Below are 144,179 nucleotides of genomic sequence, written 5' to 3'. Positions count from 1 at the left end.
AATGGATTTTAAGGGTGTGGGATAATGGTAGAAAGAACATAAAACTGGATCGGGCTGAGTTTATCAATATAAATCAATCTCCGCCCTCTCAGCGGAGATTCCAGGTTTAGTATGGAAGCTCACACAGGTAAGAAACGTATCTAGAATTTGAATGGTTGGCTGAAGCGTTTGTCAAAAGAAGGCCTGCTGAAAAGGAGGTGGAGATGGGTCAAAGCATTTCTTAAAAGGAATAATCTTTTCTCTATCCTGGCAAGTTCCCGAATAAATGAGACAGAGACTGAGATTTATTTGATAAGCTTTACTGCACAGTAGCTGAGCAGTTATTAATCTGCTCAACTCCTCTGGGCTAATCTGGCAACCTTCTTGCCAAAATCCCCAAGACACTTGTATTTTAGCATTGGTCTGGCTCGCTCTGCTCAGGTGTACTCCTATGGCGTCTCTCTGACCCTCTCTACCTGGTGAATTCTTTCCTCTTTCTCCCTCTCCCCTGGCTGGGATCAGAAGTCCCGCCCTATTCTCTCTTCTGCTCAGCTATTGGCTGATCAGCTTTTATTGACAAGACAGAGACTAAATGGGGAACAATGTTTACACAACATTCAGGCAGGAGATACTTGGATAAGCATTCCAATGTCATGTCTGTATTACACCAGATATGGGGGCTGAGAAATCAACATCTGAATAATACAAGGATAATCTTTACGCACTGTACAATAATATTATGCCTAAAGAGATGCCTGATATCCTGTAGCTAAGTGTGGATGAAGGAATTTTAAGGTTCAGGGGAATCACAGTGCTAGGGTGAGCATACTGTGTAAAACCTAACAATGGAAAGGCCCAGAAGACGTTTCCTTTACTAATCCTGTAAGATGCAAACCGCTGAGAGGAACTCAGCACATTGAAGAGCTGTGTTGTCACCTTTTTCCTTGTGCCAGACCTTAGGGTTGGAGATGCCGCTGTTCAGTTGGATGAAGCTGGATGAATTTAAATGCAGTGGGTTTAATTGGGTCCCAAGGGAGCAGGGGCCAGGTGGCAGCAGTGAATTGCCAAAGACAAGTGCTGATAGTTTCTAGTGATAGGTGCCATAGACAAAGTAACGCTCCCAGTGGCCTGACCTAGTTCAGCACAGGCAAGGTGGAGTTACAGCGGCTTGACTCATATGGACTCTTGGTGTGAGCTGGTCAACTGTGGTGTTTTCAGGCATGAAATAGATAAGAAGCCCAATGAATTTTCGTTTGATCTGTATAAGCAGAAACTGTCTCAAACAAATGAAAGAAAGGCTACATTGGATTGTGGCAATCTCAGCCAGTGAACCCATTTCCAGACAAGAGCCAGTTTGTAGACCCAGAACCTCCTGAATGAAGGGACAGCCAGGTTCCCCCTGAGAAAGGACCTTGATAAAATACCTAAAAGTTTTACTGTTACCCTTCCTCCAGTTCTTCCCCAGAGGAACCTATGGGCATTTTACACTGGAAGAAAGGAAACAATCAGACTTTCCAGGTTCTGTTGGATACTGGTTATGAATTAACTCTGATTTTGGGAGATTCAAGAAAGACTGTGGCTTTCCAGTTAAAGCAGGAGCTTATGGAAGTCAGGTGATTAATGGAGTTTTGGCTGAAGTTCTACTCAGAGTAGGTCCAGTGGGTCCCCAAAACTCATTCTGTGGGTTGTTTCCCAGTCACAGAATATATAATTTGGATAGATTATACTTAGAAGATGGTTCCCTTATTTATGGCATGAGGGCTATTACAGTTAGAAAGGTTAAATGAAAGCCTTTAATGTCACCTCTGCCAGGGAAAATAGTGAACAAAATCAGTATCATTTCTTTGCAAGAATTGCACAAATCAGTACCACCGTCAAGGACTTGAAAGATGCAGGGGTGCTGGCCCACCACATCCCCCTTTAACTCTCCTATCTGGCCAGTTCAGAAGACAGATGGGTTGTGGTGAATGACAATTGACTATCAAAAACCCAATCAAGTAGTGATTCCAATTGCAGCTGTGGTGTCCTTACTTGCGCGTACTTACTTGTTGTAGTAAATCTCCGACCCAAACACATCCGGTCAGGAAAACACAACTCAATACTTAATGATTATAAACTGCAAGCCTAGATTGGGCAGATTTACCATTGCATTACTCTATTCCCCAGCTATGAGATCCCTTACAACTTCAGGTTTTTCTAGGCCACATTCTTCTCCTCCTCCTCTGGCTCCTTTGTAGCCTCTCTGTAGCCTCTCTCCCGTCGACTTCCTCTTCCGACTCTTCCTCTTCTGACTCCTCCCCTTCTGACTCCTCCCCTAAGCTTTTTCTCCACCTCCCCTTCTACTGCCCAATCACTGGCTCTAGCCTTTATTTTACAAATTCAATTGGACAGAAGGTTCACAAGATTCACTCCTCCTCCCCAGCCCCTCCCAGGAGTGGAACTACCATCAAAACCTGTGGCTGGGGCTTATCCACAACACTTCCCCCTTTCTGTCCAATTAAAAGACTCTTTTCTCTCAGATATAGCTAAAGGAGAGCTAGCTGGCATTTGCCTTGAAGTCACTATGTGCTGAGAAAGTTCATTGCTTAGCTGACACCATGTCTGTGACAGTCAGAAAGGCTGGACAGGCAAGCTAGCTGTTCTGGAAAAGTTCTGTAAGCAAGTCCTTCAAAGAAGCAGCTTCAATGTAGTTGCAGTAGAATTAAGCACGAAGCTGGAATAGAAGGTCCTGAAGTTTCAGCATCCCCGAGTATGAATCTTGCTAGGGCTGTCTTTCTCTTCTTTCATCCTGCAACATATAAAACTTAAAAGCAGCAGGTAGTTCTATAAGCACATTCACATGGAGCTGCAGGGCACACAGCTTGGTCAATGAAGATCAATAAAGAAAGGCAACTGCCCTTCTTCAGGTTAGTTTGATCACTTAATCACACTGTAATATAACTTGTATACATGCCCTCATAAAGGATGGCATGTATTAACAAGTCATGAGAAATTAGTACCCAATTAAGTGTTCTTGGCTTTGTTTAGACATTTTAGTCCCAGCCGGTTCCAGAGCTGTCTCCATGTAAGAGACATAAACAACACCATATATATATCACCTATTTGGTTGGTTGTGTTAGTCTCCCTTTTCTTCTGTGTCGACAAGGTCTTCAGGAGGTCTCCCTTTGTCATGTCTGATTTTTATCAACTTGGAAGGAACCTACAGCTTTTCTTTTCCTGTGGAAACATAGGGATAACCTCTCCTCCAGTGTAACACATTTCCCACTTTCCATTCTGACGTCAGAATATCCTTAATATAAACAGGTTGATTTAGTTCAGTAGTTTTTTCCACCATCCAATGTCTCTCAGTGGCTGTGGTGTTTTGTTCATTAGCATTCAAAAAATTTAAAGTTAATAAAGCACTATGTAATCTATCTTTGGGGGTTCTTATTGATCCCTTTTGCCTATTAAGCATCTCCTTTAGAGTTCAATTAGATCTCTCCACAACTGCTTGTCCTGTAGGATTGTGTGATATGCCTGTAACATGTTTTATATTATAATATATAAAAAACTTCTTCATTTTATTAGAGATATATGCCAGATCATTGTCTGTTTTAATTTGTATGGTTATTCTCATAATGGCCATGACTTCTAACAAATGTGTAATTACAGAATCAGCCTTTTCTGATGCCAGGGCAGTTGCCCATTGAAATCCTGAATACGTGTCTATAGTATGGTGCATATATTTCAGTTTACCAAACTCTGCAAAATGAAAGACATCCATTTGCCAAATGTCATTTCTTTGGGTACCCTTAGGGTTAGGTCCTGTAGGCAGTGGAGTTTGATTATATAATGAGCAAGTAGGGCATTGCCTCACAATTTCCTTGGCTTGTTGCCAAGTGATAGAGAACTCTTTCTTTAAACCTTTGCTGTTAACATGTTTTTTTTTTTTTAAATGGAATTCTGAAGCCTCTAGCATGCTTCCTATCAATAGCTGGTTGATTTCATTATTACCTTGAGCTAGAGGGCCTGGCAGACCTGTATGGAATTTTATGTGTGTTATATATAGTGAGTTACTCCTGTTTCTGATAATTTGTTGTAGTTGAATAAATAGTGAGGTCAATTCAGAACCATCCTGAATAAGTTCAGCAGTCTCTATGTGCAAAACAACCCTTTCTGCATATTGAGAGTCAGTTACTATATTAAGGGACTCTTGAAAATCTGACAACACCATGATTATTGCATATAATTCAGATTTTTGAACTGACTTATAGGGACTCTCAGCCACCTTACTTATGTCTTCTGATTTATATCCTGCCCTTCCTGATTTACTAGCATCAGTGTAAAATGTAGGGCTCCAGATATCAGAGTTCCCTTTAATATATGAGGGAGAATCCAATTAGTTCTTTTTATGAACTGAAGCCACTTGCTTTTAGGGTATCTGTTGTTAATCTCTCCCAAGAAGTTACTGCACGCTCTTTGCCAATGTTCGTCTTGTGCCCATAACAAGGCAATTTCTGCGTTAGTAAAAGGTACAACAATTTCAGCCGGGTCCATTCCAACTAATTGTCGAAGTCTCATTTTTCCCTTTAGTATTGTTGGACTCTAAGTATCCAAAACCAAGGTACGCGCTCCCACAGAGAACCCACAGGCAGGTCTCATTGTAATAACATGAAGTTTATTGATACTGGTGCACCAGGACTCTCTTGCATACAGACAAAAGAGAGTCTTGAATCAGAGTTGAGGCCGTTTATATACCAAAATTCACAAGGCTCATAAAGGCAGTTTTACCTCTTCATCAATAACTACAAAGGCTGATTTTAACATCCCTTCTCAAGCTTGGTTTCCTTCCCAGTCTCTGTCCCTATTTACATCTGTATCTCACTCCCAATTTACATCTGTATCTTCGGAGAATTCTTTTAAGTGACTGTTTACCCAGGTCTTTTATTGACTCTATCTTGGGTCCTTTGTTCTTTTGAAATGTTAGTTCAAGTCCCTGGGATACACCCCAGCGGCAGCTAACACTTGAGTGTAAATTGAAACTCTGAACCTAAGAATCTTTCATGTTGAGACCTAAAATTTTATTTTTACAATTTATTCTCACAGTATCAATTCAGAGACCTTCTCAATGTAGGTTTTTAACTTCTTACTCTGTTTATGCGTTAAAAATATCCATTCTAAGATATAATCTTCTCTCTGCTTAAGAATTCCTGTAGGAGAATGAGTAGAAGGTAAGATAACTAAGATGCAGGCCATCTTTGGATCAATACCATCTAGATGTGTATCCTGCAATTTTCTTTCTACCAAGGCTAACTCCTTCTCAGCCTCAGGTGTCAGTTTCCTTGGACTATTTAAATCTTTATCGCCTTGTGAGGTTTGAAATAAATTACTCAGCTCTTGAGTGGCCAAGCCAATCACTGACGGCAGCCAGTTGGTATCTCCAAGTAGCTTCTGAAAATCATTAAGGGTCCTTAACTGGTTTCTTCTGATTTGTACCTTTTGTGGCTTAACCCTTTGTAGACTTATTTTATACCCTAGATAATTAATAGAATCCCTCTTTGTATATTTTCAGGAGCTATTTGCAATCCCCAGCAAGGCAAGGTTTTCTTTACTTCATCAAACATTCTTTCCACGATATTAATATCTGGATCAGCCAACAAAATATCATCCATACAATGATAAATGATGGATTTGGGAAATTGTTTGCGAATCATCTCCAATGGCTGTTGTACAAAGTATTGACACAAGGTAGGGCTATTTACCATTCCTTGTGGTAAGACTTTCCAATAATATCTTTTTACTTTTAACCTCTATTGAAGGTAGGTACAGAGAAAGCAAACCTTTCTTTATCGCATTCATGTAGAGGAATTGTGAAGAAACAATCTTTCAGATCAATCACTATGATGGGCCATTCTTTAGGCAACAAGGAAGGCAATGGGATACTAGGCTGCAAGGAACCCATAGGCTGAAAAAATCTTATTAATTGCTCTGAGATATGTCAACATCCTCCATTTGCCAGATTTCTTTTTAATGACAAATACTGGAGAATTCCAAGGACTGGTAGACTCTTCTATATGCTGAGTCTCCAGCTGCTCCTGGACTAGCTGTTCTAATACCTGTAATTTTTCTTTTGTCATAGACCATTGCTCAATCCAAATGGGTTGATCAATCAACCACCTTAGTGGTAAGGCTGTTGGTGTCTTGGCAGCAATGGCTCCTTGGGGTAGAGCTAAATTGTCGGCCTCTGCCGTATCTTGTTTATGGACAGCTTGGACAGTCTGTGACTGCCTTTGATAACGTTTCCTAACTACTTTTAAATTTTTATTAGGAGCCTGATGGGTTTCATGACTAGACACTGACACTGAGGGGATATTAATTTGGGTTTTCCACTGTTGTAATGGATCTCTTCCTCATAAGTTAATAGCTATATCAGCCACGTACGACCTCAGTTTTCCTACTTGACCTTCTGGTCCTATACATTTAAGCCATCTGGTGCTTTGTTTTATTTTGGATTAAGTCCCAAGTCCTTGAAACTGGATGTCTACTTCTTGAAGTGGCCAACTTTCAGGCCAAGAATTTGGAGAGATAATGGTGACATCGGCTGCAGTGTCAACCATCCCTTCAATCTCAGTATTATTCACTAGTATTCTTAGTTTTTCTCTTTGATCCTCTATAGAAGTTTGCCAAAATATTTGCTTTTGGCTCCCTGCGAGGCCTTCTGAATTGTCTATAAAACTTGCCCTACCTTATCTGGTCTCAGAACATCTGTTTTTGAAGCAGTGAGGTTTAATTGTCCTGAGGAAGAGAACTCTTCCTGCCTGGCATTGGGGCCTTCGAGAGACCCCCCTGGGAGTTTTTGGGCAGGGTATTGCCCCATTTGTCTGTTGTTGCTCTACATTCCCTAGTCAGATGTTGGCCTTTGCTACATCTTTGACATATTCCAGAAGGTTTAGGCCCCCGTTTTGTATTACTTTGGCTTTCCCTGCAGTCATTTCTGAGATGACCCCATTCACCACAATTAAAATATTTGAAATCTTGGGTCATCTCTAGGTGTCTGGTGGCAGCTTTTCCTATTACCGACATATCAGCTGAGCAAGATCCAACATCAGCTGTGTATCTAATCCACTCATATGTTGATGCTGGTCTTGCCCTCAGTGGTCTGATTACTTCCTTGTATTCAGCAGTTGCATTTTCAAAGGCTGAAGACTCAATTATTGTCTTTCTTGCTACTGAATCTGATATACTCCTTTCGACAGCTGAGGTTAGCCTTTGTAAAAAGTCAGGGAAGGTTTCATTTGGACCTTGTATGACTTGAGTAAATGGTTCAAGTCTCTTCCCAGATTCTGCAACTTTGTCCCAGACCTTTAAGGCTGACAACCTACACAATGCCAGAGTTTCTTCATCATATACAGCCTGCACCTCTATTTCAGCAAAGCGACCTTCACCGAGCAGTTGGTCTATGGAAATCTCTCTTCCTCTGGCTCTATTTTGTCGTGCTATCTCCCTCACCTCATCTCTCCACCATGCAACCCATTGTAAATTTGTGGCAGGTTCTAGTATTGCTCTTGCCATATCTTTCCAGTCTTAGGGATTATTCTATTTTTAATAGCCCAAGAAGTCAGAATTTGTTTTACAAATGGTGAGTGCATTCCAAAATTAGCGACACTTTCCTTAAATTTTCTCAGGTCTAACACATCCATGGGTTGCCATTCAAATTCCTCATAACCCTGTGGATAAACGTCTGGAGGTCTTTGTTGTATATTAACCGGATAGACTAAAATGTTTTCTAATAACCCTTGATTGATTTTCTCTAGTTTCTTCTGTCTCTACCTGAGTATTTTCCTTAACTGAAATTTTAAATTCCTCCCTTAAGGTCTATGTCCACGCTTCATAGCTCTCCTTTTGTCACTCTTCCTGTTCCTTGAGTTTCTGTAGTCTCTGTTCAAGGTTCTATCTCAACATTTTGAATTTTTCCTTATATTGTAACTCTGATTGATTAATTTTTACAAGGTTATTCTCCAAGTCTTGCTTCCATTCCTCATTATTTTCTCTCTGCTGCTCAGTCTGATCTGTGAGCTGCTGCATCCTCTGTTCTATCATCTTTTCAAGCTCCCGTCTCCCACATTCATTTTCATCTTTCTGTCTTTTATTCTGATCTATAATTTCTTGTGTCTTCAATTCTACTGTTTCCTCTAAGCCTTGTTGCCAATACATAAGTTTCTCTTTCTGATGTTCATGCTGCTCTATAATTTTCTGTATCTTCTGTTCTAAGCCCTGCTTCCATAATCTTAATTTCTCTTTATGTTGTAATTGTAATATTGCAGCATCTGCCTTATTTTGATTTGCTAACTTTAGTAAATTATCTTCTATACTTTGTTTCCAAATTTTATCTCTATCTCCTTGCTGTTGCTTATTTTGACCAATAAAATCCTGTACCTTTAGTTCCAGTGTTACTTGTAATCTCTTTTCCAAGGCAAGGAATTTTTTATCTAGGGCCCTGTCTTTTAAGAAGACATAGTAAATCAAGAGAATAAATATTGCAATGCCGATAAATGATAAGATGCCTATGTTCCCTAAGTTGATTCCTGTCAAACCATTTGAAATATCATCACGTAAAGCCCAAAAGATATTTATTGTTTTCATCATCTTTATGTATCAAAAGGTTATGTGGCTTTTTTATATCAAAGAATTACCTGGTCTAGAGCCCTCAGTTCACTGTTTCTGCTTGAAAATGACCTTGCAGACGGTTGTGTTCTAGGACCACCTGTCCCTCCTTGCAGTTTTTACAGGGCACTGAGCAAGCCCAGCTGCAGGCTGAGTGCTACTTCTGACCCTGGCCGTAGCTCTCTGTCTGAGGGTTGGGAGAGGAAGCCTCTTCCAGGTTCTTTGTAGGCCCTCAGACCCACTCAGCTTTCAATACATGCTGGTGCAGCCTAGAAGGCTGCTTGAGCCGTATTCAGGGGTTGAGGGGCAATGAACTTTTATCTCAGGTTATTTGAGTCCTAAGTAATAAGTTGGGCGCCAATTTGTTGCGGTAAATCTCCGACCCAAATAAGTGCGGTCAGGAAAATACAACTCTCTCCCGTGGACTTCCTCTTCTGATTCCTCCTCTTCTGACTCCTCCCCTAAGCCTTTTTCTCCACCTCCCCTTCTACTGCCCAATCACTGGCTCTAGCCTTTATTTTACAAATTCAATTGGACAGAAGGTTCACAATATCCACTCCTCCTCGGCAGCCTCTCCCAGGAGTGGAACTACCATCAAAACATGAGGCTGGGGCTATCCACAACAGATATTGACCTAGCAAATGCTTTCTTCTTGGTACCTGTCCATAAGGACCACCAGAAGCAATGTGCTTTCAGTTGGCAAGGCCAGCCATATACCTTTGTCGAGAGTCACACCCAGTTTGAGACTGGGAAGGAGAGACAGAGTTCAGATACCATTTGGTCTCAAGGTTTATTCATTATAATGACAAGCATCAGCTCACAGCACACACATGGGGTACCTGACTCAGAAGCAAGTGACAGAGAGGGTCAAAGGCAAGGCTCTGTGTCTCAGGTGGAGGGTCCTCCCTCTGGATCCTCTTATCTGGACTCAGCCACAGCAGTCAGTTGTCTCTGGTTGGAGAGTCAGATAGCATGATGGTCTTCACTGTTGCAGCATCAGGGACTCTGCCTGCCTGTGGTCACTCTCTAGCATTACATCATTGCATAGCACTTCATTCTGATCTGCCACACACAGAGCTGGCATGACCTGGCTGCTCCTCCAACTCTTATTGACTACACACAACAGACATGAGCTAGCTGCTCCTCGATGTAACCTTCAACTCAGTCTTGTTCTAATTTCTTGTTAACGTGCTATCCCTTTAAATTTTTATCTCAAGGATACCTCTCCTGCCTTGTGTCAAAACTTAGTTAGATGTGATCTCAATTGTCTGGTTCTTCCACAAAATATCACATTGGTGCACTATATCAAAGACATTATCCTGACTGGACCAGGTGAGCAGGAGGGACAATGACTTTGGACTCATTGGTAACATATATGTGCATCAGAGAGTGGGAAATAAATCCAGCCAAAATTCAAGGACCTTCTACTTCAGTGGGAATTTTAGGAATCCAGTGGTGTGGGATGTGCAAAGATGGTACTTCCAAAGCAGTTATTGCACCTGGCCTCTCCCAACACCATGAAAAAAAACAACGTTTAGTGGACCTATTTGGATTTTGGATACACCACACTCTTCACTTGGGTGTGTGACTCCAGCCCATATACCAAGTGACTAGGAAAGCTACTAACTTTGAGTGGGTCCTGGAGCAGGAGAAGGCTCTTTAACAGATTCAGGCTGATTGTGCCAGCCACTCTACCACTTGGAACACAAGATCCAGCAGATCCAATGGTACCTGAGGTATGGGTGGCAGATACAGATGCTGTTCGGAATCTCTGGCAGGCCCCTATAGGTGAATCACAGAATCATCTGGGGTTTTGAAGCAAGGCTCTACCATCATCTACAGACAGTTATTCTCCCTTTGAGAGGCAGCTCTTGACCTGTTAGGCCTTAATGGAAACTGAACATTTGACAATGGGCCACCAAGTTACCATGGGACCTCAGCTGTCCATCATGAGCTGGGTGTTATCTGACCCAGAAAGTCATGAAGTAGAACATATATAACAGAAGTTTATTATCAAATGGAAGTGGTATACATGTGAATGGGCCCAAGCTGAAGGCACAAGCAAGTTACATGAAGATGTTGCCCAAATGCCTTTGGTTTTTACTCCTATCACAATGCTGTCTGGTGCCAAGCATGCACCTGTAGCTCATGAGGTGTACTCCATTATTGGTTGATTTAGAAAGAGAAGGCTAGGGTCTTATTTACCGTTAGGTCTGCCTGCTATGCAAGCACTCCTCAGAAGTGGACAGCTGCAGCTCTACAATGTGTTTCTGGGACAACCCTGAAAGATACTGGTGAAGAAATATTCACAGTGGGCAGAACTTCAAGTAGTACACACAGTCATATTATTTGTTTAGAAGGAGAAATAGCCAGATATGGTGTTGTTCACTTATTCATGGGCTATAGCCAATGGATTGGCTGGATGGTCAGGGACTTGGAAAGAGTATGGTTGGAAAATTGGTGAGAAAGACATCTGGGGAAGAAGTATGTGAGTAAATCTTTCCAAATGGACGAATGATGTGAAAATACTTTAATCCCATGTTAATGCTCATCAAAAGGTGACTTCAGCTGAGAAGTTCAATAGTCAAGAAGACAGGATGACCCATTCTGTGGACAGTCAGCCTCTTTCCCCAGCCATCCCTGTCTTTACCCAATGGGCGCCAGAACCAGGTGCTGGAATGGGGAAGATGGAGGTCATATACGGGCTCAACATGGGCTTCCACTTGCCAAGACTGATCTGCTTACAGCTGCTGCTGAGGGTCAGATCTGCCAACAGAAGAGACCAACACTGAGTCCCAGATATGGCACCATTCTCCAGGGTGACCAGCCAGTGACCTGGTGGCACGTTAACTATATTGGACCACTTCCTCCATGGAAAGGATAATGCCTTGCCCTTATTAGAGTAAATACACATTCTGGTTATAGATTTGTTTTTTTCTGCACATAATGCTTCTGCCAAAACCACTATCCATGAATTTTAAAAATGCATTATGGTCATGGTATTCCACACAGTATTGTTTCTCACTTCACAGCTAGAGAAGTGTAACAGTGGGCAAAAAATCGTGGAATGTACTTTCCGTTCCATGTTAACCATGTTAACCAAGATGGTTACTACCATCTCGAAGCAGCTGTCCTGATAGAAAAGTGGAATGGCTTTTGAAGACACAGTTACAGTATGGGTGGCAGCAGCTTGGAGGTCTGGGGCAAAGTTCTCCAGAAGGTACTATATGTTTTGAATCAGTGTCTAACATATTGGTATAGTTTCTTTGATGATCAAGACCCATGGGTCCAGGAATCAAGGGGTGGAAAAGGGACTAGTGCTACTCACTATCACTCCTAGTGACCCACCAGGACAGTTTTTGCTCCTTGTTCTCACAACCTTAAGTTCTGCTGGCCTAGAACTTTTAGTTCCAGAGAGGGAAGTGTTCCTGCAAAGAGTCCTAACAAACATTGAGCTGAAGCTCAGACTCTCCCCTTGCCACTTTGATGGGTCACTCCTCCAGGCTCCTGATGCCCTTAAGCCAACAGGCTAAGAAAAGAATAACAGTGTTAGGAAGGGCGATTGATCCAGAATACCAGGGGGAGGTTGGATTGCTTCTCCACAATGGAGTATGACCCTTTCTGCCTCTGAGGAACATCAACCAATATTGGTCCCCAAGGGCAAAGGGAGCAGAGACATCAGAAGGCGGGGTGGAGGTGTGGGGGTTAGAGGGAACCAGTTGCAGGGAGACAGACCAACCTTACTTGGGGTGATTCAAGGGTCATGTCATTTTGGGGACAAAGGTCAGAATATCCAGGATGGGCAAAAGTCATTGGCTGAAGGCTTACGGTACCAAAATGCATCATTGAGAGCATTCCAGGTCTCAGGTGCTCACTGAACTCCTGAGTTCCTATCAGGAGAAAGGAAGTTGAACCTGTAGTCTATGTGACATTCTGCAGGTAAAGATGTGGGGGTGGGGGTTGAACTCCCCAGACAAGGTCAGAGAAGTGGAAGCCCTGCCAATGAAGGGAGTCCTCCATATTGTGCTGAGCTCAGAAGACAGACTTCAACCATAATTAGCAGGGCAACAATAGAGGTGAGAAAGTTGTCTTGCACTTTGTCTGACGTGCAAGAGATCCTTTAGGGCATCTCTTGATGCTACAGTGTCCTGAGATTAAAGTCAGTGGGAAACTACCACAACTTAATCCAGGCAGGGTGACAAAGGGCACAGACCCATCAGGAATGAATGTATGGGTCAGTCCTCCAGGAAAGAATCAAGACCTGATGAAGTATATACCACTGGTGGAGAAAATACAGAATGGGTAGTAGAGGAAGGTAGTTATAAATACCAGTTAAAACCACATGACCAGTTACAGAAACAAGGGTTATATTTGATTAAGTATTTCAGTTGTGTTTGTTAAGAATGTGTGCAGATATTCAGGTTTTCTTTCCTTAATTTCTTTATCATATGATGATGTAACATCAATTAATATCAGTGGTTGTTATATTTAAATTTGAGATGCTAAAAGAATGTCCCTCAAGGGCATTTTCACCTATCCTAAATTTATAATGCCCTTGTAGTTGTACAAGAGATAGTTATATCATGTTAGGCACAATTATAACCTGGTTAAATATGTAACGTATTTGCAGTTGTACATGGGATAGTTTATATTATATTTGGGCATTATTGTGACCTGGTTATTGTTTTTACTTGGAAATTAAACCTATAATTAGGAGATGTGGTTGTGTGTCAAATTGACAAGGGGTGGACTTGCAATGGCTATTCTTGGTTGTCAACTTGACTACATCTGAAATTAACTAAAATCCCAAAACGGAGGGCATACCTGTGAGGAATTTTTACTTAACTTGAAGTAGGAAGATCTACTTCTAATCCAGATATATGAGGCATGAAGACACACCTTTAATCCAGATCTACTGAGCTGAGAAAACCCACCTCTAGTCTGGGTCACCCCTGCTGGAAGCCCATGGAAGGATATAGAAGAAGGAAGCTTTGGCTCTTTCACTCAAGTGCATCCTCCCTAGCTCATCCATTTATTTCCTCACTGGCGTTAGAGTCTACTTCTTTGGGATTCCAGTGTATACTGAAGACCAGATGAGACACTGAGCCTTGTGGACTGAACAAGTACTGGATTCTTAGACTTTCCATTCATAACCAGCCATTGTCATATTAGCTGGAGCACAGCTTGTAAGTCATTACAATAAACACACACACACTTATGTGTGCGTGTACATACCAACACATATATATCTACTTATATATGTCTATATATGTAGTTCTGCTACCCCAGATAACCTGACTAATACAGGGAGTGAGCTAGTTAGCAGTATCACTCCTTGGCTTTTGCTTCAGTTCCTGCCTCTAGGTTCCTGCCCTGCTTCAGTTTCTGCCCTGATTTGCCTCAGTGATGAACCATTACTTGGAAGTATAAAATGAAATAAGCCCTTTTCTCCCCACGTTGCTTTTGGTCAGTATTTTATCACAGCAACAGAAAACCTAACTTAAGACACCTTGTCTCAAAAAGAAAAAAGAAAGAAAAGCAAAGAGAGAAAGAAAAAGAAAGGTTGTAATCCCAGCACTGGGGAAGTGAATGCAGGAAGATCCACAAAGCTTGCTAGCCAGCCAGTATGGCCGAACCCATGAGTTCCAGATTCAGTGGGTTCCCCTCCTGTTAGATCCATATCCTTTTGGTCTCTTGTTAGAAAACCAGCTGGAATGTAATGACTTATAAGAAAATGGAATGAAACAAGATAAAACAAAAGCAAACTGGAACAGGACAAAACAGAAAAACAAGAAAAGAGTCCACAAAAAAGCATTAAATACACATGTAGATGCAGAGACACATGTGTTTGTACACACAGGATTTCCCTAAGAACACAAAACCAAATGCCATAATATATACACAAAGGACCTGAAAGACTGGGGGTGGGGAGCCCTGTTAAAAACCTTAGGAGACAAAGAGCCTCCAAAGATGACATTAAGTTTTTTTGTGTTGGTCATCTACTGCTGGGTATGGGACCAGGCTTTAAGAGCGGTTTGTATTCCCAGTGGGACTCTGTTGGAGAAAACTGTTTTTTCATTTGCAAGAAGTTATCAATTAGATATAGCTTCTGAATTAGAGATGAGGGCGTGTGTCTACTTCTTTCAGTACTGGGATCACATCTGGTGCAGACCCATGTAGGCCCCGTGCATGCCGCCACAGTCTCTGTGAGTTCATGTGTGTCGGTTTTGCTGTGTTTAGAAGACCTTGTTTCTTTAGTGTCTGCCATCCAGTCTGTATCTTACAAGTTTTTTGCCTCGTCTTCCAAAAGATTCTCTTGAGTCCCGAGGGAAAGAAATTCATGCAGGCATCTCATTTAAGACTGAGTGTTCTATGATCTCTCCCTCTCTGTTCATTATCCAGCTGTGGGTCTCAGTATTTGTTCCAGTCTACTGCAGGAGGAAGCCTCTGTGATGATGGTTAAGCAAGACATTGATCTATGACTAAAGCAGAATGCTGTTAGGAGTAACATTTTATTAGTACATTCTTTTAGCAGAACAGTAGTGTTCGGTTTTCCCTAGGATCCTGGCCTATCTTGTCTCTAGTTCCTGGCCACCAGAACAGTATCAGAGATATAGGTCATCTCATGCAGTGGGTCTTTACTCGTCAGATGTTGGATGGTTACTCCCACAAGCTTTGTGCCACCATTGTCCTAGCACATCTTACAAGCAGGTCATTATCATAGACTTATCCGAGACTTTGTAGCTTGATTGGGAGTTACCTTTCTCCTTTGTTTGTGTGCTGAACACCCTCAAGTGTCATGAACAGTAGTCTGTAGGGGTGATGGCTATACATAGGCACCAGCTCTACTTCTCTGTGTTCAATGAGTTGTGTGGTTGTTGTCTTCAGGATTAGGGCTTTACTGAATTTAAGGAGAGCAGCCAATAGCTTTGGCAATAGCCTGGTTTCTCTCGGAGTCCCAGTGGGATGCCTTGGCCAACAACTCAATTAGATAGAACCCATTACCAGCACAAGAAGCTTCATTTGGTGACCAGAAATGTCCAGTTGGGGCTCCATCTCCCCCATTATTTGGTAAATTTCATTTAGATCATCTTCATACATGTGCATATTTTAGGAAGCTTCTATTATATTAGCTTCTCCCATGCCCTCTCAGATGGCCCTTAGTGTTAGCTGTCTCTCCTCATATTCCTTCTCTTGCCTCTCTTTCCTCCTATCCCCATCTTGTTCCCCCTCCCCTGCCTCCCCTGTTCACCTACACTTATCTATTTTATTTCTCCATCCTAGGGACATTCATCCCTCCCTGCTAGTCCCTTACTCTCTGCCAAGCCTCTGTGGTCATCTTGATTGTAGCTCGCTTATTCAAGACTCAACAGCTAACAGCACCTATAAACAAACGTATGCCAAACTTGTCTTTCTGGGTTTGGGTTACTTTATTCAGGATGATCTTTTTTAATTTCCATCCATTTACCTGCAAATCTCATGATTTTATTTCTTTAATAGATGAATACATTCCATTGTGTAAACTTACCACATTTTAAAAAAATATATCCATCTATTGGTAGACATGTAGGCTGTTTCCAACTTTTGGTTATTATGAATAAAGCAGCAACGAATGTGGTTGAGCAAGTAACATATAGTTTAGTATAGTATAGTACAGTGTAGTATAGTAGGATGAACTATCCTTTGGGTATATGCCCCAGAGTGGTATAGCTGGATCTTAGGTAGATTGGTTCCCATCTTCCTGAGGAACCACCACACTGATTTCCATAGTGGCCGTGCAAGTTTGCATTCCCACCAGCAATGGAGGAGTGTCCCCTTACTCCATTCTCACTAACATCTCACTTGTTTTATTGATCTTGACCATTCTGACAGGTAAAAGATGAAATTTCAAAGTCGTTTTGATTTGCATTTTTCTGATGACTAAGGACATTGAACATTTGTTTAAGTGCTTCTCGGCCATTTGTATTTCCTCTTTTGAGAATTTCCTGTTCAGATATGTACCCCATTTTTAATTGGGTTGTTTGTTTTCCGGATGTCCAGTTTTTCTGTTCTTTACATATTTTAGATATTTAGATATTAGCTCTCTATTGTTGGTAAAAAAAATCTTTTCCCATTCTGTAGTCTATTATTTTGTCTGAGTGACGGTGTCCTCTTCCACACAGTAGCTTTTCATGAGGTGCTACTTATGAATTATGTTCTCAGTTCTATGCCAATGGTGTTCTGTTCAGAATGTCTTTTCCCGTGTCAGTGAGTTTAAAGCTATTCTCCACTTTCTCTTCTATCAGGTTCAGTGTATCTGGTTTTATTTGAGGTCTTTGCTTCATATAGAGTTTGTGCAGTGTTGTAAATATAGATCCATATGGATTCTTCTACATGCAGACAGTCAGTTTGACCAATACTATTTGTTGGAGAAGCTGGTTTTTTTTGTTTTTTTTTTTTTCTTCCCAGTGTGTGGTTTGATCCGTGGGAACTGATGTTCTTTCAGAAAGAGATGACAGAGAAAGAAAGATCAGGAGCAAAGACATGAGAGAGGGAAGAGGAGCCTGTAGTTAAGACATCAGATAGGACATGCACAGACAGGACAGGAAGGTGCGATGAACAAGCTGCTGGAGAGGGCTGGAACCCTGCCAAAAAGTTGGTCAGGGCTGGATGTTCAGTTCGAAGAATGGTACACATGGCTTCACGACACTAGGTGGTGCTGCATACCGGCTCATGAGTAAGTCACTGGTTTTCTTTTCTTTTTTCTTTCTTTTTTTTTTTCTTTTACTGGATATTTTTTAAATTTACATTTCAAATGTTATCCCCTCTCCAGGTCTCATCTCTGGAAACTCCCTATCCCATCCCAGCTCCCCATATCTCTATGAGGGTGCTCCCCCATCCACCCACCCACTCCCACCTTCCCGCCCTGGCATTCCCCTACACTGGGACATTGAACCCCCACAGGACCAAGGGCTGTTCCCACAGCCAGAGCCCTGTGTACTCTTTGGTTGGTAGTTTGGTCTCTGGGAGCTCTGGGTGGGTGTGGCCAGTTGACACTGTTGCTCTCTCCACAGGGATGTAAACCCCTTCAGCTCCTTCAGTTTCTTCTTCAATTCCTCCATTGGTTTTCTTTTCAAAACTGAAGTCAAGGTAAACAGGATCTGCTGAGGCCTCATAACAGTGGAAAAATTGCCAGAGGGGCTGTGACTGGCTGATGTGCACATGAGTGTTGATGCAAAGGCGGGCTCCTAGCTTCTGTTCTTGGGTTTCAAAGAATCTAGATAAATGGCTAGCAGAACCCTGAGTCAGAAGGCAGCCTGAAAGCCCAGACCACCAGCCCCAATTAGTTTTCAGTGTTACCCAATGTGAAGTCAGATTTCTTGGGTCCTCCCTCCCAGCACAGTCAACACCCAGTTCCCCACAGCTTCCCCATCCGCGGTCACACTGTTGGGTGTGACTCAACTATGAGTCAAGGGACTCCTCCATTAGTATTTCCCTGGGAGTTCAACTGCCCTTTCCCCTGACAATGATCTCTGTTTGGCCTGCAAAGTTTCAGCTGAGCTCGTACCTGAGCCTGCGTTTGTCAGTTTGATTTGGTAACATAAAGTGAGCCATGCCACGCTGTGCTTTGAGAAAGTGTATCCCGTCCTGAGTAGACAACGTGTGTCTGATGTTTCATTTCCTCCACTCAGCAAGCTCAATCTGCCTGCGCTTAGTTCCAGCCTCCTGCCTTCCATTGATCATCCCCTGGCCTTGGCTCAGACTTACTGAAAGTGGCATTTTGTCCCATGGTTAATGACGTCCCATGGTTAATAGCTTTGATGTCTGAAGCTACTGCTGGCCTCCAGCCATAAGGCCTGACCCTGAGTCCCAAAGCTCAAAAAAAGAAGAAGCAGAGGATGGGGAAAGCTGGTCATGTGCTTGTAATGTGCTTGCTGTGTGAGTGTGAGGTTGGGTGTTCAATCCTTGAGCCCATGTAGATGACAGACAGGCAATCGCAGTGCTGGGAAGGCACACAGGGTTTCCAGAGCAAGGCAGCAAGCTAGACTAACCAGTATTGGTGAGTTCTGGGGTCAACTGGGAGATGCTAACTCAATGATTAAGGTAGAAAGAGATTAAGTAAGACAACATCAATCTCAGGTGCACATGTGCACGCATGTACACATGTACCAGCACACACGTGTGCACTCATACATGTGAGAAAACACACACACTAATCTACCTTAATCCTGCTTAGTGCAACTTTACAACATGTGAATGTGTGTGTGTGTGAGAGAGGGAGAAAGAGAGACAGAGACAGAGAGACAGAGAAAGAGAGACAGACAGACAGACAGACAGGCAGACAGACAGACAGACAGAGAGGGGGAAACAATGACGGAAGGATGCAATGCATAAGCAGGTAGTTTTTCTTCTAAAGTCCGAGTTCCTGTGGGTGGCCCATCTTTATCTCCAGCATGGAATTTTCCTAGAGGAACCCTGACGCCAATGTCCTCATCACACTACCTTTGCTTAATTACATTCCCCCTGCTAGATGGAAACTCTTGTACAAAGGGTCTGAGCCTGTGTTTTTGCCATCTACCATAGGGATCTGGTTCTCAGAAGGCTGCAGGGACTGATGGTGGTTACTCTGATGGAGCAGGGCAGTATTTCTGAGAGAGCCCTACTGGGTTCTAGGATACAGCTACGAGCATCTGTCTGGAACTATGTGTTTTGTTTGTACAAAATGGCATTAGCAGTGGAATGTCCTGTAAGGAGAGTCAGCCGGAGCCACAGAGGTGGATATCCTGCAGAGGGGCCTCCACTCAGTGTCAGGGCCATAGTCCCAGGTCTCCTGGATTTAGTGTGTGTGAAATGAAGCCATTGTCAGTTCGATTTCAGTTCCCAGTTTTGGAAAGCATGCGTGTGCAGTTTCCATGGACAGATCACCTAGGGCATTTATTTTGCCTCTGTCAGAGCAAAGCCAAGTGGGGGGAAATGGACTCTTGAGTCAACTGATGCTACGTGGAAGGCCCCGCGAGGTGCTGGGACGGCAATTCCTTGGACACAGTAACTTTGCATTGTGGCTAATAGGACTAGTATTTAAAAAAAACACATCTCGCCGGGCGGTGGTGGCGCACGCCTTTAATCCCAGCACTTGGGAGGCAGAGGCAGGCGGATTTCTGAGTTCGAGGCCAGCCTGGTCTACAGAGTGAGTTCCAGGACAGCCCGGGCTACACAGAGAAACCCTGTCTCAAAAAACCAAAAAAAAAAAAAAAAAAAAAACCAAAAAAAAAAAAAAAAAAAAAAAAAAAAAAAAAACCCACATCTCTCTCTCTCTCTGCTCATAATCAGTTCCATCAATGTGTGCTGGTGGAATTTTTTGACTTTGTAGTATATCAGCACAGCTTTTGAGCTACTGGGATATTAATTTTTCCACTGAGGAAGTTACCTACTATTTCCTTATTCTCACAGAGACACACAAAAAAATAAACAAATCCAAATAAGTTTTTTCCTCCCTAACTCATACTGGAATAAAGAATACTTAAAATGTGTCACCTTTCAGCAGTATTCAAGACTGGACAACAAAAAAGGGCAGCTCTCTGTCACTGTAGGAAGCTGGGACTCTGATGAATAGGAACAAGGCTACGGGCTTCCAACTGCCTCTGCTCCATCATTCAAGCCGTGCCGCTTCCAGAAGAGGAAGGACCCTTCCTGGTTGTGGGGAAAGTACAGTAGGGAAAGTGAGCACGAGAGAAGGTGAGGAGACCTGAACATGGGGAATGTTCTGCAGAGTTTGAAGCTGCTTCAGCCTGAGATGGATGAGGTCAGGAGACCACCAGAAGGGACTCTGGGGACAAATTAAAAAACTACAAAGTAGATATATGAATGAGTGTGGTGTCACATTGTCCAAAGACAACAATGGGACATCCGATCTGCTCATGAGTGGGTAGACTGCCTGCACCTGCCAGACGAGCCATGGCAGGCTCCTGTGCACAGGAGCAAATGCTGGTCCATGAATCAGAAAGTCAGCCAGATGCTTTCTCCATCCTTGTCAGCCTCCCTGTGTTGAACAGCACCATGTCAGCAGAGCAGGGAGTTCAGCAGGAGAGCCAAGGTTCTGATCCTTCTGACTTCTCCAGATCACAGAACACTGTTCTCCAGTTAAGGACAAGTGGCATGCACTGGCCACAGGCAGAAGTAGGGAAGGAAAAGCCATTGATAAGATACTTTATCTAACAAAACATCTTCTGTGCCAGTTCCAGTCCAAACTCTTGGAGGTTTTTGATCTGTAAGTTTGCTTATTAGAGTGTGTGTGAGTGTGTGTGTGTGTGTGTGTGTGTGTGTGTGTGTGTATGTGCATGCACACACATGTGTATGCAAGCATGTGCATGTGAAGTATAAGATATGGACTGAGCTTCCTCCAAATGTGCTGAGACAATCTCCTATGTAATGGTGGTAGTGTTGGGATGGGGTCAAAACTTGTTAGGGGAAGCAATATTTGAATAGTTGAAGCAATATTGTCCTGGTTTCATTTCCACTGCTGTAATAAAATACACTGACCAAAAACAACTCAGCAGGGAAAGGAGAAGTTAGGAGTGCTTCTTGCTCCTCCAGAGACAGAAGTTCAGTTTTCAGCACCAATATTGAACCTTACACAGCCATGTATGTATGACTCCTGCTCCAGGGGATCCAATGCCGTCTTCTGGTGTCCGTGAACAACCCCACTCGTGTTCACTTACAAACACCCCCATACACATAAATAAAAAAAAATAAAATAAAAAGACAATTCCCTCACAGATATACCCAAAGGCCAACTCCATGTAGACAGGCTCACTGAGACGTGCTTCCCAGGTGACTCTGTTTGTCGAGTTGACAAAGCTAAGCACCATACCATCTAAGAAGCAGAAAGTCTGCTATCTCCTTGCCTTCGGACCTGAGCAAAGTGGACTCTTTTTGTTTTTGAGTCTCCTAGTCCAAGGTACTCTGTCACAGTAGATCAAATAGACTAGGAGAGTGCGTGTGTAGATTCTGAACCTCATTTTCTCCTCTAATTGAGAGTCACGCTTGAGGAGCAGAGAAGACCTTTTGTGCACCAATACCCTAAAGAGACAACTGGCTAATTTAAAATGACCACGTCTGTACTACTGAAGAGCCCCAGACTCGGGAGACCCTTCCTCAAGCCTCCGGAATCGCGACCACCCAAAAATCACAAGAAACCATACCTGGATGCAATCAGCAGAGGTTTATTAGGGAAAGAGCTGGCAGCCAGCGGTCTGACCAGGTACTCGCGCTGGAGTCAAGGTCCGACCCCCTCGGCCAGTCCTTGGAGGGTTTTAAAGGGAAAAACCACAAACCAGGGGAGTGGGATGGGGTTGTTAAAGATACAAAACATGAAAACAGTGGAACAATTCAGAGGTATTCACTCTAAATGATTAGTGTCATGTGGAAATCGCCCTGCATTCTTCTCAAAAATGTGGCTTTTACCATGCCATTGTGCCCTATCCGGCCATTTCAGATTGCTATCTTGACTTTTTCCGGCTATAGGGCTATGGCCCCACCTAGGTGGTAGCATCTTTATCTGTAATCAGGAATGTCTTCCTGCCTTGGGCGAGGCTTGAGGAATGTAATCCAGCAAGTGTCCTTCACCTGGAATGTGAAGGCCTGAAATCTTATTTTCAGTTCTGTAAGGCAAAAAATCTACACATATTTCATAAAATGGCCTTTATAATTTTTCACTCTACATTCCTCACTTTTTCCGATTTGGCTATGTTTTTAATCATAAAAACTCAATTATTAATAAGTCTATTCTCACCCCACTTTTTCCGATTAGGATCTTTAGAAAAGTTTAAACTCCAGTGTCATCATAATTATCGTTTTCTTGACCCAAAGTCCTATATTGGTGGCGCAACACAAAAAGCTGAACAGCATTTATCCTTTCTCTAACAAAAGTTACTAATCTATTTAAAATGTAGGGGCCTATGGTTAAAAGCAAGAGTAAAATCACAAGGGGTCCAGCAAGGGAGGATAATAGGGTTGTCAACCAAGGGGACTTATTGAACCAACTTTCGAACCAACCTTGCTGAGTCTCTCTACCTTCTTGTCTCTGGTCTAACCTTTCTCTGAGTTTACTCATAGAGTCCTTTATCACTCCGGAATGGTCTACATAGAAGCAACATTCTTCTCTTAGACTAGCGCACAAACCCCCTTCCCTAAGAAACAGCAAGTCTAGTCCTCTTCTATTTTGTAGAACAACTTCTGAGAGGGAAGCCAATGACTCTTCCAACTTTGTTACTGACTGTTCCAGGGCTCTCAAATCTACATCAATGGCAGTTCTCAACTGATGAAAATAATGAGGAGTCTGTATCAATGCAGCAGCACCTGTCCCCACACCTGTAGCCACTCCCAGGCCCAATATAACTGCCAGAGTCAAGGAAACAGGTTCCCTGCTGAAACGTCTAGGGTGTATCTCAAACTCACGTTCAAGAGTACCTGCGGGATGATAGTAAACCCGGGGGATTAATTGGACAAGTACACAATAATCTTTGTTCTCATCAAAGATAGCAGTGGAAACACATGGTGTTAGCCCAGAGCTGCAAGCCCACCATTTATCAATTTCAGGTACTAAGAATCTGTTAACAGAGGTCTTTGGGCTCTTAAGAGTCTGGTTGCATAGATGTTTATAAGCTTCTGGTGGGTTTCCTATGCAGACCCCTTGTCCTGAAACTTCAGTAAGGGTTAATCTACTCTTACTGTTCCATATACAAGCACTGTGGCTGGTGGTGTTGTTAAAAGTCCCTGTCATTGCAATACCTTCATAATAAGGAGGTCCTGAGGAGAGGCAAAGCCAACAGGATTTAGTCATGTTAGGTTGAGATCCATTTAATACAGTAAAGGCCCCTTGAATTAAATTTAACAGTCTCTGTCCAGTGCTTGGAATGGATATGGCTGGAGTGAGAACGGAACTGAGGATGTTACCTTCCGTGGGCCTAGGAGGTGCCACTGGGGCAGCTGGTGGGGGTGGTTTCTGTTCAGATAACACACTATTGGGGCCTATAGACTGGGCTGGAGGGCTCTCTATTTTTAGACGGACAAGAAGGCGAGATCCCACCCCACCTCCAGATTTATAAAAGACTATGCCCCAGGTCACACCATTGTACCATCTAGAAAAGTCTGTCGCTTTTCCCTTCTCAGTGAATTGCATCTTTATGTAGTCTAAATCGGTTGGGGAGCATGGCTTGTCTTTATACAGTCCCATTATCGCGTGTGGGCCTGGTCCTGAGTTAGCAAAAGAAAAAGTCAGTCTATCCCCAGCGGACGATGTAGCCCACTTCCAATCTCCATCATTTGAGGTGACACAGCTCCACTTCCCACAGAAGAAGACTTGGGGTCCCCCGCAATGTGTATCCTTATCAGATTCAGGACAACTGTAAAACCCATAGCTACGCACTAAGTTTGGGGGGAAACTCCTAGTCGCAGGGTTGATCTGACGGAGACAGAAGTATAAGGCGGGCCACCATGTTCCCAGAGGGGCGACCTGTTGAGTGCTGTTTATAACGGCGCCAGTAATTGGGTCCTCAATTTGCCAGATGAGTTGTTGAGGGGTATGGGGATTGGGGTTCTTACTCAGAGCAGCGTTTACGACACAGGCGCAGCTTAAGAGGGTTATCAGTCTTCTCCAAGGCCCATTCATCTTGCTGAAAGTCTGGAGGTGCTCTTTTCACGTGGGAAGCGTGGATCCACGAGGCTATGCCGTCCACTTTCACTGCTGTAGGGGTGGTCAACAGGACCAGGTACGGGCCTTTCCACCGTGGCTCAAGGTTGCCCGTCCGATGTCTCCTCACTAGTACGGCGTCTCCAACCTCGAACTGGTGCGGCACTGGATCTTCTTTTGGAGCATAAGAGTTCTTCAAAGCTCCCCAGATCTCCTTCTTTACAGTTTCAAAGGCCTTTAGTCGGGCTAGAACAGGCAGGGGAGGAATATAGCCATCATCAGAGCGTGCTACACTCTCAAGGGTCTCATAGATGGGAGGTGGGGATCCATAAAGAATCTCAAAAGGAGTAAGTCCCAGGACTCCGGGTGTATTTCGAACCCGGAATAGGGCAAGAGGGAGCAAGGCTGTCCAATCATTTCCGCCAGTCTCAATGGACAATTTAGTCAGGGCCTCCTTGATGGTTCTATTCATCCTCTCTACCTGTCCTGAACTCTGGGGTCGGTAAGAACAATGTAATTTCCAATTAAACCCCAATTGTCTGGCCAATCCCTGACTTACCTGGGTGACGAAGGCAGGCCCATTGTCTGACCCAATTACCGTCGGTACTCCAAACCTGGGTAGAATTTCTTCCAGTATCTTCTTGGCCACCACAGTAGCAGTTTCCTTCTTGGTCGGGAATGCCTCAACCCATCCTGAGAAAGTGTCTATAAACACTAGGAGATATTTGTTACCATATCTGGCTGGTCTTACTTCAGTGAAATCAACCTCCCAATATGAACCAGGTCGGTCTCCCCGCAGCCTGGTTCCTTTTACCTCTTGGTGGTGACCGGCGTTTGTGAAAGCGCATGCTTTACACTCTCGTACTAGCTTGTGAGCTAGTTTCTTCAGCTTTGGAATCTTATACTGAGACCGGGCCACTATCTCCATCATCTTTTCAGGTCCCAGGTGGGTCCACTGATGAAGCCCAGATAGATAATGTAGGCTTTCTTCCTCTGAAAGGGGCACTGGCTTAGCCCGTGGCAGTTTAATAGGGTCAGGGACCTTGAGCCTGAGTTTGACGGCTAAAATCATGGGTCCCTGAGCAGCCTTCTTTGCTTCAATGTCAGCCATCTGATTTCCTTTGGCAACAAAGTCAGTTCCTTTCTGATGGCCAGGACAATGGATTATAGCCACCTTTTTTGGAAGGTGGATTGCCTCTAAAAGGTTTAAAATCTCTTCTTTATTCTTAATGTCTTTACCTGCTGAGGTTAATAACCCTCTCTGTCGGTAGATAGCACCGTGTACATGAGCAGTAGCAAACGCATATCTACTGTCAGTATAGATGTTTACGTGTTGTCCCTCTGCCAGTTTTAGGGCTTGTGTTAGAGCCACTAGTTCTGCTTTCTGCGCTGAGGTTCCTTCTGGCAGAGCTGAGGCCCACACTGTCTTTTTCCCATCTACCACTGCTGCCCCCGATTTTCGCTTACCCTCAACCACGAAGCTGCTCCCATCAGTGAACCAGGTCTTCACCCCTGGCCAGGGTTTATCAGTCAAGTCCGGTCTGCTGGATGTTTCTTCAGCCAGTATTTCTTCACACTGGTGGATCACAGAGCTGTCAACCTCGGGTAGCAGGGTGGCAGGGTTTAGGATGGCCGGTGGGGCGAAGGTGACACGCTCAGTCAAGAGGAGACTCTGGTAATGTGTCATTCTGGCATTTGTCATCCAGCGATCGGGAGGTTGTCTGACTATGCTCTCCAGAGCGTGGGGGGCCACTATTGACAGTTTTTGGCCCAAGGTTAGTTTATCAGCATCTCTCACTAGAAGAGCCGTAGCTGCTATGGCCCTTAGACAGGCAGGCCAACCACTGGCTACCGGGTCTAGCTTCTTCGAGAGATACGCCACTGGGCGCCTCCATGGTCCCAGAGTCTGAGTCAAGACTCCCCTAGCGACCCCCTTCCTCTCATCTATATAGAGGGTGAAAGGCTTGGTCAAGTCTGGTAAGGCCAAGGCTGGGGCTTCCAGCAGAGCCTTTTTCAAAGCATCAAAGGCTTTTTGATGTTTCTCTGTCCAGACAAACTCCCCTTGTTCTTTAGTCAAGGAGTATAACGGTGCTGCCAGGGTGGCAAAACCTGGGATCCACAGTCTGCAGAACCCAGCTGTCCCAAGAAATTCTCTTACTTGACGAGGGGTAATTGGGGTCGGGATCTGCATAACGGTCTGCTTTCTGGCTTCAGTCAGCCAGCGCTGTCCATCTTTCAAGGTGTAGCCCAGGTAGGTCACCTCGGTCCTGCACAGCTGGGCCTTTTTCATAGATGCCCGATACCCCAACTTACCCAACTCAGTCAGGAGGTGTTCTGTACCTCTCTCACAGTCTCGGGCATTCTCAGCGGCAATCAGAAGGTCATCTACGTAAATTAAAAGGGTCACCTGAGGATTGTTAGCCCTGAAAGGGGCTAGGTCGCGGTGGAGCGCTTCATCAAACAGGGTGGGAGAGTTTTTGAATCCTTGGGGCAGCCTCGTCCAGGTCAGTTGTCCTGCTCTGCCATTCTCCGGGTCTCTCCACTCGAAGGCGAACATAGGTTGACTCTGGGGATGAAGTCTCAGGGAGAAGAACGCATCTTTGAGGTCTAAAACTGAGTACCAAGTCCTGTCCGGGGGCAGAGAACTGAGCAAGTTATAGGGGTTCGGCACTGTGGGGTGAATATCTAGTACCCGCTTGTTAACTTCTCGGAGATCCTGAACGGGTCGGTAGTCACCAGTGCCTGGTTTCTTTACTGGCAACAGGGGTGTATTCCATGGGGATTTGCAGGGGACTAGAATCCCTTGTTGTAGTAGTCTCTCAATATGGGGACGTATTCCCATCCTGGCTTCTTTGCTCATTGGATACTGTTTAACCCCGATGGGAGTAGCTCCGGCCTTGAGCTCGATGACTATCGGGGGTACATTCTTGGCCATACCCATCCCCCCAGTCTCTGCCCATGCTTCAGTGAACCTGGACCAGGGTCCCATCTCTAATTCTGATGAAGGGTGCTTCTGATCACCAGAATGAAATAGTCTATATTCATCTTCTGTTTTTAGGGAGAGGGTTAACACCGGGGATGTGGTTGAGCCCCATTGCACAGCTGGCCCCTGGGAGGTGAAACTTATCTGTGCCTTTAACTTGGTTAAAAGGTCTCTGCCTAACAATGGGGTAGGGCATTCGGGTATTACCAGGAAGGAGTGAGACACCTGTCCCCTTCCCAGGTCCACAGTTCTCGAGGTGGTCCAGGGATACGAGTTTTGCCCAGTCGCTCCAATGACTATGGTTTGTTTATTTTTCAACTTCCCTAGGGGTTTCTTGAGCACTGAATACTCAGCTCCCGTGTCAACAAGAAAATCCAGGGGTTTCCCCTCCACTCTCAGGGTTACCCTAGGCTCGGGGAGGGGGGCCAAGCCTCGACCCCCCTAATCTTCATTTTCACCAAGGGCCAGAACCTTGGGTCCCTTCTTCTTAGGACACTCTCTGGCCCAATGACCTTTTTCCTTGCAATAGGCACACTGGTCTTTGTCTAGGGTGTGGCTAGCTCTTCTGGGTCTCCTTGGCTCCTGCCTCCGGTATTCGCCCAGGTTCCCTACCTGTCTAGTTCCTCTAGTTCCCTGGCGCCTGCCCTCATCTACAACTGCGGCCAGAATCCTAGTCAAATTCTTTTCCTGCCTTCTCTGTCTTTTATCTTCTTCCTTACTCCTTTTTTTCTTCTCTCTCTCTGCCTTTTCTTCTTCAGTCTCTCTCTTATGGTATACTTTCTCTGCCTCTTTAATCACGTCCCTAATTGTATAATCCTGTAATCCTTCAATGCGTTGTAACTTCTTCCTAATATCTGGAGCAGATTGTCCAATGAAAGACATAATAACGGAAGCCTTCTGTCCCTCCGAAGCGGGGTCGAAGGGAGTATATCTACGATATGCCTCCATGAGGCGCTCTAGGAAGACTGAAGGGGCTTCCGTGGGTCCCTGCATAACCTCTCTTACCTTGGCCAAATTGGTGGGGCATCTCGCTGCCCCCCGGAGGCCCGCCACAAGAGCCCGGCGGTAGATGGACAGTCGCTCCCTACCTGCGGCCGAGTTATGGTCCCATTGGGGTCGGTTGAGGGGAAAGGCTTCATCAATCTCTGCTGGAGTCTGCAAGAGTTGACCCGCGGCATTCCGAATATTTTTCCGGGCCTCTAGGTAAATTCTCTCTCTCTCCTCTGTCGTGAAGAGGGTTTGGAGGAGCTGCTGGCAATCATCCCAGGTGGGCTGGTGTGAGTACATCACAGACTCCACCAGCCCAGTCAGGGATGCGGGGTTTTCTGAAAAAGGGGGATGGTTAATTTTCCAGTTATATAGATCAGAGGAAGAAAAAGGCCAATATTGTAGGAACTGCACTGTATTCGGCTCAGTGGGGGCCGGGCCCATAGCTCGGAGAGGCAATGAAACAGTGGAATCCGGTACTTCAGGATTTAGACCTCTCCGACTCCGAGTGCCGGCCGCCGGTCCTCCTTCTCCTGCTCCCTGAGGTTCCGGGCTCGGAGCCAGTACCGGGGCAGTCTGTGGTGAAGGTGGTCGGTGGTAGGGGGGTGGCAGCGGGTTTGGCCACTCAGGTGGCTCCTCAATCTCGGGGTAGACCTTAGGTGGAGCCAAAGGTTTAGTTTCTAGGGCTGTTTTTGGTTTCAGTTTGGGCCCTGTACTGAGAGCCAGGGCTCGGGAGCCTGGCTTCTCTTTTATCCATGGTTTCACCCAAAGAGGGGGATTTTTGACCAGGTCCTGCCAAACCACGATGTATGGCTGTTGATCGGGATGCGACCTCGGTCCTTCCTGAAAAATAATAGCCTTAACGGCAAAGATAGTAGACAGATCAAAAGTTCCCTCAGGTGGCCATCCCACATCGAAGGTAGGCCATTTTGAGGTACAGAAAGTCTGCCATGGTCCCTTCTTGATGTTAACTGATAGCTCATGAGCTCTGTCCTTCACTTCTGCCCAATGATTTAATGTTAGGCTTAAGGGAGTTACCACAGACTGAGTCTGCCCCATTGCAACAAATAACACGAAACACAGACAAAAGAGGCACACACAAAGACTAACAAGAATCCGTCTCAAACGTGAAAGCCAACACCAGTTCAGAAAGACAGACGGCTGGGAGGTCTCTTGTGCCCTTTCCTCTAAAAGGACCAATGTCTCCTCTCCAACCTCCAGACGGGCACCAACCAGGTGTCCCTGGGGTGCCCCTTCACCTAGGACGTCTCCCAGGTTGTGGCAGCGGCGACCCTCCTTAGCACATCTGCTGGTCGCTCCTTCCTCCTACCAAGGCGAAGACAACTGCCAAACCAAACCAAAAGTGCACTTTTCAGAAACCAAATAATTCAGACAGGCGGGCACCAACAACTTAGAAGCCAAACAACTTAGACAAACCTAGACAAAACGGCACACAGAAAATCAGACGATTTATACAACCCAGCACATGAAAAACCAGAAACCAGTACATGAAAAAGGTCACACAACAACCAGACAAAAACAAAACCGCGGTGTCCCTTTACCTCCCAGCGTGGTTCTTGGATTAAGGTGGTCGCATATCCCGGACGAGCCCCCAAATGAAGAGCCCCAGACTCGGGAGACCCTTCCTCAAGCCTCCGGAATCGCGACCACCCAAAAATCACAAGAAACCATACCTGGATGCAATCAGCAGAGGTTTATTAGGGAAAGAGCTGGCAGCCAGCGGTCTGACCAGGTACTCGCGCTGGAGTCAAGGTCCGACCCCCTCGGCCAGTCCTTGGAGGGTTTTAAAGGGAAAAACCACAAACCAGGGGAGTGGGATGGGGTTGTTAAAGATACAAAACATGAAAACAGTGGAACAATTCAGAGGTATTCACTCTAAATGATTAGTGTCATGTGGAAATCGCCCTGCATTCTTCTCAAAAATGTGGCTTTTACCATGCCATTGTGCCCTATCCGGCCATTTCAGATTGCTATCTTGACTTTTTCCGGCTATAGGGCTATGGCCCCACCTAGGTGGTAGCATCTTTATCTGTAATCAGGAATGTCTTCCTGCCTTGGGCGAGGCTTGAGGAATGTAATCCAGCAAGTGTCCTTCACCTGGAATGTGAAGGCCTGAAATCTTATTTTCAGTTCTGTAAGGCAAAAAATCTACACATATTTCATAAAATGGCCTTTATAATTTTTCACTCTACACTACATACATACCTTCAAATTTTACTGAGTAAACAAGGATGCGCCCCATAAAAGACAGGTGTGTGATACAGCTGAGCTACATGTTCTGGTTTCTAAATCTGTGTTAAGAAGCTCATTACAACTGCCTGGAATAAGAAACAGCTTCCAGGCCAGGACTATTTGTCCTGGCTTTATTTCTGTTGCTGTGATAGCGTGCTCTGGCCACCCCAGGTCACACAATCCATTCCAGGGAAGTCAAAGCCTGCAAGAAGTGCTAGGCTCTAAAAAGCAGGGTTCACAACCCGTTTTACAAACGTAAGCAATAATGTGTTTCCCAGAAATGTACGGCTATGCGTCCAGCTGTGAATGGATCCATTCAGCCTGTGATGGTTTCTTTTACGACATTACGTGCACAGCTAGGACAATTACCAATGAAAAATAGTGTCTGTGTATTGTTATCTAGCATAAAAGGACCCCATCTAAGATTCTAGGCTTGAGTTCTTCATCATGTACCATCTTAGAACATCTACTGTTCATCTTTAAATTCCACCAAAGATATGAAGTCAAGGGCTGGAGAAATGGCTCAGTGGTTAAGATCACTGACTGCTTGCTCTTCCAGAGGTCCTGAGATCAATTCCTAGCAACCACATGATGGCTCACAACCATCTGTAATGGGATCTGAATGCCATCTTCTGGTGTGTCTGAAGACAGCTACAGTGTACTTACACACACTAAATAAATAATATTTTTTAAAAAAAGATATGAAGTCAAATACATCTGCCCTGGGGCTGGTGTGAAGCTCAGGTGGCAGGGTGTGTGGCAAACATTCAGGAAGCCCCAGTTTTCATCTCCAGAATCTCATAAACCAGGGTTTAAGTACTAGGATCACACCTGCAATCCTAGCATTTGGAGGTAGAGGCAGGAGGCTCAAAAGTTCAAGATTATCCTTGGCTACATAGCAAGCCTGAGTCCAGCCTGGGGTATGTGAGCCCATGTCCTGAAGGACTATGTTAAGCAAGGCTTTATTATGAGTGCCTTAGAGTGAATAAAAAGTGCCAGCGAACAGTGTGTGACTTGGTTACAGATGAACACTGGAGTTCTTAGCTCTTCGCAGCTAACAATTTCTTCCCACTCCCAATGGTCAGCCCCATAAAATACCTTTTTGTTTGTCTGCATGACCAGCACAGCACCGCTCACATGTGGAAGTCAGAGGACAGCTTGGAGAAGTAGATTCTATCCTTTTGCTATGTGAGGCCTGAGAATCAAACTCAGGTCCTCAGGCTTTGGGGCACTCTCCTTGACTCACTGAGCCATCCTGCTGGCCCTGACAGGATCTTCTGATCCAAGTAACTATGGGTATGAAGCTGTGTTTTCGTTGGCCTACTGTTTTTATTCAGCCTAAACCATCCCTCCCTGCACACAGCTGTCATTCTGCTCATATTGAAGACCCCCAAACTCGGGAGACCCTTCCTCAAGTCTCAGGAAATCACGGCCACCCAAAAATCACAAGAAACCATACCTGGATGCAATCAGCAGAGGTTTATTGGGGAGAGTTGGCTAGTCAATGGTCAAAACTGCTCGTCCAGGCAGAAACAGAATTTTGACAAAAGGCCAGCAAGTTGAGGGTTTTGTTTTTGGGTTTTTTTTTTTTTTTTTTTTTTTTTTTTTTTTTGATGGGGTGGGGAAAGGAAGGAATTTTTGCGCGGTTACACATGATTGGTTGTTTTACAAATTTTGAACATCAGCAGGCTGTAACACTGGGAAAACCTCAAAGGGGGGGTAACCAAGAACAGTGGAACATTTCAGAGGAACCCACCCTAAATGATTTAGAGCCACATGAAAATCACTCTGCACACTCATTCTTCTCAAAAATGTAGTTTTACCATGTCACTGTGCCCTACCCTGTCATTACCAACTATTTCAGGTTAAATATTTCTCACTTTCTCCAGTCACAGCCCCACCTTGTATCCTTTTTGTGGTCAGGAATGTGTCTTCCTGCTTTGGGCTTTTCCCACCCACAGGTGGGTCTACTCCCTGAGGCTTGAGGAATGTAATCCAGCAAGTGTCCTCTGATTCAGGGGTAATGTCCTCTACTGGGAATGTGTCCCGGGGCAGTGAAGGCCTGAAATCTTATTTTCAGTTCCGCGTTCTGGAACCTGCACTTTTTCTGCTCAGGTCTAAGGGCAAAGAAAAAGTCTACATATTTTTCACAAAATGGTCTTTATAATTTTTCACTCTACAATATGACTCTTTGCTCATTTAGGATGTGACCTTCCTCTGCAAGTTAGTATTTTAAATGGATCTGTCATTAATGCCAACTTTTACTGGAACAGAATTTCTACAATGAGGCAAACATAACCCAGATAATAGAACTAAGCAGCAATATGTTGCTCATTTGGAACATCCTAGTGTTTAGTGAACAGTAGGTCTCTCTTCATACAGAATGTCATTTTCTGTAATTTCAGTGCCCCTTGGATGGCTACAGGAAGAAAGTATTAAGTAGGAATTCCGGAAAATAAATAATTCATTCATTTTCAGTAATTTTGTGATTACTGTGTAATTATTGTGTAATTACAGCATATTACCACAAATGCTCTAGTTTTATTATTAATCTCTGTTAATCTTTTTTAAAAATAACAGTTATTTGTAATTTATGTGTTAGTGTTTTGCTTGCAAATTTGTTAAGTGCACCATGTGCACGTAGTCCCCATGGCGGCCTGAAGAGGACAGAAGAACCCCTGAAACTGGTGTTACAGACTGTTGTGAGCCACCATAGGTTAGTGGGCTAGCAACCCTGGTGCTCTGCAGAAGCAAGAAGTGCTTTAGACTGCTGAGCCATCTCTCTTTGATTCTTCTATTGTGACTGATTTTATAAGTCAGCTTTGTCATGGACACTGGGTCCAGAAACAAATACAAGAAGTCTTGGAATGAATCCCTGAAGATGGGGAGGAAGCTGTGGCACAGCTGTTGTAAGGTAGGGTGGGGGTGTGGTACAGCTGTTGTAAGGTGGGGCAGGGCTGTGGCACAGCTGTTGTAAGGTGGGGGTGGGAGCTGTGGCACAGCTGTTGTAAGGTGGGGCGGGGGTGTGGCACAGCTGTTGTAAGGTGGGGTGGGGGCTGTGGCACAGCTGTTGTAAGGTGGGGTGGGGGCTGTGGCACAGCTGTTGTAAGGTGGGGCGGGGGCTGTGGCACAGCTGTTGTAAGGTGGGGTGGGGCTGTGGCACAGCTGTTGTAAGGTGGGGTGGGGCTGTGGCACAGCCGCTCATATTTGCTGCTGTAAGGTATCTAGAGATTCTAGAGATTCCTGTTCTCCGAATTCACAGCTAAACAGAGGTAAGAGCCACTGTTCCTGCAGAGGCTTGTATGCAACTGAACACCTGCGATGACTTTGCTCCTGGTAGGATGAAACAGCCTGTGGTGGTTTGAACAAGAATGGCCCCCACAGGCTCACATATTTGGATGGATTAGGAGGTGTGGCCTTGCTGGTGAAAACAGTCACTGGGGGGTAGGCTTTGAGGTTTCAAAATCCTATACCAGGCCCAATTCTCTCTAACTGACAGTGGATCAGGATGTAGGTTTTTTTTTTTAATTGGATATTTACATTACAGATATTATCCCCTTCCCCCATTTTCCCCCCACCCAGGAACCCCCTATCTCATTCCCCCTCCTCCTGCTTCTATGAGGATGTGGCCCCACCTGCCCACTCCCACCTCCCCACTCACAAATTCCCCCACACTGGGGCATCCAACCTTCATGGGACCAAGGACTTCCTCTCCCACCTATGCCTGACAATGCCACCCTCCCCTACATATACAACTGGAGCCATGGGTCTCTCCCTATGTGCTCTCAGGCAGATGGTTTAGACCCTGGGAGCTCTGGTTGGTTGGTATTGTTACTCTCCCCATGGGGCCCACAAAGCCTTTCAGCTACTTCAGTATTCTCTGTCACTCCTCTATTGGGAACCCCATGATCAGTTCAATGGTTAGCTGTAAGTTTTGGACACTAAGTCTAAACCAGGGGACATGCTCCCACAGAAACACACATGGACAAGGGATTCACTGCAATAACATGATGTTTAATGATAATATAATGATAATAACCAGTGCACTGGGGTTCCCTCACACGCAGGCAAGAGGAACCCCAAGCTAAAGCTATGAGCAGTTTTTATACAGTTTAAGGAGTGAACTAGAGAAACAGTGATTAGGCACAATATGATTGGCAGAGTAGTGTGTCTTTTAAACTGATTGGTCTTTGGGGAATGATGTGGCAAGGACCTCCCTTGTCTGTAAGTGTCAAGGGTTGGTCTGTCCTGCAGAATGTGTCTATGTGCTCTGAGCCTTCCCCACCCGCAGGTGGGTTCCCTTCCCTGTGTTCTGCGGAATGTTAATCAGTCTCTTCCTTCTTCCTCTGAATGTTAATTTAGCAAGGTAATCCTGCAGGTGTCCTCAGGAATGTGCTCCTCCCTGGATGTGTCCTGGGGCGGTTTAAGTTTAAGAGGATTCCTCCATGAGCAGGATGTAGTTCTTAACCTCTCCAGCACCATGCCCATCATGTTGCCCACCATGATGACAATAGACTCAATCTCTGAATTGTCAGCCAGCCCTAATTAGAAGCTTTCCTTTATAAGAGTTGCCATGGCCATGGTGTCTCTTCACAGCAATGAAACAGTGAAGACAACAATGACCATAAGCAGTTTAAGGAGGAGAGTTCATTTGGCTTATGGTTCCAGAGGGCTGGAGTCTATAATGGTGAAGGCATAGCATGCTGGCAGGAGCTGGTCACACTGTTATCAACACGAGGTGGGGGAACAAGACTATAACCCATCAAGGCCACCTCCAGAGATGAAGTTGCACTTCCCCCAGCAAGTGTATACCTCCTAAAGGTTCCATAGCCTCCCCACACAGGAACCCCACCTGGGGACCAAGTGCTGAAATACATGAGCCTCTCATTTAAACAGCACACTTGGAATCTCACTTCTAGGCAGAAGAAAACCTCTAAACTTGTCTTCCTTTATGTGATATCAAACATAATCCACTTGAAAACTTAATTTATTTATTTATAGACAAGGCTTCTTATATCCTGAGCTGGTCTTAACTTGCTATGTAGTTAAAGATGACCTTAAATTCCTGAACCCTTAGCCCACTGGTTCTCAACCTGTGGATCTGTAGGAACCAAATGTAGGAATTTCAGGTCTTAGTCCAAATTTAAAATTCACTGTCCCAGTACACATTTCGGGAGGAGCACATTCCTTAGTCAGAGGACACCTGCCGGATTAACATTCAGAGGAAGAAGGGAGAGGCCGATTAACATTCTTCAGACAACAGGTAAAGGAACCCACCTGGCTTCTGGTACAAGAACATGGTGGTCCAGGTAGTACCATGGCTTTTCAAATTAACACTCATTTCAGGTGATGCACCAATTTCAGACAAAAAAATCACTAGAAATTTAAGATTATTTACTTGAGAGTTATAGTTATATATATTTTTTTATTTTTTAAAAAAAGTGAGTGAGTAGCACTGAGACAAGTCAAGCGACTCCAACTTGGGAACTCTGAAACAATGAAACTGCTTGCAGACAGGTCACCTGCTGTGAAAAGTTACAGTCTGCCCTGAGTCAGAGAGCCAAAAGAATAGGCCTCTGTTTTGATGCAGATACTAATTTGTAGGAAAAAAAAAAAAAAAAAAAAAAGGGTAAGTTAGTTACCCTCTGCTTAGGGTAGCCACTCTAGGGACCTTCATATAGATGATCAAAGCAGCAGGGCGGTGGTGGCGCACGCCTTTAATCCCAATGTAGAGTGAAAAATTATAAAGGCCATTTTATGAAATATGTGTAGATTTTTTGCCTTACAGAACTGAAAATAAGATTTCAGGCCTTCACATTCCAGGTGAAGGACACTTGCTGGATTACATTCCTCAAGCCTCGCCCAAGGCAGGAAGACATTCCTGATTACAGATAAAGATGCTACCACCTAGGTGGGGCCCTAGCCCTATAGCCGGAAAAAGTAAAGATAGCAATCTGAAATGGCCGGATAGGGCACAATGGCATGGTAAAAACCACATTTTTGAGAAGAATGCAGGGCGATTTCCACATGACACTAATCATTTAGAGTGAATACCTCTGAATTGTTCCACTGTTTTCATGTTTTGTATCTTTAACAACCCCATCCCACTCCCCTGGTTTGTGGTTTTTCCCTTTAAAACCCTCCAAGGACTGGCCGAGGGGGTCGGACCTTGACTCCAGCGCGAGTACCTGGTCAGACCGCTGGCTGCCAGCTCTTTCCCTAATAAACCTCTGCTGATTGCATCCAGGTATAGTTTCTTGTGATCTTTGGGTGGTCGCGATTCCGGAGGCTTGAGGAAGGGTCTCCCGAGTATGGGGGTCTTCACCAGCACTTGGGAGGCAGAGGTAGGCAGATTTCTGACTACAGAGTGAGTTCCAGGACAGCCAGGGCTACACAGAGAAACCCTGTCTCAAAAAACAAAACAAAACAAACAAACAAAAAAACAGATGATCAAAGCAGTAGAGGAAAGAGTCTTTAGGCCAAGATCCCTCACGCACCCAGACCAAGTACCCAATATAGTTACCTAGATGAATCTAGCAGAGGAACACCCTTCCCCTGATAAAAGCCTTTCTTCCCCAAGACCCTTGTAGGTTCTGGCCATCAGGAGTGCCTGTTCTCTCAGACATAGGGGCACATAGGGCACATAGGGGCACCATCAATTGACCAGGCCGTGGTCAATAGCGGGTTGCTTCTGACCAGATCTGACTGGGACCTTCATGTGGCAGAAGGTAAGGGGCACTAAAAGCCTACACTAGATTTCATTAGCAGGTTTCAAGGGGGCTACATGAGTCCCCACTAATTTGACCAAGGCATGTGAGGTTAAGCAGGGATCAGATGAGTTGCCCCCAGCCTTTCTAGAATGGCTCTCAGAGACATTCTGTCAGTATAGACAAGGACATTCTGTCAGTATAGACAAGGCTATTAGATACCAGAAAAAAGCTTCAGAGGCTAGAGGGACTGCAGAATAAGTCCGTTAAAAGATTTAGTGTAGGTTGCTGAGAAAGTCTACCATAACAGGTAGACATAGAAAAAGAAAGGTGACAGGAAAGGAATTTACAGAGAAGCTTGGCTATAATAGTTAAGGGAAAGCAGAAAAGGGAGACTCCAATCAAAGGGAGATAGAAAACTCCTCGAAAAGAACCAGTGTGCACATTGCAAGTAAAGGAGCCAGCTGCTGAGCCTGAGAGTGCCCTAAGAAATGGAAACCAGGGTCAGGAAATCCCAGGCCTTGAGAAAAACACCCCCAGAGTTCCAGGCCAGCCTGGTCTACAGAGTGAGTTCCAGGACAGCCAGGACTACACAGAGAAACCCTGTCCCCCAAAACAAAACAAAAAAACAAAAACAAACAAACAAAACAAAAAACAAAAAAAAACAAAAAAAGAAGAAGAAGAAGAAGAAGAAGAAGAAGAAGAAGAAGAAGAAGAAGAGAGAGAGAGAGAGAGAGAGAGAGAGAGAGAGAGAGAGAGAGAGAAACACCCCCAAATGGCAAAGGTATTATCTCTGAGTGAAGACAGCGATTGGGGTAGATGGGGCTTAGACCCACCTGACTCTTGGTAGACACAGGGATTCAACACTCAGTCCTCTTCCAAGCTGATGGCCTCGTTTCCAAGAAAAGATCTTGGTTCCAGAGCCACTGATACCAAAATATATTCATGGACTACCCAAAAATGGTGGACCAAGAGATGGGCTGGGTATCCCATTCATTTATGGTCATCCCAGACTGTCCCTACCTTCTATTGGGTCGAGACTTACTCCCCAGGATGGGGGCCCAGATATACTTCCTGCCCGACAGGCTGCAACTAACTGGCCCAAAAGGAGAACCCACGGATAGAGGGAAGTCTTCTCCTACTCACCCCTACCAGGAGCCAAGGCAACCTGTTTTACAAGATGGGAGCAGTTTTCTCCATGCTGGTCAGAGACAAGCTGCTGCTGCTGTGGTGGACACAAATGTCCTCTGGGCTGAACTTCTACTCCCTACCCTCGGGCTCGTTGGTGCAGAAAACAGCCTTGGAACTTGGAGCTGAGAAGAAAATTAGCATCTACACGGACAACAGGTATGCCTTTGCCACAGCCCATGTCCACAGGGCTATTAATACCAAGAGAGAGGACTTCTCACAGTGGAAGAAATCTTAGATCTCTTGGATGCCCTGATGAAGCCAGCAACTATGAGTATCTGTTGCCCAGGACACCAGAAGGGAGGAGACTCAGTGGCTTGAGACAATAACCAGACAAATAAAGTGGCTCGAGAAATGGCTATGCAGGAGCCTATCCTGGTTATGGGCCTACAAGAGACACCCTCTGGGGATTGGGACTAGATTAAGGGATGGCCTCATTTAAAACATATAGAAGAAAGGACTCAGATTGCTACCCTACCAACTATTATCTAGAGAAAAAAGAGCAATGGTGCACACAAGAAGAGGGAACTATACTACCCAGAAAGCAAACAAAAGACTTACTAGGCTAAATGCACAGATGAGCTCTTGAGAGAGAGCACATCCAAGCAGTCAAGAAGGGATCTAAGGTATATAATGGACCTCAGGTTTTGGGCCAGAGAGATAGTGGAACAGTGTAAGGTATGCCAGCAAGCAAAGGCTTATGAGACTTAGAGTAAACAGAAAAAAAATACCTAGGGGAGAATAGCCTAGAGTATATTGAGAGGCAAATTTTGCAGAAGCTAGGCCAGGAAAATGTAAATACCCTCTAATATTTGTAGATACTATCTCTAGATGGGTTGGGGCTTTCCCCACCAAGCAGGAAACAGCTACTATGATAACCAAGAAGATATCAGAAGAAATCTTCCCGAGGTTTCAAGTGTCCGAGGTAATTAAATCATATAATGGTCTTGCTTTTGTTTCTAAGGTAAGTCATGGATTGTCAGAGATATTGGGGACTAATTGGAAGCTCCATTGTTCATACTGTCCCCAGTGCTCAGGGCAGGTAGAGAGAATAAACAGAACCCTAAAAAGAGACCTTAACTAAATTGCCCTCAGGAATTGGTGCTGGCTGGGTGGTATCCCTTGTCCTGTCCCTGTTCCAAGCCCGAAACACCCCTCTTGTGTGGGACCCCTACTCCCTTGACTCTAGCTCTTGACTCACCCCCACCCCCAGAAATGACTTTTCAGGCTAATAAGAGGCTGTTCCTGGTGTTGTTGACCATCCTAACCTCTGTTGAAGTAGATGGAACAACTGTCTGACTTCACATAACTCAGACCAGCACCTGTACCTGATGACAACTGGAGAGTAACCAGACACCTGAGCAAACCCCCTCAAGCTCAAGATCACCTGCTGTTCTGCAAGGCCAAAGAGCAGCAGACCTTGACTCCTGAGATATCCCCACCCTAGAGACACAGGGGTGGAGATTACCCAAATGTCGGGGATAAGGGACTTTTGAATCTAAACCGTGTCCCAGACACAGCCTTAGAGGGTGGGGCTTAGGGTGCATACACTCAAAGTTGAGAAGTGTCCTTCGAGAAGCCCCATACATGTGCTCTCTGGAGATGAGAGAAGCCGGCAGCAGGCCCGTCAGTGTATGGGTGTAAAGGGACATCTACTTTTTCTGTGTTACTTAAGGGAAAAATTTTCTGTGTAGAAAATTGAGAAGTACATACTGGAGACCATCCAGGGGGTAGGAGAAGATAGTTAAAGATTCAATGACAAGGATATAGTTTGATGCTTAGACAACAATATCACGCTGTACAACTAGTTGACAGCTTGTGATTCCAGGATTGGAATCACCCACAAGAAAAAGGGGGAAATGTAGGAACCAAATGTAGGAATTTCAGGTCTTAGTCCAAACTTAAAATTCACTGTCCCAGGACACATTCCAGGAGGAGCACATTTCTTAGGCAGAGGACACCTGCTGGATTAACATTCAGAGGAAGAAGGGAGAAGCCGATTAACATTTTTCAGACCACCGGGAAGGGAACCCACCTGTGGGTGGGGAAGGCCCAGAGCCTGTGGACACATTCTGGGAGAGGGGCCCAGGATGGGAGGTGGTCAGGAACCTGGGCCCTTAACTCATTGTCATAAAAATAATGTGCAAATCTCAGTCACCTAGAGACCGGACCTGGGAAGGTCAGCCTTTGTGGTTGTCCTCATAAACTCTGTATAAAAACTGCTCCCAGCTTTAGCTCAGGGTTTCTCTTGCCTGCGTGCGAGGGAACCCCAGTGCACTGGTTATCATTATCATTAAACCTCATGTTTTGGCAGCAAATCCTCTGTCTGTGTTTCTGCAGGAATGTGTCCTCTGGTTTTGGATCTTTGGGTCCAACAGATCTTGATCCCTTTGGGGGTCAGAATGGCCATTTCCCAGGGGTTGGATATCAGATACCCTGCATATCAGACATTTATGACTCATAACAGTAGCAATAATTTTATGGCTGGGGGTCACTACAACATGGACTGTATTAAAGGTCACAGCATTAGGAAGGTTGAGAACCACTGCTCTAGCCTCTACCTCAAGCATGGGATCAGAGGCCTGTGCCACTGCTACTGTGCCCAGCTTATGTAGGGGATTAAACTCAGGGCTTCATGTATGCTAGACAAGTTCTCTACTGACATCTCCAACTCCAAATATGCTTTTAAGAAAAGTAACTAAGAGAACATTGCTTAGTCTAGATATCATGTTGGTACATATGTTTCTTCTTTGCTCAGTAAATTGCATTTCTTTCTTCCCTCCCTTTCTTTCTTTTTTTCCTTTTTCTTTTTCTTTTCTTTTTTTTTTTCCAGACAGAGTTTCTCTGTGTAACAGCTCTGGCTGTCCTGGATCTTATTTAGTAGACCATGTTGACCTGGAAAAAAAATCACAGAGATCTGCCTGCTTCTGCCTCCTGAGTGCTGGGATTAAAGGTATACACTACCATGCTTGGCTCAACAATTTCTTAGTATTGGGAATTAGTAAACATCCTATCCAGACAATTCAAGTGAACTGATGAGTCTGCACTTTCCCTGTAGAGAACATGGTCAAAAACATCTGTGCATGTATGTTTAATGAGTAACCATGCGTGTTTAATGAGTAGCCATGCACGTTTAATGGGTAGCCCTCCTTTCTGGTTTCATTGAGCATTGGTTGCAGGTCAGGTTATCGCCAGCCATATGAGTCCATTGCTTTGTGAACACAAATTCATACTCTGTATACAGTTACCTTGGATGGTAGAACAGGAGTTAATAAATAGAAAGTTGAACCATGATGTCTCACTCTCCAGAGGAAGGAGTGCTTGTATGTGTTTATTATACCCTCTGAATGTATCTATGTTCATGTACACTCATGAGTACATGCACGCACACACACACAAATCACAGTTGGATGATGGGAACTTCTCAAGGGAGAGGATAGAAGACATTCTTTAATTATGCTACAATGATGGTCTAAAACATTCTCTTGAGATAGTAAAAGGGCAAATTCTACAATCCCTTTGATATCCAGTAGGAGACCAAAGGACTGGAATGTTGCTAAAGCAAAGGGATCCATGACTTTAACAATTGCCTTTTGTTGTAGTAACAGAATCATAGCTGCCACTCAAACCACTGGTGACCATGAAGTCATCATTCAGTAAGAGTAGTCTAATCTGGGTCCAACCAATAATGAAGACACGCTGCCCCGACCCCCATGACCTATGGAAACAGACATTGCTTTTTTATGTATAAAACAAGAGGAACACTGAAGAATTGCAAGAGGCCTAACATACGTGTCATGATTTTATAAGGTTCTGGCTGAGCTTTGTCCAAAAACATGAGTCACCCTATACTCATCCCCATCCCTAAAGCAGGTTCCAAGGCCAGAACTAATTATACTTAATGTAAGGATAGCATATAGGTTCTGCAGGTAAAAACAAAATGAGCAAAATTCACTCAATGATCCCCTAGAAGCACATGAATAGGTGGACCACATCTAGCCCACCCAAGTTTCTCAAACACCAGCAATTACCAGTGTACCTCGAATGTGGTGTCTTTAGGTGATGGTGTTATTGGAAGTCAACCTTATAATACCCTAGAGGCCTTTTTCCACACAGACAGGTATGAAGGTGGGGACAGGGATGCTGAGGTATTGGGGGCTGAGGAGATGGCTCATCAGTGACATTCTTAATGTAAGCATGAGAACTTGAGCTAGAGATAGTGTGGTGGTTTGAAGGGGATGTCTGTCATAGTCTTGGGGATTTGAATACCTGGTACGAGGTTGGTGGTACTGTTTTGGTAAGTTTAGGAGGTGTTGTCTTGCTGGAGGAAGTACATTACTGCAGGTGGACCTAGTTCTGTTTCCTGCTTGCAGTTCCAGTATGAACCCTCAGCTGCTGTTCCAGCTGCTATGCCTGCCTCCTGCTACTTCTGCTCCACCAGAACAGACTCTTGCCCCAAATGAACTCTTTCTTCTGTAAGTTGCCTTTCTCACGGTGTTTAAAATGTAATTAAATCAGGTAGACAGATCCCAGGAGCTCATTGGCCAGCCAGTCTGACCTCCTTGGCAAGTCTCAAAAATTAAAAGGTGGATAGCAAGCAAGGAAACACTACCCAAGGCTGGCTTCTGATCTCCACACACACCTGCATGTACACACACACACACACACACACACACACACGCACGCACGCACGCACGCACGCACGCACGCACGCACGCACACACACACGCACGCACGCACACACACACACACACACACACACACATTCATGCCCAGTGCTGATTAGATGTTCTGCAAGACGTTTTCACACTGTCTCCTATCAGCTTGTGGTCTCTGAGAAGCCTTTTTATTTATTTACAGCATTTGCTTATTGTTTATGAGGAAGAAAAATAGGAGGGAGGCAGACACAATACAGATGCAGACGGGACACTGAAGAGGATGGTGGCAGCAGGACCAGGCTTGAAAGTTGATGGGACAAGTGTCAGTATGGCCTGGGGACAGGATTCCCTGGGGCTGCAGGGCAGTGGAGTGATCCAAGGGGGGCAACTGGAAGACATGGGCAGGGAGGGACTACAGAACAAAGGCAGAGCTGGTGGATGGGAAACAGCTGCATACATCTTCTGACAACAGCGACCAGGCCATTGAAGAGACAAGCTAGAACGTGGCCGAGAGGCAACTGGTAAGTACTGAGTTGGTTTGAAGGGCAATGGTCCCTACGGGCTCCTATCTGAACGCTTGGTCCCCGACTGGTGGAATGGTTTGGGGAGGATTAGGAGCTGTGGCCTTGGTGGAGGGGTGTCACTTGGGGTGAGCTTTGAGGTTTCAAAGGCCCCCATTCCCAGTTAGCTCTTTCTGCCTTGTGCCTGTAAGGTATGAGCTCTCAGTGACTGCTCTAGCCTCCAGCTGCCACGCTACTGTGATGGTCACAGACTCACCCTCTGGAAACCAAGCCCCCAGATTAGCTTTCTTTTAGTAAGCTGCTCAGCTCATGAAATTTTGTCACAGTGTTGAAAGGTAAGGCACCCATCACCTCACGGGTGTGTGTGTGTGACTTGGATCGTACAGCAAGAAGTGAGGCACCCTAACTGTCCCTCACTACGCAGCATCCAGGGCAAGGTTTCCGCTTAGCAGAGAATGAAGAGATTTTCCTAAAATGAACGAACAAAGGAACAAACACGCAAAGTCACTAAATGACAGGGGCTCATCAAAAGCATTTATTCTTTTTTCTTTCTTTTTTCATCTTCTTCCTCTTCTTCCTCTTACTTGCTTGGTTCGAACTTCAGGGCATTTCAAATTTGTTTCTTAAGTTATAACAACAGGGAGATTTCACTCCAGTGCTTCAGAAATGTGATCGTCCCAGAGAGGGCTTGTTCCCCATGGCTCTGGATAACGAAGGCTTTGTCCTAATTTCAATGAATCATCTCAGACAAACAGCAAAGAGCCTTAAATAATACTTAAGTGCTTTGGAAGGGTTAGAACGAATGAAAACACAACACACACACACACACACACACACACACACACCCTCAGAAGTTTAAAAGTACCCTGACAATGTAGGAAGTGTGGCATCTTCCATCCTGGGGCAACGTCACAGTACTCAGCTGACAGTGGCTCACCAACCAGCAGCCTCTGGGACAGCTGCCCTGCTTGAGTCCTGTGAGTCTTCTGGCAGATGGACTAGCAGGAAGGGGGTATGAACTTGTTTAGCAGGCCAGCCCCCCCCACCCCACCCCCCCACCCCCCCCCCCCCCCCCCCCCCGCCTCCTGCAGCTGCCAGTGGTGATGAGTAAGCCCTTCATCCAGGAGGCAGCAAGTTTCTCTGCCATCAGTTCTAGCAAAGAGAGCATCAGACCCCAGAATCAGGCATCGGGGGCCGTCATCAAAGGGGCAGAAGCCCCTCTCCTCCCGCCTCAACACCTGGGCAGAGTACGTGTGCACAATTTTTGCATTATTAAATTACTTCCTTAAAATACAATAAACCATACAATTCTCTTTGAAAAGTCCTTCCAATCCCATTCTTAAAATTAACTTATAAAATTGTGCAAAACCCAACACTGACTTCAAATAAATGGGACAAAGAGGTGGGACGAGCGGGAAGTTTGTCGTTGCTGTTGTTCTTTCTTTTTCTTTTTTTAAAATTGAGTTAAAAAAAAAAAACAAACACTAGCTGCATGTCAAAGCAGCTTCGGGGTTAACTCCCTGGAGGCTGTTCACCACAGCTCACAGCTGCATTTCTCAGTGAGGTTTGCTGTGTTCACAGTTCTCAGTGGATGCCCCCACTGAGGTCCTCCACCACGCCCTCTTGTCACAGTTCTCAGTGGATGCCCCCCGCTGAGACCCTCCACCACGCCGTCTTGTCACAGTTCTCAGTGGATGCCCCCGCTGAGATCCTCCACCACGCCCTCCTTGATGAGCTTCAGGAGGAACCTGGTCTCTGTGGTCACATTGTGCATGGCTTGCCAGTTCATGGCGCCCATGCACTGACTGTCAAAGTAGTGCAGAGGGATCCTGGGTTGACTGAGGTCATATCCAAAGCCTGCCAGGCTGACTTCATCACACAGATGCGTAGCTAAGACAATGGCAATGACGCCGATCGTAGGGATATTCTGGAAAGAACACAGACCAATTTATTCATTTAAAAATAATACTTCAATTATTATTTATTTATTTTTGGTTTTTCGAGACAGGGTTTCTCTGTATAGCCCTGGCTGTCCTGGAACTCACTCTGTAGACCAGGCTGGCCTCAAACTCAGAAATCCTCCTGCCTCTGCCTCCCAAGTGCTGGGATCAAAGGTATGCACCATTGCCAGGTCTCTTTTTGTATTTTTAAGATGTGTGTGTATGTATGTGTCTATGTGTGTGTGTATGTATGTATGCACTTGGACGCACATGTCACTGTGTATTCCTGGAGGTCAGAGGACAACTTTCAAGAGCCTTTCCTCTCCTTTCACCATTGAACTTGTATGTTACACGTCACATTCTTCCCTGTGGGTTTTTTTTTTTTTTTTTTCTGATAAAGGTCTTGCCATGTACCCCAAGCTGGCTTCTACCCCATGATCTCCTGCTCTCTCTCTCCTCTGATCTCTCATGATCTCATGATCTCATGATCTCCTCTGGAGTGCTGGATTACCTGTATATGTTGCTCTGCCTGAATACATTTATTTCTGTCACAGTAGATTCAACTAACTTTAGCCCAGCAGGTCCAAGGCTCATCCCATGTTAACTTCTCACTCCTGGCATGCCCTCTGTCTGCACAGAATCATGGCATGCCCTCTGTCTACATGGCATCATGGCACGCCCTCTGCCTGCATGGCTTCATGCTATGCCTCCTGGGATATGCAACCCCAGCACAAAGCTTTCTGGATCTTCAGTCAAGTTTTTGGTAAAAACAGCACCATAAGACAAGTCCAGAGAGCCTGCGGCTGACAGCTCTCCCTGAGAGTTGTCACTGGTCCAGTTGCAAGCTATATTCTGTATCTAAAATGCATGGTCCCAGAAATGTTTCCTGTATTTCTGGAGTGCTTGTGCATACATAGAGGACATCTTGGAAATAGGGCCCCCACACACTGATACTCTCTTGCGTTTCACATATGCCTTATACATATATATTTTATAAGATATGTTTAATGTATCTATATTTTGATTATGACCTATCACATGAGACCAGGTATGGATTTTCCACTTAGGATATATTGTGTTAGCTGTCAAAGAGTTTTTGATTTTCAGATTTAGGATGTTCAACCTGAATTTGTTTTTGGATAGCTTTTAATGTGCTGATGTTTCTTTCATTTTAGTGAAGACTGCCTTCCATAAATATCCCTTTTCGGTAAACTAGAACAAGAGTTGCCCCAGGGCTCATAGACTCTGATGGGGTCAGGGACAGTTCTAGGAGCTCCGTTTCATTCTAAATTGCCTCCTGATCCATGGGCATCCACTCAAAGTCAGCCTCACTGGTTAAAAAGGGCTGTACAGGGCTGGTGTACAGGGCTGGAGAGATGGCTCAGTGATTAAGAGCACTGACTGCTCTTCCAGAGGCCCTGAGTTCAATTCCCAGCAACCACATGGTGTCTCACACCCATCTGTAATGGGCATCTGATGCCACCACATGCCACCTTCTGGTGTGGCTGAAGACAGCGACAGTATACCCACATACATGAAACAAACAAACAAACAAATAAATAAATCTTAAAAAAGAAAAGGGTTGTCATAGCCAGTCTGCACACCTGCTCACAGACAGAGATGAACACCCCTCTGTGCTGTGACTGTGTGTCCTCCTGCCTTGTATCCTCCAACATGTAGCCTGGAATTCAAGTGATAGGCAGGGCACTCGGCACACAAGGGACCCACAGCCAATGCCTGTGCAACTGTGTGTGAAATCAACTTTTCATGGAAGCAATGCATGAAGATGGGGCTGCCAAGATGGCTTAGCAGGTAAAGGTGCCTGCGGCCGAGCCTGATGAGCTGAGTTCAAATCCCAAAAGGTGGAAGGAGAAAACCGAGTCCTACAAGTTGTCCTCTTGACTTACATACACACACGTGCACACACACAGGCACACAAAACACATAAATACATGTAATTTTTAAAAAAGGACTAGAACCTTCCAAAATTGTGTCATCTGTACCAAAAAGCCCTGAGACCACACCTCCTCACAGCCCAGAAAATTTTTCTACCTGATAGAAGGGCATATATACATGAAGAAGTCTCTGATGTGAGATTTTTCAGAGCAGACCTAGGCCACGAAGCAGAGGATATACTTAAACCTTTGATCACCCTACCCTCCCTCCTGGGTGCTAGGAGTGCAGACCTGCCTGGTCTGCGTGGTTCTGGGGATCGGACCCAGGCACTGGTTAATGTGGGCGAGCACTCTGTCAATTGAGCTACACCCTTAGCACCTTAAAACAATTATTACCTGCTAAATAGCTAGGCTATGTTTTATTGTTTTATTCAGCACTTTGCTGCTAATGCCACGGTGAATATCTGTAACTTCCTGAGAGTGGAGACTCTTCTATTTTTTTTTTTTATAATCAAGGTTTCAGAGTAACATTGCTGGGTAAAAGAAATCTACTGTTTTTGAGGCAAGGTTTCACCATGTAGCTGAGTCTGAACCTGCCCTAACTTCCTGAGTGCTGGGCTGATGGAGATGCCAAATGCTTAGCCCAGGTAATTCTAATTTTACAATATTAAAAGATTTTATCTTTATTATTTGTGTATGCATGCGTGTGTGTGTGTGTGTGTGTGTGTGTGTGTGTGTGTATGTGTGTACACCCAAGGAGGGTATCAGGTGCCCTAGAACTGGAGTTACAGACAGTTAGGAGACACCTGATGTGGGTGCTGGGAACTGGACTAAGGTTCTCTGAAAGAATGACATGTGCTTGTAATTGCTGAGCCATGTCTCCATCCGGGACCATCGTTATTTTAAGTTAGCGTAGACTACTAATACAGGAAAGGGGCCACTTTATTCTACCTACATTGCTGCCAGACAAAGATCTTTAAATTTTGTTATAAGGTGAACAAAAAACCCCAATCAAGTGTGGTGGTGTCTACTGGTGATCTCAGTACCTGGAGGCAGAGGCAGGAGAATGAGAGAATTTTAAGGCCAGCCTGGTCTACATAGTGAGTTCTCAGCTAGTCAGTGTCACTTAGTGAGATCATATTTCAAAAACAAAACAAAACAAAACAAAGAAAGTGAGGTTTAAAATTAAAAAAAAAAGCCATGGTGGCTCTAACTGCCTTTTATTTAATTACTGGGAATTAAATATTTTATTGTGTATTTTTATTTATTTTCTTCTTTTGTCAAATGTTCTTAATTTTTGTCGCTATTTTTTTTTTTATTATCCGTATGAGTGTTTTGCCTTCATGTATGCAAGTATATCATATGCATACCCTCAGAATCCAGAAGAGGGCACTAGAGCCCCTGAAACTGGAGTTACAGACATTATGAACTGCTATGTGGGGGCTGGGAACAGAACTCAGGTCCTCTGGAAGTATAGCCAGTGCTTTAAGCTGTCAGCAGCCAGCACTCTTACCTGTCAGAAGTCAGTGCTCTTAACTGTAAGCAAGCACTGAGCCATGTCTCCAGCTCCATCCATTTATTTATTTATTTATTTATTTATTTATTTATTATTTATGTTCTTTTGTTTTAGCTCTAGGAAGAATTCTTTGTATTTTGAGCATTGTTACTTGGTCATACAGGTGCTAAATCCTGTTTAAGAAAGATTTCCTAGCTGGGTATGGTGACATGTGCCTTTAGTCACAGCACTCTAGAGGCAGAGACAGAGGCAGAGGAGGCAGAGGCAGAGACAGAGGTAGAGGGGCAGAGGGGCAGAGGGGCAGAGGGGCAGAGGGGCAGAGGGGCAGAGGGGCAGAGGGGCAGAGGGGCAGAGGGGCAGAGGGGCAGAGGGGCAGAGGGGCAGAGGGGCAGAGGGGCAGAGGGGCAGAGGGGCAGAGGGGCAGAGGGGCAGAGGGGCAGAGGGGCAGAGGGGCAGAGGGGCAGAGGGGCAGAGAGGCAGAGGCAGAGGCAGGTGGATCTACATGAATTTGAGGCCAGCCTGCTCTACAAAGTGAGTTCCAGGACAGCCAGGACTATACAGAGAAACCCTGTCTTATAAAAGGGATTTCCATACTGGTCTTTAAAAGTTTTTAAAGACATGAGCCTCACTACCAAGCTATAAGAAAAGGATTCTCCACACCGCCCCCTTCAGGTGGCATATACTAATTGCAGGGTAACACCCTACTTAATAGACAACCTAGAACAAAAAGGTTTTCAAATTAGGCTGCAAAGTAAATCATCTGGGCAATTTTGAAAATCCCCACGTACAGACCACAACACTGACCAATAAAGTCTGAATGTCTGATATGGGGCCAGTCTAAAAAGCACTGTCTTAGAGGGCTGACTTTATTATCATCTGTGAAGTGATGGTAAGTACCAATTCTTACTATCTTGTAGAGACAAAACATACAGAAACCTTTTAGATTAACAAGTAACAAAGATACCTTAAGTAACCTCTCAGTGATGTGTCACTCTCCTAAAGACCAGGAAGAAGGCTAATTCAACCATGAAGAGCCCTGGCACCAAGGGGTGTAATGATAACCACACATGGACACTGGTCAGTGACTAGGTTTCTCTACTGGAGATGCTTCTAGAACAGTGGTTCTCAATCTTCCTAATGCTGAGACCCTTTAATATAGTTCCTCATGTTGTGGTGACCCCCCAGTTATAAAATTATTCTTGTTGCTACTTCATAACTGTAATTTTGATACTGTTATGAATCATAATGTAAGTATCCGATATGCAGGATGTCTGATATGTAACCCCTGTGAAAGGGTCATTTGATCCCTAAAAGGCCTGCAACCCACAGGTTGAGAGAAACTGTTCTAGGGGTACAGATGAGTCCACACAAAACTTAAACAAGTTTCCTCTTGTACACAGAGAACAGTTAAACGACTAGCAATGAAAATACCTTATCAAGACCCCAGAATCTTGACTGAGGTTCTGGGTACTGAAGGATGTTGAAGGCAGTTTCTTTGATGATAACTGGGTTCAAAATCCTGAACTGCTTCGGCTGCAGTGGGATTTTTTCTGCCACCTGCTTCCAAAAGAAGAGACGAACCCAAAATGGCTGAGGAAAGAGTACAAGCAACCATTAGGATGGTTAGTAATGTTATCCTGTCAACAGGGGTGATAAGGAATTCACTGTTAATTATGCCAAGGTCATAGGCTTTGTACCCCAGACACTAGAGTATTGTCATCTAAATGCATGCGGATCCAGTACTTCAACCCAAAAATGTAACCCTGAAACTTGTAATTTACAAAGGTGGCACAGACCTCAATAGAAATGATAGAACCAGTTTGTTTGCTTGAGGAAGACATTCCCCAGGGATGACCTGAGGGTGTCTTTTACAATCTAGAGCCACTGTGTTCCCAGGGAAGGACAATTAACTGGCTGGATTTAAGGGTACTGAGTGCTGTGTGTGACTTGCTGGATGGGTCCTCAACACATATCCACTTTCCACTGATATTATTTCCAAGTCTCATGAAGTTGCTTAGCAACAGGCTGTAAGTTACTTCATGTTCCCATCAGAATTCTATGCAATAGAAAATCCAGATCACAATAATCTGCAGAGAATCAGGCTCTGGAGATAGAAATGGCTCCATCACATAGTATGAACCTAATTTAAAACAATATGTATTTTAGTTTTCTATTTAGTGTGTGTGTGTGTGTCATCAGGCATGATGGCAGGTACCTTTACCCTCTGAGCCACCTTTGCTGGCCCTATCCTCTTAGTTTTAGAGATAGATATTTGTCATCAGCTTGATAACTGAGCTCTGAAAATTATTTCACTTTAATGGATAGAACTACAAAGTAATGTTATTTGATTACCAGAAAGACCAACAGGAATCTGACCAAGTGGAAGGCTCTGCTCTGTCTTTCTAGAAAGCTTTGGATTTACCACAATGACAGGATCCCGACCATAGCATCTTTGGATTGAATATATATATATATATATATATATATATATATATATATATATATATATATTTTTTTTTTTTTTTTTTTTTCCTTCATCCTAGCAGTCTCTCTTCTTGAAGTAACTGAAAGCCATTCGAGTCTATCTTGGAGAACAAGGTAACTAACCTCAGAATACAAAGTGTGGTCCTAAAGCCCACACTCCCTTTTAGTAATGTCCACCGTTTTCACTTAAAAGTCTCTCCTGATTTCAATTTATTTCTTTGTTTCTAAGACAGGATCACATGTAGCCCAGGCTGGCCTCAAATTATATGCAGCTGAGGGTGACCCAGAGCTTATCCTCCTGTCCCCACTTTCCAAATCGAGATTGCAGGTGTGCACCCCCATGCCCGGCTTTCTGTGGTGCTGGGCCTTCTGCATGCCAGGCAAGTACTCTACAACTGAGCTGCATTTTCAGTTCCATGAACCAATTCTTAACCAGGTCTGGAAGCAATTTGCAGCAAGAGTTCTGAGGTGTTTTTACAAAGAGGGAGAGTATAATTTGAAAGACAACACAAAAGTATGAATTCTACTGTCTATTTAAAAATAAATGTCCGTAATTGCAATCCAAGATGCTCTAACTTTTTACCAATGTTTGACTGCCTGAGGAATTTGGGTTCTTACCAGGCTTTCATTTTTTACCATTGCTTGAAGCCACTTGAAATCAACACTCTTAAATAAAACAGTAACGAACAAGTCATTGGCGTAGTATTCAACATCCGACAGTGGAGCCCCTTCCGGATAAGTCATCCTTATAGTAGTTTTATTTCCAACGTGTTCAGAGTAACCCTCTATCGGTGCACTGTTTAACCTGGTCAAAGGGAACAACTGTCAAAGGAAGCCATTAACCATCTCGCCACACCACGTGACATCCCAACATCCTATGCCACATCCTCCATGCATCAGGACACTGTTGGAGCAGGCTTCCCTCCCAGCGGCCTCGGTGCACTGCACAACACTGTCCTTCAGGATCCTGGCTGCACACAGCCTGCAGTCCCCAGAAGAACACCAGCATATGGCCCAGGACTGTCAATGTCAGCAGTTCTGCCATGTCCTGGAGTTTGAAGCTAATCCAAACATATAACATTTGGGGCTTTCCTAGATATTACTTTCTTTCAAAATCTCCTGTTTGCTTTGACAATTAAGAGTTCTTGACAGAATCCCAAAGTTTCCCGAGTCCTTGGGGTTATGGAGATGCACCACTGTGCCCAGCTAGTTAATGGTCTTCTGAAATCCCATAAAAGTGTCTGCTGCACAATTGTGTCTAAACTTTCTGTCTCATGGCTACTTCCTCTCCCAGACCTTAAACACCTAACTCCTTGGTTACTAAAACAAGCTACTGAATAGGTCAACTAAATGGCAAAGCATGCCACTGGGCCAGATTGTTTTCTTCTGTTTTGAAACTGAAGGGCATGGTTTGTATACACACACACTCTCTGATCTCGATCATCGTGTCCTTGTTCTAAGGAAAGGCATGCTCGTGTTCTTAGGGCTTGCTATTTGCAACTTTCAAAAATGGGTCAGCAGAGAGTAACAGTACAGATGGACTGTCAGTGGACTGACTTAAAATCTTTCAACTTTATGATGGTTCAAAGCTAGGAGCATTTGACAGAAACCCGACTGTGAACTCTGGATTTTGATTTTTCCTGGGCTGGTGACCTGTATGGTGTGGTACCTTTTTATGATGCTACGGGGTGGCGGTCATAGGGATCATGAGGGGAAATGGAAGCTCAGTAGGCTGGAGGAGGCAACGCATCCCCACTCCTCACCTTCCCTTACATGCACGAGTGGGTTGACATGGGAAGTCCTCCTCAATGGCTCTCCACCTTAATCACTGCGACAGGTCTCTCAGTTGAAGCCAGAGCTCACCGGTATGACTACTTTAGCCAGCCAGCCTGCCCAGGGGATCCCCTGCCTCTGCCTTCTGAGTCTGGAATTATAGAGCGTGGAATTTACAGCTGGGCTGCCAATGTCTACTTGGCATTTCCCTGGGCACTGGAGGGGTGAGCCCCAGTGCTACAACAAGAATCTATGCACTGAGCTACCTCCCTTGCCCCTCGTGCATCTTTTGATCAAAGGTACGCAGTGGGAGCCTCCGGAGCATCTGCATAGACGATACAGGGAAAGTACGCTCAGCCAGGTGTGCTCAGCCAGGGCGTTTAGGAGAAGGTGAATGGGAAGTATCTGGACCATCTCCACGGACTTATGAAAATAAAGATGCTTCTTAATCTTTCTCTTTCTAACTAGGCTTGATGCACCCATCACCGACCCTGGTGCACAGGAGCCTCCCTGCCCTTGAAGCCCTTATGCCCAGTCCCGCCACCTCAGGACATCAAGCCTCATTTCTGGTCCCTCCCAGCTGTCTTATCCCTGTCCCTGAACACCAGTTAGGGTTCTTCATTCAGCCATCCCTGTCTGACTCTTCTCTGAGAAGAGACACATTGCTGTCCTTCTACGCCAGCTTGATACGCAGTCCCCTCTAGCCATCAGTCCTGGAAGTGAAGGTCTGCCCTGTCTGTATTGGTTCTAACCCACTTCTTTCCCAAAGGCTAGCCATGAACCACTGGATGGGTGAGGGGGTCCGGGCCCTGTCTTGCGCAGTGTTACTTGCACACAGGCATTAATTTGTTCAAATGGGCCCAGGTACAAGGTTCTGGAAGCCTTCAGACCTTGTATTTAATCAGTTAGGGACTGAGATCTTTATGTCTTCCGTGGTACCAGACACTCATGACAGCAACTACCGGGGTTATTTCTGAGAGGGAAGCACTTAACACTGCCAGGTAACAAAAGGCCGGAACAGGTGGCAGCTGTTACATGCCAGTGACCCCTGTGAGACCTGGCCCACTCTGCTCTGCTCCCAGTCATCTGCGGCTTCCTTCTGCTCCCTCCTGGTTTCTTTTCCTTGTCCTTTGAATACCCAACCTTTCCTAGGAAGGCCTTTTACCCACCGTACCTCCCCCCAGCCCTCTGCTTCCCATGCCCTCTCCCTAAGTAGCGGTAGCATTTACAGAGCAGTGAACAGTATCCTGTCACTCACTGCTCTTAGTTTACAATCGTCTGCGCATCTGGTCTCCACAGTGGATGAACCCTCCGGCTTCTGGATTACAGATGAGGAAACTGAGGCAACATGGAGTGGTTGGCCCAAATCACAAAGGTCCCATGTGAACATCCTCACTTTGGGGATCAAAATGGCTGGGATAGGTTTTGTCATGTCCCTTGCTAACCAGTTCTTTCCACGTCTCGGTTTCTGTTAGTGGTTCTGTTAAGGCCTGAGGCCTCTGGAGTAGAAATCTTTCTATCACTTGACATTAGTTTTCAAACCATTAAAAGGGGCTGTCAATTACTTTTTAATATGCTCTCTCAGATTCAGTCTCGTCACTGCTTCCACTTTCTGTATGTCACCCCCAACCATATATGTCACACCTTCATCCCTAGGTGCTGCTCCATTCTCCTCTCTTCCATCTGTCCGTGTGTCTCTGTAGGACAGACTGAATTAGGACCCAGATCTTGTCGCTAATTTACTGCACTGTAAACCAGGGTTGGAAAAATAGGCCCTAAGCCTTGAAGAAACCAATTCTATTTTAAATAACTTATCTAAGGAACCACTCAGAGCTGGATAAAAAGATACAAGCATAAAAATATGCAAAGTAGTTTCATAATAAAAAGGAAAGAGACATAAATCGTCTAATGTCTGGCAAAAGAGTCACCAAAAAATTATCTTCTTCTACAGGAGCTCTGAATACTAATGTAATCATAACTGTAAGTTAAAATATTTTATAAAAACACGAATGGAGGGATAGAGAGACGCCCCATCGGCGAGGATTGCTGGCTGCCCTTCCCAAAGACCGTGACTTGGTTTCTAGCAGCCATACTGGGTGGCTCACAATAGTCTATAACTTCTCTCAGGAGATTCTGATGTCCTCTCTGGCCTCCACAGGCACTCCCATGCATGTGCACATGAAAGAATAAATTGTAAAAATGAAATTTTAGGTCTCAAAATTAGGTTTCTTAGGTTCAGAGTTTCAATTTACATAGGTTTCTTAGGTTCAGAGTTTCAATTTACACTCAAGTGTTAGCTGCCCCTGGGGTGCATTCCAAGGGCTTAAATAAACATTTCAAAGGCACAAAAGACCCAAGATAGAGGCAATAAAATACCTGGGTAAACGGAAGTCACTTGAAAGGAATTCTCCCAGGAGCAAGATACAGATGTAAATTAGGGTAATTGGGATGGGGGCTAGATGGAAACCAGGCTTGGGAACGGATGTTTGAGATATCCAATCATATGTAACCGCGCCAAACTTTCCCGCTCTCCCCAACCCCTACCCATAAATATCCCAAGTTTCCGGGGCTAGGGGGTCGGAATCCCTATCTCCTGCGTGAGATATATTCCGGCCCGAGGGCCCTCGTCATTAAACCTCCTCTGCAATTGCATCAAGAAGGTTTCTCGTGTGTCCTTGGGTTCGTACAGGTCCGGACTTGGGTGAGAGTCCCCTTTTGGGGTCTTACATTTGGTTCCCTGACCGGGAAGTGCACGACCCCAGGACTCACGATGGCCCCTTGGAGGTAGGTCTGTATGAGTGGAGTGTGTCTGAGTGCAGCGCTGCTGTTTTTTGTCTCTGTGTTTTGGTTTCTGCTGCTGTCCTTGTTTCTGTGTTTGATATTGGTTTCTTTGGTGAGGGGAATTTTCCCCATCGGAGACTGAGCGCAGCTGTCATTGTGGACCGTGAGGGCCCAAATGATTGTGGATGGACAGACGTGTTGATACCCACAGGCTGCAGCCCGAGAAGGACGCTTCCCGGGTGGTTAGGGAGTCAGAGTGGTCTGGCTGCCCTGTTTTGGAACAAGGAGACAGGAGCGCTCCTACTTGGGGAGAAGACGTGGAATCCTTCTCCATCTGGGGTCATGACCAAATGTGGTTAAGTGTTATTTGTGCCACCCGTGGCAGGGGTGAGCTATCTGTGTTTTATATGCTGCTCGTGAAAGGGGTGAGCTATTTGTGTTGTTTTTTTATATGTGTGTGTCTTTTCTTGGCAAATCATCTGTGTGTTAGCTGTTAATCTGCTGTGTTAAACATCTTGAGTTAGAAATAGGTAACATGATTGCCGGCAGAGAGGAATAAAGCCGCCGGTACAAAAATATAGCTGCAGAAAGGCAGGAGATGAGTTTCCAGCCTCCTGTGTGATGAATTAAGTACGAGCGGGAAGCGAGAGGCGGGTGGCGAACACATACAGGCGGGCGGCTAGCGAGAGATAAGGGCTTTAGTGAGTGCGCGCGACATCCTGAGAACTACGTTTCCCAACAGGCCTTGCAACTTTGACAATTATATCCAAGATGGCAGCCGGCCTGAGAACTACGTTTCCCAACAGGCCATGCGGTTTCCAGACACCGCTGCGATTGTTGACAATTCTGTGCCTCTGATATAGTGATAGGGGCAGTCTATTGTGTTGTCTTTCCTTGTCTTTTCTTGATAAACTTCGTTCTGTGTTATTTGTTTCACATGTTCTTGGACTCTGACTGACAATTGACGTTCCTTTTCTTTCTTCTGGACTGATACTGTGTTAACATCCTGAGTTTTAAAAGCAGAAACAATGAGACAGGCAAGTCCTGTTCCATAGCTTGTGGCCAAGAGAAAGCTCTGTTCCTCTGGAGAAAGAGACAGAGTGTGTCAGGTGCCTGATTTGATGTGATGAACTACTAAAACTGCTTACTTAATTTAGTTTAAAACTTACTTGTGAGACAGTCTCAATTTGCACAAGAAAAACTGATAATTCGCCCTGCTCTGTGGCCAGGAGAAAGACACCAACAGAAAGAACCTTGAAGAGAACAGACTGTTTTCATAAGCGGCTCTTAGAAGGGGGCCAACAGTTGTTTTAGCTTCTATAATAAGAGAGTTGATAGTGAGTTTTCCTAGTTTAATAAATAAAAGAGCACTTTTTTCCTTTAGTTACAGCTAAAAAGTTACAGGCTGTCCTGAGTCAGAATATATATATATATATATATATATGTAAGCTTCTATTTTGATAGACTTTCTAGCCATTGCTGTCTGAGATAATTTCATTATTTATATGAGACTTCCATTAAGATTTGGTTCAAAGGTGAAAATTCAGACAAGAAGAAGTGGTGAGGACTTGTGCTCTTATGTTAGATATAAAATGTTTACTTTGTTGTTCTTGTTGTATATCACTTCTACCAAAGTTTCTATTTTGTTAAAAGTTAAATTCAAATAAGTGTCAAATGTAACTCAAGTTGCCTTTTAAAAATTGTTAATAACTGTGTGAACCTTCAACACCTTAATAATCCTTGCTGTGAAATGCTACAGATAAGGCTATTCATTCTGATTTGGTTTCTTTCTTAGAGCTTCAGAGGTGAGCTCACATTACACTTGTGGACAAGGTACTGTTTGCAAAATGAATTAGGTTATGGTCTCTAGTGTGATATAAACAACAGTCATGCAGCCTCACAGATACACTAGTCTGTACAGAGTTCTAAGAGACTATTTACTGCTTTACAGGTGATCAAAAACAATAAATAAGATAAAAGCCTCTCTTCCAGGTGTTCAGAGGTCTCTATAAATTGACTAAGTTTTAAAAGCTATCCTTTGTGCTTCCCACAATTATAGTTAACTCAGTCATTCTGGATTTCTGACGGGATTGGAAACTTATAGCTATTTACCTTGAGAAAAAAAGAAAAAAGATTTAAATAGATGGTCGGCAGCTGACATTCATCCTAAAGCCAGGTTCAGAACTAAATGTTTTAGTCAAGATAGATGACAGAGGTGCTAGTTAGTCAAAAAAAAAAAAAAAAAATAGACTGGGTAGTAAGACTATCTTATACTTCACTGATAAAAATTGACATAATTATGCTCTAATTATATTTTGAAAAGAAAAAGTTTCATTTTAAAAGCCTTGCTTTCACAAGACCTTTGCAGGTTCTGGTCTTCAGAAGTAAAGAGCAGGCGGGGACACCGGAGAAAGAATGTTCCTTCAGACATGGAGACATTGGGGACCCCGTCAATTGATCAGGCCGTGGTCAGCAGCAGGTCAATTTGGAGCAGATGTGACTGAGACCTTCATGTGACAGAAGGTAAGGGACACCCAAAGGCCCACGCCAGATCCCGCTGATAGATCTTGAGAGAGAGGGTTACATGAGACCCCACTAAGTTTGATCAGGAAGCAGAGATCAGATAAGTTACCCACAGTCTTTCTAGACTAGCTCATAGAGACATTCTGTCAGTGTAGACAAGGCTTCAGAGGCTAGAGAGACTAGAGGATAAGTCATTGAAAGATTTAAGAAATATACTACATATTAAAATTATTGATGGTAATAACAAGTGGGAAAAGATTTAAAAGAAAGGAATAAAGAAGAGGAATAGAGAAGGGTTAATGTAAGTCTAGAAGAAAAGAGTAGAGAAGAAGAATAGAGATAAGTTGCTGTGAGTTCAGAAGAATAGAGAGGAATAGAGAGGAATAGAGAGAGGTGAAGAAAGAAAAAGGTGACAGGAAAGAATTTACAGAAAGCAAAAAAAAAAAAAAGGGACTCCAATCAAAGAGAGATAAAACTCTTTGAAAAAGACCAGTGTGTGCATTGCAAGTAAAGGAGCCAGCTTCAGGGTCCAAGAGGGCCCTAACAAATAGAAGCCAGGGCCAGAAAATCCCAGGCCTCGAAAAACACCCACCCCAAGTGGTGAAGATAACAGCTCTGTGTGAAGACGGCTATTGAGATAGATGGGGCCACCCAACTTTTGATAGACATGGGGGCTTCCTCCAGGCCAATGGGTCAAAACGTATTCATGGACTACCCGAAAATGGTGGACTAAGAGATGGGCTGGGTATCCCATTCATTTATGGTCATCCTAGGCTGCTCCTATCCCCTGTCTGGTTGAGGGGATACCCCCTAAGATGGACATCCAGATACAACACTTCCTGGGCTGCAACTAGCTGACAAGAATTCAACGGATAGAAGACTGACTTCAGCCAGGAGCCGAGATAACCTGCTTTACAGACGGGAGCAGTTTTCTCCATGCTGGTCAGAGACAAGCCAACTTACTGTGTTACTGTGGTGGACAAATGTCATCTGGGCTGACTCCCCACCCCTGGCCTCGTCGGTACAGAGAGCAACCTTGGAACTTGTGGGGCTGACGAGAAAACCAACATCTACATGGACAACAGATATGCTTTTGCCATAGCCCATGTCTGCAGGACTATATACCAAGAGAGAAAACCCTGATGAAGCCAGCAACTGTGAGTACTCATTGCCCAGGACACCAAAAGGGAAGAGATTCAGTGGCCTGAGGCAATAACTGGACAAATCAAGTGTCTTGATATGAGAGCCTGTTCCAGTTGTGGGCCTAAGAGATGGCCTCACTTAAAACACAGAATAAGAGAAAGAACTCAGATTACTAGCCATCCTGCCAGATACTATCTAGAAAAAAATATAAAATGGTGCACACAAGAAGGGAGAACTATACTCCCCAGAAAACAAAAGATTTACCAGGTTAAATACACAGATAGACTCTTAAGATAAGAGTACAACCAAGCAGCCAAGAGATTTAAAAACATATAATAGACCTCAGGTTTTGGGCCAGGGAAATGATAAGACAGTGTAGGATATGCCAACAAATAAAGGCTTATGAGACTTAGAGTAAATAAGAAAAAGAGTTAAAAGGGAACAGCCTAGAATAAAAGTTGTCCCGAGGTTTTCAAACATCTGAGATAATTAGATCAGATAATAGCCTTGCCTTTGTTTGTAAGATAAGTCAGAAATTGTCAGAAATATTAGAGACTAATTAGAAGCTCCACTGTTTATACTGTCTCCAGAGCTTAAGACAGGTAGAGAGAATAAACAGAACCCTAAAAAACTAAATTACCCCTGAGAACTGGCGCTGGCTAGAGTGTCCCTTTCCTTGTCCCTATTCCAAACCCAGAATGTCCCTCTTCTGTGAGAGATGATTTTTCAGGCTACTAAGAAACTATTCCTGATGCTGTCGAACATAACTCGTGCCAACACCTGCGTCTGATGCCAACTGGAGAGAACAGCCAGACACCTGAACAACCTCCTCAGGCTCAAGATCACCTGCCGTTCTACAAGGCCAAGGACCAGCAGGCCTTGACTCCTGAGATATGCCCATCCTGGAGACACAGGGATAGAGATTGCCCAATTGTCAGAGATAAGAGACATTTGAATCTAAACTGTGTCCCAGACACAGCCTTAAAGAGTGGGACTTAAGCTACATATGTACATCCCCGAGATGAAAAAAAGCCAACAGGCCCATCAGTGTGTGTGTATATATATATGTATATGTATATGTATATGTATATGTAGAGAGAGAGAGAGAGAGACAGCTACTTTACCTAAAGTACATACTAGAAACCATCCAGGGGGTGAGAAAAAGATAGTTTAAGATTCAATGACAAAGATATAATTAGATGCTTAGACAACAATATCACTCTTTACACCCAGATGATGATTCATAATTCCAAGATTGGAATTTGACCATGAGAGAAAAGGAGGAAATGAAAGAATAAATTGTAAAAATGAAATTTTAGGTCTCAAAATTAGGTTTCTTAGGTTCAGAGTTTCAATTTACATAGGTTTCTTAGGTTCAGAGTTTCAATTTACACTCAAGTGTTAGCTGCCCCTGGGGTGCATTCCAAGGGCTTAAATAAACATTTCAAAGGCACAAAAGACCCAAGATAGAGGCAATAAAATACCTGGGTAAACGGAAGTCACTTGAAAGGAATTCTCCCAGGAGCAAGATACAGATGTAAATTAGGGTAATTGGGATGGGGGCTAGATGGAAACCAGGCTTGGGAACGGATGTTTGAGATATCCAATCATATGTAACCGCGCCAAACTTTCCCGCTCTCCCCAACCCCTACCCATAAATATCCCAAGTTTCCGGGGCTAGGGGGTCGGAATCCCTATCTCCTGCGTGAGATATATTCCGGCCCGAGGGCCCTCGTCATTAAACCTCCTCTGCAATTGCATCAAGAAGGTTTCTCGTGTGTCCTTGGGTTCGTACAGGTCCGGACTTGGGTGAGAGTCCCCTTTTGGGGTCTTACACACACACACACACACGGATTATACAAATAAAAAACAAAATCAATCTTTAGAGAGAGACAGAAACTCAGATGCAAGCACACGGCCAGAGCAAGTGTGAGGAGCGGCACAGCAATCAGCAGTGGCTGGTGATTCGCGCCACGAGTGGCTGTTATTTTCTTCTTAATAATGGGTATATTTTACATTTATAATTGGAAAACCTTTTTATTTCCTGTGCTATCACTAAATTCAGGACCCTGTGTATTATAAGCAAGCAATCTACCATTCGGCTATACCCCTAATCTAGAAAAATAACTTTTAGGAACTGTGTGGGGGCACATGCCTTTAACCCTAGGCAGAGAGGTCCCATCCTAGAAAACCAAAACCAACCAACCAAACAAAACACCTCCCCAACAACAAGTCCCCAAACCAAACAAGTATGCAAGCAAGCAAAACCCCCTTTGGAGAGTCAGGAAAGTCACTGAGCTCTAGGGTGGCTGTTTCTTGCCTGTGCTGAGTTCTGACTGCCCTGGAGGCTGTTCATCCTCCCAGAGCTCACTATCCCTAAACTCTGCTCCCAGGGTCAGGTGTCCCCCATTGTCTTCCCGCCTTGCATCAGCCTACAGCCCCTGCCTAACAGTACTGTTTACAAAGTGCCCCTGTCTTTCAAAACCTCCTTCCTCTGCAAGACCCGGCAAGTGATGATGGCAGCCCACAGTATATGCCTTGAATCTAGGATAACCAATACACAATTTAGACACCTGGCCATTTGTGATTTTGTTTAAATACCCCCAAGAGTTGAAGTGGGGGTGCTGAAGAGTTCCCACTGCTTCTCTCTGTCCCTGGAGCTGCACTAGCCCAGAGTACAAGACTAAATTGTAGAGGAGAAAGGCTGGTTTTGAGCGCAGATACCTTATTACCACATCGAACTGGTTGAGGGCGTGGCCCAGCTTTAGTCCTCGAAGGATGCCCCCGTTCCCGATAACCACACAGCGCTTGCAGTGCTTGGCTCTCAAGTGTTCAGGAAAGTCATGCTCAGGCAGCATATCCAACAGGCTCTGGACTTTACTGGAGAACTTCCGGAATCCAAAAGGCGGGTCGTACTTAAGCTCAGCTTCACTGGCCGTGGGGACCTTCTGCACAAAAGGCTCCAAGTCGATGCTGTACCTGTCCTCAAATAACAGAGCCATAGCTTTCTTCGCATACCTGGGCCGACATTCCTTCTGTAAGACTTCCTGGGCATATCTCTGAACTCTCTGGAAGGGATAACCAACATAGGCTTAAAACCTCTCCAACATTAGAATTTAACACGTCTAGACATCCAGGCCTGTGATGCCTGGAGTCACTCCCTTGTTGATTACCATCTGGTAATACAGGACGTTTACCTTTTAGGGTTAGTGTTTTGCTCAGGAACAGAAAGGAACCAGAGGGCCACAACTATGACGACGAGAATAGAAACTCCACAAGGCTATTACTTTCACTATGCCACTGAGACAAACTGTCACCAGACGATGGGCCCTAAGTTGGCCGACTGCATTTACCTGCAGTATGCAAAGTGGTCAGATTTACAGAAAATGCAAAGGAGAATGGCGGGACCAGGGACTGAGGAGACAGAGAGATAAGGAATGTGCCTAACAGGCACAAAGCGGTGGTTTTCAAAGGTTCTGGAGAGCCTGCAAGATGGCTCAGTAGGTAAAGGTGCCTGCTGCTGACCTGAGTTTAATCTCTGGGACCCACAGGATGGAAGGAGAGAGCGGACTACCAAAAGTGGTCCTCTGACATCCATACTGTTATAGTGTGCACACACACATACACGCAAACACACACAGCTTAGTAGTATGTTTGCTTGGCATCTGGCAATGCTCTGGTTTGGCCCACAGGACTTGCTAAGATGGTAAATTTTGTTATATAGGGTTTTGTTTGTTTTTCATTTGTTTGACTTTTTTTTTTTTTTTTTTTTTTTTTTTTTTTTTTTTTTTTTTTACTGTGATAACAATAAAGAACTTCATGTTTTCCAACCAGCAGGGCAGTAAACAGTCTTGTTTCTCAACAGGGTTAAGTAGCTTTTGCCTTCAGGGTTATCAGAGAACAAGTGTCCTGACCACACAGAACTTGCTGGTTCCTGTGTCCTTGCCCAGAGCTGGCCATCAGCAAGGCCAGCTGCTGAGGCCCAGTCAGAAGACTTCCCATGTGCTGCTCCTGCTTCGTGATTCCCGTGTTGTGTCTGACAGCCTCACATACCTACTCCCATGCAGCTGCCTCTTGTGTGCACACAAGTCCGTGTGGATGTGTGGCACAGGCTCCTGTGCGTCCCAGGAGACCTATTTTTAGGACTGTATCTTGTCTTCAAACCTGTCAGTGTATCATGAAGATTCTTACTGTTGTAGTTTTAGACATTACCTCAGCTGTTTTCCTCAGAGTCTTATTACTTTTAATTTTTTATTATGCTTTATTCTGTGTGTGTGTGTGCACATTCGTGTTCATGTGTGTGTCGGGTATCTGAGGTCAACTTATGGGAGGCAGTTTTCTCCTTCTTCCATGTGGGGTTAAGGGAGGAATTGGCTGTTAGTCTCGGCTGCAGGTGCTTTTTACACAGGGAGCCACTTCATCAGCCATTAGTGATTTTTATAAAATATGTTTTTGATGGAAACATTTCCCTCATCTCAGTAGAAGACCTTTAAAAATAATTTTCAAGTATAGCCTTGAAAAGTTATTTAGTACCTGTAAAGGGCAGTGTGTGGGCACTTGGGGATTAACTTCCTTTTGGGAAAGGGAAACTGACTGATGTTATCACAGTCTCACACCCCCTATGGCACCCGAAGATAAGGTCACCAGTCAAACTTTGTGGTTTCAAGGTGGCACACCCAGGAGAATGAATCACTGAGCAGGACTGCTCACGTGCCAGGGCCTGAAACAGCAGCTTCTGTGCCTGTGGGTAGGGAACGAAACACTCCACAGACCAGCAGTTCACATATGGACTGGCATCTTCCTGAGGGATCAGTAGGAAAGCCAAGCATGAAGCTTGAGTCCTCATAAACACTAAGCAGACAAGGCTCTGCCCCTCATGGGCCTCATCCCAAACTGGGGGAGACAGTGCACAAACAGAAGGGTCCTGCTACTGTTCATTCACCTCTATAGTCTCCAGGTCTGGTGGTCATAGACAGCCATTTTTGGAGCCCCTAAGGCCCAGTTCACCCCTAGGATACATGGCCAGCACATGCTTTCACACATCACCTAGGATCCAAAAGAACATGTCAAAGTGCCAAAAGACCCGGGGAAGGGGGCTGGAAGCATGTGTGCAGCTCTCCTGTGCTGCCAAATCTTTTCTTCAGAAGTTTCCTTTGGAGAGGAGTGAAATTTCATTCCATTCCTTGTCCTGGAAAAGCATTCAGTTTCAGGCTTCAAATTTAATCTACTATACTGTGAGCAGAGCCCAAGGCTCAGCTGTCTCCCTCTGCAGGAACCCTGCCTGCTTCACAGCTGGGACTGGAGACCTGAGGAAGCAAACAAGCACAGCTAACGGCACTGGAGAGGGTGAAACCACCGAGAGCCCCTCCTCACTTGTTTCCACTCACTTAAAGATGTGCTGAGCTCGAAGGTGCCTGAAATCACAGCGGTGATTTCTTCTAACTAGAGTGGACTCCGGAGCCTCTCCTCTTTTCCCTACATGGGGTTCACGGCTCAAAACATCAACAACAAAGGTGGGACAGTTCACTTTAAGGAAATGGGGTGCTTAGAGGAAGCAGGGGTTCCAGAACATGGCAGTCAAGTGGAGGAGGGCTGACTGGGAGGCGCCATCCTGGTGGCTCTGGGATCCAGAGAGCTGATGTTCCTCTTTTAAGAAACAAGATACGGTGTCAAATCTAGGGGTGGAAACAACAGCTTTAGCTCTTCAAAGTCCTCCAGGTTGAGCTGCAGGCCACCAACAACGAAGAAGGTCCAACTGTCACTGAAGTGACAATTTACCACGGGACAGCACTACATGAACATTCACTGAAGGGAGTTAAGGGCAAGGTGATTTCCCCAGCAAAACTGCCATTTCCTGGCTTTAGAGGGCATGTTTCTTTTTCTTAGAAATACAAGTGGTAGACTTCTGAGTCCACATGAAGCTCTAACCGCATTACCTGCTGACTTTATAGTTTCAGGACAGGAGCGAATTTAGGTCAAAGAACTTTGGGTTAACTAAATACGGGACCGAGTCTAACTCAGCCATACTGCCCGGTATCTGGAGACCCGTTCCTATAGAAACTAGTTTTCACATCTGTGACTGCACACTGGTCTCCTCCTCCCTTTGCCTAGTGGCTGCCACAAGTGACAGCAAAGTTCTCAGCCTTAATGTGATTACAAGCAGCCAGGATTTAAGGATAACACTCAAGGGGCGGACGCCACAGTGAACCCTCCCTGCTGTAGAAGATGTGGGCTCTGTGGGGACTGACTGACGCTGAGAATGGGGTGACTCGGGATTAAATCACACTGTGTATTTCATATCTATCAACTGTCAAACGAAAAGGCAGGCAGCTTCAGGGTGGGGGATGGGGGACGGAGCTCTGGTTTGGTTTTTAAACCTCTGACACGCTTTGGGGTGGTCTGTAGAAAGTGGGGTGGTACCAAGGACAGCAGGGATGTGTGTGTGTGTGTGTGGGGGGGGTGCTGCTGCTGCTGTTCAAGGACCAGCTCTGCGGGGCCAGTCTGCTCACTGTGAGCATGGTAAACAGAGGACCACAGAGCTGTAAACGCTGAGTTGGACCCCTGATTAACTATGCTGCATGGAATGCTGTCCCCAGGGTGATCTGTGGTCTTAAGCTCTCTGAAGGAAGAGTGGGCCAAGTTCAAATTGCTGCTGCCACCACTCAGACCAAGCCTAAATTGACACAATATGGCAGTTTCTCTTCAAATATCTTTTAAGTACAATTTTGCATCTCAGACACACTTTCAATGTCTAAGCCTCCCTTCAGAGACTATCATTGGTCTTGTTAATAACTGGCATGTTAATGGACAATTTTAAATAAAAAAAAGTCATAAATTTCACAACTTGGCTGCAGAATGAATGGCAGCTAGACTCAGTGCAACTACAAACACTAGTATCTGATAAGACAGGACAGGGTGCCATTCATGCTTCCAGACGCTGGATATACCAATGAAGCTAACAGGGTTCACTGTTCTGAGACTACACATGTACAATCATTCAAATCCACCCACATGTAAAGCCAGATGTGTAGCGCACATCTGCAATCCCAGCTCACAGTGTACAAGAGATAACAAACTAGTGTGCTGTCAGCTGTAGCTTTAAGGACCTCCCATCCGCCTCCTTTCCCTTGTCTTTTTCTGCTGGGCCCCACCCCAGGGCTTCCAAGAGAAGCTGCACACAGGAGGGGGGGACATCTTGCCAAGACCTTTCTGAAAAGTAGGGCAATGTATAAGGGTGAAAACTGTTTCTGATGTTGCTGCTGTTTTTTTTTTTTTTTTTTTGAGAAGGGTGGGCGCAGTGAGATGGCTGAGCAGGTAACCATGCTCCACCATCCCTCTAGAACCCACACGGTGCAAGAACCAACTCCTGTAAGTTGTCCTATGACCGCTATATGCATGCTATAACACGTATTCACCCACAGACACACATACGTAAAGGAAATATTTGAAAGAAGACGTTAAGAGAGCTACTGAGTGTTTAAGGCAAGCCTGAGCCACACAAGAACCCACCTTTAAAAATGTCTCAAGTAATAGAACACAGGGTGCCTTGCCTCCGGTTCTCTACCGTGGCTCTCGCTGGCTCTCAGCGATGATGCGCGCATGACAGTCCCCAGCTTCCCCTCCACAGCGGAGAGCTAGAGCTTCTCCGGGATTCATCCCTGAGGGTTTTGTTGTTGCTTAGTTTTAGAAACAGGGTCTTGCTACACAGTGCACACTGGCCCCAAACACTGCCTCATCCTCTTGGTGCTGGGAACACCACTGTGGGTCATTATTCCCAGTTCCAGTGTTAGTTTTCAGCTGGAAAGAGGAATGCATTATTATACAAATGCAAAAAGCCAACAACAGTGTTGGGAGCCGGACTTTAGTAGAAAGCGGCTAGATCAACTTTGCAGCCATCTGGAACCATATACCCTGATGAAAGACTTGGTTGTCAAAAGCCTATAACAGCTGAAGCACACTCTGATAAATATATTGTTTAACCCACATAGCTTGTTTTGCTGTTTAGTGACCTCAGCTGTATGGTGCATGTGGTAAAGTGTTTTCACCTGTGTTCTCCTGCTTGTGTATATAAATACCTCAGAATTCCCTTCAATAGGAGAGACTTGAGAAAATAGGAGGAGACTTGAGAAAAGAGACTTGATAAAGAAGAGACTTGAGAGAGACTCAATAAGAGAGAGATGAGAAAATAGGAGACTGAATCACACCCTGTCTTGTTTCCATTCTTTGCGTCTCCTGCCCCTGCAGCCCCATTCTCTCTCTTGACCAGAGCACTTAGCCCCAAACCGTTGAGACACAGTAAAGGTCACAACACAACAGCAGGCTGTATATACAGGAAACAGGCAACAGCCTTGGAGGCAGAAAGGGATTCATGGTTGCCTGGGGCAGGGAGTGACTGCTAATAGTCCTGGAGTTTCTTTGGGGATGATGTAAAGGCTCTATACACACATCACCATGCAGCACAGCTCCAGAAATACAAGGAAGACTGTGCACCACATGCTTTAAACAGTGAATTTTATGATGTGTGAATTATATCTCAATAAGGGGATTAGAAAGAAAGAAGTTGAGAGGGAACAGAGAGCAGCTCCACCCAGTGCACCCTACAGGGGTAGTGCTAGATGATGGGGGCAGAAGGAAACCAGACAGGGGCCATGACGCTCCACAGGTGGAGGAAGAGGTCTCCATGTGCTCCCAAAGGTGATGAGAGACCAAAAGCCTTAAGGGGGTGGTGACTCAGCAGGTTCTGTTTTTAGAAATTCTACTGTGCAATCACAGGGCATGCCTGAGGCAAAGATAAAACAGACAACAGGCGAGAGGAGGCAACTCCTAAGAGCCAGTTTGGCAGGCAGGCCTTTACTTAGACTCTCAGGAATTGTATGAACTCAACTCCACTCACAAATAATTTACAGTTCAGACAGACTGGTAATATACTCACATGAATTAATATGAGAGAGAGTGTGGCAAGCGGCAGGAGATCTCAAGCCTTTCTTCCTGCAGTCTGGCTGCTAGTCCAATACACTCTTCTGTCACTAAGGTCACCTAGGCAGGTCCCATCATTTCCCCAAAGCAGATCTTTCAGGCAATGTAAGTGTTCCCTTCCTTTCTATGCTACCTCAGAAACGTAGTCTTAAGTCTCTTTTTGGTCTTTATCAAGTCAGTAGAGCCCTGAAGAACTTTAAAGAGCAATAGCTACAGTAATCACTGAGCTGGAGCAATGGCTCAGTAGTTAAGAGCACTGGCTGGTCTTCCAGAGGACCTGGGTTTGATTCCCAGCATCTACCTGGAGGCTCACAACCATCTACAATTCCAGTTCTAGGGGATCCAATGACCTTTTCTGGCCTCTGTGGGCACTGCACACTTATGATATACAGACATACAGGCAGGTAAAACATCTATACACAAGCTGGGTGTGGTGGCACAAGCACTCAGGAGGCAGAGGCAAGTAGAGCTCTGAGTTCGAGGCCATCTGGTCTACCATGCAAGTTCCAGGACAGACAAATCTTCTCCTGAAAACCCAAAATCCAAAACAAAACAACAAAACCAAAAACTTATATACATTAAAAAAAAAAAAAAAAAAACCCTCAAAAACAGAGCAATAGCTATGGGAGGGATGGCTGAGTGTTAAAGTACTTCTGCACAAGCCTGGGGACCCATGGGGAAAATCAGGACACACACACACACACACACACACACACAGACACACACACACACAGACACACACACACACAGACACACACACACAGACACACACACACACTTGTCTGACCTCTAAAAGGACAAGTAGACCAACCTGGTCTCTTAATGTAGTTCTGGGGGAAATAAGGAATGTAGGCGGCCAGGCGGGGGATCTGCATGGTTAGACATTATGAAAACTCATCCACCCTATGCCGAGCACCATGTTCAGCCTTGTATGAGAGACTCATTCTCTCCTCCACTATACAGACTCCAGAGTCATCAACTGGCAGGCAGGCAGCAGGCAGGCAGGCAGGCAGTGCTGGTACATGTAATTAAAAGGATGGGAAAATAAGATGCATGAGAAAGTGGGGAAGCTCAGCAAAGAACGAGACAGAAGAATCCACAATGATTCAGTAAGCCACACTAAATGCCATTATTTTAGGCCTTTCTCGGGAGACAGAACACAGACAGGATGTCAACAATGCTGGTCCAAGAGTGCTGTGGAAAGCCATGGAATTGAACGGGCTTCAGGGGGTGTCTGCAAGGCCAGGCAGGCTTGCAGAGGAGGGAGCTCCAAGCATAGGACACTGGACAAACGTGGCTCTCAAGCAGACATGGATCTTGATAAAACAAGGGAAGGCAGCAAGAATCTGGGGACAGAGGGGCAGCAGGAAAGCAAAACCCCATAACTAAACAGGGTCAAGTTGCTCAGTGGCTTGCTTATCTATCCGAACCATAAAAACCAGAAGCATCTGAAGCATACATCGCCTAAAAGTAGAAATGAGTAAATCCAAATCAAACAAGAAAGGAAGCATCTACACAGATATACACCGTTGAGAGAACTTGGGCCCAGTGGATTCAGTACCATTGGATTTGATTGAGTTTGGTTTGGTTTGGTTTGGTGAGACAAGGCCTGGAACTCGGAGCAATCTTCCTGCCTCTGCCTCCTAAGTGCTGGGATCACAGAGTGGTCAGGATCCTGGCCTGACTGCTTCTTGTCCAACCTCCAGTCATCTCAGCTGTGGGTCAGGGAAGGTTATGTGCTACGTCCCTAGGGCAATCTTGAGGGCTCGCTGAGTTGACAGTGTGGGACACTTGCAGCATGATTCCTGGCATACACAAGCACTGAGCGAGGCTGGCTGGCTATGCTACAGACTTCAGCTAGATGTGGGTGTGGGCAAGCAGGTCAAACCGGCAGGCCACTGTCTGTAGACAGACACGATGCTGGCTTGAGGAAGGACAGTGACACAGTGAGTCACAGTCCATGTAACAAGTCTGTTCCTATTGGAGCTCACTTCCACCACCATGCCACCTTGTTTTAGATCATCTCTTCGTTTACTTTGGGCTGAACACGACTAATTTAACTACATATGAGTGAAATCTGTACTTAGTGTATCTAACTTAGAAACATCAAGAGAAACTGAAAGGAAAACGTTGAATACTATGTGAAGATCCTGAAAAGTAAAAGCTGTCTTTGTGCTCACAGGTGAGCACTAGGGAAACTGGGAACATTAAACACGCAGTGTTGTCTCTGAATGGAAAAGATGCATGTCCTGTTTCCACCCAGAAGGCTGGGAATGGAGGTAGCTCATAGCTGAGGAGATCCCTGAGCTCTGTAAGACCAGGGCCTCCCTCAAGCTCTTTCAACCAGGCCTGGAGGTGGCTAATAGCCCAGATGCCCTCTTCAAGACGACAGCATAACCTCCCATGGCCCTTAAGATAACACATCTGGCCTATCTTCGGAATCCATCTTCATGGGAAGAGGTGACATATACTTTGAGAAGAATTTCAATGTCATTAGGCCTCCTTGTGCACACAGGGTTGTGTTACACCAGAAACTTGTTTTCCAAATTGTTCTGTACTGAAATATGCCTAAAATAAACTGCCTAGTGTCAGACTCTTCAAGTTTGAACCAACACTAGCTATAGAGTTGTGCTGAACTGGATTTCCCTCTTGCCTCACAAGAACTGGTGCCCAGGAGTGACACACCGCATCAACAGAACTTTTTCATCAGCTGCTTTAGAAGAATGATGGGCAGCATCATGATAAACTCCACGGTAGGTGCTTCAACACGTATCTGAGAGAGCCCACTAGCAGGTGGAAAGTAATCCTGCAGGATGAAAGGGCCAGATGGTGGGCATGGAAGTGGTCTCTGCTTTCCGAGTGCTAAGACTGTTTTTGTCCTTTGTCCTAGCTAGCTTTAACTATCAACTGGACACAGCCTACAGTCACCTGAGAAGGGAATCTCAACTAAGGGACTGCTCAGATTAGCCTATGAGCACATCTGTGGGGGACTATACTGATTGGCACTTGATGTCAGAGGGCCCAGCCCACTGTGGGCAGCACTATTCCCTGGGCGTGGTCCTGGTCCTGGGATATATAAGGAAGTTGATTGCATATGAACCTGTGCAGGCCAGCAGGCAATGCTCCTGCATGGTTTATGATACACTCCTTGGCTGTGAGTGAGTTCTCTGGATAGATGGTAATTCTGCATGGAATAGCAAGCAGGTCTACCTTAGAGTTCCTGTCTTAACTTCCCTCAATGATGGGATGCACCCTGTATATTAAAATAAAGCTTCCCCCCCCCCCCAAGTTGCTTTTGGTCAGAGAATTTTAGCACAGAAACAGATATGAAACTAGAACACTTCTTTAGGTTTTCATGAGCATTTCTATGTCATACAGCAGAGATGGGGTTGTGCTTGGAAATGTCTGGATTGAAACCACACACTAGCTCACCTTTATCTGGTCAGGGTCCACATAATGCACTCTTTTCATGTCACATTCTTCAGTAGTGTAATTCATCTTGAGGATGTACATGAGCCATACTAGGAACACAACCATCGTGCACCTGGGTGGGGGAGTCACAGACAGCAATGTGTTATGTGATACACAGAGAAACATAGACACCGAGTACAATCCTAATTCAAAAGAAATAAAGGCAGGATCTAAGGCAGCAATTCTCAACCTATGGGGGCCAGATATCCTGCATATCAGATACTTACGTTATGATTTCTAACAGTAGGAAAAGTATAGTTATGAAATAGCAACAAAATAACTGTGTGGTTGTGGGACACTACAACATGAAGAACTGTATTAAAGGGTCACAGCCGCCTACATTGCCACATTTTGCTCTGGAGAACTAATGCTACCTGTATCTTGTATATGTATAAGATACATTCTTTGTTTGGATATTTGCTCTCTTTTGACTTGGCCAAGCCATTTTCATAGACAGTACCATATCTTCTTTACTCCATCCCAGAGAAAGATTAAGATACAGTGCAGGTTTTCTGGTTTCATCTCCCAGCACCTCCCCCTCCCCCAATTTTGAGACAGAGTCTAATGTATCTCAGGTCTCACGATCATTATGTAGCTTGAAGATCTGGAACCTCTGAATCTCCTGCCTCCACCTCCTGAGGGCCAAGGTAGCAGGTACACAGTACCACACCTACTTTATGAAATGATGAAGATCAACTCCGGGGCTTCTTGTATTCTAGGTGTGGCCCACTGAGCTGAATTCCTCAGTCTGATGTTTTGTTTTTTTAAATCAGAGGGTATTAAGCCATCGCCACATCTGCAGTACATGCCTCTCTTCGCTGTACTTCTAAGCATGGTCTGTTACACACACACCACTCAGCGCAGGTCTAGCTCTGTCTGGTCTGAGGCCCTACAGCAGACACCTGATACAGTGCTAGGTGGGTTATAAACCTCAGTAATCACCAGCTGACTGGGACTGGATGGGATACAAATCGTTATTCACATAAACGTCCATGAAGTGAGGTGTAAGACTAACTTTCATCTCTCCTTGTCCACCCCCTTTCTCTCTCTGCTTTTTGAAACAGATTCTTATGCATCCCAGGCTGGCTTCAAAGTTATTATGCAGCCCATGTTGGCCTTGAGGTCCTCCCCAATCTCTTGAGTGATGGCACCACAGGCATGTGCCACAATGCCAAGCTTGAGTTTACATATTTTCTATCTAAAGACTTTTAAAGAATTTTCAAACTGGAGGCTGTGGAAATGGCTCAGAGGGTTAAAACCAACATCCAACAAGTCTAGTGACTTGAGTTTGACCCCTGGGATGCACACTGTAGAACTGACTCCCTTGGGTTATCCTCTGATCCCCAAGTGCATCCTGTGGCTTATGTTCACTGTGAATGTACACACACACACACACACACACACACACACACGTGTGTGTGTGTGTGAATGTGTGCATGCATGTACACACACATACATGATACAAGAATACAAATAGATTTTTTAAAAAATAAGGCTGATAAGATGGCTCAATGGGGAAAGGCTCTTGCCACCAAGCCTGAAAACCTGAGTTTGATCCCCATAAACCACATGAAGGTAGCCAGAGAGAACTGACTCTATGAATTTGTCCTCTGACCTTTAAAAGCATACAGCTGCATGTGAAAACACACACACACACACACACACACACACACACACAGAGTATATTAATTTAAAAAAGACACAAAGACAAAAAGAATGACGAGAGAGAAGAAAGAAAGAAGAAAAGAATAAGAAAAGAAAGGAAAAGAAAAAGAAGAAAAGAAAAAGAAAAGAAAGGAAAAGAAAAAAGAAGAAAAGAGAAGAAAGGAAAAGAAAAAGAAGAAAAGAAAAAGAAAAGAAAGGAAAAGAAAAAGAAAGAAGAAAAGAAAGAGAAAGAAAGGAAGGAAGGAAGGAAGGAAGGAAGGAAGGAAGGAAGGAAGGAAGGAAATTGGTTTGGATGGTACCAAAGAAACCCGCCAAGTTCTTCCTCTGTTAATTTTCCTAGGAGCTGGAATATAAGAGTCACTTGGCTTAAGCACCTCTGTCTTCTCCAGTGTTCAATATTTAGTGGTATTCAGGTGTCTTACGGGGACTTTAGCTCACCAGTTTACATGAGCTCATAATAGCTAAGATCGCCTCTTTTGGTAAGCAATGGCATGCAGAACTCTAAGTTGCTCTCAGGCATCCAAGCTCAGAGACTGATCAGGGGCTGGGAATGGTGCTCGACAAACCCATCCACCAAATACAAGCCATGGATAAACTCACTCATCTACACACTGAGTCTCCAACTCAGCTGTGGTGTAGCCTGCTCCTCGGACCCAGTGCTGTCCTCTAACATCAGGTGGGAACCTCACGGATATCATTGATCTAGATGCTGTTGACCTAGAGGACTCAGTCTTAGGCCTGGGAGTTGTGCTTACTTGAGGACGTCTTTTAATAACAAGCTGGGTCTTCTCATCTTGTGCTGGGTTCGGGTGTACCATTGCAGGGAGGTCCCTGGGCAATCACTTCTCAGCTTTGCAGAGGTGAACTCACTTGGCATTGCTGGGAGGAGAGAGGAAATGAGGGAAGGAAGAATTGTTAGGTGGATTATACTTTTACAAGGCTAAAGTGATATAGCTGTGCCTGGAGTACTCCTCGGTGAGAAAAGGGGTGGATTCCTGATACAATGACTTGGATGAAACAGAAGGGAGTTATGCTGACCCCCATGTTGTAGGCTCACATACTGTATGAGACCTAACATTCTTCAGAGGACAAAACCAGATAGCATAGCAATGGGTGTCAGGAGTTACGGGGAAAAGGAGGGGTGCTGGTACATGCCTATCATCCCAGCACCTAAGAGGCAGAGGCAGGAGGATGCTGAGTGCAAAAGCTAAAGACACTGTCTTGGGAATAAAGAGAGTGGAGTGTGGTGCTATGAGTGACCCTGAAGCGACAGAAATGTTCTGGTCATGATGTATCCTAGCACTGCAGTTTTACAAGATGCTGTGGTCGGGGGTGGGGGGGAAGTACAGAAAATCTCTAGATTGTCACAAATGAACCATCTAATTTGGTCTGGGGAAATGGCAAGATGGAGGAGTAGGTAAAGGCATCGGGAAGTCTGATGAGCTGGATCCCACATGGTGGAAGGAAAGAGTCAGCATCTGAAAGTTATCCTCTTACCTCTACCTGTGCACCGTGACCAGAATGTGAGTGTATGTATGCATGCAAGAGACTGGGTAGGGGGAGAGAAGGAGGGAGGGAGGGAGGGAGGGAGGGGGAGAGAGAGGGGGGTGGAGAACACAAGTGTTTTTCTCTAATAGCCATGGATCTGAGGAGCTCTCTCTTTCTTTCTCTCTCTCTCTCTCTCTCTCTCTCAATAAATAAATAAGATTTAAAAACCAGAAATGTTTATAGATGAGAGCGCTACTTTGCAAAACAATAAACACGAAGAGGGAAACTGAAGGCCACAGGGAAAATGCCTAGGACAATGATAACTGAGGCTGGGAACAGGTGTGTGGTGCTTACCTCAAGATTCTTCTTACTGTACATGTGATGTTTTATGGTTTTAAAGACCATGAAAAGATTTTTTAAAGTTACAGTAAACACAAGTGTCACATCAAGAGAAACACATAAAGAGAGACAATGGCAATTTAAAAAGAATTTAAAATTTAAATTTCCTTTAAATATATGTCTGTGAATATACTTATCTTTTCTCCCCTTTCTTTTTCTGCAGTGCTGGACACTGGACCAATGTTTCACACATGTGAGTACTTTAGCACTGGTCACACTGCCAGCACACCCTCCATCTCTGTCATGAGTATTATCACATGAGAAAATAGGAAAGAAGTTGTTCTGCTCCCCACCCCTCCTCCCCAACACCCACTTCTCCCCAGAGTTGGAAACATGGCTTGCTAAGACAGAGAGTACACTTCCCAGATTTTCTTGGAATTGGTTATGCCCTGTGCTTAAGTTCTAGCCAATGAAATAGGAGCAGAATTCCTACTTGCAACTCCCAGGGTGCTTCCTCTCCCCCCCCCCCCCGCCGCCCCCCTCCACCTCCCCCCCCCCCCCGCCGCCCCGGCTCCACCCGCCCCCGCCCCCCTCCGGCCCCGCCCCTTAGCACAGTCCCTCTTCTCTCTGCTTGGTCCTGCTGACTGAACCACTTGGGACCACACAGGAGGATACCTAGTACATCTCTGACAGCAGCAATGGAGACCTAAGTTATCTTTGAAGTTTTAACTACTATGCCTCAAAGATCCATAAAACCAAAATGCCTCTAACCTGTGAGCCCACCTGTCCAAGGACAAGATACTTTCTGAAAGGCCGGAGGCTGTTACTCGTGAATGATAAAAAAGCCACATTTTCACTTCCCTAGGCGAGTTTGATTGATTCAACTGCACCTGATGTGCTTGATCACCCAGATAGAAAATATGTAGGGCAGGAAGTACAAAAGGATATATGCTTGCTCCTGATTGGACCTGGTGGAGAATACATAGCTTTATGGGTTCTGTCTTTATAAGCCACTGAAAAAATGTGACTTGCTGCCATTTTCTGGGAACCTCAGAATGGTCCCTTCCAGAGTCCATCATCTTGGCCAGTAATTAAAGCTTGCTTCAAATTTGGCTCAACAAGTTATGGTAACAGTTCTCAACCAGATTAATATTTTCTGGAGGCCCCAGTGAGATTCAGACTACCCACTCAAAAGCCAGACCCGGAACTGCAGAACTGAGGGGCTGCCTCAGGAAGCATATGCCTTGATGTTCCAAGGTTTTGAAGTTGCCTTCAGTTTTATGAACTATGGAGTGCAACTGCCATGTTGAGAAAAGTTGCGAGCATCTGAAGGCCTTTGGGTTTTGAGCCATAGTCTGATTCTGTTATGTGTGATCTATATCTGGGATGTGCAGGAGGTTCAGTGGGATCCCAGTTATTCTTCTCTCTAGGGCAAATAGCGAGACACTGCCTGGTTGGCTGGCTCTGGTTGGTTGGAAAGCTTTGTCTGTTTGTTGTGTCTGTCTGTTTTTTGCATGTGTGGATGGGCCTATGTTTTCTGGTGTGTCTGTAAGTTTTGTTGCAAACACGGAGCTGAAGACGGAAATGGGTCACGCTCAGTTGAATGTATAAATGTATGGTGGCTATACATTTCTGACTGTTCTTCCAGATTGTAACCTTCCTTGTTCTGTTTTCTTGGTTATATTTTTTGCTGTCTCTGCTGCAGCCAGCCACCAGCCACCAGCCACCAGCCACCAGCCACCAGCCACCAGCCACCAGCCACCAGCCACCAGCCACCAGCCACCAGCCACCAGCCACCAGCCACCACTACGACCATGGCTGCTTTTATGGCCAGAGCTCAGAATTTAGATATGAGCTTTCTTGCTACTAGGTTCAGTTTAGCGAGGATTCAAATGTCTTTTGGGTGTGGATAACATTAAAGTTGTTTTATGTTGTTCTTATTTATTGAAAAGCTGGCTCTGGAGTTGGGTTATGGCTCCCCTGTTTTCAGACCCAGGCATGCTTTTAAAGTCTCTATGTCAGGGTTAGGGAGGATCCACCTGATGCTGTGATAAAAGAAAGCAAATCAGAATGGCCAAAAGAATTAGACTATTGGTTCACGTGAATTTTTTGTACCTCACAATTTATAACTTTATTGGGTATGGTGTAAAATCTCTGAAAAAAAAAAAAAGTAATTAAAACTTGTACCATAGGATTGATAGTTAAAAATCTATGCATAGGTAGGTAATCTTAAAGGTACCATGTGGCATGATGCCATTTTGGGATATAAGCAACATGTAGTTTCCCACACCATCTTAGCTGCTGTCCCCCATCTGGAAGGAGGCAGCCACGTGGTTGGCAACCATCTCTGTTAAGGATGTAGAGGATGGATGTCATGTGACTTCACCACCACCATGTTGATTAAAGGTGACCACATGGTATAAACTAAGGAAGGTACAGGGTATGTAAGATTTTGTATAAGAGTAGATTTTTATATAATAATTTCTGTCCTGAAAACAAAGTCATATAAACCAAGGTTTATGAAAGACAGGATTTAAAAACAATGTTTGTTTTACATGATATTAAAGCTTTTTTATCTCCATGGATTTATGTACAAGAACCTTCCTTGAGCTAGCAGCCAAACGTTGTAAATTTACATGATATTAAAGCTTTTTTATCTCCATGGATTTATGTACAAGAACATTCCTTGAGCTAGCAGCCAAACGTTGTAATATGAGTCACCCAGGTGGAATTGGTTTTAAAGGCACGAAGTAGCCATGGAGAACAGCTGAGGCTTAGCTCTGTGTGGCAGGGCTGGAGCTGAAGAGAGCCCAGGACAGATGCTGGTGCTTTGACAGCCATCAGAAACAGCAGCTGCCATGAAATAGAGCCAGCTGGACCTAGAAGGCAGGCTGTATGATGCTGAGGACAGGGCCACAGAAGTGACCCAGGCCCCTGGGAAATGCCAGAGGATTGTGAATGACTCCCAGATATTGAGCACTGAGTTGTTTGTACGGTTGGAGCTTGGTTTTGTCTTGTCTAGATTATGGTTTTGCTCTGTTTTTTTCTTTTCCTCTTAAAAGAAAGGTACTTTAGTTTTTACTATTATAAAAAAAATTATTAAGAGATTTTAAACGTCTTTAAGAGAAAGTTTAGGAGTTCTACAGAAAACTTTAAGTTAGAAAAACTGAATATTTTTAAAAGGACAGCTTTTAAAATATTTAAATGTATAAGCCTATGGGATGCTTTTAAGTTTATAGAATGCTTTATATTATTAATATCTGACCTTAAAAATAAATAAAAGGCTAAAAAGTTAGGGGCACAGCTATGAGCACCAAACACTAAACAACAAAAAACTAAATATTCCTATCTTATGATGCAGTAAGACAATGACCTGAGCAGTCTGGCAAAGAACCTGATGAATCTCTCCTTACCTGAGTTCGATTCAGGCTGAAAGAGGCTGACTTAAGAATGTACGTCTTCCCTCCTTCGTCTTTGCTAACTTTGTTAAGCTTTAGCTATTTTGATAATCTGAATAATATAAGAAACTAAAATTCTATAGTGGTGTACTGTAAACGGCTCAGGTCTATGTAAAAGTTTCCGGTCTATGTGGACTGTGTTTTGAGTTGAAGTTTTATTGTGATACTAAAGAGCATCAATTCATTCAGAAATGGTTATTTTTTTAAAACTCAAACTTCACAGAGATAAAGCTGTAAAATCCTAGTCTTATAAAAGCTGCTAGCCAGGCAGTGGTGGCGCACGCCTTTAATCCCAGCACTTGGGAGGCAGAGGCAGGCGGATTTCTGAGTCGGAGGCCAGCCTGGTCTACAGAGTGAGTTTTAGGACAGCCAGGGCTATACAGAGAGACCCTGTCTCAAAACACCAAATAAATAAATAAATAAATAAATAAATAAATGCTGCTAACGCATGGTTCAGACAGGCAAGTTAATAGTCACAGGTAAATGATCAGATTCGGTAATGTGTTCAGAACCTCACTTGTCATGCTGAATACTAATGTAATTAATTACAGAAATAAACTTTATGTAATGTTTTCAAGGTTAAGCCTAAAGCAAGTAACTAAAAACAAGCAAAGTTTACTTAGCTCATATATGCTTAATAGATATTGGACCTCAAAACATTTTAGAGATCTGCTGACTTTGGAACTTAAAATGTTTAATGTAACATTAAACATTTAGGTCTCTAAAGGTGACAGGACACCCTCACCTGGATTGTGGTAACCTTAACTACTGGGCATAACTGCCTCATGCCTCGCTGCCATCAAAGCTCTGCCCAAACTTCGGACACTGTTGGGTTGATTGCTTGTATTCTCGCCTGGTCAAAGTAAAGTCAGTCCCCAAGTTCCTCACCTCTCCTCCACGTGAAAGTCTCTCAGATCTTCTGGGCCTGGTGACTGAAGACCAATGCTGGCCTGGGACCTCAGCCCCCCAAAACCATCAAAGACACCACAGGAGCCTAGGGTGACCGTCTCGGTAATGGGTAAGTCTTGGTCATTTTAATTGGTACCTAGGCCTTTTGAATACTTCCTGCTCTAATGCATCCTTCTCTGATGGCACTGGCAGCCAGGCTAACTATAGCTTTGTCAGTTTAACAGCAGCTGGCAAGCAGCTCCTGCCTGCAAGGCTGCAGCTACCATGATAGTTCATTTCATATGTAAAAATCAGGCTGTGCTTTAGGCTTAACCTTGAAAACATTAAATAAAGTTTGTTTCTGTAATTAATTAATTAATACATTAGTATTCAGCATGACGACAAGTGAGGTTCTGAACACATTACCGAATCTGATCATTTACCTGTGACTATTAACTTGCCTGTCTGAACCATGCGTTAGCAGCTCAACCATGCGTTAGCAGCATTTATTTATTTATTTATTTATTTATTTATTTATTTATTTATTTATTTATTTATCTATTTAGAGCATTACGTCTCCTGTTGAGAAAGGTAGGCAGGTTTTCCTTGCCAACAGGCTTCATATTAAAGGACAAACAGGTTTCAGATGTAACTTTTTAACAGTTCTTTGATTTCAAAGAACTTGCTTTGCAGAGGCTGCTCTCAGTAAGGACTATTTGTGCCTCCAGTAAATGACTAGACGGAAAAAAGGTTTAAGGTTTATGTAAGTGCCGAGGGCCTAAGAAAGTGATCTAAGGTACAGAGGGGTCTGAGAATGTGAAGGCTTTAAGTAGGTTCTGAGGGTCTAAGAAAGTGACTTACGGCGTGTAAATTCAAGTTGTAAAGGTTAAAGAGAATGATTTAAGGTATATGAAAAATGGGAATGTTTCATTTTTCTTTCCCTCTCTATGTTATTGTTATACCAAGATTTCAAAAGTTCAGAGTTTTAACACAGATCGATGGAATTCTGATAAGCTGGCAGAGCACTGATCATTACTGCAGTCACAGGGACAAGATTTCTAATTTCATTCGGCTGTCTTCTAAGTATAGACTTAAAGGTGCTTCTCATTGGGCTAAAATTATCTCTGTCAAATCTATATATCCATCCCACTGGACAGAGGAGAAATAAATGTTCATTTTTCTTTTAACCCAAAGCCATAGCTTTTGCTGATTCAAAGGTGGGAATCTACTCCAGCTGTCTTCACAGACACCTGTTAGCTGCTTTTCCCACAATGTAGATTTCCTTACAGATTACGAACAGTGGCAATGCTAATATCTCTAAAACTTTTATCTTTTTGTAAACTAAAAAATTCATGTAAGCTTCAGGAAGTTGAAGGAGTCCTAAGACTTGAATCTGCCTCCCATAAGTGAAAAGGATTCCAGATAAGAACCACCCAAGTCTCCCCACCTTGCTATTTCTGAGAATGGGATCTCTCTACCTCTCTCTCTGCTTCCATCTCCTCAACCCCCTGTCCCACTCTTTCTTGAGACGCTCCTTCCCAATTACTAGGACTACAGGCCTGAAAGTTCCAAGTGTTAAGATTTTCCTTTAAATTTCCTAAACTTTAACTTCTGTCCCTAGTTATATCTGTCTCAGCAGATTTCCACTGAGAGAGATTTCAGATGACAGACACCACCCAGGAATCAGCTCCAGACTACAAACCGATCCAAATGACTCTGAGCCCTGGACTTGCTGAAAGCTGATGTAGACCAGTCCAGCTGATGTGATCGCTCCCTGTTTCCTCAGCTGGGTCAGCTCACGAGATGCTTCTGATGAATGCCCCATTACCTGAATCTGAGGATGACATCCTAATTTCAGCATGAAGTAATTAAAAAGAGTAGAGTTTGTCACCCCATGTCCTCTAACAGGCTGGAATGCTAGGTCAAAAGGACCTGGCATAGGGAACAAAATGGCTGCCTACCATGCCTACTAGCATACCAGGTACCTGTTAAAACCAAATCGACTCAGATCTATCAACAGGTAGATTGATGAGCTGAAACTGGTCTACAATACAATAGGGTGCCTGACCTGCTTTATACACAACAAGGAGGTATTGTGTGGCTTTAAGAGAAAATTGTTTCTATAACTAACTGGTGGAGATAACCCCACTGTCCTAAAATAATAAGTAAGTAAGTAAGTAAATAAATAAATAAATATTGGGGAAAAAGGAGGTATGGGGGGACCTGAGATGAAATAAATGACTGGTCCCCATTCTTATTTCCAGGCTCCTCCTGGATAGTAACTGATGTCAGCCAATGTAGGGCGTTTGACCTTTCTGCTTCTACTAGTTACTGTTGGCCCTTGTGTCATTAATGCCTTAACTAGATGATAATTCTCATCTGGGTACCACTGAGTCAAGGATTTGACTTAGGACACAACCTAAAGGGGACGTGACTCACCACCATTTTCTGGGAACCTCAGATTGCTCCTGACCAGAGTCCACCATCTTGGCCAGTTTTAATTAAGGCTTGCTTCAAATTTGGCTCAAAATATTGTGGTAGTGGTCTTATTCTCAGCCATGTGACAAGGTCACATGGTGGAGCTGCTGCTATCCCGCCTGGACCTCAGGATGATAAAGTAAGAAGGTACCAATTTAAGCAGTTGTTAATCGTTGAGTGCTATAACCTGAAGTACCCAGGGAAAAGGCCACACAGCTGTGTTGAAGACTCTAAACCAGATATGGGGTTTGAACTTTACAACTTGGGAGAGCTGTAATGCTGCTGACCCAGAATCCAGATTATCTTGGGCTATTTTAATAACCCCCATTAGCCATTTAACACCCATGTATCTGATACAACATCCTTCCAAGTACCAGGGAAAATCTTCAGAATTATTAACTCGCAACCAACGTAAGGACTAACACTGTCATCACACAGCATCTAAAACCTGTGGCAGAGGTGTTCCCACGTTACTGTAACCTACTTACCATGGGATGGATAGATACTTTAATAAATCATGAGCTTCTTTTGTTTTGTGACTATAAAAAATTCACATAATTGTTTCCATGTCTGCATTGGTTCCTGGGCAACCGTTGGCTGTCTTGTATTCTCTCGGAGGTGTGTCACAGTCACTTCAGCTGTCAATATGACACACACTTAAGAGTCATCTGGGAAGAGGGAACTCAATGAAGTGTTGCCTCCAACAGACTGGCCTGGGGACATGTCTGAGAAACTAGCTGTCCCCTGACGTTGGAGGGGTCAGGCACTGTGAACTGTGCCATCCCTAGGCAGGTGGGCCTGGGCTGTATAAGAAAGCAAACTGAGAAAGCCACAGGGACTAACCAGTAAGCAACATTCTCCCACGGTTTCTGCTTCAGTTCCTGCCACCTGGTTCCTATCTTGATCTCCTGACCTTGCTTCCCTTTATGATGGGCAGTAAGATTAAATAAACCCTTTCCTCTCCAAGATGCTTTTGGTGGTGGCATTTATTATAGCAACAGAGTAAAACAAAAGCAATTAAGCAAAAATTATATCCTAGCTTATATGGGCATCAATTGCTATTATAACAGATTTACATATTTAGTAATATATTTACTATATTTAGTTTTTCTACCTGAAAGGCTAAATATACTCCCCCACACACACACACACATGCACCCATCTCCCTGGGGACTGAACCCAGGGCTTCACATGCTATGTGCTCTATCTACGAGCTACCCATCCTAGACCTCAAGCTGCATCTCATTAGTTGGTTTACTTTTTCTCTTCCCCTTTGCAGACAGGATTTCACTATGTAGCTCGGGTCCATGTTGAACTGGCAACCTTCCTGTCTGAGCCTCCCTCATACTGGGACTGGAGGCTGGACCATCACCCCTGGCTAGACTTTTGTCATTTTCTTTGAGGACAATGGATTCTTTGATTCTAAAAGGATAAAACCCCTTTTATCTTAAGCTGACATTTTTGAAGGCTAATCCTAGCACTCGGGAATCTCAGGCAGGTGGATTGTCCGATCAAGACCGGGCTCTCCTAACACAATGAACCCCTGTTTCAATCATAAGTAAACTGACACTCAGGTTATTTTTTTCCCTTTTCCCTGCTACTGTAAAGAACCTGTCCCTCAACTCCAGTTCTAACTAGGCAGATATTCTACCAATTCTAGACTGAGAATACTTCATACCATAGTGTGTAGGAAGCTGCTGTTATCTGCGCAGTTGCTAGGCAGATAGGCTTCCTTAGTCACTGCCAATCCCGGGGTATATTGGGTGGTGAGCGAACAGCCAATCAAAAGTGAATACGTCACTCTAGACTGTACTTAAGCGGGACCCCTTCCTCAGCTCTTCCCTTCCGCGTCTCTCCACGTTTCTCCACGTGGGTGATAAAGATTAAAAAGCCTCGTTTACAGTAACTACCTGATCTCTGCATCTCGTGATTTCTCCGCGGATGCAAAGCTCTAGGGGGGGCGCGTTAGATCTGGTGCCGAAACCTGGGAGATTCCACGCACGGTTTTCCCAGGCGGCAGAAATCTCTACGCGTTAGCGGAAAAACCCTGAGCTTCGAGGACGGTTAAAAGACTGTCGATGTGCGGGGTCACCTCTGGAAGGTATGCTTGGGATAGAAACCTTCGTTGCGGGTGGATATTCACCCATTACCACCGCAACAATAGCTAGCCTCCTGTTTGCGTTGCTTTCAGCTATTAGGGCAAGTCAAGAGGTTTCAAGAGAGGTCCGTTCCAGGCTATCAGAACCAGAGTGTGTTAGTGTGAGCCGGCGGCGGCATCAGGCCAAGGAGCCTGGAGGGATAGAGTACTCAAAAGGAACAAGGGCTACTGCAGAGCCCATCAAGCTTGAGGACCCTCCGCCGGATGGTGGAGAGAGAACGAAGGTCAAAAGGACCCCCCTGTATTTCATTAAGGAGCCTGACTCCATAGAACTGGGCAGCTCCGAGGAGGAAGTAGCCGCTTGTGAAAAGTATAGCCGTTCTGAGATAAGACTAAGAAAGATCTTAAGTCACTCAGCCCAGCCCCACCGACCTCGCCGGAGCCAGCGGCTCGCTCGGGCTCGAGGGTCCCCTGCCGTGCTTCTCGGTTCGGGCTGTGGGAACAGACACACTGCAACAGGGCCTGGGTCAGACCGGTTGCAGAGGCGTCTGCACTCTGCTACGTGTGGCGGCTTGCAGCCCGGCAGAGCAAGGGAGCTTGCCGCAAAAGGCAGACAGAGGAGGGAGGCAGTCTGCCCTGGGAAGCTGCCTTCCAGCTGCGGGCACACAGAGAGTGTCCTGCGGGCTCAGAGCAAGCAATGCCAGTGATGGAGATGATCTTTGAGGATGTCATGGCTGGGTGCCGTGCAGCCATTGTCCCTCGTAAGAACAAGAGGATACAAGATTGGCTGAGGGCCTGCTGTGGCCCGGGGTGGGAAGTTTTTTGTGTTTCCTTCACAGGTGAAAACAATTTAATTTGGGCCCGTGGCACATGGCAGCGCGTGCGCGGTCGCGATGGCGGAGCGTGGCCTGGAGCCGCTTGCCCTCCCCCCCCCCCCCCCCCCCCCCCCCCCCGTGCAGACGCGGGAGCCTTCGGAGGATCAGAAAGAAGGAAGCTGGATTACAAGATTTCGGCTCTGACTCTTCTGCCATTGTGGCTGAGTATATCGCTGTGGGATTTGGTCAAATCTTAAACTATTCCAGAGGTTTTTAGTTCAAATTTAAGGTTTTAAATAAAAGCAAAATGGTTCAGTTCGGGACTGCGCGGGCAGGCAGGCAGGCAGAGGGAGGTTAAGTACATTTACATTTGAATTAAGACACGCAGGCTGCGGCCAGAAGCAGTTTTCGTTCTGAGTCTAAAGACCAGATCCTAACAAGGTAGCTTATATTCAAAGTTGTTAAAAATAAGATTCCTTAGATTCCTTTAATATGTGTTACAATCATTAGAGAATAAAATTGGCTTTTATCCGATATTCTCATGAGACAAAAAAGATTGGTTATTAAATTAATCCAAAATAAAGTTCAAATTTAAGATTTATACAGCCTAACATGTCTTATCCAGCTACCATTTCAATAAATGTTTACATAAAAAATATTTTTATACCATTCCTTTACATTTCTGGTAGAGGTAAAAGGTTTATAGGTAATAAATTTATTCATAATGTTTAAGAGCCCATGGAACAATATTTGTTAAAAAATAATTGCTTCAAAAAATGGGTAATGTTTTATATTTTACATATATATACAAATTTTGTTACCTTAATACAAAAAGGGTAAGAGGTTAAATCTTTTGGTGTGTATTATTCATTGTGTGATATTTGATTAGTGGATTTCTCTAAAGAAAATTTTTTCTACAAGCTATTGCTTCAATATAGCGAGCTTTAAAAATTTTTAAAATACTTGTTACTCCAAAAAAGGATTCAAAGACAGTGTCTTTCAATATTTGAGATAAATTAGGGGTAGAGAAATAGCTCAGCCATTAAGGCTGGACTTAATTTAAAATATAAAGGTTAAACTCCCAGCGGCCACGTGGTGTCTCACAACCATTTGTGGTGGGGATCTAACGCCATCTTCTGGCTTGTGAGTGTACATGCAAAGAAAAATAGTTTACTTTTAATCTTGATTTACTCTTAGTGATTTTTAAAAGTTGTTAAGAGATATTAATTGACTAAAACCTCATTTTAAGCTTACCATAAGAGGATTTAAAACCTTTGTTTAATGTTTTCAAAGGGATGTAAATCCTAGATTAAAACATGTGTATTTTCTTGAGTTTATCTTGCTTCAAAACAATTAAATTATGTGTTGTAGCCACTGTTTAAATGTTAAAAAAGGGGTATATCTGCCTTTGTCTTGTTAAATATGTTTCATAAAGTGCAGAATGTTTCGGCTACAAGATTTAATATCTCTAGCCATTTAAATAACATTAAATTTAATAAGGTGTTTAAAAATACATCTACACAACCGGTGTTGGTGTGTGTAGACCCTTCATTTTTCTTTATGTTATCCAACCTTCAGAATAATTCTGATATCTTGGATCGTAAAAATGTTACATGCTTTTAGCACAAGGCTAGAATGGATCACTAGACCTAGCCTTGGTTGTGCATGTGCCTACCTTTGTGCCCATCTCAGTACATCGTTATGGAGACTTAAAATAGACTTTGGTCAATCAGAGAATTGATTGGCTCTAGCCCATGTGAAGTGGCTCACAGATGTGGCTCAAATAAGCTGTGTGTCTCAGCGACCCCACATCCAGGCGTTACACCTTTAAGATTTGTGAATGATGCATTTACTTAAAGCCATGATCTTTCTGCTTATTTAAAAGGAAAGTGGAATGGGAAGTTGGACCAGGTATAACAGCCATTACAAATCCGGATTTCCAACCTTGATGGAGTGCGGATGGAACCTGTTTCCTGTGGAGATTTTACTTCTTAAATTTCTTCTGCCTCTTTCTTTCTTTCTTTCTTTCTTTCTTTCTTTCTTTCTTTCTTTCTTTCTAAAGAGCGGGAATAGGCCTGCTTGATATACAGCCCTATGATGTGAATTAGTATTCATAGATGGTTGGTTTGTAAGTTCAGAGCCCAGCAAAATAAGTGACAAGGTAGCTTAAAGCCTAAGCACTCGCAGCCTTAGAGCAAGAGCATCCCTCCCTGAAATTTGACGATCTAGGCTAGAAAATAGCCTATGACAGAGACACTCTCAGTCTATGCACACCAGGGGTTTGGCCCATTGCACTGGGGTAGATGAGAGGTCTTGTCCAGTCAGCTCTTGCCTAAATAATTGTGGTACCTAATAATAGGTTGACAGCCTTTGCACCCCTGGGAGCTATATATACTCCATTGCACAGGGATGGGTGTCAATTCTCTTTATATTTTCCTTAGCCCTTAGCACCCAGAGGACTCGCTTCCATCGCACCTGGTTAGGGTAAGGAAAAATTCTTCGGGCTGTAAGCTCTTGATCGCTTATTCCCCCAAGATGGAGTTTGCTTGATCGGGTTTGAGTTCGAATCTTATTTGGTACTACATTTAATCGGCAAAAGGCTGTTTCATATTAATAATTTAAACAGGGGGAGATGTAGGAAGCTGCTGTTATCTGCGCAGTTGCTAGGCAGATAGGCTTCCTTAGTCACTGCCAATCCCGAGGCATATTGGGTGGTGAGCGAACAGCCAATCAAAAGTGAATCTAGACTGTACGTCACTCTAGACTGTACTTAAGCGGGACCCCTTCCTCAGCTCTCCCCTTCCGAGTCTCTCCACGTTTCTCCACGTGGGTGATAAAGATTAAAAAGCCTCGTTTACAGTAACTACCTGATCTCTGCATCTCGTGATTTCTCCGCGGATGCAAAGCTCTAGGGGCGGGGGGCGTTAGAATAGTGTATCATTCTACTTGAAATACATTAAAAAAAAAAAAAAGTGACAAAGACCTTATTAGGAAACCTTTGCTGAAGACTGAAGCCTTCAGTGAGAAGTTACGAGAGCGAAGACCCTGGAAAGTTTTCAAGCACAACTGTATGGTCAGCCGAAGGGAGCAGCGTCCATGGGCTGTTCTAGTGGAGTCTGGAAGATGCAAGGAACACCAATGGACATGCAGACAGTGGAGCTTGCAGAAGGAAGAAACAAGACTCATCAGGAACAGACAGCGGCCAGTCGTGTGCTATTTTAGTCAAGAATCTAGCTTTACTTACCCTACTGTCCTGAGAACTGAGAGAAGCTACATTTAAAGATAATGGTCTAACTTTTGGCAGAACTTTCAAGGCAGAATGGCAGTATTCTGGCTGTGGCTGAGCAGCTGTAGCTGACAGATCGGCAGTACTTGCAGAGGCTGGGAGAATATCAAGGGTCTCCTCAGGGTTAGCACGTCTGATACACACCTTAAGCTGGCATCAAAACTTGACAATGTCAAACCATCCTCCACACGGTACCAGTGTTGATGGCACCACTCCATAGGCAAAAGCCTAAAAAAATAAATCCCAAGACTGAGGAAGACATGGAGAACCACTATAGGGCAGGGTCTGATGGGTCATGAAGACCCAAGGATACTGAAGATGTCAGGACTGTGGAGCACTGGTCAAGGAGAGCTGCAGGTGTGTAGGACAGCCAGCCTCAGGAAGAATCTGTATGTGCTGGAGTGGTGGGTACATTCCAGCCTACTGGAGCCTGTTAGATTTCATCGTGAGTTCTAAATGTTGAGCACAGAGTTACAGGGTTTGGTATTTACCCTGCTAGAGTTTGAATTTGTTTTGGTGGGAATGCTTTATGCCATTCTCCTATTTTGAAATGGGGATATTTATTTTGTCCCAATATATTAGCTTGATTTTTTAAATTTATTTTATAGACGGCATTGTGAAGAGAGTTTGTATTTCTTAAAGTGTTGGGATTTTTAAAGATATGGGAGTTGTTCAGGTTGGATAAGTTTATGAGATTAACAATGAAAATTTGAGGACTAGGGGTGGAAGTTATGACTTTAAATGATGTATTGTCCCGTCAAGCTGATCAGATAAGGGATGGTTGCAACACGTCTGTGGGCACGCCATGGGTGATTATCTTGATTATGGTAACTGAGGTGGGAAGACCCACCCAAGGTGATGCACCACCTGCTAGGCAAGGAATGCTGAAATGCGCGAGAGTGGAGAATATCGGCTGAGCACACGCGTGGGTTTGTTTTTCTCTGCTCTGACTACCGGTACAGTGTGGTCAACAGTCCTGTGCTTGTCATTGTGACTTCCTGCAATGACCAGACTGTGGCTAAAATACGCCCTTTCTGGGCTGGTGACATGGCTTAGTGGGGAAAGGCTCTTATAAAGCATGATGACCCAAGTTCAACCTCTAGGACTCACAGGGTAGAGGGAAAGAACAGACTCCCAAAAGGTGCCATGGCCCATGCATGCCCTACCCTCTAATGAATAAGTAATACATAGAAAATAAACTTTCTCTCCTTAGTTGCTTTTATCAGAGGATTTTATCACAGTAACAAAAACATAATTATGACATGAACAATTCATCTTCTGGTAGTCAGTTCAATTAGCTCATAAAATGTGGAAATACTTGAGCTAGATCACAGGCAGCTGCACTCACAGCCTCCCTGGAGGAACTGCCTATACTTACATGCACCTTCCTATACAGACACTGTCCTGGTGCACTGTAGGGCATGGTGTTCAGGCTTTTAAAATAGGATTTGTCTCTTGTCTCCCTCACTTGAATATAGATTCTTCAGGACTGGCCTGCAGTCTCTCCCGGCCCCTCCTAAGTGCTTGGCTCCCCAGGCATACCAATGTAACCTTATCCTCATTCAGGCTACTGGACCACTGCCTCTGCTTTGTAGCTTCACTAGTCACTTCACAGAGAGCAGGCTTATCTTTGAAGGTATTTTTCTACTCATACACAAAAGTGTAGTGGATTTTTAAGAGGCTATGTGTCTAATAGGAAAACATTTCTTATTAAAGGCCCAAGGAAGAAATGTAACTAAGAGCATTGCTGCTGCTCTTGCAAAGGGCTCCAGTTCGGTTCCCGTGAGCCATGTCAAATGGCTCACAACGGCCTGGAACTGAAGCTCTAAGGGATCTAACACCTTCTGACCTCCCCAGGTAACTGCATGTCATCATGCATAGGTGCACACACGCACACCCTTGGACACAGAAGGGGAACAGTGAAGGGAGGGGGGGAAGGGAAGGAAGGGAGGTGGAGGGAAGGTGTCTTAGTTAGGGTTTCACTGCTGTGAAGAGACAACTGAGCAAGGCAATTCTTAGAGCATTTCATTGGTGCTGGAGAAGGAGCTGAGAGTTCTATATCTTGATCCAAAGACAGCCAGAAGGAGACTCTCAAAGCCCACCCCTACAATGATACTTCCTCCAACAAGGCCACACCTCCTAATGGTGCCATTTCCTGTGTGCCAAGCATATTCAAACTACTACATGGGGTAAAAATAAATCTTAAAAAGGGGAGGTGAACTTCTAGTCCATATGTAGACAATTTCACCTTAAAGAAAACTGTGCGAAGGCCAACTATGTTATGTGTATCACACAAGGCAGTTGGAAACAGAAGGGAACAGGGGCATGATAGCATTGTCTCTACTTCTAGCAGTTGGAGAGACAATGCCTAAAAGTGACATTTTCTGAATCAATGATGTACAAGTGAATTATTATTAATACCACATTACTATAATTATTATTATTACTTACATCTTGTTCTATCATCTAAGTTAAAGGAAACTTAAAGATTACATGCTGTGTAATTCCAATTATGTGCAAATATTTTGTTTGTTCTGTTTTTTGAGACAGGGTCACTCTACATAGCCCTGGCTGTCCTGAAACTCACTCTGTAGACCAGGTTGGCCTTATACTCAGAGATCTACCTACCTCAGCCTCCTAAGTGCTAGGATTAAAGTATGTGCAACCATGCTATCTATCTATCTATCTATCTATCTATCTATCTATCTATCTATCTATCTATCGGAAGACTATATCAGGGGACAGCTTGAAGAAGGACTCAGCTCTCTCCTCTCCTTCCATATGGGTCATGACACTCAAGCTCGGGTCACCAGGTATGGTGACAAGTGCCTTCACCCGATAGCCATCTCACCAGCTCCCAATAATCTACTTCTGAAATGAGTGAATTTTAGGAATGTAGAGAAGCTAGGGGTCACAAGGAGGTAGGGACTGACTGGGATGTAGGCAGGAAACAAGTGAATGTAGATACACAAAAGTAACGTGAGGAAACCTGAGGATCTTAAAGGGTGACTGAGGAGGACCTAGAGGAGGATGGACCTGTGCAGGATGTGTCACTGGTTAAGGTCCCCCAAACCTAATTTTCATGAAATTAAGAATGAACCACTACAGACAAAATAGAACAGTATCTCAAAGCAGTAGAAGAAGTGGCAAACTGGCCCTATGGATACTTGCTGTCAAGAGAGGAAAGGGCACTCACGGAGTGGGAAGGGTAAGTCTACATCTGATCTTACCAAACCCTAAAAACATCGACTTCCCTGGTTTGCTATCTGAGTTTAACTTTCCCAAGGATGTACCTGTATAAGCAGAGGTGCTGAGAAATCCAACTCACCCCTCCACTGCCTGGGAAGAACAGGGCTTGGAACAGCAGGCGGTAGTCGAGTCCAGGAGGGCTTAAATACTGCAGGCTGTTTCTTTTTTTTTTTTTTTTTTTTTTCGAGACAGGGTTTCTCTGTGTAGCCCTTGGCTGTCCTGGAACTCACTCTGTAGACCAGGCTGGCCTCGAACTCAGAAATCCGTTGTTTTTTTTTTTTTTTTTTTTACGCTGCAGGCTGTTTCAAACAACCTCTGAGCGAGCAAACAGGACTGGCGTGAAGTGAGCCTGTCCAGCTAAGGACACAGGTAATATCCATGGGCGTGGGAGGTCTGTGAGAAATGGATTTCACCACAGATGAGGAATTAGCCCAGCTGGGGCTGAAGGCTACATTCACAGTGACTGTGAGGTAAGACCTGGGCATACACGCTGTGGTATCATAGGTGAATGAGGAAACTGAGGGCTGTCCTGAGTGGCCAAGAGGATGAGGAAGCAGTGGCAGATTGAGTAAGAAATGATGACAGGAAGGTGGTGATAAAAGAGAGTACACCAAGGATCCGTGTCCCGCTCCCAGGGAGACGCAGGCATGAGTGTCAAGCTTTGTGTGGTTTAGGGTGGCTTGGGAGGTGATGAGATGTCAGTGCCCAGGAGGACAGTGGGATGTGGACTGTGGTTTGACAGTGTCTGTTCTGACAGCCAGCCTCGCTTTACGGAGTTAAAGGAATTAAGCTGCAAAGGTTTTTTTTTTTTTTTTTTTTTTTTTTTTCCCTAGTGTGTCTGCACTACCAGTTACTACCTGTACCTGGGTTTACCTGAAAGGGGTGGGGGGGGGCTGGAAATGAATAGGGCAGAGGGGCGAGAGAAGAATGAAGCCAAGTCAAGGTTCTGATAGAGGCTCCGAGTTTAAGAATAAGCACAGTGTATATAAAGGGAAAAACCACAAACCCCACCCCCTGCCTCAGCTGGAGCATGTTGCAGAGCAAGGTCAGTGCAGGCAGCCCAAGCAGCTGAGTTCCCATGGAAACCTGCAACTGCAGCCAGGGCAGCTGTCCCTGTCCAGGTTGAAAAGACCTGTCCTGGCAAACGTTCAAGGTCTGCTTAGCCTGCTCAAGGCTGGGAAGGCTACAACTACCCACCCATGGAAAGTAAGAGACAGCTGCTAGACTAACTTTTGTGATTTTGTAAACTTGTAGTGGAGAAAAGATGGCATGGCGGATAGGCTTCCCACAGGGGAGCGAAAGGATTGGGTGTGCACCTTACACTTCCTCCTGATATCTGCACGAGTGCAGAAGTAGGTGGGGGAGGGGTTGACCTGTGATCTGGGTGCATGAAGCTGAGCTCAGCCCAGAGACCTAGCTACTGTGGGGGCAAGAGCATATGCCTGAGAATGCTCAAGAAAGAATGGTATGGAGGGGTAGGGGGAGGGAGTACAGGCAAGAGGAAGGCAGCATTGGGGTCTGTGCTGGCTGGTTTTATGTAACCTGACACAAGTCAGTCACCTGAGAGGAGGGAGCCTCAATTGAGAAAGTGCTTCCATAAGAGCAGGCAGTAGGCAAGCCTATAGGACATTTTCTTAATTAGTGATTGGTGAGGAAGGGCCCAGTGCATTGTAGGTGTTACCATCCCTGGGATGCTGGTCCTAGATTCTATTTAAAAAGCAGGCTGATGAAGCCATGACCAGCAAGTCGGTAAGCAGCACTACTCCAAGGCGTCTGCATCAGCTCCTGCCCAGGTTCCTACGATGCCTGAGTTCCTGTCCTGTTGTCCTCTGATGACTGTGATGGCCATTCTTGGTTGTCAACTTGACCATATCTGGAATTAACTAAAACCCCTAAATGGGACACACTGGTGAGGAGTTTTGCTTAATTTGAAGTGGGGAAATCTGCTTCTAATCTGAAGACACACCTTTAATCCAGATCTTTTGAGGCAGAAAGACTTACCTCTAATCTGGGCCATGCCATCTGCAGGAACCCTATGTAAGGACATGGAAGAAGGAAGGTTTTGCTCTTTGCCTGTTTCCTCTTGCCTTGCTACCAAGTCTTCATTGCCCTTAGAGTCGACTTCTTTGAGATTCAAGTGTATACTGAAGACCAGCTGAGACATCCAACCTCATGGACAGAACAACTACTAGATTCTTAGACCTTCTATTTATAGGTGGCCATTGTTAGATTAGGTGGACCACCGCCCATAAGCCATTCTAATAAATCATATTCATATATATATGTATATTATTTATTTATTTATTTATTTATATATTTATGAGGATTCATTCTGTAAATTCTGTTACTTTAGAGAACCCTGAGTAATATATGAACATCAATGTAAAAATGTAACCCTTTCTTATTTGTTTGGTTTTTTTTTTTTTTTTTTTCGAGACAGGGTTTCTCTGTGTAGCCCTGGCTGTCCTGATACTCGCTCTGTAGACCAGGCTGGCCTCGAACTCAGAAATCCGCTGCCTCTGCCTCCCAAGTGCTGGGATTAAAGGCGTGCGCCACCACTGCCTGGCAATGTAACTCTTTCTTACCCAAGTTGCTTTTGGTCCTGATGTTTCATCAATGGTGACTAACAGCAGAGCTATCTGGGGCTTTCCATAAGTTATGTATGCTGCTTGACCAGATAAAATTCAGTTTCTGAAGTAAGGAAGGAAATAGGTAGGTCCAGAACAGACAAGGATCCAGGGCCATTTGGATAAGGAAGGGAAGAGATAAGATCCGTACAGTGATGAGAATGCCAGTGTGGAAGAACAGTGCTCAGACTTGACTTGGGAAAAACTACCTTGAGGAAGTTGAAGAGATGAACAAATAAGTATTAAGAAAAACAAAATGCAGGATGTAGTAGCTCACATGTGCATCTCAGCAACCAGGGGGCAAAGGCAGGAGAATTACCTCAAGTTACCTGCTTGGGTACAATGTGAGAATCTGTCAGAGAGAGAGAGAGAGAGAGAAGGTGGGGAGGGAATGAATGAATCTGTAGCTTTGTAGGGTTTAGATAGTTCTGGAACTCTCATCATCTAAGTTGAATAATTCCTAGACAAATTTTTAAATTGCTTAACCCTGGAGCAGGGACCACCATAGAAACCCCTGATGCATCCACATGAGAGGGTAATTTGTCAGTTAAGTTTCAATGGCCCTGCCAGTGCACACAGTAAGGACATGGAGACAAAACAATGGTTGAGTCCCTGCTTCGGATACCAACTGTCCCAGAAAGTAACGTGATCTCAGGGAGAGGAAGCTGTGCACTAAGCAGAAGAGTCTGCAGCTGTCAGTGGGCAGGCAAGGCAAGCGGCAAGGGGTTAGCAAGCGCAGGCCGGGCTACAATGGGTGCCAGTAAGTTCTAAATGAAAGCCTCTTCTATCCTCACCCCAAAGGGAGAGGCAGCTTGAAGCAAAGATGGACAAAGATGCTTCCTGCTTGCTTCAGAATGGAGGACACCATGCTATGTGAAATAAGCTGAACAAAGAAAGACAACTCCTACAAACCATACATGTGCAATTAAAAAAAAAACCCTCAAAAATACAGATAGAGAGAATTCAACAGCTGTTATCACAGGCTGGGTTAGGGGAAGGAAACAGAAAGCAGATGGAAAGACATAAAATGAACAAGTATGGGTATCTAACGTACCATGTGAGGGCTAAAGCTAGTACTACCAGCTGGGTCTGGTGGCACATGCCTATAACCCTGGCACTGGGTAAGCTGAGACAGGAGGATTGCTGCAAGTATGGGGCTGGCCTGGGTTCACTGAGTTCAAGGCCAGCATGGACCTGTCTCAGAAAAAAACAAATCAAAACAATTATTTAAAGTAGATCAAAATGTCTGAGGGGCTCTTGCTAAAGAAGTGTATTACAGGTGCTCCAATCACAGAGAAAGGAAATGTGAGCTGACAGGTCCATTCATTTGTTTTACTACAGAGATCACTGTTTCTGTATTGCAGAACATGTTGTAAACCTCACAGAACCACTTTAAAATCACTCAGGAGCACAGCAGTCCTGTGCCTTACACATGCATGGCTTTGGATGCTCTTGGCTTTTAACTTCTCTCTCCATTCTAGAAGAAGTCGACCTACTCTTCCTTGCCCAAGTAATTTCCATCCACACACAATCTAGGTAGCTAATCACAGACTAGCTTTAGCATTGCAACACACACAGACACACACAGACACACACACACACACACACAGACACACACACACACACACACACACACACACACACAGCTTACTTAGCATCCTAGCCTGTAACAGATAGGTATTCAATTACTCTTCTGTATTGTTTTTCCACCTTGATGCAGGCATGTTCAGCTCCACAGGTGGTGGGGAGGGGTGGTCCCATTTATCATCAGACATTCAGGAGCATCTCTACACCACTCCTCCTCCTGCTCCTCTTATGTACCAATCAAAAATGTCTCTTGGGGGAGTGGAGAGGTGGCTCCATTATTACGAGTGCTTATGACGCTTGTGGATGACCTGAGCTCGGTTCTGTGTGGGAAGCCATGGCAAGGCCTTACTCTTGGCAAACACTCATCCTTGGCTCTCCTATTTACTATTCTTCTTTCTGCTTACCTTCCATGCTTCACTTGCTGTATTTTCAGTTCTCAGAGGCCTCATAGCAACTCACCTTAGTAACCCTTCCTCCTGACCTTTAGATTTAGCCAACATCCTGCTAGATAGATGTTTTTAGAACCCCTGGTAACAGCAAGGCTTTGTGAGAACAACAGGTATAATCTAGTTAGACCCCACAGCTGCAGCTAGCTTCCTCCACCTGCAAAGCTCCTTTCCCTTCTTGCCCCTCCCCATATCCTGTTTTCAGAGTATATAACCTGTGTGAACAATAAAATCTTTGCCAGCTTGATCCGACTTCTTGACTTGCTGTGCCTCCTTATTTTCTCGAACATCTCAGTCCTCTCCACAGGGAGAGGGGGTCCCACTTGATTGTCCAGCTGGACTGGACAGTTCCAAAAACAATAAACACACACACACACACACACAGAGAGGAGGCAACTCACAACCACCTATAACTCTAGTTCCAAGGAATCTGATGTACTCAGGCCTCATGGGCACCTGTACAAACTTGGTGCACATAAATTTACATAGGCAAGCACAAATACACACACAAATAGGTAATGAATAATCCTTTTTTTAAAAAAAATTTATTTCCTGGGCCAACAGGATGGCTCACTATGTAAAGACACTTGCGTCTATGCTTGAAGTCCTGTGCTCCATCCAAGGCCCACACGGTGGTGGAACAAGTTCCTGGAGGTTGTCCTCTGACCGCCACACTCCTGCCATGGCACTCGTGTCTACACACATACGCACACCATTCCAATAAATAAAATGTAATAATTTTTAAATGTCCCTAGATGTTGTCACATGTCCCTGGGGGGAACAAAAGCACCCTGGCACTGTTGGGATAATTATCATACATATTAATATTTCAACACCGCCTCATATGAAAGTCAAGAAGAGTAATTAGACTTACATGTCAGGCTACATTAAAGGACTAAAACTAATGACGCCTGCATTTCAATATTTAATATTCTGTGTTGGGGTTGCAATGTACAATTTCAAGAGATCTTGGTTTATTAAGATGGTGGTCAGGTGCTTACCTGTCAACGGTATACAAGACAATGACCGCATTGGTCTGAGCCACACACACAGGTAGGCTGGACAAAGCAGCCAGTGCACGGCAGTGGGAAGAAAGCACCCACTCCCAGATCCAAGTGACCATTGTTTCCTACTTCACCTGTCTCAGTCCCATGTCACCACTGAAGGGGAAACCATGCCATCCATCCACAGCATCCTTCCTTTCCCATGTCCACAGGGTAGGCAGGGCCTCACCCAACTTCACAAGCAAGTAGTTACCCACACAAAAGCACAGAAAGTGCCGATTGCTGAGCTTCCCCCAACATTCCCTCTATCACCTCAGCCAGGGTTTTGCAACCGGACCTTGGACAAGAATCACTTGAGGGTATGAAGCAATGCAAATCCCTTACACTTTGTGCCCAGAATGTGACACCTGACAGGGTGAGACGAGGACGCCCACTTTCAAGCAAGCTCTCATGTAATGTGGGCACAGCACTTTCAAGCAAGCTCTCATGTAATGTGGGCACAGCACTTTCAAGTAAGTTTTCCACGGCAGAGATAAACACATGGAATGAACAGGTTTTGGCCTGAAGGCTGTCCAGATTCCACAAACTGAGCCAAGATATACGGGTCTGTCTTCTATCTGCACCCTACTGTTGTGGCTAATGAATCCTTCATGATGCCAAGGGAGGGCTTTTAATCCACACCAATGGGATCCCTCTGATGTAAAGGGGGGATCGTTACAATCACTCAATTCTCTGCTCTTTACAAGTCTAAAATACTAAGGCAGTGAATTCTGATCCCTTGGAACACTCTCTAAAAACATTCATCCTCCAAAGTGAGAATGTGACTCATGGACACAGATGGTGCCTCTCCTATATCTTACCCAGTACTCCCTGGGGCCTGCCTTTTCTGCCTTCCTCGATTAAGACCCTTGATAAACAGCTTATTACCTCTCAACCTGCTCATCTGCTTTGCTGCTTGACTTCCCTGCGCTGGAGACAGCCACTGACATCAGTCAATGCACCTGCTCTCCGCACTAACCTAGTGTAGCAGAACAGAGGGGCTGCCTCTATGTAAATGCTGGGGCCGTGCAGCTGCAGAAGCATCTCCTGCAGGAGGACCTAACTGAGGACTGCCTGAGAGACCAAGGATTGCTAGTTCAAATAATGCCAGCCAATCAGGAACTGCTGTTTAGAACAGATACTTTCTTGGGACCAGTGGGGGCTCGGGTGGAGGGTATTGAAGGAGCTTGCAGCAGTGCTCAGATGAGCTTGCTGCTGTCTTTCTCACCTGCTCTGGAGTCTGTGTCCTTGACTCTGTGCCAACTCTTTCCCCAAATGCTAAGAGCAGGTAGGGTCAGGTGGAGAGCCGTCCAGGGCACAGGCAACATTGTAGGAGATCGCTAGGTAAGAGTTCTGTCCTTAACGTTCACTGTTTGAACTCAGGAGCCTAAGAGTGCCACTGTACAAAAGGCACTTAACAGGCACTGCTTGGCTGAAGGGACTGACCAGCAGCTTTGCAACTGGACCACCCTGAAAGTGCACCCAAATCCACCTGTATCCATCATCACCAAATCCACACACAACCATCATTGCATGTTTCTTTTCTATTCATTTATTTATCTATGCATTTGTTTGTCTTTGTCTTTTCGAGTCAGGGTTTCTCTGTGTAGCCCTGGAACTTGCTCTGTAGTCCAGGCTGACCCCCCAACTCAGAGATCTACCTGTCTCTGCTTCCCACGTGCTGGGATTAGAACTGTGTGTCACTACCACCCAGCTAAAGTATAGGCTTTTTGTTTTTCAAGACAGGGTTTCTTTGTGTAGTTCTGGCTTTCCTGGAACTCACTATATAGACCAGCTTAACATTAAGTTCACAGAGATCTGCCTGCCTCTGCATCCCAAGTGCTGAGGTTAAAGGTCTGCACCATTACTCCCGGCTCACTGGATGTTTCTTAAGTGTCCAGGTTGTACATAAGACCCCTTGAATGGGAGAGGAGGGAGGCACAGGCAAACAAATCAATGGCTGTCCCACATAGGAGTACGGACAGGCCTGGGAGCAAAAGCTAGGTCTGCCTGGCGCTGCCACCTTCCTCAGAACAGGAAAGAGTTGAAACACTCAGCTCTCTGTCAATTTGATGTGGGCCAAGTCATGGCTGGAGTAATTTCACTAGTTGCAAAAATTCAGGTTGGGCAATAACTTTCTATTGCTTTTCTTCCTTCCTGGGATGACAGAATCCTCACTCGTCTGACTTTCCAAAGTAAGAATGGTAAATAGCTTGGCCAGTCGGATGGGCATGAGAATGTTGGGGGCATGAGAATGAGGGAGAGAAAGGACACGAGAGTACATGGCAGAAGTTAGTCTAAAGACCTCCAGAAAGGAAAGAGTGGGCAAGATCTTTTTTAAGTTCCAACACGCACACAGAGAATACAACAATGTTTATTTTGGGCTGGGCTTGAGGATAGACAGCCATGAGTGGTGGAGAAGGGAATAGTTCTGGCAAGTGAGGACTGGGAAGGAAAGGTAGAAAAGAGAACAAAAATTCGTATCACAGTCTCCCTTCCTCTGCCCACTGGAGCTTGGTGGTTTCAGAGGAATGCTACAGAGAGAGAGGGGGGGGAAGGGGGAAGGGGGGAGGGGGGTAGGGGGGAGACGGGAGAGGGGAGAGGGGAGAGGGGAGAGGGGAGAGGAGAAGTAAAAAAGGTTCTGCAAACTGGATTTTAAAATGTTGGGGGTGGGGCAGAACAAACTGAAATGTGTGTTTGGGTTTAAATACACTTCAAAGTCTCTGTGAGAAATTTCTCTCACAGGATTGTGGTAGGTCTAGTTTAAATCAGGAACTGGGGAGTAGGGGTGGTCAGAACTGGCTGACCAGATGCCAGATGAGAGAGAGGGGAGGAGAGGGGAGAGGGGGAGGAGAGGGGAGGAGAGGGGAGGAGAGGGGAGGGGAGGAGAGGGGCGGAGAGGGGAGGACAGGGGAGGAGAGGGGAGAGGGGAGAGGGGAGGAGAGGGGAGAGGGGAGAGGGGAGGAGAGGGGAGAGGGGAGGAGAGGGGAGGAGGGAGGAGAGGGGAGAGGGGAGGAGAGGGAGGAGAGGGGAGGAGAGGGGAGGAGAGGGGAGGAGAGGGGAGGAGAGGGGAGGAGAGGGGAGGAGAGGGGAGGAGAGGGGAGGAGAGGGGAGAAGGGAGGAGAGGGGAGAAGGGAGGAGAGGGGAGACGGGAGAGGGGAGACGGGAGAGGGGAGAGGGGAGAGGGGAGAGGGGAGAGGGGAGAGGGGAGAGGGGAGGAGGGGAGATGGGAGGAGGGGAGAGGGGAGAGGGGAGAGGGGAGAGGGGAGAGGGGAGAGGGGAGAGGGGAGAGAGGGAGGAGAGAGATAGAGAGAGGCCCTCGAGCCTGCCTACCCACTATAAACCATTACAGCCCCAACTTGGAGATCCTGTTTTGAATCCAAGATCTGGCCCCCACCACTACCTTTCCACAGAGGAACCCAGTTGGAAGTACAAAAGGTTCTGCAAACTGGATTTTAAAACGTTGGGGGTGGGGCAGAACAAACTGAAATCAGTCTGAAGGGGGTGGAGGATAGAAGTTTGGGGGAAGGAACTGAGGGGGACCATCAAAGTACACTGTGTGTATGAATGAAATTCTCAAAAATTAATAAAAATATTCTGCTTTTAGAAGTGTAAGATTTCTACTGAAATGTACAACTCAGGGTTCTCTCAAGGCATTGGGGGTACTTTCTTTGCTTTGTAGGTCTTGTTTTGAGACAGCATCTTTCCCATTACTCCAGAATGACTTCAAATTCAGGATCCTCCTGCTCAGTCTCCTGAGTGCTGGAATCACAAGTGTATGCCACAATGCCAGCATGGGCAGACCCATCTTTAGTAGGCAAATGTGTGGCTTGTATCTTACCTACTATCAAGGGCTGGACCACAGCATCTTACAGTGCACAGATGTGTGTTTGGGTTTAAATACACTTCAAAGTCTGTGTGAGAAATTTCTCTCACAGGATTGTGGTAGGTCTAGTTTAAATCAGGAACTGGGGAGTAGGGGTGGTCAGAGCTGGCTGACCAGATGCCCCTGAGGCCAGCCACAAACCAGGAAGCCTCTTAGAATAGCAGCAATAGCGGGTATAGCAGAAAGAACTCTGAGGCCAACAGAGACCTGGTCTTCATTCTGTTCCCTGCAGAGGTCAGGAGGGACAGATGCTGAGGAACGCTCAACAATACAGGAAACGAGCAGCAGCGGCCACACAGGATGCAGCCATGCCACAGCTCTGTGTCCACGGTGTCAGAACACCGTGAGCTGGAGGCCGCAGATGTCCACTTTGCTTTCTGAAACAATTTTATACTTAGAGAAAGACTGCAAGAACGATACTTATATTTTCATCTACCCTTCACCCAGATAGCCGCCCCCCCTTGGTTAATAGATGTGCTGCCGTTCTGTTAGTATATAATATGCATAATTTATTTAAATGCCTGAAAGAAAACTGTAGGCACTGTCACACAATAAATATTTTATTTTCCTAGAAATAAAGTCATTCCTTACATGAACACAGTATAATGATCAATGTAGGGGCCTGGACACTGACTCAGGACTAGAGTCTAATATAAAATCTCAGGAGGATTTCTTTGGTAGTTTCAAGCAATGACTTTTGAACAAAAACAGAAACAAAAAATTTTCCAGGATACCATCCAGGATCACATATGAGGCCGAATGTCATGTCTCTTTAGCTTCCTTTAATCTAAAACACTTCTTCACTTATCTCTCATGACCTTGACATTTTTTGAAAAGTTAAGGCCAAGTGTTTTGCAGAATGTTCCCTAGTTGGGGTTCATCTGCTTTTTCTTCACGATCAGATTCCAGTTATGCACTGGGGCCCCCCCCCAGCAGCGCAGTGGGAGGGAGGCTGTGCTTTCCTCTCAGCGTTTTCTCAGGAGGCACACAGTGTTTGCCCAGCCTGGCACCGATGACCCCTCATGTGAATAGTTGGTTAAGGTAGCAAAAGCCAGTTGCTATTTTCTCTTTGTGAACTACTAAGTGACTCGATGGGAGAATCCTAGTGTCTTAGTTATTCTCTTACTGCTGTGAACAGGCAATGGACCAAGGCAACTCATTTAAAAAAAAAAAAAAAAAAAAAAAAAAAAAAAAAAACCTTTAATTGCTTATAGTTTCAGAAGGTGAGACCAGGGCCATCATAGCAGGAAGCATGGCAGCAGGCAGGCATGGTGCTGGGGCAGTAGCTGAGAGCTTACATCCTGATCCTCAAGTTGAAAGCAGAGTTAAAGAAACCGGGCCTGGCATGGGCTTTGGAAATCTGAGCCTGTCCCTAGTGACTCACCTCCTCTAAAAGACCGTATCTCCCAATGCTTCCTACACAGTTCCACCCACTAGGGACGGAGCAAGCATTCAAACATATGAGCCTGTGTGTGTGTGTGTGTGTGTGTGTGTGTGTGACTCTAATTCAAACTACCACACCTAGGAATTAAGTAAAGTTCCTTTTTTTCCCCCATCAGATCTATTTGTTTCTGTAGTCACTGGTAGAGAAAAGGATACACTGTAAGTTAGGTAAGGTCACATTCGCACCTCAGGAATAAGGCTTGTCAGAACAGAGGTGGTGAAAATGAATGGGCAGCTGGGTCCCCTCCCACATTTGCTTCTGGGAACCTCAATCCATGTTCACTCTTAGCTAGTAGGAAACCTGGGTAGGAGCTGGAGAGGCGGCTCAGTAGTTAAGAGCACTTGTTGCTCTTGTAGAGGACTCTCATTCAGTCTCCAGCACCCACACAGCAGCTCACAACCATCTCTAACTCCAGTTCCAGGAGATCTGGTGCCTTTTTCTGGCTTCTGTGAGGAGCAGGCATGCCCATGCCACACATACACACATGCAGGCAAATACTCATACACATAAAATAGAATTTAAAAATTAATAAAAGAAAGAAAACAATATATTCTCTAGCTCGGACCTGAGACTGTACTAGTTGCTGTGTATCTATCAAAGACTTCCTGAGGAATGCAGAAACAAGCACAGATGAACCCAGGGAGCTGACAGTCACACCAATGCCTGTTTTTGTTTTGTGTTTACTTGTTTGTGTCTTTTATTGAGAACACGGAGGGGGCGCTACTCTGTGATTCCGCCTCCTCCTCTAATTTGCTTTATCTAGGAAACATTTCAAGAGGCCAGAGAAGGACATAAGGTGTCTCCGTCTATTACTGTCTGTCTTACACTTTCCGTTTGGTGTGTTTGTCAAGCTGGCTGGCCAGTCTCCTGCCCTGACCCGTCAGCAACCCTGAGGTCCCCAGACTACAGCCACATGCAGTCTTTCTGTAGGTGCTCCATATCTGAACGCAGGCCCTTGCATTTGCACACACTCTTTTCCTCCTCGAGCCATCTCCCCAGCCCGGAACTCTTGTTTTTTACAAAGTTGGAAATGTCAGAGGATATTTAACAGTGGAAAAAAGCTTAGAAAGACGGCCCACAGCACAGGGGTGCCCATTGCCAACACTCTTCTTATCTATATTCTGTCAGTCTTTATGTCACAAGTATTCTACATAAACAGGGTTGAGCTGCCTGTATTAGTCTTCTTTGACCTGAATTCCACTGGGGATGAAGCCCTATAACAAAGGGCTGGAATTTTGTCAATTGTCCCAAGATTGGCCAAACAACTAGAATCCTTCCAGAAGCATAAGAGAGAAGTTAATGTATAACATAGGCTGCCTTTGGATATCAGAGTTTAAATTTCTCATATAGCCTTGGTTGGGAAGGGCTGGTCTACACTAGTATAGAAATTGCTTTGTTTTTTTCAACCTTTATCCCTATCCCTCAGTTTTGTTTTATTTTTTAACTAAGTGGCCTTAAATCCAATGTAATCTTCCTACCTACCAGGCGCCCTGGGTTACAAGCATAAATAACCATGCCCAGACTTGTGGTGGATAGCCCTAGCCTCTTGTTGTCATGGTAACTCCACTCCTGGGAGGGGCTGCGAAGGAAGAGTGAATCTTGTAAACCTTCTGTCCAATCAAATTTGTTAAATAAATCACTACAGCCAGTGATTGGGCAGTAGAAGAGGAGTGGGAGGAGCCAGAGGCAGGAAAAGAGGGAGAAGACAGGAGAGAGAGAGAGGAGGAGAAGCGGGGGAGTTGGCAGTTGGTCGAAGCAGAGGGCAGTTGGTGGAGAGAGAGAAGATGAAGAAGACCTTGACCTAGGAAACCGCAAGTTGTTAAGAGCTCTCATAGCCCGGGAAATAGTGTAGTTTAATGGTAAATCTGCCCAATCTAGGCATGCAGCATTCATTTGTTACTTACTGACTTGTGTCTTTTCTTCTATGGACTTCCCATGGGCGAGAGATTTACCGCAACACAGACTTATAATCCTATAAACATTTAATTAACAAATATTACATACCAGGAACTGAGAATAGAAAAAATAAAGAGGGGATAATCCTTTTCCTCTATGAATATGTCCAAGAACCCCCAAAAACCTAAAGCACCAACAATGAGATTGTGGTCCTCATCGTGAGGGCAAGGAGCCTCAAGTCCATCAGAGGAAATCAGGGGGCCTTCCGGGCGAATGATGAGCCTGTGAGTGCTCCAGGGGACGAAGGATTTTGGAGTGGGTTCCAGATGGAAAGAAGAAGATGCTGGTTATCCAGAGGTGTGCTGGAAGCTTGATACCAGGGGACCTACAGGACAGTGGTCAGAAGACTCAACTAAGCAGGCCCCAGGACATCCGCTCAGTGGCTCTAAGCAGGACAGTGGCGAGAGCAACCTGGGCAGGCACTGGGCAGTCAAGAGGTCACTGAGCTTGTGGTGGTCTGAATGAAAATTCAGCATTAGAAGATGTGGCCTTGTTGGAGAAAGTGTGTCGGAGGGTGAGGCTTTCAGGTTTCAGATGCTCATGCCTGGCCCAGTGTCGCCTTCTCTCTCCGATGCTTACCAAACCAAAGGTGGAACTCTTGGCGCTCCAGCACCATATCTGCTGCATGCTGCCATGCTTCCCACCATGATGACACCATAAGCCAGCCCTAATTAAACGCTGTCCTTTTATAAGAGGTTGTAATGGCGTGTCTTCACAACAAGAGAAACCCTAATTTAGACACTTACGTTTGGTAGTTTGATGCATTTCTATAATGAATTTTAGTCATTTCCACCTGTTCTTCCATCTTGTTAACAAATCCCCCTCCTGCCTCTAGGTCCTCTCTGTGTGTAGTCCACTGGGTTTAATTATTGTTTCTTGTCCCAGTAAAAGCAACTTGTCAGCATCTATGCCACTCAAGAAAATGACACTCCTTCTCTAACAACCTTTAATTACCAATAGTCTCTCAGGGAAGGAATTATAAAATGTTGAGGGGCCCAATCTTATTTGGCAAAAGATTTTAAGTCAGCATTTAGGTAGGCTCCCAAACAGACATAGCAGGTGAAATCATATATGGACTGGGTGTCTGGACATACAGCAAGAAGCAACACAGACTCAGCCTTTGCTTCAGAAGGTCTTACAATCCCACCTGAAACAACAATCGACAAATAAAAAATAAAGGCAGAGAAACAGACCAGTACATCCACCACCAGTGTTGTTATCCCCAGGATGGTGGCTCTTACTAGATTCTATACTGGATACTAGGGTGAAGTGTTACAAGAGGTTTTAGAGCTTTGGGGGCAGAGAATGTTTTAAAAGGCTCCCCTAAAGAAGGAATGCTTCTCTGCCACTGTCTGAATAGGAACTGCAGGGGGTTGGGAGGGCAGATGTCACTAGTGTAGGGACAGCAGGTCCTACCTGGATGGAGATATCTGAGGATAATGTGTTTGAAGGGTCCAGCCCAAGAGGGACAATATGGTGAGGCTGACAGAGAAATGAACAGTCCCTACCATGGGTGCTGAAATTATACTGGAGGAGTAAGAGAGATTCTTCTAAGTGGAACTGAATGTTGAAGAAACCTCTCTTGAAGCTGGACTAGAGATGGAGACACTCCCTCATGAAGCGGTGTGAGACAGAAGGCTGACCATGGAGCCCCAATATCATCATCAGTTCTGATGGGGTATCTTCTGAGGGACTGGACTACGTTACTTGATGCAAAGCCATGGGGACAGAAGCCCCACCTACTACCTCTAAGCCTAGGTCTGAATCCTAGCTCCGCCCTCTGCAACTTCTTACGCCTTTTTTAGCTTAATACCCTCCTTTCTAAAATGAGAAGGAAAATAGTACCAAGTTCACAGCACTATGGTGAAATCAAATGAGCTAGTCTGTGTAACAGTTGTACCCCAGGTGAGGAGACTGAGGAAACTGCTTCTCATGCGGTACAGTCTAGGGAGCAGGAAGCAGGCTTTGAAGACTGAGTCTGACTAGCCAACCTTTTCTGAATTCACTCCTTCCAGCATCTGGGTCTTGGGTATCAAACTCAGGTTATCAGACTTGGCAGCAGAGGTCTTTGCCCACTGAGCCAACTTGCGGAGCCGTCTTTTTATTTTTTAATTTTGTGTGTAGCACACTCCACATACCCACAGAGGCTGGCAGAGGGCATTGCGTGATCCACAGCCAGAGTTATGGGCCGCTCACCGTGAGCTGCCTGGCTTAGATGCTAGAAATGGAATCCTAGTTCTCTGTAAAAGCAGCAAGCTTCCTTACCATGAAGCCAGCTCTCTAGTCCCTTGCCAGGTTTTTGTTTTGTTTTGTTTTTTGTCTTTTTCTTTTTTAACCTTTTTAAAAGGGAGGCTACTAGAAAATTTTAAATTGCAGGTATGGCTCAGGTTGTTTCCACGGGCAGGTGATCACCCAAACAGAAGGAGCATACAGATAAGAACAGCCACAGCCTGTGCAGGAGGATAACCCTGCTGACTGAGCTCTCGATTGCAGAAAATGGCAAGCAAAGAAAAGGGAAGACCAGAAGCCACTTTGTCCTCTTGAACTTCTCGCTGCCTGCCAGTCTAGATAAGGAGAGAAAAACCCGTGGGGGTCAATAACAAGTTAGAAGAAGATGAGAAAGCAGAGGCAGAAGAGGAGACAGGACAGCCAGGAGGGAGACAGTCTCTGTCTACCAGAAACACTGGCTCTGCTTGGTTCTTGCCAAGCATACATAAGCCTGCCATTATGAAAACGATAGTCTTATGGTACCCGATCTTATGGTACCACAGGCCTGTCATCTCAGCACTAGGGAGGGGGGGGCGGGAGTCAAAATTCAAAGCCAGACTGGATTTTGCGAACCCTTATTTGAAAACAAGCACTTTTAAAACTGGCTTCAACGTTCAAAAAATTTACGTATTATTCCTAAAGTAGACCTTCTTCTACTTGCTGTTTGTTGAGCTTGTCAAACCCAGTCACGTGATACTAACCTATTATAACCCCAGATGGTATTAAGCCTGAAGGAGTTCATTCATGATCCAAAAATTCACCCCTGGCTATTTTTTCCTGCTGTGACTGAAGTGTAAAAATGCTTTCTATTGCTCACAAACTCAAACAAGAAAAGGCTTCTCCTATAGGTAAGTTAAATGGACTGGGTGGAGGTTTGTTTGCATTAAGCTGGGTGGAGACTAAGATCAAACTAAGCAGTGGACTAAAGACACTCTCCACATCAAGAGGATCTCGGAGCCCAGCCTTCCCTGTGTTAGGACCCAACGAAAGCCTGGACTCTGGAGGACTGCTCTTCCTGAGGCCATATAGAACAAACAGGGCCAGGCAGAAACTTCCCACTGGAAAAGCAACCCCAGCACCATCATCTGGAAACTGTCGCCTTCATGGTTGAGGATGGAGGAGCTCCCTCCATGGTTAATTCTAAAACTAGAATAAAATAGCTTTGCCCGGGGGTCCTCAGAGTGAGTAATAAACCCATGTAACCCTACTGCCCAGCAGATTCCCGGAAACGCACTCACGCACGCTTTACCAAAGCTGGGCACCAGAGGAGTGACAGCGGCACTATCTGGGGCAGATGAACACTGGAAGCTGCTTAACATTCAACAACTGATCACAGACAAGAGGCACTAAACTTACCCCGTGACCACCATGAGTGACAGCAGTGAACATGCCATAGCCACGGGCAGCACAGGGAGGGCCTCTGTCAGTTAGTGCTTGCAACGAAAGACATACACCGTAGGTTTCCATTTAGGCTTGGTGCGAGAGGAGCAAGTCAGGCCAGGGCAAATGCTAGGAGGGCAGTGACAGGGTACGACACAGGCCCTGCTGGTTTCTGTTCCTTGATCTGAGTGTGGCACATGCTCAGTATGGAAATTTGTTCCATAATACACTTTAGGTGCCTCTCCTCTTTCCTACATACATTTTTAAATGTGGCTGGCGGTCAGAAGAGAACAGAGGTCTCTCCTACTGTGTGGGGTCTGAAAACTGAATTCAGGTCATTAGGCAGCAGGCACCTTAGCCCACTGAGCCATCTCCCTGGCTGTGTGTGTGTGTGTGTGTGTGTGTGTGTGTGAGAGAGAGAGAGAGAGAGAGAGAGAGAGAGAGAGAGAGAGAGAGAGAGAATATGAATGTATTTGTTTATATCTATCAAGACAGTGTCTCCTATACCCCAGCTGACTTTTTAAGTTACTCTACAGCAGCGGCTGATCTTGAACTCCCGACCCTCCGGCCTCTATCTCCCAAGTGCTGAAATGAACAAACCCGTTCCAAGTACCTATGCAACGTTGAAACAGGAGCAGATGTCGTCTGGTGTTCAGGTAAGCAAATACAATCGATGGTGAGCCTGGCTCAGTTTTTCCCCTGCTCCTTCACACACTCCACTAATCCCCTCTATGGGAGTGCTCCTGGGTTTCTCTCCCAGGAGAGCTCCAGTGCCACCATCCATATTTATGGCTTCCTCTCGCCCTGGACGTGTGAATCACACCCCCTCCGGTGGATGGCTCTGCTAACACAGGCCACCCACACTGATCCAGTCCTAGCTTCTCCATCCTCAGCTGTTATTGCATATTCCCAGTTGTTTCTATGCCAAACATTCCCAGCCAGACTAGCAATGAAGAACATGCTTTGGAGGGTGATGACCATCCTCCTGGCTCCACAGCAGAGCAGAATAAAGTCCTCCTCCAGAGCCAGGTAGATGTGGAGGGTGACTCTCTACTTCCCACATGTCTTGGTTAGGGTTTCTACTGCTGTAACACCATGACCAAAGGCCACTGGGAAGAAAGGGTTTAATTTCAGCTTACAATTCCACACTGCAGTCCATCAGTGAGGGAATTCAGGACAGGAACTGACACACAGAAGGAATCTGGAGGCAGGAGCTGATGCAGGGACCATGGAGGAACACTGCTTACTGTCTTGGTCCCCATAGCTTGCTAAGCCTGCTCTCTCATACAGCTCAGGACCACTCGCCCACAATAAGCTGGGCCCTCTCCAATGAGTCACTAATTAAAAAAAATGTCTCACAGGCTTGCTCCAGGACAATCTGGTGAGGGCATTTTTTTTTTCAATTATTGTTTTTCTTTTCCCAAATAACTCCAACTTGTGTCAAGTTGACATTAAAAACTACCCAGCACACCATTAATCTCCCAAGAGGCAGCTGCTAATTCTCCACTAGAATTTAGAATTTCCTGCCAGCCCCCAGCATGCCATTTTCCAAAAGCCTCGTCATGCTTCCTCTTACTCTGTGTAAGCCAGGCATGTTGGCACAGGCCTGTAATCCCAGCACTTGGATCAGTGTTCAAGGCCAGCTTTGGATGCACAGTGAATTCAAAGCCAGCTGGAGCTACATGATATTCCTGAGTCAAAACCCAAACCAACCAACCAACCAACCAACCAACCAACCAACCAAAAACAGCCATCAAAACCCCCAATCATCTCAATATCTTTTCAAATCTCAAGGAAAACACTATTAACCCTAACTAAGAAAGTCCACCTTACAGCCACAGCGTCGGCCACATAGCAGACATAGACGTCAGGAGACAGCACTGATTACAGTGCTCTGGGAGCTCATATTAAACTCTCTTGTCCAAACACTGGGAAGTCAGACGATTCCCAGCCCTGCAACCAGCAATGTTAAAAACCATTCTGAGCTGTCAGGATATGGAATTACACAAAAGAACTCAAAATCTCCTTTTCTGGTCCTTTCATTCACAGACATAGATCCTCCCCCCCACCCCCAGCTTCTGTGTCCGTCTGCAGGTGGAGAGGATTTACAGTCGTAAACCAAGGGACGGCTTGGCGAGACACCAGAGGGCAGACGATGAGTGTGAGTCTCCTTCTTTTGTGAATCTAAAACCCAGCACAGTTCTTGGCCGAAGGAACCTGCAGCTCATTGGTCCCAGAAAAAGCATAACACATAAAACCGCCTTTTCCTTCTTTTAAGTAAAAGACACCTTATTTTGCAAAGGAGATATATCTATATCTATATCTATATCTATATCTATATCTATATCTATATCTATATCTATATCTATATCTATATCTATATCTATCTATAATAAATTGAGACTGAATTACGACAGAAAGGTATAAAATTTTCATTTCCAAGTCAGTTAGTGATTCTGAGAGTTCTCGTCAATGACAGATTTATTTTAAATGGTTAAAACCACAAACCTATTGTGGAAGAGACCTTAGCCATCAGCAAGTTAAGATCCCACGGGAGGTTATCAGTGTCTGCCAAGGTCATCCAGCTGGTGTGGAGTAGAGACAAGAGCTCCCTTTGATATACTAGGTTCCTACCAATTGTTCTCTAACACCCTCTCCGCCAAACAAACAAACAAACGCATCCCCTCATCAGGCCACAGCTTAAAATTTCCAAGAAACCAAAAAGGTCGCCCCAATGTGTTTCCTCCGCAGGACTGGCCGCAGAGAGGAGGCAGGGAAGGTCACCAGTGAATTCTACCAGCAGAAATCTACCCACTTCACACAGCACGTCTACCCATATGGATGCACCAGGAGGATTCAGGAGCCACTAGTGACCCTGCACAAGGTTCCCCAAGGCGGTCAAGGGAGACACTGAGTCAATTCGACGCTGCCGGCTCAGAAGGTTCCAGCAATGAATTAAAAACCCAGAACCAAGCGACGTGGAAGAGGGCCACTCTGGCTGGACCTGCCACTCGGGGCGGGTCGTCCTTACCCGCAGCGCCGCGTCCACACCTGCGCAGGCTGCGCCGGGGGCGCCCATATAGGCGGCCGGGTGCCGCGACCCTCGGCCCGCGTACCCTCGCAGGCGCGTCCGGCGTCGCAAGGCTGGGGAGGAGCCGCTGGGCCTGGGGTGTGAGTGGGCAAAGGCGGATCGCCGCTGCCTGGGTTCCCTGGTGTCCGCTCAGCCGACTGGGGGCTGCGCCACGTACCTCTGCAGGCAGGTGCCGCTACTTGGCTTCGCGGCTTTTGGGGCCTCCGCGCCGGGCTGCCCGCCGCCTCCGTGTGCATGCTAGGGAGGGAGCGCTGGCAAGCCGCCAGCCCCGCGCCCCGCGCCCCAGCCCGCCCCCGGCGCCACGCTCTCGCCCATTCAGCCCCGGAGAGTCCGCTCCCCGGCGCGGATGCTGAGTGGAGTGGGGGTAGGCGGGGGCGGGGACGCGCGTCACGAGGATGCGGGAGGCCAATCAGAGTGCGCCGAGGCCCCGCCTCCGAGCGGGCTGAGCCCCCCCCTCCGACTGCTTGTGAGAGGGGGAGCCGGGCGCCAGGCAGCCTGGGACAAGGGTGCCCCGCGCTTGGGGATCTCTCCAACCCTCTCTAGGCTTGGCGTGATTAGATGGTGGAAGGCGTTCGGGGGAACCTGAGGTGGCTCTGGACCGGTTATAGGCTTTGACTGAGCATCCAATTAGGAATCGGAGCCGGGGAGCTAAGGGGCTTGACGTAGTCACGTGCTTTATTCGCCAGCTGCCCACTGGTCCTCAGACAGTTACTGGTCCTGGGTTCCTGAGACCCACGAGACAAACGCAAGCTAGATCAGCGGTTCTTAACCTGGGGGTCGAACGGCCTTTGACAAGGGTCACCTAAGACCAGTGGAAAACACATATGTACATTACGATTCGCAACAGTAGCGAAATTACAGTTATGAAGTAGCAACGAAAATAATTTTCTGGTCAGGGGTTACCACCACAATATGAGGAACTGTATTAAAGGGTCGCAGCATTAGGAAGGTTGAGAACGATTGGGCTAGAGGTTTGTTACTGTGCTAGTTACCCAAGCCAATCAACTTGTTTTAACAGGAGAGGGAACTGAGATCTGCATGGGACTGAGGGTGAGTTGTTTTAAAGTCATTTGTGGGCAGAAGCAGGAACAGAACCTAGGCTTGGAGCACTCAAATCCCCTTTGTCTGAAAGCTACTGACACCCCCCCCCCCCCCGCCTCTCACACCTTATTCTGGAAAGAAAATGTCACACAATTTTTAAAAACACATTTAGCAAATCCCAAAATTGGTGTGTTAAAGATGCCAAAAACTGGACTGGATCTCCCTTTTAGGATATTTCTTCCCATGATCCTCTAGAAAAGCCTACAAGAAAGGGATCCAAACCACAAAGTAAATGGTATTATAATGAAGCCAAGTTCTTCTGAGGATGCAGACCCTTTGTTACTGCACGCGTATGTGGGAAATGCCCTAGTGCTTTAGTTTTTGTTATATTGGAATAGCTTGCCTTCAACCTCAAGAACATTTAACCACAAAGGGGCATTCTGACAGTCAGGAGGCGTGCTTTCCAAGATACGGCTCCAATTTTCTTGGTTACTGAATAGCAAACTCCTTTTGGGGGCTGCTCAAGGTCCCATGATAGATCTTATGGCTGTGTGTCAGCTGAGAAAACCAGACCGTTGTAGTGAAAGTTTGTCAGCCTGTACAAACAGGAAGAGGGCTCGGGTGAGCTTTTAGAACCCCCTTCTCTCAGCTCCACCAAGCACGGCTGGCTATCTATCTTTTACCGAACAAGAACCCTCTAATTTTGAACAGGAAGATCCTAGCCAGACCCGAGCCAAGAGCCCTTATCAGTTTTCCTTTTTTCAACAGCTCGCTCAGAGCAGCTGGTTTGGATACATCTTTGTTCTTTCCCTGAGGTGGACAGTAGAGCAGGGATGCCTTGGGAGTCAGGGATGCTATCTGGATAGTCATTGCCAAGAATAAAAACATAGAAAGAACAGAGTAGGTGGATTCTACTTTCATGGCTACCCAAAACAACAAATCTGGATGATTTTAAAGTGAGAACACTGGAAATATTCTAGAAAGGAAAAAAAAATGGCCGGGCGGTGGTGGCGCACGCCTTTAATCCCAGCACTCGGGAGGCAGAGGCAGGCGGATTTCTGAGTTCGAGGCTAGCCTGGTCTACAGAGTGAGTTCCAGGACAGCCAGGACTACACAGAGAAACCCTGTCTCAAAAAAAAAACAAAAACAAAACAAAACAAAACAAAAAATGGAAGAAAGCTTGACGGTGACAGTCTAAAGCCAGTGGGTTGGCCAAGGCTGGTCAGACAGTAGCTGTCTGGAATGATGACAGCTGTAAAGAGACTGCAGAGCACCTCACTCTCCTACTATTGGACCAGCCTGAGGTCGGCCTGTGGGGTCAGATGCTCTGACATCTCTGCGACTCGGATCTCTCCCACATCTCCCTGTATGGAGCCCCACCCTCTTAGCAATAACAACTGGCCTGGAAGCTGGAACTCCCCTGCCTTGCAAGGGTAGGTGTAAGTGGGGGGCAATGAACTGTAAGATGTGAACCCCGCCTTCTGTCTTAGCCTCATGGGACATCTGGTAAGTATTCATGGGTTCTGTCACCTGATTCACACTTAGTGAAGGAAAATAAGACTTGTTCTGAAAGTCCCCCAAATAATACACGAGAATCAGCCACTGGGTTTCAAAGGGTTACTGAGTGGCCTCAGAGAAGCTTCCAGACTCTGACTACCGTACAGTAGGACTACTAATAAGTCAAAAATGGCAACTACCACTTCCTAAATTCTCCTTTTCCATTTACTACCTTAGTTAATCTGATGACAGGAATTGTGGGTATTCTGCCCCCCCCCCCCCCCCCCCCCCCCGTGAGAGGCAATATTCTATTTTGGTAAGTTCGTCTCACTTCTCACTTTTGGTTCTATTGAGTGGGTTCTGCTTGGGGTAAAAGAAAAAAAATGACAAATATGGTCTGTGTCCTCCTTAGTGTCTCTGACATCCTTTCAGAGACTTTCCACAGTCAAACTATTGTATAATAATCTGATGATACAAAAGATGAACAAAACTGCCCATCATTAATCAAGAAAAAATGACCAGTTGGGTGGGGTGAGACGTGGATGGAATGAATCCCAGTGTACTGGAGTGGAGGCAGGAGGATCAAAAGTTCAAGGTCATCTTCAGCTACACAGACAATTTTATGCCAACTTGTGCTACTAGAGACCTTGTTTCAACAAAACAAATCGCAGCACCAAATTACAAAGATCCTTGAGGGGGCTGTAGACAGGGGCCTGTAACTCCAGTTCCAGGTGATCCAATGCCCTCTTCAGGCCTCCTTGGCCACTGTATGCATGTGGTACTCAGACATACATGCAGACAAAATACTCATATACACAAAAATAAAAACAAATCTTTAAAAAAGATTCTTGAGTATGCATCTTTTTAATTTTGTTACCATTCATTATTTCATTTCTATAGAAATGGTGATTTTTTTTTTTTGCCTTTTGTTTGTTTTGTTTTGTTTGAGACATAGTTTCTCTCTGTAGCCCTGGCTGTCCTGGAACTCACTCTGTAGACCAGGCTGGCCTCGAACTCAAGAGATCTGCCTGCCTCTGTCTCCCAAGTGCTGAGATTAAAGGTGTGCACCACCACTGCCCAGCTCTTTTTTAAATTTTATATAACTACATAAAAGACTACATATAAAACACATGTTTCAAAGTGATGGAGTATGATTGAAAACTGTTTTAGTAATTGAGTTGTAAACTGAATCAATCATGTATTTTCAGAAAACATTTAAAAAATAGTGTATGTCTTTGTGTCTACTTCTATATGTATTGAGGAGCCAGCAGAGGTCAAAAGAGGGTGTTGATGTGTGTGTCCGTGTGTGTGTCTAGCAGCCAGCAGAGGTCAGAAGAGGTTGTTGTTGATGTGTGTGTGTGTGTGTGTGTGTATGTATGTATGTCTGTGTGTGTCTAGCAGCCAGCAGAGGTCAGAAGAGGGTGTTGGAGCCCCGGGAACTGGAAGTATGAGTGGTCATAAGCCACCATGCAGGTGCAGGAAACCAGAATCCTTTGGAGCAACCAGTGTTCTCTTAACTGCTGAGCTGTGTCTCCAGACCACAAAACATCATTTTAAAAATTTCCTTTAATAGTGTGCATGCTGTGGGCACATGTGCGAGCCTAAAAGTGTGCACACAAAGGCCAGTGTGCAACACTGGGTGTTCTGCTATCACTCTTACCTGATTTAGGTAGGATCTCTCACTAAATCCCAAGTTTGCTGTTTTTCAGGTAAGCTGGGTGGTCAGTAAATCCCAGCAATCTTCTAATCAGGCCCCCATTGGTTACTGGTGCATTTAGCCATGCCTGGCTTTTACATAGGTACTGAGGATCAGAACTCAGGTCTTCATGCTTGCACACTAAATACTCTTACTGCCTGAGCCATCTCCTCCTCCAGGGAACACCACTTATCACAGAGAAACACTTATGACCATGGGCACTCTGACTTGAAAGATACTTTCTTGAAAATAAGCTAAGTTATCCTAGATCTTTAAGGAAAATGGTTAACCATGTGTTTCCAATAATGCAAAACTGTCCATAGAAATTTAGAATTCTGAAGCAGGTAAGGATATCATTTTCTGCTGAGATTTACAGTGATGTTAATGAATGTAATATCTGGGTGATGTATAGTGTTTGCTCAGTGAATCATGACTTCATGTTTAAGCATGAGGTAGACAATGGGCTTAACAATATGATAAGCTCATGATTTCAGATTCCAACACATCCTTAAGGAACTTCCTCCTGGACTGGAGAGATGGCTCAGTGGTTGAGAGCATGAGCTGCTCTTGCAGAGGCTCTTACTGGGTTCCTAGAACCCACATCGGACAGCTTACAACTCAAACCTAGTAACTCCTCCAGTTCCAGGAGATCTGACCTGCTCTTCTGGCCTAAGGACACCTGCAAATACTTGCACAGGCACAGCATACACATAATAAATATTTTTAAAGCAACTATCTCATGTAGTTTTGCAGTGTGTGCTTGTTATAGATATGTTGTATCAGAGAATATCCATAATTACCTTACAATGGTTTACATAGTAGTGTGAGGCTCAATTTTTTTTTTCATGAAAATCAACTGGGCATTAAAGATAGAAGCAGGTTATTTGACTAAGGAACACCTAAAACGAGATTTGCAAAAATGTTTTACAGAAAACCAAAAAAGTCAGTAGCACCATGGGAGTAGATCTGGGAGAATAGGGAAGGTGGGTATGATTACATTGTTGGACACTCTCAAAACAGTTTTTGTTTGGTTTTTCGAGAGATGGGGTTTCACTGTGTAGTCCTGGCTATCCTGGAACTCACTCTGTAGAGTAGGCTGGCCTCAAACTCACAGAGATCTGCCTGTCTCTGCCTCCCAAGTGCTGGGAGGCATGCACCACCATGGCTCAAAAAATTAATAACAGTATTACTTTAAAAAGAAATGACTGCTGGGTTAAAAAGAAGGAAAAAAGAGAAGTGGTTTTGTTGTTTGTTTTATAACTGTTATTATGTGGTGGGCTTATTTTAATCTCTGTATTATGTGTTCTCTCTCTCTCTCTCTCTCTCTCTCTCTCTCTCTCTCTCTCTCTCTCTGTGTGTGTGTGTGTGTTGGATTCTGTGTACACATTCATCCAGTACATGCAGGTCTCTGCATGCATGTGGACGTCAGGGTAGGGCATGGGATGTGGTGTCTCTGTCCCTCTCCAATTTATTCCCTTGAAACAGCACCTCTCAGTGAACTTGTAGTTATGATGGCCAGCCAGTAAGCTCCTGGAATCAGTCCTTCCTCCACCCCAATATTGGGGTTCCAGCACAGGTGGCCACGCACAGCTTTTATGTGAGAGTTGGGGATTTGAACTAAGGTCTTCATAGTTACTCAGCAAATGCTCTTTCACACTGAGCCACCTCCCCAGTCCCAATCAATCTATTTTTTATCTATTTATAAATAGTTATTTATATTATAGAGCCCAATGCTGATTAGACAAGTGCTCTGCCATTGAACAGTACTCCCGGGTCTATGTTTATTATTTTTAATGAAGTAACACATATTATTTTGGGTTTAGAAGGAAGGTGCTGATGTTTTAGATTTTTTTTTAATCTTTTTATTTTATATTTTATTTACATTTAAGATGCCATCCCCTTTCCACATTTCCCCTCCCTAGAACACCCCTGTCCCATACCCCCCCTTTCCTTTTTGCTTTTATACGATTTTTTTAAAATGTTAATCAAAGGATTTATAAGTTTGGTAATGCTCAATCAAAAGCATAACCCAATACCCAACCTAGATATAAAAACTATCTTTGACTGGTGGAGACCTGTGAACATCTGCCTCCATGCCCCCTCTCTCTTTCTCTCTCTCATCACCTAGCTTCTCCTCTTCTTCATCTTCTCTCCTTGTTCCATCTCTTCCTCTCAGTACTCCTTCCCACTTAGCTCCTCCTACATATCACTCTTCCTGTTAAAGTAGAACTTTTCTCTCAAAATACAGTTAGAGCATACTTATTCCTAATTGTACCAGTGAGGTACAAGATAGTCCTAATACCCAGTCCATCATTCTGTTGACTAACCAGAACCTCTGTCATCTCTTCTAACTAAAACACTTACTTTTGATCCTGGCTTTTTGGCTTTAGAATGAATGTCAACTGAAAACCATTAGATTTGTTTTTTAAACAGGTCTCACCCTGGCTGGCCTGGACCATCCATGTAAACCAGGTGGCCTTAAACTCACAGATGCTCTGCTCACTTATGCCTCCTGAGGGCTGAGCTTAAAGTTGTATTTCATCATACCTGATGTAATAAATATTCTCAAATATATTCAATTTTAATATTTTCTTCCTTTGTTTTTATTTTATTTTATTTGTATTTGTTTGTTTGCTTGCTTGTTTTTTGAGACAGGGTTTCTCTGTATAGCCATGGCTGTCATGCTCAGCAAACTAGGCTGGCCTTGAACTCACAGATTTGCCTGCCTCTGCCTCCCTAGTACTGGGATTAAAAGTGTGTGCCACCACTACCAGGCCGGTTTTCATTTCTAATTGGGCAACAAACATGAGGTAAAGTCTATATTTAGACTTTTGTTGTTGTTGTTTGATGTGTGTGTGTCTGTGTGTGTCTGTGTGTGTCTGTGTGTGTCTGTGTGTGTCTGTGTGAGTCTGTGTTTGGCAGCCTCAGTAATTTCTAGAAATAAAAAGCAGTCCTATCACTGGCCCACAGGAACCAGAATGCCCTAGAGGAAATCTCCAGAAATGCTTCCCTTTCCTGTTAGCAGTGAGTAGCCTCGGAGGAAGTGTAAAAAATAGCCATTTAGACTCTAAGAAGACTAAACCTGAAGAGAAAATTAATGCTGTGCAAACACAGAGTACAAAGATTAGAAAGAAAACATTTCTAAGCTCTTTACAGACATTTTTGAGATAGTAGATTAAACCAGAGCTGAAACTCTCCCCCCCCCCCCCGCCCCCATTCCAGTTACATGAGGCCATGGGTTACTCTGGATTGAACCAATTACCCTTAAGCCCCCGAGTGCTATTCTATGTATATTTGTTTGTGCGTGTTTTTAACAAGTGCCCAGGACCTCAGCTCATTCTCCTAGAAGTCCTTTATCCTGCCATCATTCATATGCTACGGCTCCAGAATGAACCCGGAAGGTGGCTGGCAGAGTGTGGGAGGACCTGGAGAAGAAATGGCGTCAAAACAGTGGTGTAGAAGCCTGAGGGCAATGCTGCCTCTGCATGTAACCCCGAATGACCTGGACCTCACTGTGGAGTCTAGGCAGAGGGAAAGAAGGGACAGAGGCTCCCTGAAACTCTTGGCAATACTCCTGCCTCAAGCTCCCTGGGTGCTAGGATTATGGATAGGGTCTGTACCACCATACCCAGCGTGTAACATTTTTATTTTCTTTGGCTTTTCTGTTTTTTGTTTGTTTGTTTGTTTTTAACATTTTACATAAACATACATTGCTTTTACTCAGAGGAACTAATCAAATGTATAGTACCACTGTTTTAAAAGTCCCCAACCAAGGGCACAACTTCAGAGGGCAGCTTAGGATCAGGATAGGACAAGGGAACTCTCAGGTTGCACTGCTCACAGAGAAGAAAGAAGATCTTCCTTCTGGTGCAGACGGCCCAGAAAATAAACTCCCTTTCACCCACAGCTTTGCCAGGACCCAACCTCAAAGATCCCAGTCATAAACAAGAGTGCTCCAGGGATAAGGAGTCATTAATTATGCCTGAGTCAAATTGGCTGGCACATTTGCAGTTGAAACAAAACACATTCATATAAAACAACAATGAAGGAGACCACTGTGTATTAATACTAGAAAAGGAAAAGAAGCATATTAAATGTAAAATTAAAAAAAAAAAAAAAAGCTGGGACTGTAGCCCAGTTGCTAGAATGCTTGTTTAGGTTGCTTGAATTCAATCCCCAGCATCACATAAACTAGGCATCAATCCCCAGCATCACATAAACTAGGCATAGTGGTACCCAAGCCTTCAGTAGGATTAGTTGAAGGTCATTTTTTGGCCACATATTGAGTTCAAGACAGCCTGAGATACACAGTACCCTGCCTAAAAGTAGATAAATACACAAAGACAATCTGCAAGGTGTGGTGGCACACACCTTTAATCCCAGCTCTGGGGAAGCAGAGGCAGGCAAACTTCTATGAGTTCAAGGCCAGCTTGGTCTACATAGTCACTCTGTCTCAAAAAAGAAATGAAGGAAAGAAAGACAGACACAGGTTGCATGCAGCTAACTTTGTAGCCAAAACAATTAAACAGGCGTGGGTGTCAGGGCTCAGTGTTTTATTCCTTTAAAAAATTCTATTTAATGTTGTTATGTTGTTTTTGGGGGCTGTTTGTTTTACAATAAATAAAAGCTTGGAGAGTTATTGGGACAATTCACTGAGATCTCTCTCAGACTTCTCCAGATGGCCTGTTTCTTTTTGTCAGCCAAATGTCTCTCTTCCCACAACCAGGACAGAAGAAGGACTTCCCCTGAGGCTGGTGCCTTCAAAGCTATGAGGACTTCTGCCTGTACGACCATTCTGTAGGAACGCAGAGGGGAAACTGAAGAGAATGTGCCTCAGCTCAGATGGAGGGCACATGTGATGTAGGGGTGCAAGGATTCCTTTATCCTCTGACCCTAAGGTACCCTGGGATCCCAGGCTAAGGTTACTGAGGCAGCAGCTTTCTGATGTCAATTGATCCTCTCCTTGTTCCTTCCTCAGACTCCCAGGGGCTGGAGTTCTGTAGCAGCCAACACAACCCACTGTCTGCTGTCCTGGAACACAAAAGAAGTTGGTCCCTTGAGATTTTTCTAGGAATGTTTTCTGTGAGCAGTCACCAGAGAAAGAGAACAGATTAACAAAGCCAGAGAAAAGAACTTGCAACAAGACACCACAGAAAAGCTGCCGGTAGACAGAGGGAGGTGCCGATGGAAGCCACACCCCCACAGGGACCTAATCTTCTGGCAAGTGTGGGACCCAAGGTTCTGACTGGTCTTGAAGCCTGGTCTTCCCTCACCTGTTATACTCCTTGTAGAGTGCCTGTGACATACCCTTTCATAACTTGGTTCTGTCTATTTTCATGACTCTCTCTTGAGGTACAGCCTTCTTGTCCCCACATTTTAGGGCAATTTAGAGCAATGAAAGAAGCTGCTGGTGTTTACCTGTTTAAGAAGTAGCAAACTCAAGATTTTAACTCACGAGCTATGAGGTTGGCTCAATTAGCCAAATGTTGCCACGCAAGCACAAGGAGCTGAGTTGATTCCCCACTCCCACCCCCTCGGCTCCTGTGAAAAGGCCAGGTCTGGTGATGGATGCTTTGAATTCCAGAGCTGGGGAAGTAGAGACATGTAGACTCCTGAGGCTCATTTTTCAGCCAGCTGAGCCTAATGGTTGAGTGCCAGTTCACCATGAAAGGATGCATCACAAAATCAAGGTGGATGGCTCCCGGAGAATGCCACACGTACATGCCAACACACATCCACACACAACATGCACACACACACACAGATTTGAAAAACCATAAGGTCAGGCTTCACAGCTTACCTGAGTCATAGTAGTGCAAAACCAAATGGGCTAAGGAGAAAGATGTTTTCAAGCAAGTGAACAAACAAGCCTGAACCATTAACAACACCACGGTGGCACTGGCGTCTGAGCTGAGTCTAAGAGCTAAGGGACACCTGTTATGTTTATAAACAGATGAGAGAAGGAATATGTTTGGTGGAGGTGTAGTCAGGTATGGGGGAAGACGGTGCCACTGGGGGCCCATGCTGAGGCATCCTTTCCCCCTGAGGGACCAGCCACACGATGGTATAGTATACAGTAGATTTTATTCAGGGCATGGAGAGGGAAGTAGAGACAGAAAAGCAAAGGAAGAGTAGAGGAGTAGAGGCCGGCCATGAGCACGTGGAGAGACAGGGAGGGGAGAGCAATGGTGAGAGAGAAGGAAGTGGGGTGGAGATGAGCAGCCTCTTCTATAATGAGTCAGGTACACCTGGCTGTTGCCAGGTTAACAGTGGGGCGGAGCTTAAACAAAATGCTAATAACACCTCTTACATTGTTACAGATTAATAGGCCTTCCCAGTGTGAAATCACTCTGCACACTTAGAGATGGACACAAAGGGACAGATCCTTAATAGTGCTTGTCTGGTTCTGCCTAATGCTCCCCCAAAGAGCCGCCTCAAATAGGAGATCATACTAAGGAGATCATACTAACTTATATAAAACACCCAGAAGGCGTCTGCTTTCAGCGTACACCATCACCCTTAACTCTCTTTTGGGTCCCAGCTCCAGCTTACACTTTACACAGTTTACACAGAGACAGGAGACTGAGTCTGACCACTTGGGCAGATGGAAGATTTACACAGCAAAGATATTGCCAGAATTGTTTCTTAAAACAAAACGACCCACAAAAACCAGTTTATTGGGGCTGGAGAGATGGCTCAGTGGTTAAGAGCACTGTCTGCTCTCCCAGAGACCCTGAGTTCAATCCCTAGGAACTACATGGTGGCTCACAACCATGTATACAATGATCTGATGCCCTCTTCTGGCATGCAGCTGTACATGCAGATAGAACACTCATATACATAAAATAGATAAATCTCTTTTTATAAAAAGGCATCTCCCTAAATTATAAACGTTAAGATGAAAAGCCTCTTTTTATTGATTCTTTGTGAATTTCACATCAAACACCTGAGTCCCACTCATCTCTCCTATCCCCCCCATGTCTGTCCTTCACCCTTGCAGCCTCTGCCTAAAAGAAAACAAAAATTAAAAACGATAAAAGAGAGAGATTTTATATTAAAAATATCTCACCCGTGTGTCATGGTATGTCACACAGCACCCCCTTTTGCCTGGTTTGAGGCCTTTGGCCTCTGTTACATTATCAATACTGAATTTTCACCAGGACTCCTCTCAGATATCCTGTTGTTGCTGTGTGTCATGGAGAGCCTGAAGCTCTGTTCCTGCAGGACCGGCCCTTCCATGTGCTCCAGCAGTTCACACCTGAGGTAAATGTTGGGGTGGGGCAACTCAAGGCCCTAGAGCTCACCAGCTCTCCTTCGACTGTGCCACCAGGGCCAGGGCTACCTCATTGCCAGGGCAAGGGGACTGGGCCAGCTCTTCTGCCTTCTACAATGTGGGGAAGAAGGGAATCTTTTCCACACTCAGACACTGCACCTTAGCCAGGAGTTGGGATGGGTGCCGGGGCCAGCTCTCCTCATCCCCACGGCCAATTCTCCTGCTCCTTCAGGGTCAGATTTACTGTGTTGCCTTAGCAAGGTGTAGGGCCCACTCTCTCCAAGTGCTACAGCCAGTGAGTGGCTGGAAAGAATTATTTCTTAAATACACCAGTTTCAAGTTGTTATTAAGAAGCTGCCTTCATCATGGATGGTTGAGCTATAGGCTTGGCCACAGATCCTTTAGCATTTGTATAGCTATATCGTTTAGTAGTCAGTACCTGAGCATGCATACACATTCCTGATGTGGACCTTAGGGGAACTGAGCATGGGACTTGGTCTCTCCAATACTGCTCCATCCTCTTCTACTTCACTCAAGGAAGATTCTGCTCTTCTGGAAGGTGGAGGGAGGAATAAGCTATCAAAGTAGTCGGGAATTACACATAGATACATATGAAAGAAGAAGACAACTGATTTCTATCCGTGCTATCTACTAAAAGCCAGCAATGCGCTCCGTCCTGCAGAATGATAAAGAAACACGAGGTTCCTATCCATAGAGAGCTGACACCCCAGCTGGGAGTATAAGAGCATCCTCGGGGTTTAGCACACAAACCAATCAACCTGACTAAACCAAAGATGTTGAAGGAGACATCAGAGACTTGGGGTCAGTCTGTGTGAGAGAACTTGTTTCATAGTGTCTGTCCATCATTGCTTTATCAGCCTGAAGGAAAGCTAGAGGACCTCAATTCTGTGACTGCTATAAAATGTATTATTCCAAAATCTGTGAGTCTGAGTCTAAGTCAAGAACTGAAGCCCTGGCCACTGCCTTGGTTTTAACTACATGGGACCCTGAGCATAAAGTCCAGCTATGCCATACCCAGATTTAAGCTGTGAGATAGGAAGAGGCAGTTTTTAAAAAATATTTATTTTTATTTTATGTGTATCAATGTGTTTGCCTGCTTTATATTATACCACATATAAGCAGTGCCTGCAGAGGCCAGGAGAAGGCATTGGAGCCCCAGGAACTGAAGTTACAGATGGATGTGAGCTACCATATAAGAGCTAAGAACTGAACTGGGTGAGGGAGGGGTCCTAAAAGAACAGCCAGTGCTCTTAAACACTGGGCTATCTCTCAGCCCCAGATTTTTGTTGTTCTAATGTCAACTTGTGGTCATTTGTTACATAACAATAGATAAAATACCTATCATATTTTTGAAAGCCAGATTCAATTTTTCCTGGTCCTGATGTAAAAAATATTACTCACAAAGTTATAAAGGACTTGTTAATAGATTTGTGTAGGACATGTTTAATCATACAAAGTAGAATTTAGCTAAGGGAGCCCTGCCTCCAAATACCCCAAAGACAAGTAGGATGCTAACCAGTCCCATTAGAAATAAGCTAAATTTACCACACTAGGATATAAAGGTTCACCAGGATTGACAGACTATGAGGTTCGTTTGTCTCCAAAGAACATGCCTCTAACAGACAGCACAGGGCCATAGATACTATTACGTCCTTGTCAGCCATTAAGTCTCTTCTGCTCTTACCAGGAAAAGCATAATTCTGCCAGGTGTTCCCGCTGATGGGCAGGTTTTCTTGGAGATAGTCTTTAAGGGCTCCTCCCTGCCATCCACATCAGTTAGTATTCCATGTGAAACCTGCTACCCACCCAAAGACCACGAATCAGGTTGTGGGTTATCAGGAAGCTTGAGTTAGCTCAGTATCGTGAGGTTGCTGCTTTTTGCACAGTTTGTGTCTGATCTTGCTGCCACCGCTGCACTCAGCAACTCTTAAGCTGTGGTATGCTTCTGCCTGAGGTGTTAGCGCAAAGATAGTGCTTTCCTGTGGTTACTGAAACACAGGAGGCTGTTATCTCTGACTGGAAAGGGAGTGTTATAACAAACCAGAGCCCTGTAAGATCATAACGTTGGAGAATGCTTTTCTGTCTTGTGTTTTCATCCAGCACCAATCCCTAGTGGGCAATATCAGGGCTGGTGGGAAAATCTCTGCACAATCAGATGCAAAGCTGAAAGAGATTGCAACAAACTTCTTGACTGGATTTGAAACATAACCATGCCCTCCACCCACTCCCTGGGAGCCACATTAGCACAGCTCTGCTGTTGTCATTTCACCTAGTAAAAATTAGTCTCAGGGGTAGAGAGACAGCTCAGCAGTTAAGAGCACTGGCCGGCTGCTCTCCAAGAGGACCCAGGTTCAAGTCCAGAACCCACATAGTGCTCACAATGGTCTGTTACTCCAGTCCCTGGGGATATGATGTCCTTTTCTGGTCTCTGTGGGCACTGCACACATATAATGTACACATGCAGGGAAAACATTCATATACATATCCCAGCCCTCAGGAGGCAGAGGCAGGAATGAATCCCTGGGGCAAGCTGGCTAGAGACACTGCGTCAGTAAAGTGAAAATTGACCAGCAAAGACATCCAAGATCAACTGTAGGCCTCCACATCCTTGTATACACACATCCTTGCATGCACATGTATGCCTACACACATGCATACATGCCAACCACATAATGCATACAAAAAGAAAAACATTCAAGTATACTATTGCTCAAAAATTGTGAATAATTCTCAGTAAACATGTCATGTGGCCACTCAAGTCAAGTCAAGACCAAATGACACAGCTTTTCTGAAGACAGCCTGTGGCTCCTTCTGGTGACCACCCTCACCCTCCTCTTATGTTGACAGTCTCTCTTCTGCCACTCCATAGGTTAGTTTACCCTACTGTCTTTATAGTCTGTACAAAGGATGTTCTATAGTAGACAACTTTATGTCTGTGTTCTCTTATAAGAGATAATTGGGTTTATAGGGCTTATCTAGGATGTTGAAAGAAATATATTATATTATATTATATTATATTATATTATATTATATTATATTATATTATATCTACTTACCTTATCTGTGATGGTTTGCATTTGCTTGGTCCAGGGAGTGGCACTATTTGGAGTAGGTATAGCCTTGTTGGAAGAAGTGTGTCACTATGGGTATGGGCTTTAAGACCCTTGTCCTAGCTGCCTGGAAGCCAGTCTTCTCCTGGATGCCTTTGGAATAAGATGTAAAACTCTCAGCTCTTTTTACATTATGCCTGCCTGGAAGCTGCCATGCTCCCACCTTGATGATAATAGACTGAACCTCTGAACCTGTAAGCCAGCCCCAATAAATGTTGTCCTTATAAGAGTTGCCTTAGTCATTGTGTCTCTTCACAGTAGAAAAACCCTAAGACAATATTTTATTTATTTATTTATTATATAAAATGTTTATTATATTTATATTTTTTCTTTCCTTCTTTCTTCATTGCTGGTGATTGAACATTCTAGGCAAGCACTCTACCACTGAAACTACACTCCATTCATTTATCTTCATTATCTTCATGATCTTTTAAAAAAAAAATTTCATTGGTAGGTATCTTAGGTAGGGTTTCCATTGCTGTGAAGAGACACCATGACCAAGGCAGCTCTTATAAAGGACAATATTTAATTGGGACTGGCTTACAGATTCAGAGGTTCAGTCCATTATCATCATGACAAGAAGTATGGCAGTATCCAAACAGGCATGGTTTGGGAGAATCTGAAGGCAGCCAGGAGAAGACTCTGTCTTCCACAGGCAGCCAGGAAGAGGCTTTCATCCACACTGGGCAAAGTTTGAGCATAGGACCTCCAAGCCCACCTCTACAGTGTTGCACTTCCTCTAATAAGGCCATACCTCCAACAAGGCCACACCTCCTAATAGTCGAACTTCCCATGGGCCAAGGGCATTCAAACCACCAGAGCAGGCATTTGAGTTGTTTTGAAGTGATCACAAATGCAACTATGAATATTTTGTGCTCCTGTCTTTGGTGGTTGTGATGGGTAGCCTTGCCAGTGAAACACAATCTGATTCACATGGGATGAGGTATTGGGACAATGAGGTATTGTCTAGGTGGGTTTGACCCGTAGGGAATTTTCTTAATTGGGTTAATAGAAATGGGAAAGGCCCATCTCAAATGTGGGCAGCATTATTTCACGGTAGCTCCTGGGCTAACTGAAAAGGAGTCTACTGAGCATTTAGCATGCATGCTTCATGCTGCCTCTGCTCTTGACTGTGGATCTGTGGATGCAACTAGCTGTTCGAGATCCCGCCATCTTGACTTCTGCACCATTGTGGGCTATCAACTGGAACTATGAGTTAAAATAAAATCCTGTCTTTTTTTTTTTTTTTTTGGTCATGGATTTTTTTTTTTTTTATCACAGCAACAGAACGAAAATTAGAACAGTGGCCTGTGCTGCTTTTAGCCTTCAAGAGTGAGAATAATCTAAAAGGTAACCTTGTAGGGGTGACTGGAAACGCTATGACCATCTCATTGTATGACCTGTATTCATGTCCCTGGAGTCAGCTGGTCTGAGTGCACTGAGAACATGGTTCCTGGCATTTGTCATATCTTTAGCACAGCTACGAGGAGACACATGGCACAAGTGTAGCATAGAATTTCCCCAAACTTTAGACTGTAAGACCCGGCGCACCAGTTTTTACATCCAGGATGTCCCTCTCTAAAGACACAGAGACAGAGATCGATGCAACGTGCAAGAGGTTTATTGATTCACCCAGCACACTGTGACCCCGAAGAACAGAGGCATTCACTTTTTATACTTCTTCAGACTATAGGCTTTAGGTAACAGCATGAGTTGCTTGTCTCTCATTGGTGGGGCCCATTGTCCTTTGCATTCATTGGCAGCCCCTGGTGAGGGGATATCTTTGGTATGTAGAAGGGGAGGTAAGGGGTCTCGCCTCTACCTTGCCTGAGTCATTTCTTGGGACAGGACGTTTCTGGAATTCTCTGACCCTGAGCTCAACAGAAAGGCTCAGCCACTTGGTATTTTCTCAAGGGGGGAGGAAGTTCTACTCACCTAATCTTATCTTTACAAGACTCACAAAGACTGTAGTTTTCACCTACTCCCCAAGCCACACAGTCCCTTACTTACTTAATATCTTTCTTCTCTGGCTCAGGACCTGGGCACCTTTATGAGGTCTTGCTTCCTAGCTCTAGGGCAGATAGTCCCAAGGGCTATCTCTGCAAGACATGAGCTGTGCCACCTGTTACCACAATAACTGTCTCCAAATCACTGACCAAGCCTCCCTGGGAACTGAGTCCCTCGAGTATATAAGAGGAAGATAATACTGCAACAAGGCTCATGAAGGATGCCATCAGAATGAAATAATGTGTTCAAAGATCTTCAATGTACCCCAAAATGTGGTTCATATTTATTAGTCTTTATCCCAGAGTCCCCACCCCATCCTGCCACCCCATTCTTTGGGCCTTGTTAAATGAGTAGGTGTTGGTAGTCAGTAATGAACTTTTGCTTTGTTTTCCAGAAAGTTATTTGCACTAGAAATCAGACTTTTAGTCATAGATAAGAATAGAAGATAGGGGAACATGAGATAGCCCAGCAATTAAAAGTACTTGCTACCTTTCAAAGGACCTGGATTCAGCTCCCAGGACCCACATACAGCAGCTTACAACTTCCTGGGGGGTAGTTCTGGGGGACCTGATGCTTCTGAAGGCACCAGCATGCACAAGGTGCACTTACATACACATTCAGGCACATACACATATACAGAAAATAAAAATAAATATTTTTAAAAATGAGTAATGTATAAACTGGATTTGGTGGCTTATGATATACATCCATGCGCAGCTTAGAACAGACCACACCAGATCAAATGGTTCCAAGTGGGGTTTATTCAGGAGATAGGGCAAAGTGGGGGGGAGGAGAGGAGAAGAAGAGGAAGAAGAGGAAGAAGAGAACAAGATCAGGGGACTGTTCCTGTTTTATATGGGCAGGGATGTATCCTCTTGCAGGTAAGGGTGGGAGGTAGCCAGGTGGATTCTGGGAATGTATGGCGGTTGCCTTGACAATGATGTGGGGGCCACCTAGATGTGATGTCACTGGGTTTGGAGCCTGATACCAACAGCTTATGCTGGTAATCTAGTACATAAGAGGCTGAGACAGGATTGCCGTGAGTTCAAGGCCAGCCTGTGCTACAGTGCGGGCACTATAAGGAAACGAGTTTTAATTCACAGGCCGACTGTGGGAATGGCAACTCAATTTCCTTCCCAGGATGCTTTGCTGGGGCTGCAGTCTCCATCCTTCAAAGAATGGGTTTGGTTAACAATCAGAAACATGACCTTGCTTCAATCTCCTCCCCAGGATGCTTTGCTGGTGCTGCCATCTCTATTCTTAAAGGGAAAGGCTGTGTTATCAATCAGAAATATTCTGTGCAGAAGGCTAAAGGTTTCCAAAGATAAATCACTGATGGGGGGAGGCATCCTTGTCAGCCTCTGGGTGGTGGGGTTTCCTCAAGGCTTCCTTAAGCAGTAGGAGAAAAAGCAATCCTTCCCCTGGGTAGGGGAGAACAATTGGCCAATGCGTTGGTGACCTCTGGAGCTCCCGTGTCTGGGCGCTTGTTTCTGCTCACGCGAGTTGCAGCTGTTCTCTCTTGGCTTTGATCATTGCCCCTGTGTCCCATCCAAGTTCTTACCTCCTAACCAAAGCACTTGATTCCTGTTTCCTAGTCTCCCATTGCCGCCCCATCCTGTAAAAACAGATGCCAAGTAAACAGTGTATTGGAAAGAGTTTCTCAATTAGCTTTGATGCAGCCCAACATGCCCTCTCTAAGTGTCTGGCTCATAAATTAATTTGTCCTTAAATCGAACTCAATTCCACACATCACTCCTCTATCCTCAAAGTCTCACCAGGCTCACGATTAGCTCCCGAATTAATTCCCATCAACTGAGTACAGCCTTAGAAGTCTTCCTCCATCTGGTTCCTCACGGCAGCAGCCAGCAGACCCAGGCCAGACTCAGTAATTGTGTTGGCAGATGCAGCCTCTGGCAACAGTGATACTTAGAAGTGAGACTGGGACTTGGGTATGAGGCCACTGGGCCCTGTTACCTGGCTCCTTTATCAGGTGCTTGCTTTCTGGCCTCACTTGGCCTTGCCACCCTCAGGTCCTATTCTCAATTTCTCCCGAGTCATCTCTGGACTGATGCTCTGCCCCCAGTTCACCTACAGGCATCACGCTACTCCAGTATCTGCACAGTTGTCATGCTATCCCTTCTACCTTCATTATTTTTTAAGCTAAAATCAAAATATAATTCAGGTTTAAAATAGTAAGCTTTTTAAGTTAGGATAGATGGTAGAGTGCTTTGTCTAAATTGACAAACATGATAGCCTGGGTGCTAAGTGTATCTTAGACTTTATAATTCACATAATTGTAATGGTCATGCTCATTTATATCTGAGAGAGAAGAGCCTTTTAAGTGATCAAGAAGGGGGAAAACGTTGTGGGTTGTCCGATGCTGTTTGTATTCTGACATTAATTCTGCTTCCTCAGGAGGGGCTGCCCAGACGAGGAGTAGATCATATACTCAGGTGATTTCGGGTGAACCGTCTCCCTGTTTTAACTGGTCAAATAAAGGCTAGAGCCTGTGATTGGGCAGTGGAAGGGAAAGGTGGGGCTGGAGATTCTAGAGAGTGGGGGGAGAGTAGAGAATGAGAGAGAAGGACTGAGGAAGACGAGGTAGAAGGAAGATGGAGCAGAACCACATGGCCTGGAGAAGCCACAAGTAGCAAGGGCTCTCATAGCTGGGGAATGGAGTAGTGTAGTGGTGGATCTGCCCAATCTAGGAGTGCAGCCTGTAAATATTGTAACTGAGTTGTATGTTTTTACATGGGCTTATTAGGGTTGGAGATTTACTATAGCTTGTGTGTGTGATGTGTATGCATGCATGCATGCGTGTGTGTTTACATGTGTGTGGGAACAGGTACTGGGGCATATGTATGGTCATTGAAGTAGAACCAGTTTTTAACTGAACCTGGAGCTCTCTAATATAGTCTCCCTGCCCAGCTTGCTCTGGGGGATCTGTGTCCAACTTCTGAGTGCTGGAATTTCAGGCAGGCTGGGCTGCCAAGTCCACCCAGCATTTATGTAGGTGCTGAGGCTCTCATGTTTCTGTGGCAGGTAGTGTATCCAGTGAGCCATCGCCTCAGCCCCTGCACCCATATTTACTTTCCTTTTCCAAAGCCCCAAGTCATTTGCAGATGTCTTTCTCAATCAGGATAGAGTCTGACCATATCTTAGGGGAAGTCCCCTGCAGCAGCATGTTTAGGTTTCTACTCAATCGAGAGAGAGAGAGAGAGAGAGAGAGAGAGAGAGAGGAAGAAGAAGAAGAAGAAGAAGAAGAAGAAGAAGAAGAAGAAGAAGAAGAAGAAGAAGGAGGAGGAGGAGGAGGAGGAGGAGGAGGAGGAGGAGGAGGAGGAGGAAGAGGAGGAGGAGGAGGAGGAAGAGGAGGAGGAGGAGGAAGAGGAGGAGGAGGAGGAGGAGGAAGAGGAGGAGGAGGAAGAAGAGGAGGAGGAAGAAGAGGAGGAGGAGGAAGAAGAGGAGGAGGAGGAAGAAGAGGAGGAGGAGGAGGAGGAGGAAGAGGGGGGGAGGGAAGGTCTTCTGGGTTCCTGCCTGGAAAGCAGGGATGGGGCTTCCAGCACGTTCCCACCCCCAGTACTGAAAGGGCTAGAGTTGCTGAGTATGGTAATCAATACCTATCTTTGATCCCTCTCTGCAACTTAGATTCCATTGTCTTCCTGTCCAAATCCATACTCAGAGTAGAGTTCTGACTTCTGCTGAATTGAGACAAGGCGGTATCCAGGGGAAGGAAATGTGAAAGGCTACAAAGCACCAGAGATACAAGTTTAGCCGGTCCTCCATGGATGGCCCACTGCGTGTTCAAAGTAACCTCGACACACTTAACCTCTCAACCAGCCCTCTTCCCAGTCTTCTTCACTTTAACTACCCATCCACTGCCTGCCATGTTCCAAAGTCCTCAGGGCTCCCTCTTCCATCTTTCTGTGTTTGTGCACGTTGGGATATGTGCAGTGACCAAAGAACAAGCTCCAGTGTTAATCCTCAGGGCCCACCAGGCTGGGTGCTTGGTTTTATTGTTTTGGTTTTTGGCAGCTGGATTTTTCGTTGTGTCTCTGGCCTGGAATTCACCAAGCAGGTTAGCTGGCTGGCTGGCTGGCAAGCTTCAGGGATCTTTCTGCCTCTGCCTTTCCAGAGCTGAGATTATGAGTGGGTGGCACCACATTGCATGCATTGTGGGGATTAAACTCAGGTCCTCATGCTTGCAAGGCAAATATTTTACTGACTGAGCCATCTCGTTAGCCCCTCTTCTACCTCTGAAAAACCCGTGGCTTAGGGTTTGGTTTGTGTTATCTGCTCAGTCAGGTGTTCCTCCTTTGCTTGCTATCCTGGTTCCAAAATGCTACTGCTAAAACTGTCTTCTCGTAAGGTCTTCCCTGTACAAAGCATCTCTTTAAGCCCTCTTAGGTGAGTGCGTGGAGGTTTGGAGCAGGGTTACCATCCATTTGTGCTGCCCCGGCTGACTCTCACACCTGTCTTCTGCCCCAAGCCATGCCAAAAGTTCTGTCTTTCTATGTGGAATGACAAGTCATCGGGATTTGACAAAAGCTCAGTCTCACCCAAACTTGTTCTTGCAGGAAGAGATATTTAGTGACAGAGATCAAGACAAGTAAGTGGATAGCCTAAACATTAGGAATCTGGACGGCCCAGCGTAGGCTCTCTAACTTCTATACCCTAACTATCAGCATTCTGGATCCTTTTGCTGCTTATATGTGGCATTAATCCTGCCATTTTGAATGCTAAGGCTGAGCTGGTTTTAAGTCATTTCTGTTCACCATGGTAACCGGGCTCTGCAGTGATCCACTTATGTCTCCCTCGGATTCTCTTGTGTAGTGTTTGCCTCAACCTGTCACACGCTCGGTTCTGAAGAATGGTAAATATGTAGAGTTTTTTTTTTTTTTTTTTTTTTTTTTTTTACCCCAAATCCTCAAACTGTCTCCCCCCAGCTTTGAGTAGACCTAGAGTCTAGACAGGTTCACCTATAGTCTTTGAGATGCTGCTTGGAATTCCTACAACACACAAAGCTCCAACATCAATAAGGAGACCATGCCTTCTTCAGTCAGAGCCCACGTGCAGTGCTCCACCCAGGCAGCATACATGGGTCCGGTTATACTGCAGGCCATGGGGTCTCTCTGAATCTTTCATCTGAATTCACGGCTAACATGATCATTATCTCATGCTGCCCTGCCTTTCCCACCACTCTGGACTGGATGCCCTCAAACGATCAGCTAAAACGAACTCCTCCTTTCTTATGTTGCTTGTTGTCATAGCAATGAGTGCAGTAGCTGGTGTAATTGAGAAGGGTGTGAGGGGGCTATGGCCTTCCTCTGTGGCCAACTACTCTCCTCCTCTACAGGAAGGAGCCCAGCCAAAACAATCAGAAAGAATGAAACATGCTACCTCTTCCTTTCCCTCCTCCACTACTGTCTCGTCCTATCTGAAGAAGGGAGCTGAATTCAGCACACATTTAGAAAGGACATCCCATGAAAACAGAAGTCCTTACTCCACGGCGACCCATTAGAGCATGTTTATAAATACACACTTTACTATTTTACTAGAATGTTGATAGACAGTGTGTTTCATCGTGCCAGTGAAGGACATCTGCTAAAAATAAAGTCTGTGAAGATCGTTTTGCCTTGTACAATTCCAAGAAAGAGTTTCCAGTAACAGAGTCAAGCCTCGTTCCTTCCAAAAACTGACTCTGGTTGTCCTTTGTGAACCACAAGGATATAACCACATGGGCAGGACCACAGGCAAAACAACAGAGTGTGTGTGGGTGAGTATCCCTCCTCCCACTCTGAATTATGCTGTGGTGAATGTCAGCAAATGAGATCCAATATCAGCATCTGAAGATAAACTGTTTTGGGGTTGCTCAGCCCCTCTATGCCCATAACTACCGGAGTGTTCTGCTACCTACTGTTAACCAGTAGGATGCTGGCCAGGGTCTTGACGACCCCTGTCACTAGAATGGAAGACTGAAAGATCTGTAACGTCTTACTTTTGCTGTTCTGTGATAAAGTACTCCTGACAAGATAGATCACTGTAAGGGAGAAGGGTTTGTTTAGACTCACATGTTACAGTCTGCGTTAGTGGGGGAGTCTGGGCAGCAGCTTGTGGCAGCTGGTCACTTTGCAGATCAAAGAAAGCAGAGGGAGGATAAAGGTCAATCTATCCCTTTCACACAGCCCAGGATCTCAGCCTAGAGAATGGTCCCTCAATGGGTGAGTGTTATCTCAATTAACCTAATTAAGATAATCTCCCATAGGCATTCCCAGATGCTTATCTCCTATGTAATTCTAGGTCTCTGGCAAGTTGACAGTTGAGAATGAACATCATACATAGGCTCTATGAGTTAGAAAGGCCTCGTGATCTACAGTTGGCCGAATGGTGAGCTCTTGCTGGCCTCAAACTCACTATGTACTTAAGGATGTCTTTGAACTTCTGACCTTCCTGCCTTCACCTCCTGAGATTCCAGCCATGCACCATTAGGATTGGTTCATATGGCTCAGGGGGTTGAACACTAGGTTTTTCATTCACGCCAGGCAAGCACTGTATAAACTGACCTACATTCCCAGCCCTGTATTCATTTTTCAACACCCTGCAGTTTTACCTTGCACTGAGCTCAGTGAATTTCTCTATGTAACCATACTGATCCAGGGGTGGGGAAAGCCAGAATGATAGGACACTCTGAGAGTGTGAGCAGAGAGGGTTGAACAACCACCATCAGGCATCCTAATTTTTGAATGATTGGTAGCAACGAGGACCTGCCAGCCGGATCTCTGTCCTGTATGTGGGTGGCTTGACATGAGGGTCCAAGAAAGGGCCCAACACTGACTGAGACAATCCTTTGGAGAAAGGACTCCTGGGCTTGGAGAGCAAGGGTCAGAGGGCTGATCTGAGCCATGTTGGTTGAGATACTTGGATACCCCCATCCCTGCCTGTGTCCTCCTTCCTTGGTCTAGATTTTGAAGAGGGAAAACAGAGACATGCTTTCTCTGTGGCAGGTGTGAAGCACAGCATCCCTTCTAACATTAGGACCAGAGAGAAAATTGGGTAAGTTTTACACATTCTAACACACAAGCCTTCATTTGTTGGCAGTGTGACTGTTTTTATTACTCTGTGATAAGATTTTATTCCCCATAAGAGATAATCCAGGCTGATGAGCTGGTGCAGAATGTGCATGTTCTGACTGTCCCCTTCTGACTGCCCCCTTCTCATTTGCTCCCTATGTCAGAGCTGTCACGAATGCTTAGCCATGTTATTCCTAGCACGCTCTCAGTGTAGCCCCCTAAGCATTCTGGGCAGTGGCTAAAATACCGCATGTCAAGACCATGGATGCAGACCTGTAGCCATGGCAACAGCAGTCCTTTGTCTGTCCACCTGAAATGTTACAGCCTATGGGATGTTGTATATATATAAAAAGAATTTGTCTGTTTTTTGTCTTAGATTCCTGGGGCAGAGCTTCTAAACCCTTGGAATTTCCTAAGTGGTGGGAGTGTCTATGGTAGTCATGGTGGGTTCTGGATCACTCCCAAGTTTATACTTACAAGGTGACTAGTGGTAGCTGTTGTGTATGGGCTGGATAATGATCTAGATACCTGTATTTTCAGTTTTGGGTGGATGAGTTTATTAACCATAAAGAAAGGCAAAGTAAAAGAACAAATAGAAGAGATAGGTAGGGAGAAAGACACACACACACACACACACACACACACACACACAGAGAGAGAGAGAGAGAGAGAGAGAGAGAGAGAGAGACACCACACACACACACACACACACAGAGAAACACATACACCACACACACACACACACACACACAGAGAGAGAGAGAGAGAGAGAGAGAGAGAGAGGAGATACACCACACACACACACACACACACACAGAGAAACACATACACCACACACACACACACACACACACACAGAGAGAGAGAGAGTGAGAGTGAGAGAGAGAGAGAGAGAGAGAGAGAGAGAGAGAGAGAGAGAGAGAGAGAGAGAGAGAGAGAATAGATAATAACATCAAATTAGATGCTGGAAACATCCAGCAAAAAAACATCTAGGGAACTTTCATTGAGACAATCTGGGGTATGTGTAGAGCAGCAGACAGATCAGAATATCCCCTTAGGTGAAGCTTCCTAATAGAAACACAAAACAGAAACGTACCATCATTAAAGGGGGCTTGCAGACACCTGGCAGAAATGGACTGGTCGAGCACCACTGAGGCAGCCAGCTGGAGTTCTGATAAGGAAAGCCCTGGTTAGTTCAGTGTTTCCCTGAGTGAGACTTTCTAGGAAAGAAACAAAAAGCGACAGATGGATACATCACCAGTGGGGTGGGGGGTGGGGTCTGTTACAAACCGACTAAAGAAGTTAAGGCAGCCAGCTGGGATTTCCTAGTGAGCTTTCTGTCTATGAATGATTTTCCCATGAACTACTGGCTTCTCTTCCCCAATGCAGGCATTTTTACATCATAAGAGAAACAACACAACACCTGTTGGGAATAGTTTAGCATGCAGCTGCTTTCAAGGACACAGTGTTTTTACTTTGCAGCTGCTTTGCGGTTCCTTTCCTGTCACAGTTAGAGAGGCCAGTCCATTCCCAGACAAAGGATCCTACAGGCCACGTGACATAAACATGCTTGCGTCTGAAGTTGGGAGACCCTACTCTCAGAGACAGCTTCTCAAGGAACTCAGAGAGCACACAATACGTTACCAATGAACAGTACAATGACACACCCATAGCTGCAGGATGCAGCCAGCCTGATCGCTGGTGTGATTTAAAGGGTTAGGGCTTTGAGTCATGTGATGCCAAGGGAAAAGGACAGGGAGCCGGAGATAGTGTTCAATCTATCACTCCAGGTTCTTGAAGCCCCAGTAAGAACTCTGGACACTAGGGACCAAGTGATGTGTTGATGAGTGACACCCCCTGATTGTATCCTTGGAAGCACTGTATTGGGAACCCTCTTAGGTCTCGCTCTGAAGCAGTGGTTCTCAACCTTTCTAAGGTTGTGACCCTTTAATACAGTTCTTCATGTTGTGGTGACCCACTCCCAACTATAAAATTATTTTTGTTGCTACTTCATAACTGTAGTTTAGTTACTGTTATGAATCATAATATAAATGTCTGATATGCAGGATATGTGATCCCCATGAGAGGATCAATGACTCTGAAGGGGTCACAACCCAGTTGAGAACCACTGCTCTAACGGCCTCTTCTTGTGACTTATTCTTACAAGTCCCTTAGAATAAAACTGAGCCGGGCGGTGGTGGCGCACGCCTTTAATCCCAGCACTTGGGAGGCAGAGGCAGGTGGATTTCTGAGTTCGAGGCCAGCCTGGTCTACAGAGTTCCAGGACAGCCAGAGCTACACAGAGAAACCCTGTGTCGAAAAAACAAAAACAAAAACAAAAAACAACAACAACAAAAAACACACAAACAAAAAACCAAAACCAACTAAACAAACAAAAACAAACAAACAAACAAAAAGGTAAAAACGAAATCATAGGAAGAGTGTCTGTGGCTCTTCCACAGGACTTGAGTTCAGTGCCCAGCACCCACATCAGGTTCTGACAACCACCTATAGTTCCAACTCCAGAGAAATCCAACACCCTCTTTTGGCTTCTTTGGGAAGCCATACAGACATGGCATACAGTCACAGAGACACCAAATGATACATAAATAAAAATAAATCATTTTACAGCCTGTAGCAGGAGATATTTTAAATCGCCGTTAGCATTCAGTCTGGCTTTTCTCAACCAGCCGCCATGTTTCCGACCAGCCTAGGCCTGCATCCACATATAGCTGCTGCTCAGTTTATGCTGTCTGCTCAGGCGACCAGAAACACCAGCCCTGCCACCCACGAGACGCCAGTGTGGGAGATGGCTCTGCCAATCTTCCACGCTGTCTCTACAAGGCTGGGCAGTGCCCAGACCATCCTGCCATCAATACCACACGGGCCTGGAAGGAATGAAACTCTAATGCTTAAAGATTAATCAAAGGCTTTGTATGTTTGGTAACGCTCCATAACAATATGCCCATACAATTAGAGGCGTTTCCCAATCAGCTAACCTAAATATAAGTTGTTACCCGGGACTGCTCTCCATACCTGCATGGCTCTTCATCCTCCCACCTCTCCCTCTCGCCTTTGCCTCACTCCTCCTCCTCTTCCTTTTCCTCTTCCTCTCCTTACTCCTCCCACCTTAGCTCCTCCTACAACATTCCAACTGAAATCACATCTCTAATATGTGGTAGCTGTTTTGTTTTGTTTGTCCTGAGAGTAACAAAAGAAAAATATCAAAGAAAAAGGGGGTAAGGAGAAACCTTGAATTTTTAGGCAGTTGAGTAGCAGTTTTGGAACTCCTAAGATTATAACTGAGGTTGGAAGCAGCAGTAGTCTTTTGCGGAACCATGTCCTCAACCTTTTGCTATGAGTAGCTGGTGTCAGGATTTTACAGCTCAGCAGATGTGAAAGCCAGAGGAAGCCACCTTCCCCCACTCCCCCAGGCTCTCAGAGAAGGTAGAGTCCTGGCATGGAGGGTGTCTCTGAGGACAGTGAACCTCGGAGAACCTCACCTGCCTTTCTAGTGAGGACATTCTTCCTCTTCTGTAACCTCAAAGAAGCAAAGTTTTGGGAATGTTGTGAGCTGTCTTTTCCCAGGCGCTAATAGGTAGAAAGGTCCCATTCATGACCTCACTACACAAACTCTTTTCTGCGCTGGCTCCTGCAGTAGTTTCTATGTCCCAAGCTTCAGAAAGGGCCTCATGTGTCATAAACAAGAATAGCATAGCCTGCTGTGTGGCCGGTTGGCCTGCTTTCTTTGCATAACCCTGGACAGACCTGGCTTGCCTCTAGCTATGTTTGGTCAGACCTGGTTTGCTCCTTGCTACAGTTGGAGGGTTTGCTCTCTCAAAAACTCACAATGAAATTTAATTACCATGAGAGCATTAATAGATGGGCCCTTTATGGTGACACATGGTTATGATCCCAGCATTTGGAGGCAGTGGCAAGTGGACCATGGATCCTGGCCAATGGAAGCTTCAGCCTAGCCTAGGCTACACAGTGAAGTCTATGGAGTGGGGAGGTGCTTTAAGAGATGTCAAGGGATGGGATTAACATTACCACCTGAATGGATCCGAACCCTCGTAACTTCATGCATCTCTGATTCTCCATCTCCTCTCCTCTTTCACCTCTTCCCTTTCTTCTCTTGTATTCTGCTTTCCATCCACCATCCACTGTGTTATGATGTAGCAAGAGGCCCTCACTAGTTGCTAGTACCTTAATCTTAAACTTCTCCACTTCCAGAACTAGGAGCCAATAACATTCATTCATCCATTCATTCATTAATCCATTTATTTTAAAATCTTTCCATTATTTGGAAATGACTTGGGGGCTGTGGTCTTCTATCACAGTGCCATGATAGTCACAATAGACTTGTGACTCTCAACAAATTCTCACTCCTCCCTCCTCTGCCTCAGTTAGTGCCCTACATGACCTGCCTTATCCAGGCTTCTTTTCCTCACTTTCTGGTCAGGTTGAGGGTTACCTCAGTCCCTCAGGTTCAGAGTAGGTGAAAGCTTCCTGCAGGTGCTAGCCTGTGATATACCACAACGTCTTTATAAAGTGGAAACTTGAGGGTTCTTTGGAAAGTCAGTTGTGTTAGATGGTGTTTTGCTGGGGCAAACATGTGAAGGGGACACAGGTGAAAGGCTAAGACAGACTCGTGAAGGAATGGCTCACTGAAGCAGATACAGGTGAAAGGATGCTCTACTAAAGCAAGCACGTGAAAGGACACATGATGAAGGATACTTCGCTAACAGCATGCATGTATTGGTCTGTCTTACATTGTGTAGTTAAGCTCCATTTGTTGGGACTCCATAGAGAGAAATTCACCAAAAAACTTCTGGTGGTGTGCTGTGGTTTCTTACCACTTCAACAGACTGGGGCTGATTGCAGAGTGATGTCAGCTGAGACAAACTCAGCTGGAGTTTTGGTAAGTCAGACTCAACATGCTGAGGCAAGACTTGTCATGAGGCAAGACCTGTGGAGGACATCTGATATTTGGAAGGAGTATAAATAAAACTTGATGGACAGTGAAGAAGGCTGGCCTAGGCTTGCTTATAGAGCCAGCTGTGCAATGATTGTTGGTCTCACATCTTTGCTGACCTTCACTTCACTGACAGAGGCACAGCCAAGAACTTTTCCTGGTGACCCTGGTCCCTCCTGCTGACTCATGCAAAGGCTGAGTCCTTGCTATAATCCATGAAGTGTTTGTGAGTGGATTGAGCTGTCACTGCTGACCTGTGAACTGAACTGCTGATTTCCTGACAATGCAGGAAACAGGTCCACTTCCCCCATATTCTTTCTTTTCCACTATCTCTGGTGGGTGATGGGATAGAAGGGAGGTTAAAGCATTGAAGAACCATCACTAAAAGTGCTGCTTGGGTATAGGGTTGTGCTCATGTCTGTCCTTAATGCTCCTTTTGGTCTACAGAACCCTATTTCCTTTCTTCCTAGTGATCTGACTGCCGGAAGTTCACCGTGTCTATTCTCAAGATTCATGCCAGAGAGATCTTTGACTCCTGTGGGAATCCCACTGTTGAGGTGGATCTGTACACCGCAAAAGGTCTCTTCCGAGCTGCGGTGTCCAGTGGTGCATCCAAGGCATCTAAGAGGCCCTAGAACTCTGAGACAATGACAAGACCTGCTTCATGGGGAAGGTGTCTCACAGGCTGTTGAGCACATCAATACACTATTGCACCTGCTCTGGTTAGCAAGAAACTGAATGTTGTGGAGCAGGAGAAGATTGACCGGCTGATGATCAAGATGGACGACACCAAGAATAAATGTAAATTTGGTGCAAATGCCATTCTGGGAGTGTCCCTGGCTGTCTGCAAAGCTGGTGCCATGGAAAAGGAGGTACTCCTTTACCGTCACATTGTTGACTTGGCCAGCAACCCTGAGGTCATCCTGCCGGTCCCAGCTTTCAGTATGATCAATGGAAGTTCTCATGCTGGCAACAAGCTGGCCATGCAAGAGTTCATGATCGATCCTGCCTATGGGAGCATCCTCTTTCCAGGAAGCCATGCACATTGGAGCAGAGGTTTACCACAACCTGAAGAACGTCATCAAGAAGAGGTATGGGAAAGACACCACCAGTGTGGGTGATGAGGGCGGATTCACCCCTAACATCCTGGAGAACAAAGAAGCCCTGGAGCTGCTCAAGACTGCAATTGCAAAGGCTGGCTACACTGACCAGGTTGTCATCGGCATGGATGTGGCTGCCTCCGAGTTCTACAGGTCTGGCAAGTATGATCTGGACTTCAAGTCTCCAGTTGACCTTATCAGGTACATCACACCTGACCAGCTGAATAACCTATACAAGTCCTTCATTCAGGACTACCCAGTGGTGTCCATTGAAGACCCCTTTGACCAGGACAACTGGGATGCTTGGCAGAAGTTCACAGCTAGTGCAGACAATCTGGGTGATGGGCCACAGTGACCAACCCTAAGCGAATTATCAAGGCTGCAGGCGAGAAGTCCTGCAACTGCCTTCTGTTCAGAGTGAACCAGATTGGCTCTGTGACTGAGTCTCTGCAGGCGTGTAAGCTGGCCCTGTCCAATGGCTGGGGTGTCATGGTGTCCCTTGAACTGGGGAAACCGAGGACACTTTCATTGCCGACCTGGTGGTGGGGCTCTGCACTGGGCAGATCAAGACTGGTGCCCCTTGCCAATCTGAGTGCCTACCAAATACAATCAGATCCTTAGAATCGAGGAAGAGCTGCGCAGAAAAGCTAAGTTTGCTGGCAGGTCCTTCAGGAACCTCCTGGCCAAGTAAAGCATGGACTGGAGGTCCCTGAAGCTATCAGCTGCTTAGTTCCTCTGTCCGTGATGTCATCTAGGAGGCTCACGGCCTGCCCAGTGCTTGACCCTCCCATGTCACTGCTTCCTTAGACATCCACACCTGACCACCTGGAGCCCTGCTGGAGACCCCAGCTTTGTAACCACGTGATTGGTCTGAATCGTTGTTTCTGTCACCTGACTTCCCAGCTAGTGTCTGGAGCCCTCGGAACTCCAGTGTAATCTCTAGGGTGCCCACCATCAAGACTCCCCCAGTGGTTTACATGCAAAAATAAAAGCCACAGAGTTTCCCCACCACCAAAAAAAAAAAAAAAAAAAAAAAAAAAAAAAAAAAAAAAAAAGGAGAAAAAAGAACCATCACTAAAATCAGGTTTTGAAAAGATTAAAGTTACACCCTTACTCCTTGCAAATTTCCTATGTTCCTGTGCATACCTTTATGCATTGGTCTATACAATAGGAAATGTCCTACACATATATGCTATACTGGCTGGTTTTGTGTCAACTTGACACAAGCTAGAGTCATCACAGAGAAAGGAGCCTCAGCTCAGAATTTGAAATCCCACCAATCTTCACTCTGGAGATCTCTTCTCTGAAAAGCTCTGCCCCCTGAGAAGTCCTATGTAAGCCCTGTCCTTTGTCCAGTTCCCTGCTGCCCACTCTCAAGAGCAGAGAGCAGTTGTTCTGAGATTTGTCCCTCCACACACTGGGTCCTCTAATAAATCTTTCATGAGATTTCCTGCCTGGTGTGCCTCTCTCATTGGAAGAAGCTAAGAAGAAACGAAGCAAAGAGGAGTGGGGCTGAGGCTCCTGACCTCCTCAGCTCAGCCGGGGTGACCCTCCCCTGGAAGCTGCAAATCTGCTGAGCTTTCCGCTCAGAGATGTGTGCTTCCTGAGATCCTGTATCTCAGGATGCTCTTCCACTGGGATACCTTCTTCCCTCAGAGCTGTGTGGTTCCTGGGCTTCTGAGGCCCAGGGTACCCTTCCATCTGAGCATAAAAGCATATATTCCATACCTGTATGAAAATATCATCATAAAACCCATCATTTTGTATATTACATATGCCAATAACCATCATCATCATCATAATAATTTTCTTACTTTTATAATTAAAAAGTGTTCTACAGCTTTTAAAACTGTACTTTCCCCTCCCCTTTCCTTCCCCAATCCCTGCAATTTTCTGCTAACCCATAATTTATAGCCTCAGCAAGCAGTTACTGTCTAAGACAGTCCATGGTTGGCAGCAATTGCAGTTACAGTAGAGAGAGGTGATAGGCTACATATCCAGGAAATTCTGACTTAATTACTGGTACCTAGCATGTCTCCACATCCTGATCCCTTTAACACCAGGGGCTTTCTGCAAATCAGTAATCCGAGTCAGTTCCTCATCTCTCTTGGCTCATCTCTGACTGTTTCCATTAATTCTTGGAATCAGTGATCCAGCATGGCCTTTCTAACCTTTTAGTAGTTACCTAACTGTTGTTTGGAACAGGTCGATGAGCAAATTGTTGTCAGAACCAGGTTCCCATCAGGAGAGAGCATCCAGACGTCAGCTGATGTACCCAGGCCAGGCCCTCCTCTTGACTCAACTGCGTCATCACTATCAACAAGCAGAGTGAGCTGTTCCATTCCCATGATCCTCAGAGGCACATGAGAATAAATCATGGCCTGAGCCTTCTTTTTCTGATTCTGGGAAATGTCTGTCACAGACAAAGTGAAAGCACAAACTGCCAATAGCAAAGCCAAAAATGCAAATGCAAGGTGGAAGTGGACTAAACATCCACTCAGGAAAAGTCAGGGGATTCTGCATGAATATCCCCACAGGTCCTTGTCATGTGGGGACCCAACTCTTCAGACCTTGCTGTAAGGAGGGCTGAATGCTTTACACTGGAGCATCATTCCAGAAGAGGCCTGGCTTCTGCCACATTTTATTATTTATTTGTTTGTTTATTTATTGAGAGGGAGGGAGGGAGAGAGAGAGAGAAAGAGAGAGAGAAAGAGAGAGAGAGAGAGAGAGAGAGAGAGAGAGAGAGAGAGAGAAAAGACATGAACATGCTGTAGCATATGTGGAAGTCTGAGGGCATCTAGGAGTCAAT

The 144,179-nt window shown here is 45.1% G+C and overlaps 1 protein-coding gene, 1 long non-coding RNA gene and 1 pseudogene across 5 annotated transcripts; 2 read left to right on the top strand and 1 right to left on the bottom strand.

The window, feature by feature from the left end:
- Positions 1 to 44,841: 44,841 nt before the first annotated feature.
- On the bottom strand, positions 44,842 to 111,912 carry St3gal5 (ST3 beta-galactoside alpha-2,3-sialyltransferase 5). 4 transcript variants are annotated; one of them, XM_034512566.2, is made up of 7 exons: positions 111,741 to 111,912; positions 74,512 to 74,635; positions 72,053 to 72,164; positions 62,369 to 62,712; positions 52,043 to 52,229; positions 50,372 to 50,530; positions 44,842 to 45,516 (listed from the first exon to the last, which is right to left on the bottom strand). In XM_034512566.2, exons 1-7 carry the CDS (start codon positions 111,817 to 111,819, stop codon positions 45,277 to 45,279), a joined length of 1,245 nt encoding a protein of 414 aa, XP_034368457.1. In that variant the 5' UTR covers positions 111,820 to 111,912; the 3' UTR covers positions 44,842 to 45,276. The 4 variants fall into 4 exon arrangements, with proteins under 4 accessions (XP_034368457.1, XP_076796023.1, XP_076796024.1 ...); XM_076939908.1 differs by lacking the exon at positions 111,741 to 111,912 and adding an exon at positions 111,524 to 111,675; XM_076939909.1 differs by lacking the exon at positions 111,741 to 111,912 and adding an exon at positions 104,793 to 104,831.
- LOC143443454 (uncharacterized) lies at positions 85,474 to 94,134 on the top strand. Its single transcript, XR_013112444.1, has 2 exons — positions 85,474 to 93,764; positions 93,884 to 94,134. It is a non-coding gene; the product is annotated as an uncharacterized LOC143443454 (long non-coding RNA).
- Positions 111,913 to 141,025: 29,113 nt separating the features above from the next.
- LOC117715102 (alpha-enolase pseudogene) lies at positions 141,026 to 142,067 on the top strand (annotated as a pseudogene).
- The last annotated feature ends 2,112 nt before the right edge of the window (positions 142,068 to 144,179 follow it).

Source organism: Arvicanthis niloticus, chromosome 9 (assembly GCF_011762505.2).
Source record: "Arvicanthis niloticus isolate mArvNil1 chromosome 9, mArvNil1.pat.X, whole genome shotgun sequence".
Classification (NCBI taxonomy): Eukaryota; Metazoa; Chordata; class Mammalia; order Rodentia; family Muridae; genus Arvicanthis; species Arvicanthis niloticus.
The sequence above is the reverse complement of the archived record's forward strand: the minus strand, read 5'-3'. Positions and strand labels throughout refer to the sequence as shown.

Bases quoted from the DNA above. Each gene is read 5' to 3' on its own strand.
- St3gal5 (XM_034512566.2), bottom strand. From the start codon at position 111,819: ATGCACACGGAGGCGGCGGGCAGCCCGGCGCGGAGGCCCCAAAAGCCG. The intron at 74,636-111,740 runs GTACGTGGCGCA...CTCTCCTCCCAG, and splicing joins AGCGGCACCTGCCTGCAGAG to CAATGCCAAGTGAGTTCACC. The intron at 52,230-62,368 runs GTATCTGCGCTC...CCCTTTGACCAG, and splicing joins CAGTTCGATGTGGTAATAAG to GTTAAACAGTGCACCGATAG.